Below are 117,550 nucleotides of genomic sequence, written 5' to 3' on the forward strand. Positions count from 1 at the left end.
TCTATCTATCTATCTATCTATCTATCTATCTATCTATCTATCTATCTATCTCTCTCTGCTGAGTTTCCATTCCAATTCTTTGTCTGTATTCAAAGCTTTTATTGTGTTGTGTTCAGTACAGTTGTGTGACTATTTTCAAAGATTTGGGGACTGAACAATATACTTTTAATGCATTTTCCCAAATGTACCTTGTATGTCCAAACCTGTTACTCTTCAGGAAAAGAAAACAGAACCTGACGTGTTCCATCATCATCTGTTTGAAGTCCTCTTCCCAGGAACCCCTGGGTTGGATGGTTTCCTCGCTATGGCTTTCTTCCACCAACCACCGAGACCAGTCCATGGCCACCTGGTAGAGTGCTTTCATGTCAGCCAGCACAGCCGTCTGCCAGGTCTTCTTACGCCGGCTAGTGGGTCTTGTCCCCTCTAAGTTAATCAAAACTACTATCTTCACCTAGTCCATACATGGGCAACTGGCGGCCCGGGGGCCACATGCGGCCCCCACCTTCACTTAATGCGGCCCTCGGGTTAATATCAGAAAACGTGCAAACATGACCCGCTTTAATTACTTCAGTCTATATTAGTAGCCTGGTATAGTAGTATTAAAATGAAATTGTATTTAAGTTCATAAAGTTAACATGAGTATATAACTAAATGCATTTGACATTAAATAAAAATTTTACATTTCAGGATTCCAATAAAAAAATAACAACAATTTATTCAGGATTCCAATTCAAAAGAAGCAAAAATAGCCGATCTACAAGCTCAAAACGCATCGCAGCGCGATGTGTTTTGAGCTTGTAGATCTGCTATGTTTGCTTCTTTTGTATGAAATATAATAGAATGACAAAGTACGACATAGCAATATGCATTGTGGCCCTCTGGAGTGAGTGTGGAAATATAGTGGCGTGGCCCTCTCCATCATTAAAGTTGCCCACCCCTGACCTAGTCATTTACTTACTTCTTTACTACACAGGCACGTGCACACATAGCCCCTGCCCTTTTATCCGTCTGTAAAAAGTGCCCTCTCCAGACCATGAATGCAGTTTTACTATGGCCCTCTTTCCATGCCAAATACTGAAGCATCTTATGTTGACAGAATTGCTCTCTGTGTAGAAATCCATGCCGTTACGCCACATCTCCGGTATTGACTTGATCATGCTTAGTTCAGTGTGGTATCAAAAAAATAGCTCACAGTATGCTTGGAGGTCGATATTTTCACCAAAAGGCCCTTTTAGTCTAGAGATTTCAGACCCTGCCTCTCTAACATTCACGTTCCTGTTACTTTGTAGATCGGCTGTTTTTTTTTTGTTTTTTTTTAATTGCGACCGTAGGTCGCAGTTACTTGCACACTATCCAAACCTCCACCGGCTGTCCCTCCGTCACTCCCTCCGTCACTCCCTCCGTCACTCCCTCTGTCACACGTCACACGTCACACTTTTGCCCTGCTCATATCTCTGCAACCGTTGCCCCGATCCATGCCAGATTTTGCACACACACTCCTTGCCTGCCAAACTACAACCTCCAAGGACCCCCGGAGTTTCGGGGACCCCCAGGTCCCTGGGGGACCCCCAGGTGTAAAAAATTACCAAATGTGCAAAAATGACCAAATGACCACCCCAACGGGGCTGCTCACGGGGCATTCCCGGGGACCACCCACTCCTGGTGCTCCAGAACGGATGCAAAAGTGGTGGCGCCCCCAGTGGAGGACCCCCTGCCACTGCAGCTCACATAAAATGCCGTAACTCGGGCTAGGAGCGACCGGGAGAGCCGGGGCCGGTACCTATTCGTCCGCCTTGGCGGCGAGGAGACCCCACCCCTCATTTCTCACATGGCCCTCTAGCGCCACCATGAGGCCGATTCAGATTTTGCCCTAAAATCACGAAAATCACTACACAGTATGTCTACACTCATGTCAACAACATGGATCAGGAAGATTTTGGAAAAACACATTTTTGCTCTATTTATGGAGATAAGCGACCAACGGTCGCTTATCTCCCGATTAGGGAGTCTTACTGGTATTTCTTTTTGGCTTTTATGCCTTTATTGATAGTATACAGTAGACTGACAGGAAATGGGGAGAGAGAGAGATGGGGAGTGACATGCGGCAAAGGTCGTCTGGATCGGGAATCAAACCGGCGACGCCGTGGCAACCATGCCTATGTGGTGGTGCCTATGTGGTATGCGCCTTGACCAGTAGGCCACACGCCCCGATCGACTGTTTTTTTTGGCAGACATTTGATAGAGAGTGAAAAACGGATACCGGATAAGCAGCTGGGCAAAAATGTGAATTGATCCCAGTGCATGACGGAGGACGATATCATGATAAATTAAATCTCCACGATGCGATTATCGTGAGTGTTTTTATCACGATAAACGATAATATCGCTTATCGTCCCATCCCTGCTCCTGGAAGGCTTTGTCCGTGCGCCAACATCTGGCTTTGTCCGTTTCCCAAAAAATGTCCGGTCTCAAAAGATGTCCGTACCCTAAAGTAAACTGAAGCGTGTCCTACATCTGGCCTAGATACATTTAGGCACAAAGGGATCAAATTTTGGCCAAGCTTCGCAGGACGATGTGATTGACTAGCAGGACACTTAATGAAATGAACAAATAAATGGCACCGCTCCCTTCACACCAGGTGTGATTTCCCCCCCCCCCTTTTTTTTAACTGCAAATATACTGTTCAAATATAAGAGAGCCAAACTTTTAGAAAATTGCCGATCTCCAAGCTCACAACGCCTCACATCATCTGCTAAAATGCTTGCTTATATATGGTATATCTGCAAATTGTGCATAGCCAAAGTATAAAATATGTATGTGCGCACGATATTTGCACAGATATTACTAAAAAAACATACTACTACTACTACCTCCTAGGCTGGCCTATAAGTGCTCGTGGGAATTAACCAATAGTGACAGCCCTAAATAGAACAAGTAGTTCAGTGAAATCTGACTATTGATTAACTACAAATCTCACTAAACTGTGCACAAACAGATTCTAGTTTGAACACTAGAGGGCACTATATGACAGCATAATGCACAGCCTCAATAGCCTGGGGTAACTAAGCAACCTTCATATGTGATCAGCTTTGACAGCATGACAAATAAATAACTGCCCAGTAAATCAGTAGTGGTCAAACTGTCAGTATCAGAGAGGTCATGCCTTCAGTCATTATGCTAATGAATAATGCAGACTTTGGCATTGTAACCCTTGGTCTGAAAGGCTCTCGAGATCATATAAAAATATGTGCATTTTGGTGGAAACCACTTTGGCTTTGGTGGGTCAGATTTCCCTTGAGGATTGTGGAAATTAATTTACAATTTAGGCGTTTAGCAGATGCACTTAATCCAGAGCGATTGACAATAAGCAAGGTCAATACATCAAATGCATAGAAATAGTAATCTATTAAAACGTGTAGACCAAGCACCTATTCAGTAAAAAAAAAACTATATACAACAAAAAGTAAAATGCTATCTAAATGACATATATGGTCATTGAGGGTAGGCAAGTGCCACGGTAAGTGCTATGGTCTAAGAAGGTGTAGTTTGAAGAGGCGAGTCAGACCACGGCGGAAGCTAACAGTCGGGGACCCACTGGCCTGGGATCGCTTCCAATTTCGGGCTTTTGATCCGGTCGGGAGCGGATGGCGTCCTACGTCATTTTGTAGTCAAAACGGACTACTCTTTGACCCGGAAACACCTAACCGGAATCAGTTTTAAGTTAACCCAAAATAATTCCCCACTTTTGATTACATAATATTAGTACCTACCCAATAAAACCCTGATGCGGCTTAGTTTTGCTTATTTTTTGAAAAGTTTGTTTGGTATATCTGTTGGTCCAACTCGCAGTGACTGGCAAGACTATATACACTCCTCTAGCATTTAAATAGGGATTGGGGAAACAAGCGGGAACCAAAACAAAGTGACGCCACTTCTTCTACCATCCGAGGATGCCATGGGTCTAGACCGGATCAAACGACCTGCTTAGCAAACGAGCACCAGGCTTTCCCTCACTTTTCACAGTTTTGTGGGGGCGTATTTAGCCCAAGGAATGTTTTTTGTGCAAAACAAATGCTTGCAATGGATTCAGAATCATGAAAAACCCCTAGTTTGACACCTCACTCGCTACTTAAAGCAGATCCAAAGCAGATCCACGAGTTTCCAACGCCCCATAGTGCATTGCGCAGACGCTGTACCGAGCTTCCGGCGCCGCAGCCGAGTGTGATTTACAAGCTCACAACAGGCTGCATCTGCGACGCGACGTGAGCTTGTATGTCTGCTGTTAAACCGGAAGTGTGGTGCAAACAGGTCCAAATAATCTCCAGTGAACTCCCGCGGAAACAGGTGGATATTGTTTTCATTTCCTTTAATGAAGTCAATGGGACAGTGAATATACAAATGGCCATAACTTTTTTTTTCTGCGATGTTTCCTGCAGAGCAATGACCAAACTAATGGATGAAACGGAAATAAAATGTATGGCATGACATCACAGGTCATCTCACATTTTGGGAGACTGGGTCCCCGGCTATCCCCGAGTTTATTCCACATGAACAACAGATCCTAATTGAGTTCACACACAAAATGATGCAGAAGTACCTGAGTTCATATTCAAAACAAAGTATCAGTACTGCAATATAGAAATACTCTGTTACAAGCCTAAACGTCAAAATGTACTTGAGTAAAAGTATGAAAGTGTTGGCATCAAAAGTACTAAAAGTAAAGTACATGTTTGAAAATAGCCGATCTACAAGCTCACAACGCGTCACGATGCGACACGTTGTGAGCTTGTAGATCGGTTATTTTCAAATAGTCAAGGTATGAAATAAGGCTAAAGTGGGTCATGAATGTTTTATAATATAATTTATATCTGCAAAGTAACTAGTAACTTAAGTTTTCAAATAATTGCAGTGGAGTAAAAGCTACAATAAGTTGGATACGAGATATAAAAGTATTGGAAGTTGGAACTACTCAAGTAATGTACTCAAGTAATGTACAAATACCTCAAAATTGTACAGTACCTTAGTAAATGTACCTAGTTACTTTACACCACTGATGCCCTATATCAGTGGTTCTCAACATTTTCAGGCCGCGACCCCCAAAATAATCATATTTTAACTGGGGACCCCCCCCCCCCCCCCCCCAGAGGAGCACTAAGAGTTGAGGCATTACATTTTGTACAACACGGTTCTATTGTGAAAATATCAGACCTATACCCTCACAACGCCTCGCAAAACGCGAGGCGGCGTGAGCTTGCAGATATGCTATTTTCACAATTTCTGTCTCTAATATTTGACACTTTGGCCAATGTTTAATTTGTCATTTTAGAGGTATTAAAACGTCTTTAAATTGTCACTTTAGAAATGTGAAGATACCCTCTATACACTTCAGTGTTGATTTCGTCAACTAAAACTATGACGAAAAAATGTTGTCGACTGTGTTTTTTCACTGACGAAAACTAAATAAAAACGAAATAAAAACTAAGCTGTGATGACTAAAACTAAGACTAAATATATTGACAATTTCGTCAGCAAAATAAAAACTAGACTAAATCGTTAGGGAGGGACTAGTGTAGAAGAGTCATTTTATGTTTGGTTGCTCTCAGGTGTTGCGTGCTGAAAATAGCCGATCTACAAGCTCACAACGTGTCGCAGCGCGACGCGTTGTGAGCTTGTAGATCGGCTATTTTCTGCACACAACCAAGTGTAAAATCAGTCATTATGATGCCATCAAGGCCTGCCAAAATACAATTCTACAGTTGACTAAATCAACAGTGGATTCAGTCGACTAAAATCTTATGATATTTAGTCGACTAAAATTAGACTAAAACTAAAACTGTTCGGGTGACTAAATTATGACTAAAACTAAAAGACATTTTATTCAAAACACTATGACTAAAACTAAATCAACATTTGCTGTCAAAAACAACACTGATACACTTAAACGTTATGTTGGTTTGTTAACTGTTGAGTGGGAAAACTATGTTGCACATTAAGGTAATCACCTGGGGACCCCCCAAAATAAGGTGGGGAACCCCCTGGGGGTCCCGACCCACAGGTTGAGAACCACTGCCCTATAACATGAAAGCCCTCCTGACTCAGACTGGGATTCATAACCATATTATATGCACCACTTTTGCTTTTGTTGGCTGGGATGTGTCTTTTTTTATGTTCTCTGTAGCCCGCTGAGTCGCTGTATGGCTCCCACAGTATGACTCCCACAGCAGTCGTTGTTGGCAGTCAGATTTGCATAGTGGCGATGGAAGGGAATAAAGGAACACAATCATTTTTAATGGAGGCGATAAGTTGTGCCCTGGCACCGGTCCTTTTCTGCTGACAACTGATTTGTAGTCTGCAGAGAGAGAGAGAGAGAGAGAGAGAGAGACACACACACTGACTTCTACAGATATGAAGATTACGCACGTCGTACACAGATAAGATACAAACACATTTACAGATGCAATCACCCTTTCTCTCTCTCACACACAAACACACACACACATCCATCATCATACAGATGGAATGACAATCGCCGATAATGGCAAAGGCATGCATATGAACACACACTTAAAGATTCAATCACAGTAGCCTATAACAGTGCGACACAAGACAGGGCGAGAAGCAACCTTGCCCTAAAGGGTGAGGTCGTACACATAGACGTGTGCACATACTGACACGTTGCACACATATTTAATTTCTTTGCTAAATAGTTACTATATCGATTTGAAATCATTGAATCGAATCGGATCGTATCTTATCACCATGAATTACCCAATATCGTCCATGTAACATATCGACAACCATGTATCGTGATGCGTATCGTATCGCTATTAAATGTATCATTACACCCCTAGTTTTGTTGCATTGTCCCTGTCAAATAAACATTATAAAAAAATTTAAGAAAATGTATTAATAATTTGTATAATTCGAATATACATTTATTCCTCATATTCGAAGAATATTTGAAATGAGAATATTCATTTACCAGCCCTACTATTAATAGGCAGATGGATAACATAATGAGCTGGGGGATGAAGATGGATGGAGTTAGGATGAATGTCACAGAGGAGTGTAGACATAGGCAACAAAGTGTGAGAAAGGGCCAGACACGGCTCTTAAAAGTGAATTTAATGCCACCCTCTCAAGGTTGAGGGTATAGTAAAACCTAATGTGGCGAAAGTGTTTACTGGAAGAGTGTATAGCCACACTGTGGAGATGAAAGTGGAGATTAATGGTCTGTGTTCATGTTGAGAGTAAAGAAAGGCTGGCCGCTGTGGGGTCATTCAAACACACACACACACAAACGCAAGCATGCGCACACACACGGACTGAGCTACAGTGGCTTTAATACCTTTTCTCTGGGAGGCAATTATTAAGGGCACGGTGGCGCAGTCGGTAGTGCTGTCGCCTCACAGCTAGAAGGTCCTGGGTTGGATTCCCAGCCGGGATGCTGTATGCGCTGGGGGTGTGTTCTCTCCTCCGCATCATCATCGCCCATACCCTAGGTGGGGTTGGCAAAAGGGCCTTTCTGTGTGGAGCCTGCATGTTCTCCCCGTGTCTCCTAGGCTATCGTCACAAAAAACATGCAGTAATCCTGGTCTCTATACTGCCTCGCCCTGGCCAGCCGGGGCGCCTGATGGAGGGGAAAGGAACTGGTTGGAATAATGTGTTCCTTCCACGCACTACGTCCAGCCGGGGAAACTCCCCTCTGTCAGGTGAAAAGAAGCGGCTTGGACTCCTCATGCATAGAAGGAAGCATGAGGTCAGTCCGTTGTCTCCCCAGGTTGGCAGAGGGAGTGTAGCGCCCAGGATTACATTAGATAATTGGCACCGGGTGAAAAAAATGGGTTACAAAAATCGTGGGATAAAAAAAAAAGTTTTTATACTTTGGCGATTCAAATATACTATCTTGTATCTAGATATGCTATTCTTTTAAAGATCACGAAAATCTTTGAATATCGTTTTTATAGTTTTACATTTTTATATAACATTTTTATATAGAATTTTTGCTTTTGGAGGTCCCTGGCACAAAATATTTTCAGATGGGGGCTCTGTCAAAGTGACATTTTTTGGCATGGATAAGACAGGAGAGCATGAAGGGAGATGGTGATGAGAGGAGATGTGGTCGGAAAGAAAGGATGGCTAAAGTGAAAAGGCGTATAAAGGAGAAGAGGAGAGGGGAGAGGAGACCAGTATAGAGACTGGAAAGAGGACAGGTTAGTGGAAAGAGATGGAGGGAGAGAGTAGTCTAGGGGGAAGAGAAGGACAGGAGAGCTAGGAGAGGTGAAGCGAGAAGAGAGGGATGAGGAGTGCTGACATGGCAGGTTCAAGGTTCTTTCTGTCTAATCTGTCCTATTAAGTGTTTTACTGATCTGTCTATTTCAAGCTCTCTCTCTCTCTCTCTCTCCCCCTCCCTCTCTTGCTCATGTCTTGCAGTCATAAACACATTGTGTTCTGTCTTGCCAAATCCCTGAGGATTTAACTCTTTCTGTAGGAATACCCCCCCCCCCCTCTCTCTCTCTCTGTCTCCATCTTTATGTTCTATGTGTCACTCTCCCACCCCTCCTGTATATGTCAGTTTGATAATAACTGTTGGCCCCAGAGGAGAATACGGTAGATAATCTTTACTCTCTGACTGACAGTCAGAAGTGGGTCAACATAATAGGGGTCTTCAACGTTTTCAGGCCAAGGACCCCTTAGCTGAGAGAGAGATGAAGCAGGGACCCCACAACCGTTTCATAGATTCCATATAGATTCATCGTTTGACAGCACAATCATCAGTGTATTTTGGATTCATGTCAATTTGTGTTTTCAGATATTTAACCACTTGAACCGTCAATAGTTATAAACTTGAACTTTCACTCTGTACGTAGTCTGCTCTTTTTCCCCTCTACACCAAAGCTCTTTGCCAAAAATAGCCGATCTACAAGCTCACAACGCCTTGCAGCGCGAGCCGTTGTGAGCTTGTAGATCGGCTATTTTTGGCTAAGGTTCAAAGGAAAAAAACTTTCTATCACTCAAAGATTCAGAGGGATTGTAGACCCCAGGATTACATTAGATAATTGACACTTGGTGAAAAATGGGTTGCAAGATAAAAAAAAAGAATATGCACAATCCATGAGAAATTATACCTAAAAGTGATTTGGATGTATGAGTAGATTGATGAACGTATGATATTTGGATTGGAAGAGATATTACCTACATGAGTAGATGTACAGATATGCAAAATATGTTCACAGACCGACTCAATCGTTAATCATCTCTTCGGGGCAGCCAACTGATTATTACCGCCAAGTTTCATGAACATACGTGTGGTTCTCAAAGTTATCTTGTTGATGAATACCCATTGTTTGTCACTGGAATCCTGAGAGTCATGTTGAGTGTTCAGCTCAGCATTTGTGCCATCACTTTAACAATCCTGAAGACTGAAGAATGTTAATGAGTGGATATAATGCCTGATTTATTCTGTCTCTATGACTGACTACAGCAGGGACATGCAGAGAATGTTAGAGAGGCAGGTGCTGACATTTCTAAAAGGGCCTTTTGGTGAAAATCAGACCTCCAAGTCGCGTCGTGAGCTTGGAGGTCGGCTATTTTCGGTGCTTGACATACCACACTGAAATAAGCATAATGTGTAGATGCGGCGTATGGATTTCTACTCAGAGAGGGCAGTTCTTTCAACAAAAGATGCTGTATTCTAGCCTGCTTCCAGACCAGAGACCCCGCCCACTCTCAGAGTGGACTCTTTCTCTGGTCTGGAGCTTAGTACATGAATCGGTTTTTATTTTCGGCTGTCCAATGAGCGCGCAGGGTGGGGGTGGGGGTGGGGTGGGGTGGGTCTAACGAATATCCAATCCGCGCAGCAGTTGAAACGATTCAAACGAAGTTCACACACACACACACACACAGGCAGGCTGAGGAAGGCACACACACACACACACGCACGAGCGCACTGATTTCACCAAGCTGTTTAATGTTGATTACAAGTTTCTGGTCGCAGTTCTGTGTGGAAGCAGTCACTGGCACAGACAGAGACACACACACAATCACACACACACTCCCCGACGGTGTGTCGCGTCCACCGTGCGTCTCGATCACCGTGCGTCGCGATCACTCGCGCGTGCACGCTCGCAAAAAAGTCCCCCGTAAATCGCTCAGAATGGAGCACAGTTTCAGACTAAAGCGTGAGCTGAGTCTGAAATCAGGCTAGCTGTATTCAACTTCAGGAGAGTTTGTACAAGGCAATTCATTTTCTTGAATGCTGCCTTCAGGTAAGGCATGGACATTTGCATTTCTTTCAACATAGTGAAAACTGCATTCATGGTCTGGAAAGGACCCTTTTTACAGACGGATAAAAGGGCAGGGGCTCAAGCCCCCTTTGATGTCTATGTGCGCACGTGCCTGGACTACAGTGTGAATGCAGCTATTCAGGCACGTGTGTCTGTTGTTCCGCTTAGACAGTCTGTTATTATTGTAATATTTTGATCTAGCAGAGATGATAATAATCCCACCACATGCCTCCCTGATTACCAATGCGTTATGCCCAGGCTCTGCCTGGAATGCTGTGTGCCAATACCTCCTCCGTCCATGATGGATTTTTTAGTTTTAGTTTTTGGTGTTTTCATCTATCAAGATCAAGACAGAAGTGGGTACTAAATGTTCTCTCTCCATCCCACATCTCACACTGCGTAAAAGCAGTTTTGGTTTCATTTCTCTCTTTTTTATACTGTAGAGTGTAGACACTGTGACTTTGATCATTGCATTCCTACTGGTGGTTTATACTGTGTAGCGCGGGGGTCCCTGCTTCATCTCTCTCTCAGTTAAGGGGCCCTTGGCTTGGCCTGAAAATGTTGAAGACCCCATCCCATCCTTCCTCTGCGAGCTCTTTCTCTGACAATATTTCCATCTCTCTCAAAGCTGTACAGTCAGAATAGAGGGGCGAGCAATTGATTTAGAGAGCATGGACAATTGATTCGTTAAGCAATTTAAAGCCATCGACCAGCCTGCAGTTATGCCATCCCTTCTACACCTAGGATTAAAGTCCCAGATTAACGATGTATCTGGGATTTAATTAGGTGATCTTCAGAGACAACTTTTATATGGGAATCTAATTACACCCAACAAAGAAACAGTGATTCTGTTTCCTCCCCTTAGCAGCCCTCTCGGCATGGAGAACATTCTGCAACAATAGGAGAACATTTGCAGAGAACTCACAGAAAAGAGCGCATCTACACACTCACAACACATTGTACATGTGGGCTTTTCGGCAAAGTTGTTTTGTGTATAGGGTAACAAGTAGGGGATTAAAGGACAACTTTGTTTTTTTACAACAAGCCAACAAGGGTTCATGTTTTAGATAGTCATTAGAGAAAAGAAAAGATCGTTTTAGTGATTTAACTATTTTAATTTGCATGCATGCCCCCAGATTGGGGGCATGCATGCAAGTGGCTAAATATGTAGACACAATAAGCCCATTCCCAAGATGCACCTCAATATATTTCATGGGCAGATGTGACTTATGGGGGCTGGTGTAAATAGTAACAAATAAATTGTCAGTTTATTGTGTCTAAAAATACATATTTAACCACTTGTACGCATGCCCCCAACCACTGAAATCAAAATACTAAAATGGCTAAAACGATAGAAAGCAGTAAATGAAAACATTTTAACACTCATCTTCTCTTTTCTCTAATTACAATCTAAAATATGAACCCTTGTTGTAAAAAACTAAAGCCCCCTGGGGGACACCAGTCAACCGAATATATAGGGTTTTAGAGGTTGCGATTCTACTTATGCTTTCCCTGTATTCAATGAGAATCAATTATTGACGCCTTGAACAAGGCATTCTCAAAGTACAACCGCTAGATAGAAGATGGAAGCGGAACGGGGCAGCCCCAGGTGTGAAATGTGTGTCTCTGAATCTGAAGCAGGGCACAGGTGAAAAGCTTGTTGAGTACTTTCATTGTGTTTGTAGGGCAGGCTTGTGTGTGTTACAGTACTTTTCCCAGTTCATTCTGCAAGAGAATGAGCAATGGAGTGCAGGTAGTAGAGGAACTTAGGCTTCTCCAAAAGCCACAGCATCTGTGCTCCTCACCTGTGTGGTCTCAGATGTGTTGTAAATAAGAAAGGATGTTTGTTAGTTTACTATATAGGACCAGTTCCACCTCTTTGCAATGAATTTTAAATGCCGAGCATGATATACCACATTGATTTTATATTGTATGATTTGTGGGTCAACATGTTATTTGTCATAAGGAATTGGGTGACAGGTTTTAAAGTCATCTTTATTATATGGACATAACTTATGAAGGCCATGTACTGTAACTAATGATTTGTTTGCACAATTAATGTATTGTTCATTATTAAAGCTATTACATTAAAATGCATTTTATGCAGCGGTTGTGGAGAATATTGCAATCTTACTTTAATCTTACGTTTGCTATACCCCATGCAGCATAGCCTGAATAATTAAATACGTTTATACTGTAATTTAACTTATTGAGGATTCATTTCAGAGCCAACCTTCCCCTGGAAAATTCCCCTGATCCGCGCACAGGAGCATTAAAAAAAACACGGGTGTCCTAGAAATCGGAATAATACTCGTCCAGACGCAAACGCCCATTTGAAAGATAGAGGCTTTCGTGTCAACCTTGCGTCCAGCTCATTGCTACACACAACCATTATGTTTTTTATTTTATTTATATTATTATATTATTATTTTTTTCTGGTTACGTCATCAACGTGTCAGGTGACGTCCAGGGGAATCGGAAAATAATTGCTGAGCCATAGGCTAGCGAACAGCGCCATCCAGCGTCAAAACACAAAACTCGTCGGACTCGTCCAGCGGCAGGCAATGAGAGATTGTATTGTATAAGTGCTTTACAAATTCCCACCATAACTTGAAAGCTCATTATATTGTCCGATCAGAAAAGGGACAGAAAAAGTCCATTGAACTCAATGGAACTTTGGGGTTTTGGGATTGCAAAAAAGGTTACAGAAAACGTCCACTGAACTCAATGGACTTTTGGGCTTACAGAAAATGTTACAGAAAACATTACGCAAGGTGAAATAAAAATGGAACAGAACAATAGCCTGGTTGCCTATACAGCAACCACACTATATAAAAATCAAACCTTGGTTCGAAGTGAAGCAGTGAATTTTTATTCTATGTGTTCTAGAGCTATGAAATCTGTGTTCTAGATCTATACATTCTGTGTTCTAGATCTATACTTTCTATGTGCTTTAGTTCTATATTTTTATGAATTCTGAATGAATTAATGATTTTGTCCGGAGGGCCAAATTGTCATGTGAAGCTTGACCAATCCTCAATTCTGCATGCACGGGACATGTACGGGACAGACAAAGCCACTCCTTGAGAATCTATGGGAATCCTCAAAAAAACATGTACGGGACAGACAAAGCCACTCCTTGGAAGCGAACTAGAACTGCACTTGTCAAGGTGCCAACTTTCGCCTTGTGCACAAGTAGGCCATGTATGGCCTACTTGTTGCGCCACCACTGGCATCACCAGGATTTGGCTGTTAATGATGACATTGCCAGAAATGCTGGTCCCTGATTGGGCTACGGGCTTAAACAGCACTTGCGTGCTCTGCTGGCGCAAGTAATAAAGCGATGGGGGTATATTTATTGACCCGACTGTACACCTACTGAATACTGCAGCCTTCATCATTACAGGAAGTATCATCATGATTAGTTAGCATATTCTTGCTCAATTTAATTTTCTTGTGGCCTGGAGTAGATTATGTGACTCTTCAGACTCAGAGGACAGTTCTATTCTTACCTGGACAAGAGAAACCTGTGTATGTGCTGACTTCTCCTAACCCTGAAGTAAGCACTGTATATTATGCAATGCCTGATCACGATCGACCCACAGTTCGTGCACCACCACTAGTGCAAGTAGACCCCATCCCTGTGTGTGTGTGTGTGTGTGTGTGTGTGTGTGTGTGTGTGTGTGTGTGTGTGTGTGTGTGTGTGTGTGTGTGTGTGTGTGTGTGTGTGTGTGTGTGTGTGTGTGTGTGTGTGTGTGTGAGAGAGAGAGAGAGAGAGAGAGAGAGAGAGAGAGAGAGAGAGAGAGAATGAGGGAGAATGAGAGCGAAGGATCAGGATGACAACCCATCAAAAATTCAGAGATATTGTGATTGTCAGGACATTGTTATAATGATCATTAGACTCAATGATCATTATAACCCAACTATCTCCCCGACTCCATCCCCAGTCAAAGTTCAGAGTTTTAATGAATGTAGAATTATGTGCAGGATGTAATTTGTTGCAAATTAGGTGACTTAATTTAAATTGACCACGTTTAAAACAACATTTGTTTTTTAAATAAAAATCCTCTCTCTCACACTTATGCCAGTGATCGCCCTCCCCTAGCTGTGCCAATGTTGGCACCCATCCCTGGCATAGAAAGAGCGAGCGCGTGTTGGTGGAGGAGGGCGGGGTCACTGGATGCCTCGTGCTGCATGGTGCACGAGGGAGCTAGGAGGAGGCTGGACTCAGAACAGCTGCTTAAAACAAGTTGATGAGAGAGATGAGAGGACAGGAGGAGACGAGTCTGTAGGCTACAGAAGAACACAGAGTCAGAGACAGTTCTTAGTAGGGCAGAGTGAAGTTTTAAACTCAAACAGACAGATGGCGGCAGCGCCGTAACAAATGCGCCCGCCGTTTATTCCTTTAACTCTCAGATCGTAGTTGCACTTGACTTGTTTCTATAGCTCTGTCATCCCTCTCGCTCCATCCAGCCTCCGGAGCGGCACCTATAACCCGCCCCATGCCGGCTTGCTGGACCGGACGGCCGGCTTGACGCATAGGAGAGAGCCGCTACTATGGGGAAGATCAGGGTGTCGTACGAGTACTCCGAAGCCGAGGACAAGAGCATTCGGCTGGGCTTGTTCCTGATCGCCTGTGGCATCCTCAGCCTCTTCATCCTGGGCTTCTGCTGGCTGAGTCCTACGCTGCAGAGCCTGCAGAGCAACCCGACCAACTGCACGGTAAATGATAGCCTAGATCAGGGTGTCCGTGGTGGCACCCTAGGGTGCCGACCGTGATGCCAGTCTAGGGGTGCCTCAGCATAATTTGATATTTATAAATTATAATGCTGAAAGCCTGCCTGCGGGCTGCGACGCAGTAGAGGTTTTGTAAAAGTTTCAACTCAACTTTTATTATTTTCTTTTTAAAACCAGCTGCTAAGATGCTAATCTTTTTGATGTTGTGCTGTGAAGTATAGGCTAGGGCAGTGGTTCCCTAAGTTTTCAGGTCGAGACCCCAAAGAGATCTAGACGTTTGTCTGCGAGTCCTGAAAACAGCAGATCTACAAGCTTGTAGATCGGCTATTTAGTTCTACTTCTAATTTTTATTCATTGTATTTCCTACATTGTTTTATTCTTGTTTTAAAATGTATGTGTAGGCTACTGTAGCCTGTGTGTGTGTGTGTGTGTGTGTGTGTGTGTGTGTGTGTGTGTGTATATATATATATATATATATATATATATATATATATTAGGGCTGTCCTCGACTCAGGATTTTTTAAGTCGACTCGACTCGAGGGGTTCATTCCGACGTGTCGACGAATCGTTTTATACTTTGTGTATTAAAAAAAATTATGAACGATGGGATCCAGTCCGCAGTCGCGGGACACAGAGCAATGAGTCAGTGTCGAGAACGGAATCAGAAAAAACGGATCATGCACAGGGGGAGGCACAGCTCATGCACGAGAGCTAGCAGTGTGGACATGTCATGGACACAGCGAAACACAAACAGCATTTGGATTACAAAAACACTGGAACAATTCAGAAGCACTTAATTAGAAAATGAAAAATAAAAACTAGTAGCTGTGTATGTTAATCTGACTTTAGTAGGCTAGATTGTTTACTTTCTTGGACTTGGCGTTTGTGCTGTGGCAGGTTATTTAATATGGGACTTTGACAGCTTGCTTCTCCTCTTAACGGAACACCGTCCCGGCTCCGAATGTTTTAACGGAGCGGCAGTTCTGGCCGCTCCGTCTCACTTTCACCCCTGCGCTGGTGTGAGACAATAAATAACTATTCGCCAATTGCTACTTCTCTCAATTGGAAGTACATGACACCAGTCCAGCGCACCGCAGTAGTAGGCTAACTGGTGATATAAAAAAATATATATTTTCGACTCCTCGACTCAAACAATTGGCGTCGATTCCCGGGGCTTAAAACTACGTGTCGACAGCCCTATATATATATTTTTTTTTTCTTTTCTTTTTTTTTTTTTAATAGCCAAAATGAAAGAATGGTTCTGTAGGAAAAATACTACTGACTGTTAATATATCCCTTTAAACATCATAAATCACATCACACACACTGGTCTCCAGGTGGTGTCGGTCCTGCGTCCAGAGGAGATGTTCGAGTGTGTGTTCACGTGTGGGACGGACTGTAAGGGAACCTCCCTCTACCCATGTCTGCAGATCTTTGTCAACAACTCTGAGTCCAACACCTTAGCCCTGCTGCACTTTGACGAACAACAGCTGGTCCTCAACCCAAAGGTAGGCAACTGACCTGCCCAGTGAACAATAGTCGGCTATTAGACGTCTAGAAATTAAAGTTTTTTAGACTTCTAAGCTTAGACTAGACGTTGATTAGACATTATTTCAGCTGTCTATATTAGGGATGGGACGATACGCGATATTATCGCTTATCGTGATAAAAAAACACTCACAATAATCGTATCGTGGAGATTTAATGTATCGTGATATCGTCCTCCGTCATGCACTGGGATCATATCACCTTTTATTTGCCGAGCTGCATATCCGGTACCACTTAAACCCTCTATGGCGATAATATCGTAAATCGCGATTTCTTTTGTCACAATAATCGTGATATGAAATGTTCATATCGTCCCATCCCTTGTCTATATACTGTATAGAAGCTTAGAGGTCTAAAAAACTTTCCTTTCTAGACTTGATTAGAATGATTTTAGACTAGCGTATTAAACGTCTAATAGCCTGAGTGTGTGTGTGTGTGTGTGTGTGTGTGTGTGTGTGTGTGTGTGTGTGTGTGTGTGTGTGTGTGTGTGTAGGGGGGATTGGAAAGGAGGCTAAAATGAAAAAGAATTGTGAAAAGGAAAATATGTGTCCTTATTGTCAACATCCAATCTCCAAACCCATCCGTTGTGAGCTTGTTGATTTGCTATTATCATCCTTTTTTAACCATTTTGAAATGGAGGGAAGAGCCAGAGGATATGGCTGTCCTAGGCATGGACAACCCCTGGCCTAGTGGTTCCTATAGTTTTAATTCAGATATTGTTATGATTTAGGAGCAACAACGCTGATGTGCCCGAGCGGGAATGGGAACATTATTGTGCACCAGCGCCACAGTTGACTTGAACCTCAGAACTGCTTCAGCATGTCACACGTCACACGTCATGCCTTGCCTTGACATGCCGCCATTAAGAGCAGGACCTAAAAAGAACCTTGTCTGAAACCGGGCTGTGCGCTATGGAAACAAAACAAGTACCAAACAAATAGGTTCAGGTTCTGGAAAGTTCTGGTTCCACCTCATAGTTGGAAAAGAGGCTTAAAGGGGCCACACCATGCTTTTCAAAATATATATTTTATATAAATATTGGTCCATAATACGGTTTTATACAGGTTTTAGCCTAAACAATCACTCTGATATTGAAATTGTCTGTCTCTAATTCCAAGCCGTTTCAGACGCAATACCAAAATGCCCTTTGTTGGCAACGGGGCGTGATACAGAGAATTAGAGAACCCAGATGAGAACCATGTAGAGTCAATCGTAATCTTCTCTGTATCGTTCGAATTTTAGCACCACTTTACCTCATGGTTCCACCTCATATATATAGTCTCAATAGATGCCTTAATGGTCCACGTCACATTGATATAAACCAGTATGCGCACGCGGGTCGGCACAAAATGAACCCCACCGTTCATAGGATGCAATGGATGGCACTCGTGTTTAAAAATGCATTCCATCAAACTTTCAGATGCCGTTTTTCTCCCAGTGTGGAGGAAGAATGCTTAGGATTTTTACTGTAAATTCTCACTCTTTAAATATATAATCCTTAGTTTCTGTTGATTGTACCGTTCAGACACGCCCATTCATAAAATCACTGAAATGAAGCAAGGCTTAGAGTTAATGAAATAATACCGATTCAAAACAGTTGTCCTTCAAACCCCACCTCCATTCACCGTCATCAGAACAGAGGGACCGCTCCTCATGATCACCCACCCGATCCACTGGATCACCAGAGCGTCTACTGCTCGCCCAGCTGCAGTCCATGAAGCCTGATTTATGCTCCGTCCTGCGACGGTGTCGCGCTCAGACCTCCAAGCTCAGAAGGGTTGCATTGGTGACGCGAAGTGAGTTTGTATATCAGCTACTCTTGACGCGGAATACCGTTGCGCAATGAACGCTAGCACAAAAGAGGAGGTTGAATAACTAGTGCTCCCCAAAGCAACAGGTTTGGGGATCTGTTGGGAATTGATTACATGATACAGTCAGCTGTGCATTCAGTCTCAATGTTTGTAAACAAATAATTGGTCTATAGAATATAGCCTCCCAAAAAGTACCGCCCCCTCCTTAAGACTACATGGTGTGTTATTCAAAAGACTAAGACTAAATCCAAATTTGCTGAAAAAAGTAACACTGCATGCCGCATGAGCGTAACTGGCCTACTTGCTAACTAGACCTCTGAAGCCCAGGCTGGATCAGTTTCGCTGCCATCAAACTGATCTAGTCCCTGGTGGCAAGAGTCGAGTAGTATTGTTAAACTGATCTAGTCCCTGGTGGCAAGAGTCGAGTAGTGTTGTTAACCCTGCAAGGCCCGAATTAATTTCTACTGGCCAAAAAAAATTGAAAAAAATCAGATGGTGTTGTAGGAGTCCTAATCACAGGAAAATGTAATGTTAAAAAATTAATAATGTTTTTGTAAGGTTTTATAGCCATAAATCATAAATCATAAATTATGCTCTAATTTGCATTTTGGGGATATTTTTCACAATATTAACATATGCACGTGTTCTAGACATTCTAATGATCACGAAAAACAATATTACAGGCATTTTACTTATGTTTTAGTGAGGAATAGCTTCAGTTAAAAAGTGAGATGTTGTTCGTCCAGACACTGGAATTTCAACTTCTCTGGGAGGTGTGAATGTCAGCCTCTGTGGGGGGTGTTTATATGCAAATATCGTGGCCAATGGCATTGTAATACTAAACAATATGATTTAATGGTGATGTTAATGTGAAAAAAGAACAGGAAAACTAATTATAACATTTTTTTAAAAATGATTTAAAAAACGTTGCCAAAAAGCAACGCTGGGCCTTGCAGGGTTGATCTAGTCCCTGGCAGTGTTGGGTAACGCGCGTTAGTAATATAACGCATATTACTAATATATTACCGAAATGCGGTAATGACTAATATAACGCCCTACTAAAAAAAACATCGGTAATATAATGCAGTAATGATAACTTATTTACAGCATTACTTTCCGCGTTACCAACCAGGGTCCCGTCGTCCCGTTTTAAGCCAATATGGTACGTTTTTTTGTCGTGGGAGGTTTACCTCCTGTGCTTTCAGCCTTCCTCTCAAGCTCTGTGGCTGCGCGCTGCTGCTGCCCCGCACAGAACGGCACATATACGCAGGGACGTGCAGAGAATGTTAGAGAGGCAGGGGGCTGACATGTTAGAGAGGCAGGGGCTGAGGCAGGGCTCAAGCCTCCTTTGATGTCTATGTGTGTACATGCCTGTCGGGTGGATTGGAGTGCCTGGAAACCATTTGCGCACAGCGAGTCAGCGCACCCAGGTGTTTAGAATGATTATTAGCCTAGTAAGCTAAAGCTACTAAATTCCACAACATTTCAACAACTGAAGGGAAAATGCTAAAATGTATGCATTACTGAGAACTATCAAATGCCTGGTTTATATCTCCCACCCATGAACTGTGGCGCTGTGTTGGTGGATGTTTTCTCCGACGCACAGGCTGTCAGATAAAACATGCCCAAAACAAGAGCTCATGCAGACCTTGTTCTGTGGACTTAGGCATAGAGGTTTGTGTCTTGTCAAACTTGTCATGTCATTATAGGCCACATTTAAGTCTATTGTGTTTCATATGAAAAAACAGACAATAAAATATAAAATAAAATAATAAAATATATAAAATATATAAAATATAATGATAAAATATAATTATTTGTTCAATTTGAGCGTTTATTTATTTTTTTACCAAAAAGTAATAAGTAAAGTAATATTAATATATTACTCCTACTCGGGGGGTAATATGTAACGAAATGTATTACTTTAAAATCAAGGTAATATGTAATCAGTATATATTACTAAAAAAAGTAACGCTACCCAACACTGGTCCCTGGTGGCAAGAGTCGAGTAGTATTGTTCAAACTGATCTATTCCCTGGTGGCAAGAGTCGAGTAGTGTTGTTCAAACTTGAGATGCTGAGCTGAAATTGAGCAGGTCCAGAGAGACACAAGAAGGTGTCCAAAAAAGAAATAAAAAACAATGTGTGTTATGTGTGTGTGTGTGTGTGTGTGTGTGTGTGTGTGTGTGTGTGTGTGTGTGTGTGTGTGTGTGTGTGTGTGTGTGTGTGTGTGTGTGTGTGTCGTGCATGCGTGCGTGCATGTGTGTGTTTGTGTTTGTGTTCGTGTGCCCCAGCGGACACAGATAACTGAGGCAGTGAGTGGTCCTGCTCCTGAGTATATTAAATTAGGCCTAGAATTATTGAATGCTTTATCTATTGAAAAATAGCACATATACAAGTTTACAGCGCGGTACAGAGTGCCGCGCTGCAAGCTTGTAGATCTGCTATTTTTGAAAAAAGTTGTGAAAATGTGTGCAAATCTTTGAATATATGTACTTTTTAAAGCAAACGTTTGTAACTCAAATTGTGCTTCTGGGGGTGGTCCCTGGAACTAGATATTTTGAGATGGGGGTCCGTGGCCAAATAAATATCAGTTTGGGGGTCCTTGACATGAAAAGGTTTGAGAACCACTGACATATTAGTCTCTCAAGAACAAACTAACTGAGCTCCAGTTAAGTGAAAAGGACCTTTTCTTTGACGATGGCTGGCCAGATTGCTGACATAGAAACATAGGTTTTTCAAAAAACCTTTTTAAAGCTATACTGTGTAAGTTGCTCAACTGGTGGTCTGTAGCAGTATAGCAAACCGCGGTCGCTTTTGTTTTTTTCGTCCGTTTTTCGCTCGCGGACCGGGCCGTCAGACCACCGCGTCCGCCTCGCCTCGCCGAGACGCTTTCAATGTCTCCCGTGTCCTTCTACGAGCAGCGGTTGGGGAGTTACATGCTAGACTCCTCCAGTGTAAACACTGCAGTGTACTTCCTGAAGGTGTGTTTCCTAAACCCACCAGAGAGCCCGGCAGTGTATGTTCTGCGCTGTGATTGGCCGGCAGTGTATAACCCTCGCTGTGATTGGCCGGTAGTGTGATGACGCAATTTTTCCGCAAAAACCGGTCCCGGGCAGGGATCATAGAAAACATATAAAGAGAAGGCTTTAGAAGCTGAAAATAACGGAGTGGGGGTTCTAAAACTTTAGCGATTTAACAGCTAGGACCATTTTAAGATTTGTTTTATAAAAAAAGTTACATGGTATAACTTTAAGGATACAAAAGACACTTATAGAATCGGGTCAAAATTCTAATTTTCATGATTAAAAAAAATAGCAGATCTACAAGCTCGCAGCGCGGCACTCGGTGCCGCGCTGTGAGCTTGTGGATTTGCTATTTTTCAATAATAAAGCATTCAATAATGATACACAATAATGTGTACCCGTTCTAAATGGGTTAACATAACATTAGGATGCTGCCAGCGATCCCACTATAGGCCTACAGCACAACTGGTACAACTGACTAGGAGACTCTGTTCGGGTGGTAAAAAAGTCTAGACCACCTCTCTGCACCCAGATTAGAATTTAAATCGGGTTGGTTTTAATTGTATACATGGAGAATTCTAATCAGGTTTTTTGTCATCATTTAATCATATTTTAAATCTTGTTTTAACCCGATTAAAAGTGTCCATGTAAACGCAGCTATAGTTTTCTCACTGAACAGTAAACAAACCAACATAAAGTTTAAGTGTATAGAGGGTATCTACACATTTCCAAAGTGATAATTTAAGGACTTTTTAATACCTCTAAATTGACAACTTAAACATTGGCCAAATTGTCAAATATTAGAGGCAGAAATTGTGAAAATAGCTGATCTACATGTAGATCGTCTATTTTCACAATAGAACCGTGTTGTACAAAATGTAATGCCTCAACTCTTAGTGCCGTCAGGGTGGGGGGGTCCTCAGTTAAAATATGATTGTTTTGGGGTTCGTGGCCTGAAAAGGTTGAGAACCACTGCTCTATCCATCCCCTGCTCTCCCCCACTGTCTTTCCCTCCTCCCTCATCCGAGCCCCTTTCCTTTGTCACTCTTATCATTCTGTGTGTCTCTCTCTCTCCCCTCTCTCTCTCTCTTTTCGACATCGTGCCTCTGCGGGTGCCATGGTTACCAAACAGCATCGATGACACATCTCCCTCTATATTTATTTCTCGGTTGCCTTAGTGATGACGAGCCGGGTTTGCACCGTTGTGGCGAGTGAGGAGAGAAGCATGTGACCCCTCAGATACAGTACAGTAGATCAGTGGTTCTCAACCTGGGGGTCGGGACCACCAGGGGGGTCCCCAAATTATTTTGGGGGGGTCCCCAGATGATTAACTTATTGTGCAACATTGTTTTCTCGCTCAACAATAAATAAACTTACATGAAGTTTAAGTGTATAGAGGGTATCTGCACATTTCTAAAGTGACAATTTAATACCTCTAAAATGGCAAATTAAACATTGGCCAAATTGTCAAATATTAGAGGCAGAAATTGTGAAAATAGCCAATCCACGTGCTCACAACGTGAGAGGCGTTGTGAGCATGTTGATCTATCCTGATTTCAGACTCTGTGCTGGAGCTTGCGAACCAGTCTGCTCAGAGAGTGGGCGGGTCTATGGGCTGGAGCCAGGCAAATGTAGATCTGCTATTTTCACAATTTCACAATCAATAGAACAATGTTATACAGAATGTAATGCCTTAACTCTTAGGCCGGATTTAGACTGCAGTCAAATCCAGCCCAAATCCGATTTGGTTCTCAAATATGATCTTTTGGCCCGACTTTTCACACTGCATTTGCAAGTGACACAGATCTGATCTGTGCGTTCTGACTGATTTTAACAGCGTCAGCCCAAAGCTGCCCTGCGTCTACATATCTGCTTTGGTTACCGTGGTAACGACGTCGGCGTCATGACGTCACATCACAACGTTGACGCTAATTTGATCACGTGTTCAGGAAATGCGACCAAACAGACAAGCGACAACAACTAAAACTTTTTCTCTCCTTTTCTTCACTCTTGTGTTTTGCTCTTCTCTCTGGTTATATCTATTTAGCTCACGTGTTTTCTCTCTCCTCTCTTGTTTTTCTCATGTGCTCAGCACGCTGTAATATGCGCTGTAATCAAATAGTAAATAATCGCGCTCTGTAATGACGTCGGCGCTCCGCGCTCGGGTTGCGCAGCAAGTGACGCTTGGCCAGTTTGATGTGACTTGCATGTGACCTGCATATAACTCAATGGGGTGGATGAGGTTGCTGCTTTCAGACTGAGTCAGATGTCCTCAGATCCGATATGGATCGGATTTGAAACCACCTCTGGATATGGTTTTTCAAAATCGGATTTCATGTGACCTGCATGTGACCTGTCTAGATTTAGACTATTTAAAAAAAATCGGATTCCACTTTTGATGTGACTCAGATCTGATTCAGGCTAGATTTCAGTGGCAGTGTAAAGCCGGCCTTAGTGCTCGTGAGGGTGGGGTGTGTCCCCAATTAAAATATGGTTATTTTGGGGGTCGCGGCCTGAAAAGGTTGAGAACCACTGCAGTAGATAGCCAGATTAGTGGCGTTAAACTAGGTTTAGCTGAGTGTTAAACCATCTACCCGGGGTGACAGGGCCTTCTCGGTGGCTGGCCGAACTCACTCCCACCTCACATCAAAGCTTCCCCTTGCACCCTCGCCATGTTTAAAACCACACTCAAAATCCACCTTTTCAGATTCCCTACCTAATCCCGCTTTTTGAGCCACTCCTACACCTGGCTTTGGTATGTACAGAATGAATGTATGTCCGTCCCGCTTCTTCCCGCATTGGCCAAGCTTTGCGGGACACGTGAAGAGGTGCTGCCATAGTTTTGTACTTTGTCTGGTTTCGATGTGTCTATGAGGTTGACAGTACTTCATTAGCCCCCTTGGTGTGGTTGCTATGTGCAATTGTGTATTCCCTTTGTATTTGGTGTTTCTTCCTGGAGGCTGACACCTTGTGGGTCAAAAGTGCCGATCCAAAAATCATATAATCATCCCCTCCCCTATTACCATACACCTAACACTGTGGGTGTGGCTAACTTCAGCTGGGTCACCACCCATTACAACCAGGCATACTTAATGAACTGGTGGGTGTGGCCACATAAAGAAACGAATTTTAACTCTTTCTGTACACTTTTTTGGAAAAAGATCTTCCTTCTAGTATAATCATAATACCTGATAATCATGTTTTTTTTTTTTGGGGGGGGGGGGATCATGGCACTTCATCTTTAATGAAATGAACTCAGAAAAGGCACGGCTCACTTCACACTGGGTGGGTCCAGAGGCAAGAACTGCTGCTGTCTGCCTGGGTTAAGAAAAGGTGATGAATGTTGGTGATGAATGTTGTGTATCATTTGTTCATCACATAACTACTGTATAGCCTTATTGCGACCGAAGGTTGCAGTGTAGACGTGTATACAGTCTATGGGCAAACCCATAGACCGTAAAAATGTGTCATCATGATGTCATTATGCTCTGATGTCACTGTGATGTCAGGGGAACCACTCTACCAGAATGGGTTTGCCGCTCTGACATCACGCTCTGGCTTCACTGCATGTGATGTCACACTAACAGAATCCCTTTTATGCCCATACATGGAGTTCCCTGATGTCATCAATATTAAGCCCATATCTAACAGGACTACATATGGTAATGCCCATATGGAGGCCACATCGGCCACATACCACACTAACAGAATCCATATATGGCCAAGACAGCCCATATCTGTGTGTCTGGTTCTACAGACAGGGATCTCCATGTATGGGCATAACAGGGTATAGATGTCATAGGACTTTCACATAACGAATTACTGAGTAAGCATGTTTGGGCTCTCACAGCATATCGCCATGGATCTCCATATATGGGTACCAGGGGTCTCCATATATCAGTAACTGGTCCGATATACATCACTGGCCAGGTGGCCAAGAATTGGCGCGACCTCGCCTTTGCATGTCGCCCTGAGGCGTCTTACTAGTCCAATATTATATCAAGTACTATACTACTTCCCCCACCTGTGCAGTTACCTTTTCAAAATGTTGCATTTTAAAGTCATTTCAATATCATTATATGGGGGAGGGAAACAAATTATATTATTGTCTAGATACGGACTTGTATGTCAATATCTGAAGTTGTCCCTTATCTGTAGCCCTATCTTTAAACAACCAAAAAATAACCTTTGAAAGTGGAATAGCGGTGGTGCTGGAGGCCAGTGAAGCAGGAGAGAGGAGGGCAGCAGCTGCCAGCAGCAGGTACAGCAAGTGTAGCTTCAGATGATGATCATCACTGCGATGTTTTTCTTCCAGGCGCTCTAATTCCAGCACACTGATGTAGGTGAAACTTCCTAACACATTAGGTGCTCTTAAATAATCTTAGCTATTCAGTGCCAGCGTTTTCTGGTGATTTTAGAATGTTTTCGAACGGTAAATGGTGCATTTATATAGCGCTTTTATCCAAAGCGCTTTACAGAGATTGTGCATTACATTCACCCATTCACGTACACATTCATACACCGGTGGCGGAGGAAACCATGCAAGGCACTAACCAGCTCACCGGGAGCAATGTGGGGTTCAGAGTCTTGCCCAAGGACCCTTCGATATTAACTCAGGGGGAGCCCGGATTCGAACTGGGAACCCTTCGGGAACCCTTCGTGCTCTAATAACGGTTTCGCTACCCCTGAGCTATGCCGCCTCAACGGTGATCACGCTCGCGCACGTGGGTGCGTGTGCACGCTGCTCTGTTCTGCAGTACACTATAGGTGTAGTGGCTCAGTGTGAGTCGAAACGTGTTTTGCTCACTGCCGTGGTAGCTCCTCCCAGACACCACTACACACTGTGTGAATGGGGACGCATGGCGCTGGGGAGCGCTAGAACGGAAGCTATATATGCTCGTTTTTTCGGCAGAAAAAGAATTGAACCGGATGGAGGAGTCTGTTTTGTTTTGGTTTCATTTCAGCATGCACTCGTCTCATAGCGACCTGCGATCGCTCGGATTGTACATACCGGCGATATTAATCAGATTAATTAATAAAGATAGTAAGATGGAGATCTCCGTTTTAGGCACGAAAAGTTTTAAACTATTCCATCATCTTGCAATGGGCCTGGTGTACAAGATACACTACACCACTAAGATACCCATGTACCTGACAAACTACTTCCAAAACACCAGAGGCAGCACCACAGATCATGTTCAGCCCAGATTTAAATCTAAAAAAGGCACAAATTTGTTCTACTGCTATACCACTAACATGTGGAACAACCTACCGGAAGCTCTAAAGGAGTGTAAATCCCTAATCTCCTTCAAAATCAGTCTGAAAGGTCACCTACAGACGGCTGCTACTTGAAACTTGTAATAGACTAAGCCGATACTTACCTCCCCTTTTCCACTGTAAATATCTTCCTTTTCTTTTTCTTTTTTTTGACTTTTTCCCTATTTTTAATGCTCTTTTCCTTTTTGTTATTGATGATATCCTATATGCAAAGAACTGTGTTCTATCCGTCTGTCCTTCAATGTTATATGAGATACATAAAGTGGTTCCTGTGTAAATAAGCCGAAAAGCTTACTAGGATCTCCTTTTAGTTGACCTTGTCATCATCATTCGAGTGCCCTCGAGATCATTATTAACACAAGCTGCTTCCACTGGTCTCTGTTGCTCATTGCCGCACCAAGTTCATTTACAGTCAGTCCTGTGTCCCTACTTAGAACATCTGGGAATGTGAGTGGTCTAGTTCCCCTTGATGGGCAGGGGAGTCTCCACAGAAGAATATCCGAGATGACCTGGTCCTTTGCTCTGTGACAGTGTCCTGCAAAGCGGAGTCTTCTTTGTGCCACCACAAATGAGATGGTAGGGATGCCTCCATAAATCTGAGCTTTAGTTGGATGGTTCCTCCATGAAAGGTTCTGGACACGCATGAGGAGTCTTGTGTATGTTCCGTCAAGACGATCCCGGAACTCCTTATTCATTGTCCATGTTTCAGCACCATACAGCAGGATACTTTCCACACAGGCTTTGAACAAGTTGATCTTGGTAGCTCTTGAGATGTCTGACTGCCATATAAGATGTAGCTTATTGCAAGCACTCCAGGCCTGTCCTTTCCTTGTCAGGAAGTCCTTTTTGCTACTGACTACGTATGATCCAAGGTATTTGAATTCCTCTGTTTCTTTGATGTCACTGCCGTCAATGGAGCGGATGGTTGAATGATCAGAGTCTTCATTCAGAAGCAGGCATTCTGTCTTTTTGGCGTTCAGCAAAAGGCCCACTTTGGCTGCTGACACTTCTAGAGATGTTAATAGCTCTTGAGCGGATGTGTGTTCAGCTATCAATGCGATGTCGTCTGCATAGTCAAGGTCGGTCAGCCACTTCTGACTTTGACGACCGGATCTTCTGCCTATTGTGAGACCCTTGGAGGAGATGGTGTCTAGTGCTTGCCTGAGGACGTAGTCAACAACAATGACAAAGAGAAAAGGAGCAAGTGTGTCCCCCTGAAGGATGCCTGTGGTTGTCTGGAATTCCTTTGTTGGTCCATCAATGCTCTGAACAAAGCAGACAGGGTTCTCATACATCACTGCTATTGCTTTCACCATTTCTTCTGGTATTCCATAGTTGAGCAGTATATGCATCATAGCTTTCCTGTTCACGCTATCGAATGCTTTGCAAAAATCTACAAAAATGATGGAGTCTTTCTTCTTTGCTACCCAAGTTGACCTTGTACCAGTGAACTGTACTGAAACTGTAATCTTTCCTATGCAAACTTCTAATAAATTATTAATGCAATCAATCAATCAATCAATCAATCAATCAATCAATCAATCAATCAATCAATCCAGTTGGCGGATGAACCAATCAACAAGGCCTTTTTTCGCAAAGATGGATCACAACATAGCTGTGCTGAGAATCATTCTAAATCTTGTGCAGTCTGGCTGCCTGGCATTTAAAAAAAAAAGTCTGGGACAAATCCATCATGGATGGATTTAAAAATTAGAGGCACAACATACTAAATGAGCTTGAAATTGAAAGTAGAAGTGCCTCAGGGCATCCTAAAAAGGGCTTCAAATTAAATTCAGCATGGCGAGTCTTCTACCACTAACAATTATTTTCAGAATTGATTATTCAGATGATTAATTAATCTCTGTAATTCATTTCAACCATAGCGTGATGGTTAAATAAGATAATGAAGCAATTTCTTTTATGGGGGTAAAGGTGTGGGGCCCATTCTTTTACTATACACTATACTATAAGCAATACCAATAAGCAATACCCCCAAAAATCTGCTTTAAGTAGCATGTGAGGGCCTGGGGGGTCAAACTAGGGGTTTATAATTATTCAGAATCCATTGCAAGCTTTGGTTTGGCATGAAAAACATTCCTTGGCCTAATAACAGACAAACAAAAATATGGTTTAGTGATGAGTCACCACTTTTCACAATTTCGTGGGGGTCTTTTTAAGCCCAAGGAAGGTTTTTCATGCAAAACAAATGCTTGCAATGGATTCAGAATAATTACCAGTAAGGCTCCCTAATCGGGAGATAAGCGACCGTAGGTCACTTATCTCCACAAATAGGGCAAAAATGTGTTTTGCCAAAATCTTCCTGATCCATGTTGATGACATGAGTGTAGACATACTGTGTAGTGATTTTCGTGATTTTAGGGCAAAATCTGTAGGAGCAGTGTCCAAAAATGTGTTTTTAAAAATCGGCCTGGAGGTGGCGCTATATGGGACAGATTCATGTTGATGGGATGAGTGTAGACATACTGTGTACCGATTTGCGTGATTTTAGGGCGAAAATTGTAGGAGCAGTGTCCAAAAATGTGTTTTGCAAGAATCGGCCTCATGGTGGCGCTAGAAGAGGGCCATGTGAGAAATGAGGGGTGGGGTCTCCGCACCGGCAAGGCGGACGAATAGGTACCGGCCCCGGCTGTCCCGGTCGCTCCTAGCCGGAGTTACGGCATTTTATATGAGCTGCAGTGTAGGGGGTCCTCCACTGGGGGCGCCACCACTTTTGCATCCGTTCTGGAGCACCAGGAGTCGGTGGTCCCCGGGAATTCCCCGTGAGCAGCCCCGTTGGGGTGGTCATTTGGTCATGTTTGCGCATTTGGTCATTTTTTACATCTGGGGGTCCCCCAGGGACCTGGGGGTCCCTGGAGCTCTGGGGGTCCTTGCAGGTTGTAGTTTGGCAGCCAAGGAACGTGTGTGCAAAATTTGGCATGGATCGGGGCAACGGTTGCGGAGATATAAGCAGGGAAAAAGTGTGACGTGTGAGGTGTGACAGACAGACTGACAGACAGACGGAGTTACTTACACTTTGTGGTGGTTTTGATAGTAAAGTGCGACCTACGGTTGCAATAAACCCCTAGTTTGACCCCTCCCATGTTACCTTTATAGTATAGTGTATAGTAAGTGATGGGCCCAAACTTTTACCCCCTATAAAATAAATTGCTCAATGCTGACAGGCCGTCAGTCAGCAGGTGGTTTCATGAACGTATATATATATAGACAACATTTTAGGTCAATAAAAAAAACGATATACCAAATATCATACCTATGATACCAACTTAGCATAAATGCTAAGTTGGCAGCCGGACTAATACCTCCAAAGTCTGATCAACTCCTACAACCCCACCCGTTCACTCAGATCAGCAAACGCAGGGATGCTGATAGAACCCTCGCTAAAAAGCACAGGGCAAAAATCCACTCGTCCTAGACAATTCACCCTCCTGGCCCCCAAACAGTGGAATAAACTCCCTGTCGCACTTAGAACAACAGACTCACTCCCTAGCTTCCGCCGTGGCCTGAAGACTCACCTCTTCAGACTGACTCCACCTAGGCCCATAGCACTTACCGTAGCACTCGCCTACCCTCAATGACCATACATGAAAACTAGATAATATTTGTAGTTTATATATTTTTTTTTACTGATTAGGTGCTTGGTCTACCTACCGGTATGTTATTTTTAGATTGATATTTCTATGCAATTGATGTATTGATATTGATGTATTGATGTATTACCTTGCTTATTGTAAGTCGCTCTGGATTAAGAACAAATGCTTATTTGTAAAGATGGTGGCACATCTAATGTCCAATATGTTGCTCACCGTCTGTTTCAAATAACTATGTCCTGACCTGTCTGACACCAGAGTACATTTCTCAATGGATGAGTAGGGAGACCACCTCCAACTACTGCAGATGTGCTAGTTACACTCTATTGCATGAACACACTCTACCATACAGATTCCTTAAAGGAGTGGTGACACCGGCCGAAATTTAACATTATGGTACAGTAAGTCACGTGGTGTTTCTTCAAACAGGCTGAAAAGGAGGCGGGGCCGTATCAGTTAGTAGTGAATGTATACTTCGTCCGTCGTGCGGTGCCGCGCAATGTATACTTCGTCCGTTGTGCGGTGCCTCGCAATGTATACTTCGTCCGTTGTGCCGTGCTGCGCACAACGTGATGTTGTTGTTAGCGTGTAGCAGCGCCGCACCGCAAGGCTATTTTGGAGAGCTATTGTGTGTGTACACTACACACACACACAGGCTACACACACAGAGTGTATGAGCCACGGACCTCAGTCCTCCGAGACAGCAGGACATATGTCTGCTAAAAGGGCTCAAAGCTGCAGAGGAGGAGGAGATCGCTGGACGCTCGTTCTAAGCTTGCTCCGGTGTTTCCCCCAGTGCGCCTAGAGTTTAGAAACTTGCCTCCCTACCTCCAGTTCAGCCAATCACAAGCTTCAAAAATGAGTGCGGGCGCGGTTTTCCCCCAGTGCGCCTAGAATTTAGAAACTCGCGTCCCGGCCAGGTCCTCCAGTCAGCGAGTTTCTAAATTCTAGGAGAGCTAAGAAACTCGCCTCCAGTCAGGTTTAGCGGAAGACACAGCAGGGTATGGCCGACAAAACCGTCCCTTAGACGGGGAGAAGCGTGTTGACCCTCGTAACGAATCTCTGACACCTTTTTTGAAGAAGACATGTACTTTTTTACCGGTCTAATGGTGAATGGTGTATAATTTTTACCCCTATAACTGATAGTTTTAAAGTTGGTTTAGAAAGTCGGAAACACGCCTCGGACAGCTTTTTTTGGGGCAGTTTCAAAAGATAATGATATGGATACTCGACTCCGCGAGTCTCCGCCCCTCGCCCCATATTAGCCCAATCAAATTAATGTATTGCCGTTACTGTACAGAAAGTACTACTTTCAGTACAGTAACTACAATAAATTAATTTGATTGGGTAATTTAACATGGGGGTACATGACATCATTAAAAAAATTGGCTAATTTGATAGCCATAATTAGCTGTTTTGGCCGTGTCACGCCCCCTTTAAGATAATATTGTATTCATTAAAGTGGAAATGTGTTTTAATATATTGTATTTGTTAAAGACACACTCCACACAAACTCATATTTCTTGAGTGGTTAATATGTTTATGTTAGCTTACTAGTAATAATCCTGGTGGATTTCGGCACTCTGCATAAATCTCTATTTGGATTGATTCTACAGGTGTGGCTTATGGACATTATTAATGGATCCTGGAATTCTAAATGAGGGCAAAGACAGAGCCAGGTTTTAGGTACTATAAGGTACTATATATCCCTTATGGTAATTTTTTAGGTGAGAAAAATACTTGACGTGAATATGTGTTGATCAAAAACATTTGTTTCTGAAGATACTACATTTAAAGTAACACGATTTACCCTAAGCCTAACCTTAACCCTCGTTATACAGTAAGATCAAAATCACAGGTTTCTATATGCCTAATTATCTCTCTGTATTATATCTCTTGACAAACCATTCACATTCTCTGTTGCCTATTAGTAAAGCATCTCCCCATTTTGATCTGCATATCTCAGCACAACAAGTGGACATACTGTATAACATGGGTATGTTTCACAAATTAGCTCAATGTTGCTACTGCTGCCCAAAAATCTGATCTCCAAGCAAGGGCCAAAATAGCAGATACGGTAATAGCGCCCTTAATTAACATATGAACACTCCCCCAGGTGTTAAATATGCAAGCTGATATAAGCAGTTTTCTGCTGGCATAAGCAGATTTTTGGCGAATCATTATTTTAATTTTATTTTCAGACGGCTAACAATGCTCTCTAAAAAACTCTCTGTGACACTTCTATAGGGGCTGCAGTCTGCCTCCAAAACTATTCTGTTATCTGTTAGAAGCTGTGTTTGTGCTCAGTGCGACTTGTGAAATATGCTCAATTGCTATTTCACGACTTAAGACCTGGAAATAAAACATGCATAACAGGGCCCACTGTGTTTTTGCAATGTATGTGGGGTAGAAACTATTCTCTCCCTGTCTTTGATAGAGAATAACTCATTTTCTGTGTATCATAGCATAGAGATGTTGAAACAACTCCATGATTTGTAGCAGACAGATGTGATCAGATTGACACTTGGACAGACATGCGAATACCATCCCTGGTGTCACACACGCCATTCTTTTTTTAAAAAGGCATTGGGATGGATGATCAGACACTCACGATCAGATGGCTAGAGTAATAGGCTGACAGACAGACTGTGACTGGAGAATCATTATGTTGTCATATAAACAGCATCTGTACCTGACAAGACTGTGTGTGTGTGTGTGTGTGTGTGTGTGTGTGTGTGTGTGTGTGTGTGTGTGTGTGTGTGTGTGTTTCGCTCCAGGACAACAAACCGATACATTAGCCTGTAGGGGCTCTAAAATGGAGAGTAGGGATGGGACGATATGAAAATTTCATATCACGATTATTGTGACCAAAGAAATCGCGATTTACGATATTATCGCGATAATCAACATCCATTACCCTGGGGCGGAGCATTTGCCCAAACCATAGCAGATCTACAAGCTCACAACGCGTGACATTGCGAGGTGTTGTGAGCTTGTAGTTTGGATATTTTTTTGGAAAACATTTCATAGAGAGTGGGAAAAAAAGAGTGTATCACGTACGTATATTATAAGTACCTTTTACCAATTATAGAGGGTTTAAGTGGTACCGGACATGCAGCTCGGCAAATAAAAGGTGAATTGATCCCAGTGCATGACGGAGGATGATATCACGATAAATTAAATCTCCACGATACCTTTATCGCAAGTGTTTTTTATCACGATAAACGATAATATCGCCTATCGTCCCATCCCTAACGGAGAGACTCTCTGATATGCATAGAGAGTGGGAGATGAAAAGGTTTTACAGAGTGAATGAATGCATCCTCAGGTTGATGCCATGCACTTACATGATCTCTCTCTCTCTCATTTATTATGACTGTAGTTTTGACAATAAACAAACAGCTGATAGCAGCTTTATAACAGCATTTTAAAGGGCAGGTAAAGGGTTCTGTCCATCATTTTTATGTCAGCTTACAGCTACAGTCATTAATATTCTATGTATTGTATGTTTGTTTGTCCCCGCAAAGGTAGACTACTACTTAGAGCTCATGGCACTGCCTGCATAACAAAACAAAACCGCCTCTGTGAAAGTGAAATTTGCAGTTTGAAGTTTGATTGTTGAAAATATATGCAAGTCTTGTGTAGTGAAAAAAAATCAAACCCAAGTTTGAAGTGAGCGGTGGTGTGTGTGTGTGTGTGTGTGTGTGTGTGTGTGTGTGTGTGTGTGTGTGTGTGTGTGCGTGCGTGCGTGCGTGCGTGCGTGCGTGCGTGCGTGCGTGCGTGCGTGCGTGCGTGTTGCTCACCCAGGTGTGTGTGTGTGTGTGTGTGTGTGTGTGTGTGTGTGTGTGTGTGTGTGTGTGTGTGTGTGTGTGAGAGTGTTTGGGGGGGGGGGGGGGGGGGGTGAGAGTGTGAGCCATACTTGCTCACTCAGGCCACCACTGCTATTGCAGTTGATGCTCAGGGCAGGCTAGACTCAACAGCACCTCTCTGGTCACCCAGGGGTACTGAGGCTACATACACCAGAGGCTACATACAGACACACATACATACATACATACACGGATACACACACGGCCACGCTATGGAGACGGTGTGACCACCGCTCAAAAAAGGTGTAACGGCGTGTTAGGTTTGGTGGTAACAGAGTAACCTAATAATGTATTTATTAGTCAGACACATTGCTGTGATTTGAAATTTGTTCTCCGCCTTTGACCCATCTCTTGGAGCGGTGAGCTGCAGCCGTGCTGCGCTCGGGAATCAGTAATGGTGATCAGCCCCCCCCAATCCAACCCTTGGTGCTGAGTGCCAAGCAGGGAGGCATTGGGTCCCATTTTTACGGTCTTTGGTATGACCCGGCCAGGGAATCGAACCCCCGACCTCCCAGTCTCAGGGCGGACACTCTAACCACAAGGCCACTGAGCTGGTCTAACAAATTTGTTTAGCAATTTAGTAGTTTTGTTACATTTAAGACCTATATTTCCCTGTTCTTTCTGTTGCCACAAAGGCTAAATAATCTACCTGACACATTTGCGCTGTTTCCTGAATGAATGAGCTCTCTCTGTCAAAGGAGGCATAAAGAAGACATGCATGCAGGTCCCGCTCCCACTGACTGTTACACGAGAAAATGTGACCAACCATCGATGCGTTGGTCTGTCGTGATTGTATGATCATTCTACAATATTATATAGGTTACCATTTTTGGTATAACACAGGGTTACACAGCCATCTATTGGTGACAAAAAAGAACTTCTGGTGCTCGTGTCTTGTTTACATTAATTTACAGTCGCACACATTTGAGAGAAGACCTTTAGTAAGGTTGTGGAAGTATTCACACTATTTTTGGATTTACTGGTGAAAGGAGGTGGTCAATACAGATTGGCCATGGTGAAGCCACGCGCAGCTCCACAACACTCCGGGTAAGCTGCTCTCTTGATTTTATGATTAACAAACTTCCTCTCAGGTTGGGTTTAATTGTCGTTAACGGAAAAGTAAACTAACGAGTTACATTTCTCAGTGGCTAACGCAGTAACGTAACACATTACTTTTTAATGGCAATAACGCTGTAACTTAACAAGTTACTTTAAAAAGTAACAATACCCAACACTGCTGTTTACATTCTGAACAGAATCTAAATTCCTATACTCAAATTTCTGCCTTTTTTTCGCCATTATTTTTGTTTTCTTGGCATTTAGCTTGAGGCAGATCTTCCTGCACTCCGTTTCTACTGTCGGTAGTAGTTCTTCTAATCCAGGATTGGGAGACTAAGATAAAAACTCTCCTTAAGTCAGAATATCAGTACACCGCCAAATTAGGCTGTGATATATACATTTTGATTGTTCCGAATATGTAGGGGTCTAGAAAAACAAAGTTGGGGGCAGAAAGCAGAAGAGAAGGGAAGAGGTAAATGTATTGGATGGATGTGTCACAGGGATTCCTCTCTCTGTGTCGTCTGACCTTTTTAACTAGTACTAATGAGACAGAGACAGATGGAGGGACAGAGAAAGAAAAAGGAGATGGGGGAGGAGAGAGTGGGCAGACTGTCAGAGTCGGGGGTGTCACAAGGGGGGGGGGAAAGTGGGACTGAGTTACTAGGGCCCAAGGTGGAGGGGCCTTAATTATTTTATACTTTAGCTACAGAAAAATAGCAGATATAAAAGCTCACAGTGCGGCTGCGAGCTTGTAGATCTGCTATTTTTGAAAAGTTGTGAAAATGTGTGCAAATCTTTGAATATAATTATGTATTTTTTAAGCGAACATTTGACAAATTTCACTTCTGGGGGGTCCCTGGAACTAAATATTTTGAGATGGGGGTCCGTGGCCAAATGCATATCATTTTGGGGGTCCTTCATGTGAAAAAGTTTGAGCACCACTGACATAGAAACATGGATTTTTCAAAAAGTCTTTTTTGATTTTGTATATCTGCTATTTTTCAGTCGTTAAAGCACAAAATGTTAGTGAATCCTTGTACCCAGGGCCCAGAATTTGGTGTGACACCCCTGGATGGTGGAGGAGAGAGTGGGCAGACTGTCAGAGTTAGGGAGGCAGAAGGGAGAGAGAGTTGGAGACGAGAGAGCAGTTGAAGGGACAGAAGAAAAACAATGATGGCCAGGGAAGGAAAAGGGGAGAGAAAGGGACACGTAATGTAAAACAGTAGTTCCCAAACCTGTGGGTCCGGATCCTCAGGGGGGTCCCCACATGATTTTGGGGGCGTCCCCATGACAGTGAGGTGACACTTTTTTTTTCATGCCTAAAAAATAAGAAATTAAATTAAAAAGTTCAAATATGATTATTTTGGGGGGTGCCCGCTGGCCTAGAGGTCCTCCAGACCTTTGCTGTGTGTCACTCCCCATCTCTCTCCCCTTTTCCCGTCAGTCTACTGTCCTATCAATAAAGGCATTAAAGCCCCTAAACAAATCTTTAAAAAAAATCTTTTTGGGGGTCACGGACAGGTTGAGAACCGTTGCAGTAGAGCCAATTGTACAGCAGTTAATTGGTCCATAAGGTTGTGTTGTTAACCCACTGAATGCCACCCTTTATTAACAATCTACAAAACTGGTGCCAGCCATTTTGTTTAATTTCAACTTTTTATGGGGGCCAAAATCATATTTTGTACTTAAATTACATATATAAATCTATGCTTCTATCGAAAGCCACACTACCCCTCTTACAAAGGAAAATATATATCCTATCATTAGATTTGGGCTTCAATAGAACATGTGTAAGATGACCTAGATCATTATGATATTATATACTGTTATTATGACTGTGTGTGTTTTAGAGTGCAATGGCCTTTGAAAACCACCAAGTGGTGCTCTCCTACTATCTGATCGTCTTTTTAGGATACAAGAAGTACCTTTTTATTTTTTTGATGAGGGGGGCGCTTCATTTCCTCCAGGCCAGCCATATGTGACTGAGGCTGGAGGAAACGTCCAAATGTCGGCAATTTTAAGTCAGAAAATGCGAAAATAAGATTGATTTAAAATTGTCTTTGTTTTTCGTTTTTTGTATAAATTAACAGTTTGAATGTAGAAGAGGGTTTTCATTCCATAAGATATCTTTGTTAAGGTCGGTATATGGCAACATTAGTGTAGCAAAGTTGCCTTGCTTTGGGAGAGTTTTACTGCTGTTTTAGGAGGCGGAGAATGGAGCTCTTTAGATTTGCATAGCGATTTCACGGGAGCACGATTGGTCTAATGAATGCATTGTCTCGTATTTCAGCACGCCCATACAGCGTGCTATCTGTTTGTAAACAGTCTACACAGTAACTAACTTCATCTCGCTAATGTTAACGGTTTGCTGAAGACAGTATTCTGGAAGGATGTATTTTTTTATGTATACATCGTGATCTCAGTCGCTCTCGGACGCAAAGAAAACGTGGAAAATCGAAGCAGCATGTTGAAAACATCATGAGTCCTTGTGCTGGCATTACAGGCGGCACGCTCACTCGTCTGTAGTGAAAATAAAAGATACAGTTTCGCTACTCACCAAAACAAAGACGGATTTGGGGAGTTGAAAGCCTACTTTACTTAGTGGGAACACTCAGAGTTCCCAACATCGCGTCTAAAATACACTTTTGTATCCAGATAACAGAATATTTCACCGGAAGGCAAAATGTGGTCAATGGACATTTCTATTGACAAGATCTGTAGAGGGCGGTGTGGAGTAACTAAAACCTCCGGTGAAAAAGTTTATTCTCTGGTAAAAAAGTGTATTAAAGTGTATTTTAGACGTGAGGTGGGGGTTTCTGAGTGTTCCCACTAAGTAAACACAGTCCGGACTGTGTTGCCCGTCGGACGGTCCGATCGGTGCTACAGTCAAATCGGTCCGGTCGCGGAGCCAAACGGCATGAGTTTAGAGCGGAAGACGTTTATTGCGTAATTGACACTACAGATCAAAGACGTATAGTACATTTATGGCGTTCAGGGAGTTAATGAAACACCTTTGGGCCGGTGGACAGACATGAACATAAAGGGAAACACTCACGACCAGTCCATGTCACATGAACACACACACAGACAAGGGGGCTATTGTCTCCGAAAGGCATGGCAGAGACTGTTTTGCCCCCTGTCCGTCCGTCCGTCCGTCCATCCATCCTTGTGTGTCTGTCCGTCTGTCTATTACCAGCTAATCTCTGCCACCGTTTGCCCGGTTGCTGCCAAACTGTGCACACACACTCCCTGGATGCCAATTCAGAACCTCTGCCCCACATTCTTCACATGGGCCTGTTATAGCTTTGTATGCGCACTAGGTCCACCAGCAGGTTGACTTTTGCAAAACATATTTTTGGAACAAAATGCCTCAAATTATGAATGCAGCGTCTGATTGCAGTGAAAGGCCGAAGAAGACATGGCACCCTTTTTCACATTGGTCTATTATAGCGCCACCAGGAGGACGCAATAAACTTGATGGAGCGTAACCAGTGTGCAGACTCTACTTGTCCTTCATGATTCTGCTTGTCTAGCACCTGGGCCACGGATGTGCGTGCACTATTCTTTTCATCACAATAAGCTACCTGACATCTAGTTTTCTCTCTTTCTCTCTCGTTGCTCAAGCTCTGGTCTGATATCACACAGCAGAAACCATTGGCTTATCTCCCCATCTCCAAGTTGTGGTGGCTGGACTGAGTCTGTCTGTCTGTCTGTCTGTCTGTCTGTCTGTCTGTCTGTCTGTCTGTCTGTCTGTCTGTCTGTCTGTCTGTCTGTCTGTCTGTCTGTCTGTCTGTCTGTCTGTCTGTCTGTCTGTCTGTCTGTCTGTCTGTCTGTCTGTCTGTCTGTCTGTCTGTAAAGTGTGTTTGCTATTTTCACCCAAATATTTTCTATGTTCTCACAGTAGGATTGTGTCTGTCCATACAAGGACAACACACAGGCACGCACGCAAGCACACACACACACACACACACACACACACACACACACACACACACACACACACACACACACACACACACACACACACACACACACACACACACACACACACACACACACACACACACACACACACACGACACACCCCTCTGTGTAATAGCCTCTCTCAAGTGTTCTAGGTTGATATTCCTCGTTTCAGGGACAAGGTGGCCTCCTCGGAACAGAGGAAGGAGAGAGGCTCATAAAACAGACTGCCTCTGACCCCTACTTCACTGTGTGTGTGTGTGTGTGTGTGTGTGTGTGTGTGTGTGTGTGTGTGTGTGTGTGTGTGTGTGTGTGTGTGTGTGGGTGTGTGTGTGTGTGTGTGTGTGTGTGTGTGTGTGTGTGTGTGGTAGAGAAGTGACCATTTTGGTCACTTCAAGAGAGTGCACGTTCAACGCCCGGGAGGCTGTACACTATCGCAAGGACGGACAGGTGTGTGTGTGTGTGTGTGTGTGTGTGTGTGGGTGTGGGTGTGGGTGTGTGGGTGTGGGTGTGGGTGTGTGTGTGTGTGTGTGTGTGTGTGTGCGCGTGTGCGTGCGCGCGCGCGGGTGCGTGTGCGTGTGCGTGTGCGTGTGCGTGTGTGTGTGTGTGTGCGCGCGCGTGGGTGCGTGTGTGTACATTACAGTATATGGATTTGATTGCATGTTCCTTTCTTTTTGTTTTGCGTAACGCTGAATTAACACCAGCAGCGTTGGTCCGCAGCCACATCATGAGAATTCTATGTTGAGGAGCGACCGCCGCCCACTGCTGAGAACCACACATTGTGACGCCTTTGTACAGAGTGATAAAACCAATCGTAAGCCTTCTGTGCTCCGAAGTAGATGTGGAATAGCCATACAAGTAGTTAATAATATTGATAACAATAGTTTTAAGTTGTATTTGTATGTATGGTCTTATTCATGATTGGACTACATGGCCTATTTCTTGCTTGATATTCAGGCCAGGAACACATTTTTGTGTAGTACAGTACATATTAGTTGTGGTCATTTTTTAATTATATTTGATGTTTTTCAGAAAACTTAGGTATCAGGCCTAAATTGGTTAAAACCATATCATAAAATCATATATCTTCTGTCCCGGGCCAGGCACGCCTTCTGGCTAGGGACCGCACTTGAGATGGAGAGAAATGGACTGCTGTATGGAAGTAGCAACTATTTCTAAATTTTTAAGCTTGTAGTTGTACATAAACAATCTGTCCCTAGTATTGTGGGAGCAATCAATGTTCATCTCTGGCAGCTTGTTTGAAAACGATCTATTCATGTCTGGCAATAAATTGACCATGTTGCACAATCCTCAGCCTCTAGTTTAAAACCTTCATCAATATTCACCAGTCACAGTTTTTTTCTTAACCACTGGGTGTACGGTTAACATTCAGTTGGTGTGGCTGTTTGCGAGAGTGGTTGTTTGTGGTCCGCAGTGTGTGTGTGTGTGTGTGTGTGTGTGTGTGTGTGTGTGTGTGTGTGTGTGTGTGTGTGTGTGTGTGTGTGTGCGTGCGTGCGTGCGTGCGTGCGTGCGTGCGTGCGTGCGTGTGTGTGTTCTGCTAGTAGTGCTTGTTTATAAACTGAAGAGTGCAAAGTCACTGTCTCCATCTAAAATGTGTTTTTATTCTACAGACTCATCCCTGTTTCTATACTCTACTGTGCGGAGTCCTCTCCCCCCTAAAAAACAATAAATTTGTAATGCACTTTACATTTGAAGTCGATCCCAAAGTGCTACTGAGTAATAAAAAAAACATTGGTTTTAAAATGACATAAATCCTGACTAGACAAAACATTTTAAATTATTCAAATCTCACAGCGGCATAAAGCCTAAGGATGTAAGCCACAGTATAGTAGGGCTGTCCTCGACTCGGGATTTTTGGAATCGACTCGAATCGAGGGGTTCATTCCGACTCGTCGACGAATCGTTTTATAGTCTACTTTGTGTAAAAAAAAAAAGAAAAAAAAAAAGAAAGTGTTGCTTTAAACGTCCACATCAACACAACACAATAATACATTAAGATGAATTGAATGCACGGTGTTTTCGGTGATATCGGTGCGCGAGCACAAACATTATCTGCATAGCAATGTACAACACACTGTTAAAACAAATAAAACATCTCCGCTGATCAACTCTGCCCCGTCTCGGCAGCATCCACTGCCGTGCAGTAGAGATGAGACATTCGCGAACGATTCCGCTCTCTTGAACGGCTCTTTTAAATGAACGATGGGATCCAGTCCGCAGTCGCGGGACACCGAGCACTGACAGAGTAATGAGTCGGTGTCGAGAACGGATTCATTTCAGAAACGGATCATAAATAGCTGGAGGCACAGCTCCCAGCTAGAGCCCTCAGTGTGGACATGTCATGGACGCAAACACAGCGAAAGAAACTACAAACATCATCATGGATTACTTACAACACTGGAACAATTCAGAAGCACTTTAATTAGAAAATGTAACTAGTAGCCTACACTTGTGTATGTTAATTTGACTTTAGTAGATTGTTTAATTACTTCGTGGACGTGCGTTTGTGCTGTGGCAGGTTATTTAATATGGGATTTTGACAGCGTGCTTCTCCTCCGGAACACCGTCCCGGCTCCGAATGTTTTAACGAAGCGGCGGTTCTGGCCGTTCCGTCTCACTTTCACCCCTACGCTGGTGCGAGACAATAAATAACTGTTCGCCAATTGCTACATCTCTCAATTGGAAGTACATGACACCAGTCTAGCAGTGCACCGCAGTAGGTTAACTGGTGATATAAAAAAATATATATATTTTCGACTCCTCGACTGAAACAATTGGCGTCGATTCCCGGGGCTAAAAGCGACGCGTCGATTCGTCGATTTTTAGAGGACAGGCCTACAGTATAGGCAAGGAAAAAAAAGCATTGTTTAAAAAGAAAAAGCATCAACCGCCCGCGGTGCTCTCGGTATTCCCCAGACGATGAGTGGCCTTGCAGAAGGCTTAGGGTCGTTTCATACCGTTATAAGGAGCCTAACTAATTTCGGTTCGGGAGTGCTCCCCGACCCGAAATTATTTAGGTTCGGGGGGAGTTCATCCATACTTTCTTAACGGCTAGTGCCTAGTCGCTTGTAAATATTGGAGGTCCATGGCATGACGACGTTTGTGGCCGATACATGAGCGTTGCAGGGCGGATATATATCTGACTGACCCTCGCGCTGCAAGCTGAATGACTGGAAGTCCATTAAGTAGCAGGCAGCTCCAGCAGGCAGCAGCACCAGTGACGGGGACACGGGGTCTCTTCTCTCTCTCTCACTCACTCTCACAAACGCTCAACATTTAATCTACAAGCTCACATTATAGACGTGCCGCGGCCGCCTCATTTGCTGCATGCATATCATCACGCAGTCACAACTCGTCGTGGAAAACCTATCAACACGGAACATTAGCAGAGTTGTGTCTATGCTTTTCTTTTCTCTTTAAAACGGTCGGCGAGAAGCGACCAAAGCTCTGTGTGTGTGTGTGTGTGTGTGTGTGTGTGTGTGTGTGTGTCACGCGCGCGCCTGCCTGCCATCACTCAGACCCAGCTGCTGTCTGTATTCGCTATGAAACACTCAATACACGGCGTCCACAATCATTTGGAAGTCGGCGTGTCTCCCTCCCAGAAACGAACGCTGTTTCCTTGGATTCACAGCCGAGAATATGCACTTGAAGCCGGGCTGAATGAATGAGAAGACACCGCTAAGTACCGAAATTAAGTCGGGAGGTCACAACATTTTGGCAGCACCGTAGAGCCGACTAAAGTCGGTTGACGCCCCCCCGAACCGGGAGGGGAAACCCATATTTGGGTCTGGACACTGCCGAACCGAAATTAGTTAGGCTCCTTATAACGGTATGGATCGACCCTTAGTCACCCACGGTGCAGAGCTTGGTCCTGGGGGGGATGGACGAGGTTGGTGTTACCAGAGTGGAGCCTGAGCAGAGGGTTGTTGGAGTTAGCAGTTCTTTGGAGGTGAGAAGGAGCATTGCTGTGGATGTACTGAGGGGTCAAAGGAGAGGCTTTGTGTCCAGTCCTGGGTAGGGATGGAACAATATGAACATTTCATGTCACGATTATTGTGACCCAAGAAATTGTGATTTACGATATCATCGCGATACTCAAAATATCCCCAACATCCATTATCCTGGGGCGGAACATTTGCCAAAGAATTGCAGATCTACAAGCTCGTACGTGCTTGTAGATCGGCTATTTTTTGGCAAAGACTTTTGGTAAAGAGTGAGAAAAAGACTAAGTATGTATATTATAAGTACGTTTTACCAATAGAGGGCTTAAATTTTACCGGATATGCAGCTCGGCAAATAAAAGGTGAATTGATCCAAGTGCATGACGGAGGATAATTTCACAATAAATGTAAATCTCCGATACGATTATTGTGATTTTTTTTTTTATCACCATAAGCGATAATAACGATTATCGTCCCATCCTTAGTCCTGGGGGAGACCGGGTGTCGGTGTGGAAGGAGGATGGGTGTGATGTGCTCATATTTTCACGCTGTCATCTGGATCTTAGCAGCGCTGTTTTGAATGTATTGGAGTTTCTGGAGGCCTATTGCTAGGATCCCGGTGAGAAGTACATTTCAGCAATCCAGCCTTTAGGAGACAGGTGACACATTTTTCAGCATCTGCCGGTGTGAGAGTGAAAGAGTGAGAGCGTATTTTGTGGGCATCAAAATGTTGAGGGAGGGTCCATTTGGTGACTATTATGGGAAGGTCTTAGAACACATGATGCTGCTTATGGCAGGGATCATCAACAGGGGTTCTGGGACCCCTAGGGGGTCCTCATAGTTACTTCAGGGGGTCCTCCAAATCTTCCAATCCTTTTTATATTAACAACTTGAACCCTAGTGTCCATATTCTGAGAACCCTAGACAAAAATGGCAGATCTACAAGCTCTGCAAAGAGGTTTAGTGTAGAGGGGAAAAAGAGCAGACTAAGTACAGAGTGAAAGGTCAAGTTTATTAGGTAATAACGGTTCAAGTGGTTACATATCTGAAACACAAATTGACATGAATCCAAAATACACTGATTATTGTGCTGTCAAAACAATGAAACTATATGGAATCTATGAAAAGGTTGTGAGGGTCCCTGCTTCATCTCTCTCTCAACTAAGGGGTCCTTGGCCTGAAAACGTTGAAGACCCCTGTCCTAGAGGGAGATTCAGAGTTTCCTGTCCTGTCCTCTCAAGTCCTGTCTTGTTGTCCTCTCTTCTGCAATATTGTCCCGTACTGTACTGTACTGTACTGTACTGTACTGTACTGTACTGTACTGTACTCATAGGCGATTTTAAGGGGTGTCCTAGGGTGCACGTGCACCCCCTGGCCGCCAGGCGGCCATTTTGATTTTTTTGATCATAATAAACACGCAATATGATTAAGAAGAAGAACATCTCAAATTCGCCTTTTTTGACCCTTTGAAGCACCCATAGCATGACTTCTAAACCAATCACAGCAAATGGGGGGCGGGAGGTAATAGGACTACTGGTTTCTCAACCAATCACAGTGACTGTCTGAACGTCTCTGACAGCACCGCTGAAAAACAAATGGCAGATGATGACACCTGCAGATTTATCTAAATAACAGAATTAAACAGTTGTTTCACAGTGGAATATGCTACCTGGGGTTAACTACAGACATCCATAGGACATGTGGATAGCTTTTACATTTACCATACGTGAACTAAAGTTTTCGGCGCTGCTCAAAGAGGCTGGATTACACGATGTGTTCTGTGCCTCCAAGGAATAACACTTTCTTCTGGGCACCTCAATATAACATTGGATATTTTCTTGTCATTTTCTTAAGGTAAGACATGGCTTTATTTAACTATCTGTTCACTGTGGAGTTAGCCAGCCTGTTTTCTTCTCCTCCGTGTGTGTGTGTGTGTGCGTGTGCGTGTGCGTGTGCGTGTGTGTGTGTGTGTGTGTGTGTGTGTGTGTGTGTGTGTGTGTGTGTGTGTGTGCGCGCGCGCGAGCGAGCGCGCATGCTTGCTTCACTTGCTTGTAAATATTGGTAGCTGCTGGTTATGGATCTTTGGTGGTGTGGTTGTGCCACACCACCAATGTAAATGACTGCTTGATTGCTTGATGAATGATGATTAACTTGATGTTTGGCTTTATATGTCCTGGCTGTGCTGCCTCTGTCTGCAAAATAAGTAAATAAATCCTATAGACATATGCTCATGGTGTCTAGAAAAAGAAGCACCTGTTTTACACTTTTTTTGTTTATATTGTGTTACATTTGGGTACAAAATTAACTGCAGAAATCCGCTAAAACAACATTACAAAACCGCTAAGCGCGCGCGCGAGCGTCGTGCACGCGCGCTGCGCGCGCGTGCATGAGGTAATAGAGGTCGTGCACCCTGTAGCAACTCATAATGTAATAACGGCTCATAATGTAATAAGGGCTCATAATGTAATAAAAAAAATGTAATAAAAACTCATAATGTAATAATCAGCTCATAATGTAATAAAAAAACGAGCGCATAACGTAATAACAGATTTTTCAATAATGTAATAATGTAATAATGTGTTACATTAAGAACCTCCACATAGGAGGCTCATAATGTAATAAAACTTCATAATGTAATAATGGCCTATTTTTTTGGTAAATATCATGGTATTTGCGACCGACCTCCACGGACCCCCAGGGACCCCCAGGGACCCCCTGCCACCGCCGCCAAATAGTGCAAAAATGACCAAATCAACACCCCAACTGGGCTGCTCATGGGGGAATTCCCAGGGACCACCGACTCCTGCTACTCCCAACAGTCCTTCACCTTCATTGGTTTAACTTTGCCCCGCCCCCTCCCCTCATTGGCCGAAAGTTTATTTGGCTTTACTCATCAACTGTTTGTCGTACAAACTTGTGGGTGGTGTCAATTGACTTGATTAAGAGTCCTTAACCTTAATTGGTTTAACTTGGCCCCACCCCCTCCTCTGATTGGCCGAAACTTTATTTGGCTTTACTCATCAACCATTTGTCGTACAAACTTGAGGGTGGAACCAATGCCACTCACAGGCCTTTTTGTGTACATACTGTGACCTGATGGTCGCTTATCTCCTGATTAGGGAGCCTTACTGGTATCATGGTAGTATCGTGTCAGTATCATGGTCATTATCCTGGTCAGTATCCTGGTCAGTATCATGTCAGTATCCTGGTCAGTATCATGCCAGTATCATGTCAGTATCATGGTCAGTATCATATCAGTGGCATGGTCAGTATCCTGGTCAGTATCCTGGTCAGTATCATGGTCAGTATCATGTCAGTGTCATGGTCAGTATCATGTCAGTATCATGGTCAGTATCATGTCAGTGTCATGGTCAGTATCATGTCAGTATCATGTCAGTGTCATGGTCAGTATCATGGTCAGTATCATGTCAGTGTCATGGTCAGTATCATGTCAGTATCATGGTCATTATCCCAGTCAATATCATGCCAGTATCATGTCAGTATCATGGTCAGTATCATGTCAGTATCATGGTCAGTTTCATGTCAGTGTCATGGTCAGTATCATGTCAGTGTCAAGGTCAGTATCCCTGTCAGTATCATGCCATATCATGTCAGTATCATGGTCAGTATCATGGTCAGTATCCTGGTCAGTATAATGTCAGTATCCTGGTCAGTATCATATCAGTGGCATGGTCAGTATCATGGTCAGTATCATGCCAGTATCATGGTCAGTATCATGTCAGTGTCATGGTCAGTATCATGTCAGTATCATGTCAGTGTCATGGTCAGTATCCCAGTCAGTATCATGCCAGTATCATGCCAGTATCATGTCAGTATCATGGTCAGTATCATGATCAGTTTCATGTCAGTGTCATGGTCAGTATCATGCCAGTATCAAGGTCAGTATCATGTCAGTGTCATGGTCAGTATCATAGTCAGTATCATGTCAGTGTCATGGTCAGTATCCCAGTCAGTATCATGCCAGTATCATGTCAGTATCATGGTCAGTATCATGTCAGTGTCATGGTCAGTATCATAGTCAGTATCATGTCAGTGTCATGGTCAGTATCCCAGTCAGTATCATGCCAGTATCATGTCAGTATCATGGTCAGTATCATGTCAGTATCATGGTCAGTATCATGTCAGTGTCAAGGTCAGTATCCCAGTCAGTATCATGCCATATCATGTCAGTATCATGGTCAGTATCCTGGTCAGTATAATGTCAGTATCCTGGTCAGTATCATGCCAGTATCATGTCAGTATCATGGTCAGTATCATGTCAGTGTCAAGGTCAGTATCCCAGTCAGTATCATGCCATATCATGTCAGTATCATGGTCAGTATCCTGGTCAGTATCATGCCAGTATCCTGGTCAGTATCATGGTCAGTATCATGGTCAGTATCATGGTCAGTATCATGCCAGTATCATGGTCAGTATCATGGTCAGTATCATGGTCAGTATCATGCCAGTATCATGGTCAGTATCATGGTCAGTATCATGGTCAGTATCCTGGTCAGTATCATGGTCAGTATCATGGTCAGTATCATGTCAGTATCCTGGTCAGTATCCTGGTCAGTATCATGCCAGTATCCTGGTCAGTATCATGGTCAGTATCATGGTCAGTATCATGTCAGTATCATGGCAGTATTGTAGGCTATATCATGTAGGGAAGGAAGGTCACCAGTCTCTGTCTGTCTGTCTGTCTGTCTGTCTGTCTGTCTGTCTGTCTGTCTGTCTGTCTGTCTGTCTGTCTGTCTGTCTGTCTCACTATCAGCAGGATCACACAAAAATGTCCAGACTGATTTGCACAAAACATTGGTGGAGGGGTGTAGTATTGGCCAACTTGGCCAAAAGACTCGATAAGATATAATATATATATATAATATATAAGATAATAAAAACATGTTTTGACAAGGTCTTTGTCATGTGTTTTTGAAAGAAAGATGGTTAATTTACTTATTTGAAAAGACCAATCCTTTAAGTGTTTTAATGTATAAGATAAGAGATAAAAGTTGTATTGATCCAGCAGGGAAAATTCAGGCTCCACAGTCTGCAACAAAATATATACAGTATATGTACACCCTGAGCAGTGCTAGCATAGTGTTGACGATTAAAAATAAAATAGAACACACAGAAGCATAACGGCTTGTTTCCGAGCAAGTTAGTCCACCAAGCGAGATGATTGTAGATAATATTGTAGATATTGATTGAATTATTACCTATAATATATACACATATATACATATGCCTACACTATATTGATTGTATAGATAATATTTCAAGATACATTAGAGACTAAAAGGTATTGCATTATACATTTATGCTGGTGAAGAATTCAAGAAGACTGTAATTATATATGTGGACAGACATTCTGTCTTGGCCCTTTTTCAATGGAGGTAATAATTATGATAGTTTTCAAAAACAATTGGCAATTATTACATTAATAACTTTTATTACATTATGAAGTAATAAGGGTGTGATCCTGCTGATAGTGAGACAGACAGACAGACAGACAGACAGACAGACAGACAGACAGACAGAGACTGGTGACCTTCCTTCCCTACATGATATAGCCTACAATACTGCCATGATACTGACCAGGATACTGACATGATACTGCCATGATACTGACCATGATACTGATCAGGATACTGACATGATACTGCCATGATACTGACCATGATACTGACATGATACTGGCATGATACTGACCAGGATATCTGACATGATACTGGCATGATACTGACCAGGATACTGACATGATACTGGCATGATACTGACCAGGATACTGACATTATACTGACCAGGATACTGACCAGGATACTGACCATGATACTGACATGATATGGCATGATACTGACTGGGATACTGACCTTGACACTGACATGATACTGACCATGACACTGACTGAAACTGACCATGATACTGACATGATACTGACCATGATACTGACATGATACTGGCATGATACTGACTGGGATACTGACCATGATACTGACATGATACTGACCATGACACTGACATGATACTGACCATGATACTGACATGATACTGACCATCACACTGACATGATACTGACCATGATACTGGCATGATACTGACCAGGATACTGACCATGATACTGACATGATACTGACTAGGATACTGACCATGATACTGACATGATACTGACTGGGATACTGACATTGATACTGACATGATACTGACCATGACACTGACATGATACTGACCATGATACTGACATGATACTGACCATGACACTGACATGATACTGACCATGATACTGGCATGATACTGACTAGGATACTGACCATGACACCGACATGATACGGTCATTATACTGACATGATACTGACCATGATACTGGCATGATACTGACCAGGATACTGACCATGCCACTGATTGCGACCGAAGGTCGCATAATACTCTGAAGAACCGTGTCACTTGAGTGTCCTTCCGTATCCTCGTGACCGTCCGTATCCTCTGTGATGTCAGTGTGATGTCAGCGAGTTGTGACATCACTTCCTGTACAGGGCGGCTACACGAAATGTGGATAACACTATATATGGAGATAGTCCAGTCCATCATGTCATATGGGACTAACGTCATAGAAAGTAGCCATTGTTAGGCCGGAGTCATTGGCTGTCTAAACATGGAGATGTGGATAACACTATATATGGAGTCTAGTCCAATATGTCATATGATATGGGACTACCGTCATAGACAGTAGCCATTGTTAATCCGGAGTCAATGGCTGACTGTCTGTACAGGAAGTGATGTCACATGACATACTTTTTATGCCCATATATGAGTCCTAACATGGAGATGTGGATAACACTATATATGGAGATAGTCTAGTCCAATATGTCATATGGAACTACCGTCATAGACAGTAGCTATTGTTAGGTCGGAGTCAATGGCTGTCTGTCTGTCTGACTGTCTGTACAGGAAGTGATGTCACATGACATACTTTTTATGCCCATATATGAGTCCTTCTGTACCACATCTCCATGTTTAGGCAAACTCCACACAGAAAGGCCCTATCGCCAACCCAACCTAGGGTGTGAGCGATAGGGCCTTTCTGTGTGGAGTTTGCATGTTCTCCCCGTGTCTCCTAGGGTTGATACCCTCACAAAAACATGAACAAACTCCCCCCAGAATGACAACAACTAGAATCGTCAGAGAAACGCTGTGGTTGGCCAGATGGTCAAGAATTGGCGCGACCTCGCCCTTTAGGGCGAGGTAATTTGGACCTATACATGGAGAAATGGAGCAAACCTGTTTGGCCTAAACATGGAGATGTGGTACAGAATGACTCATATATGGGCATAAAAAGTATGTCATGTGACATCACTTCCTGTACAGACAGTCAGACAGACAGCCATTGACTCTGGCCTAACAATGGCTACTGTCTATGACGGTAGTCCCATATGACATGATGGACTGGACTATCTTCATATATAGTGTTCTACACATCTCCATGTTTAGGCCCTATCGCTCACACCCTAGGTGGGGTTGGCGATAGGGCCTTTCTGTGTGGAGTTTGCATGTTCTCCCCGTGTCTCCTAGGGTTGATACCCTCACATGTTCTCCCCGTGTCTCCTAGGGTTGATACCCTCACAAAAACATGAACAAACTCCCCCCAGAATGATAACAACTAGAATCGTCAGAGAAACGCTGTGGTTGGCCAGATAGTCAAGAATTGGCGCGACGAGGTCGCATGTCACCCTGAGGTCGCATTCCACCCTCAGGTGTCTTACTAGTATGATACTGACCATGATACTGACATGATACTGGCATGATACTGACCATGATACTGACATGATACTGGCATGATACTGACCAGGATACTGACATGATACTGACCAGGATACTGACCAGGATAATGACCATGATACTGACATGATACTACCATGATACCAGTAAGGCTCCCTAATCAGGAGATAAGCGACCATCAGGTCACAGTATGTACACAAAAAGGCCTGTGAGTGGCATTGGTTCCACCCTCAAGTTTGTACGACAAATGGTTGATGAGTAAAGCCAAATAAAGTTTCGGCCAATCAGAGGAGGGGGTGGGGCAAAGTTAAACTAATTAAGGTTAAGGACTCTTAATCAAGTCAATTAACACCACCCACAAGTTTGTACGACAAACAGTTGATGAGTAAAGCCAAATAAACTTTCGGCCAATGAGGGGAGGGGGCGGGGCAAAGTTAAACCAATGAAGGTGAAGGACTGTTGGAGTAGCAGGAGTCGGTGGTCCCTGGGAATTCCCCCATGAGCAGCCCAGTTGGGGTGTTGATTTGGTCATTTTTGCACTATTTGGCGGTGGTGGCAGGGGGTCCCTGGGGGTCCCTGGGGGTCCCTGGAGGTCGGTCGCAAATACCATGATATTTACCAAAAAAATAGGCCATTATTACATTATGAAGTTTTATTACATTATGAGCCTCCTATGTGGAGGTTCTTAATGTAACACATTATTACATTATTACATTATTGAAAAATCTGTTATTACGTTATGCGCTCGTTTTTTTATTACATTATGAGCTGATTATTACATTATGAGTTTTTATTACATTTTTTTTATTACATTATGAGCCATTATTACATTATGAGCCGTTATTACATTATGAGTTGCTACACACCCCCTGCTGGAAGAGGCTAGAATCGCCTATGACTGTACTGTACTGTACTGTACTGTACTGTACTCTGAGCTCATAGTTTTGCCATGTCCTCCCTTGACTATAACTAGTTACTTTACACCACTGTAACTCAGTGACTATAAAACAAACCGGCTTCAGGACACGACAACACACACATACGTGCACACACAAGTCTCTCTTAATGTCTGCTTTTAGTGGAGCTATATAGGCACATGTTTATTCACTCCACATGCCTATCAGTCAGTATGTACTCCTATTCAAATATTTCAACATTAATGGACTCTCACAGTGTTTTACTGTGCACAGCTAATGGTGTGTGCGTGTGCGCGTGCGTGCGTGCATGCGTGCGTTTGTGTGTCTTGTACATGCCTGTGTGCATTCTTGCATTTGCATACGCGTGTGCCTTTCTAAAAAACACACGTAAATGTCAACTGACTGACATTTACGTACATAACATAATTGCAATATAAAGGAGGAAATTACCTCCATAATTTAGCCAATAAAGGCTTCTCTCTGCCTCTCTCTGTCTGTCTTTCTCTCTGTCTCTCGCAGTACTTGCACACTATGCAGGTGCAAGTAATAATGTGGATGGCATTAACTCATTTAACGCTGATCCCGAGTATACTCGTGAAAAATACTCAATACTCTGGGAAGCTGCTGTTTTTTTCCCCAAAATCTCAAGAAGTTAAACAATTGGTAACAAGAAAACTACAAGCAAAGATAACTGTGTAAAGCTGAACAAGTTGAAGTTTGAAAGGAATTTGTAGCAAAAACGTTTTAGGTGCCAAAAAATGGGGACGGGACAAGTAATGAGGCCTTTTACTCAGATTCTTGGTTAGAGGTTTAGCAACATTCAAATAAGCATTTCTTCTTCAAATATTTTCTGATGTCAATGAATGACGTGCTCCTGCTACTGCTCCTCTGTCCGGCTGAGCCACTTCTTTCCTAAACACAGAGTTCCCTTTGAAAGGGATTCAATGAGGAATTATTATTGAATTGTAGGCCTATTTTGTAAATGGAATGATCGTACTGTGATTATGGCGAAACACGTCCGCTTTTGCTGGTGAGACTTTATATGAATTAAAGAACGGGTACACATTATAGTGTATTATTATTTTATGCTTTAACTATTGAAAAATAGCAGATATACAAGCTCACAGCGCGGTGCCGCGCTGCGAGCTTGTAGATCTGCTATTTTTGAAAAATCATGAAAATTTGAATTTTGACCCGATTCTATAAGTGTCTTTTGAATCCTTCTTAAGGTTTTTGGAAAAAACTATGTATATGTCAGCAATCTGGCTTAGCCATCGTCAAAGAAAAGGTCCTTTTCACTTAACTGGAGCTCAGTTAGTCTGTTCTTGAGAGACTACTATGTCAGTGGTTCTCAAACCTTTTCATGTGAAGGACCCCCACAATGACATGTATTTGGCCACGGACCCCCAACTCAAAATATTTTTTTCCAGGGACCCCCCAGAAGTAAAATTTGAGATACAAACGTTCGCTTTAAAAATACATTATGTTCAAAGATTTGCACACATTTTCACAACGTTTTCAAAAATAGCAGATCTACAAGCTCGCAGCGCGGCACCAAGTGCACACACACACTCAGAGCTATTTTTCAATAGCTAAATAATTAAATAATTCTAGGCCTAAATGGGTTAAAACAAGTTGTCAAGAAACTACTCAAGAGAGTGCGGATATTCACTTTATTCCGCTTCTTTCCTTAGCATGTGAACTTTGAACTACAGTCTGTGCATGAGAAAAGATTCTGACCTCGTTGTGCTGAAATAACCTCCAATAACCTTGGTCCTTTAGATTTATTCCACACTATTATGTTGTGTGTCTCATGTGCACATGCAGAAAATAATCCTGTCTCCAGAACTCTGTGACCATGAATCCTTTAATTTCCTCTGACCAGGAAACAGCCGCTGATGGAAGCTGTTATTGTTCATAGCTGACCTTCCTGGCTGATATTTCCTGTGTGTGCGTGTGCGTGTGTGTGTGTGTGTGTGCGTGTGTGTGTGTGTGTGTGTGTGTGTGTGTGTGTGTGTGTGTGTGTGTGTGTGTGTGTGTGTGTGTGTGTGTGTGCGTGCGCGTGAAATATCATTGCATTACAATTTCCAATTTAGCAGACTCAGTTATCCTGGGTGACTTAGAAAGTGTGAGCTTATGTTGGACAGTACAGTAGCAGATTACTGTGATTGCCAGCAGTCTAAAAAATATATATGGTGGAAGTAGGGCTTAGTGTTTAATCAGATTATTTAATTATAAAAAACAATGCATATTTCACTGTCGAATCGATATATATATATAATATACACCAGTAAGACGGCTGAGGGCGAAAAGAGGCGAGGTCGCGCCATCTGTCTTGGCCATATATGGATTCTCTCATCTGACGTACAATCCCTTTTATGCCCATATATGGAGATCCCTGTTCTGAGTATCTGACATCACTGTGATGTCACCTGTGATGTCACAGTGATGTGTAATCCTTTTATGCCCATATATGGAGATCCCTGCTCTGAGTATCTGACATCTGTGATGTTACAGGGCTAGATATGGGCTGTATTCCTCCATATATGGGCATTCCCATATGAAGTCATGTTAGATATGGGCTTAATATTGATGACATCAGGGGCATATATGGGCATAAAAGGGATTTGTTCCTCTGGGACATCAGGGATCTCCATATATGGGCATAAAAGGGATTTGGTTCCCCTGGCATCACAGGGATCTCTATATATGGCAATATATGGAGATCCCTGCTCTGAGTATCTGACATCTGTGATGTTACAGTGATGTGTCAGGGGAACCACAGTGTCAGGCTTTACAGACAGACGGAGATACGGTCAAGCTGTGGCGGTTCACATACTAGTAAGACGCCTCAGGGCGACATTCGACCTCGCCCTAAAGGGTGAGGTCGCGCCAATTCTTGCTCATCTGGCCAGTGATGTATATCGGACCAGTTACCCATCTCCATATATGAGTACCAGGGGTCTCCATATAATATATGGAGATGGGTAACTGGTCCATCCATGTACTGTATATGGAGATATGTAAGAGCCCAAACATGCTTACTCAGTTATTCGTTATGTGAAAGTCCTATGACATCTGACCGGCTGTCTGTAGAACCAGCCACACAGATATGGGCTGTCTTGGCCATCTGTCTCTTGGCTATATTCAGTATGGATTCTGTTAGTGTCAGTATGTGGCCTCCATATATGGGCATTCCCATATGAAGTCCTGTTAGATATGGGCTTAATATTGATGACATCTGGGAACTCCATATACTGTATGGGCATAAAAGGGATTATGTTAGTGTGACATCACAGTGAAGCCAGAGCGTGATGTCAGAGTGACTGTACTGGCCAATCACAGCTTGTCTTTTCCGGGATAAAATCATCATAACATCTGTTTAGCAGAGTGTGGTGGCTCGTGTGGGACAACGATGGTTTGTATGCATGTGTAATGACAACAGATTGAAAAAAAAATTGGGGGTAAAACCAATAGGCTTATGGGCTCCACTTGAGGGCTGTTGGGTTCTGCTGGGGAAACTGGACGATAATAGACCCCATGGACAGTCATTTCGGATCAATATACAGTAAGTAGGAAAATGAGCCTAGGTGTTATTTAGTGCGGAGTTGTCCTTTAAGTCAGTTTTTGGGTTGTAAATATTGGTTTGGATATATCTCCCCTGCCCTATGTGTGAGGGCGTGGAGAGAACACAAGATGGAGCTTGAGGAAGGAGAGGAAGAGACAGAACAGTGTGATGGAGAGGAGAGAAGTGGGTTAAGAATTAGCAAACTAATCTCTTGATTGGTAATTTCCTCCTGTATGATTTAAAGATGTTAGGAAGGTAAATGTCAGAAGCTATTTCTGCCCCGAGGGCTTCATTTTAAACGGAGTCATCAAGGAAACACACACAGGCAGGCACGCACGCACGCAAGCACGCACGCACGCACGCACGCACGCACCCACACACACACACACAGGCACACACACATGCAATCTTATCAAGTTAATTAAGGGAACACTTCACCCATATTCAACCCAACTTTGTATAATTGGTCTTCACTATTGTTCATTTATAATATGGTGCCATTTTTATCTATTTTTCCAGGTATAGAAATATAGCCCTATTCACGACCCGCCCACTCAGCATCCCCCGGGTGCTGAAGTCCCATTTTGAAGGGGAAAATCCTACTATAAGCCTATAGAGTTAGCACAGAAATCGCAAATTGAATGCAATTTCCGAATAGTAAAGTATAAAATATGGCTAGCATGATCAAGAACACAAGATAGTAAACGGCACAAAGCATTATAATTTACTTTACCGTTAGAAATAACGATTTGTTGGCTTTAAGTCCAGTATAGTTTCCCCTTCTAAATTGAAGTCAGCACCCGGGGGATGCTGAGAAACGGAAGTAGGTGGGCGGGCCGTGAATAGGGCTAATTAGCTTCGATTCCCCATTGATGATGTCACTGGTAGGTGGGTAACTGAACTCTGAGACACAGACAAGTATAGGCAAAAATGGTACCATGTTTTAATGAGCATTAATGATTCATGATCGTGACATTTTTGTTAATTAACTGTCATAAAGATAATTGATTAATGATTTGACTTTGCATCGAACATTGCACAGGGTAGATATGACACAAATAACCTCAATATCCAAAGCCTATTATTACTGAAATATACAAAGAAATGACTAACAATGACAGGTACCAATAATCAAAATAAACAATGTACAATGCCCAGGTCCTGGACCTGGTGAGAGCAGGAGAGGACCTGATGAGACATAGGAGGGGCCCGGCCAGGAGTCAACCCATAGAGCCTAGTCCTTCCACGCGCCAGATTGGTTTACCTCCCAGTCCCGGCAGAGTAGTTGCGGGTGCAGCGAATTGAGTGGCCCTATCTTAGCCCAAAAAAGGCCATAAACTAGCCATCCACATTTAGATTCATGCTCCTCACTGGCTGGGTAGATTCCGGTCAATGAACACAAACATGTTGACCTTATCTGGTTGCAGCAAGAAGACATCATTAAAAGAAAAAATATGGCATTTCTGTTAGTTAACAATATGAACAATTATGCAACAGGCACAGGACTCAGGAGACACAGGAGGTGAATTGATTTCACAGTTGTCAGCCTAAGTCACGGTGTAGAAAATGGTAACTCTCTCCTCAATGGCCTCCCGGCATGTGCACTTAAGCCTTTCCAACGGATCCAAAATACCGCGGCTGCTTTTACTTTCCACTGTATTTCTGAGTGCCTCGAGTGTGTCTGTCTGACAGGTTCGAGCATGTGTGTCCCGAGTGATATGTGTGTGTGTGTGTGTGTGTGTATATGACCAACATGTAAGACCAACATGTTGGGCATGTGTGTGTGCGTGCGTGCGTGCGTGTGCGTGTGCGTGCGCGTGCGTGTGTGTGTGTGTGTGTGTGTGTGTGTGTGTGTGTGTGTGTGTGTGCCCAATCGTGTACGTGTGTGTGTGTGTGTGTGTGTGTGTGTGTGTGCAAAGCATATGTGCATAATATGTATCCCCTGCCTGCTGCTCCATCCTCCTGTGTCTAATTAACTGTAACGAGGCAGAGGTTTCTGGATCTCAGAGCTACCGGGGAGGCCAATAGGCCTCTCACCTTTCCCCTGCCCAGCTAGACACCCCTGTACCCTGCGTTCTCTCTCTCTCTCTCTCTCTCTCTCTCTCTCTCTCTCTCTCTCAGACAATGTTCAAGAGGCAGGGGCTGAAATTTCTAAAAAAAAAAAGGGCATTTTGGTGAAAATATCGAAAATAGTCAACCTCCAAGCTCACAATGTGTTGCAGCTTGGAGGTCGGCTATTTCTGGTGCTTAATACCACACTGAACTAAGCATAATCAAGTGAATACTGGAGGTGTGGCATAAAGGCATGGATTTCTACACAGAGAGGGCAATTCTTTCAGCATAAGATGCGGCATTCAAGTTCAGGAAAGTTTGGACAAGGCAATTCTCTTGAATTCTACTTTCGGGTATGGCATGCAAAGGCATTTGCATTTCTTTCACCATAGTAAAAACTGCATTCATGGTCTGGAGAAGGCACTATTTACAGGAGGATAAAAGGGCAGGGGGTCAAGCCCCCTTTGATGTCTATGTGTGCACGTGCCTGCTCCTGCTCTCTCTCTCTCTCTCTGGCATTCTGTCAACATGGTGAAGAGGGAAGGCTCTGCAGTGCAGATGGAAACTAGGTCAAAACAAGGCTCGGAAACACAAACTATTTACAAACGAGTTATTTAACAAAAAGATCTTGACCACACAAACAACAGTAAATGTACAATAAAGTGTTTCAGGATAACGGGTTAGGGTTAATACAGGAAGCATCATCTTCTCCATGCGGTAAGTGGCGACTGCCAATTATCACAAATACCGAACAGAATTGTGCCATTATGTGTTTGGCACACGCGCACACACACACACACACACACACACACACACACACACACACACACACACACACACACACACACACACACACACACACACACACACACACACACACACATTTCAACATCTTTATTTGCAATCACATTTAACAACAAATTCTTGAACACAAACAATACTAGATGCTAAAATATGGCAACCGCAATAATAAGCGTTTTTGGTCACGGATACAGGGACCCTTAGGGAAATTAAGCGGCGCGCGTTTCTAATACGGCGACGTGAGGCGGTACTACGGCTGCTATGACGTAATCGCCGTAGCGATCAAAATGGTTAAGCAAAGCCTCGGCGGAGACGGGTTCCCACCCCTTTCACTGAACGCTTTGGTTCCCATGGCGACGCGTACACGCAGCAGACGGAGTAGGCGCTACGTGGGAAGGGACCTTCTGCCGTAGTAGAGGCGGCCGCGGCGACGGCAGGTTGATCTATCGAGCGCGGATCATTTCCGATTACCGTTGTCATCTGCCGTTGCCGTAGCGAGCTTAAACTCCCTATTGTCTCCTACAGTACGGTATGTCGCGACTGCCAATTATCACAGACACTGAACAGAATTTAGCCGATGCCTTAAAGGGGAAGACCACCCATTTTCAATATTGAACTATGTCATTAATATACCTTAGAGGAGTTGTGTGGAAATGGGAAAAAAGTTCCCCCCCTTCTGTGTTGCCTAGAAATGGAGGATTGATTTTGGGGTTTGTATTGTAAATTACAACTTGATGACATCACACATTGTAATTTACAATACAAACCCCAAAATCAATCCTCCAGTTCTAGGAAACACAGAAGGGGGGGGAACTTTTTTTCTATTTCCACACAACTCCTCTAAGGTATATTAATGACATATTTCAATATTGAAAATGGGTGGTCTTCCCCTTTAAGCTCTCGGCTTAGGCATTCCTTCAATCTACAGGCCTCTCACAACAAAATGTATGGACCTTACTGCAGCTTCCAAATATGAACACAATCAGTTTAGTTTGCATTTGTAACCAAGCTGAATAATAGCACCCTTAAAGATGTGATGACATGCCCCGAAAAATATCATTATGTTACAGTAGGTCCAAACAGCCTGAAAAGGGGGCGGGACCATATCGGCCTCTGCACAGAGTGACTGCGTAGTTAGTGAATGTATATTTTGTCCGTCGTACGGGGCCGCACACAGAAAATACACGGTTTACAAGCTCACAACGTGTCGCGTGTCACACACACACACACACACACACACACACACACACACACACACACACACACACACACACACACACACACACACACACACACACACACACACATACGTTAGTGTTGGGGGAGACTCAGAGAAAGCTAGCTTTCCTTGTAGATTTAAACTAGCCCAGTGTTGTTGTTTTTGCTGTTGTAACATTACAAGATACCTCTGTGCATTAACTGGTGATACATGCACACACGCATGCACACATGCATGCACGCCAGCATGCGTGCACATACACACATACACACACACACACACACACACACACACACACACATGCACGCACGCACACACACGCGCGATAACTATACCATTGATGCAGGTAAACACAACAAATGGTGTCTGCGATGTTCTTCACCATGCATTCAATATGTAGTCAGTGTGATCTTGGATCGATACAGTATGTCTAGTTCCATTGTGAGTGACAGTTTTAACACAAGTAAACCAGTAAAAGGGCCATACCGTCATCATTACATGTCATCACACAATGCAATGCAATGCAATGCAATGCAGCTTTAATTACATGATCTCAAAAGTCACCAAACTATTATCAGACAAACAAACATTAATGTCGGCTAACCATAAACATGGTTAATACAGTAAGTCATGGACGTTTGGATTTCATTCATGTATCCAATCGTTTCTTTGGGGACAGAGAATTGCTTTTCAAATCGATCACGACTCAACATTAAAATACAACGATATTAAGTAACGTAACCTTTTCAAAAACTAAGGGGGAAATTCTTCCTTGTGTCCGCTGTCCGGCCATCTTCTAGGCCAGGGGTCTTCAACATTTTCAGGCCAAGGACCCCTTAGCAGAGAGAGAGATGAAGCATATAGTTTCATCGTTTGACGGCACAATCATCAGTGTGTTTTGGATTCATGTCAATTCGCGTTATCGGATATGTAACCACTTGAGCCGTCGATACTTAATAAACTTGACCTTTCACTCCGTAATTAGTCTGGTCTTTTTCCCCTCTACACCAAAACAGCCGATCTGCAAGCTCACAACGCCTCGCAGGAGCTTGTAGATCTGCTATTTTTGGCTAAAGTTCTCCGAATATTGGCGTTGGGGTTCAAGAGGTTAATATAAAAAAAAAGATTTGAAGGACCCCCTGTAGTAACTCTGAGGACCCCCTAGGGGTCCCGGACCCCCTGTTGAAGACCCCTCTTCTAGGCCCAGGGCCGGATCTAGCCTTTAGCACTAGGTGGGGCAGGAAGAAATGATAGGGGGGTCAAAAAATGTGGGGACAAACCCCCTAAAACACCCAAAAAGCATAGAAAACTAAGCATTTTGGCACACTTATACTGTACCTATAACACGCAATACAAACAACAGGTCTTACACATATCTATCTCTCTCTAATGTCTTATCAGTTTCTACTTAGTTGTAGCATAACATTTCAAATAGTTTAATATTTTTGAAATTTTAGATTTTTGCATGCCATCATGTTTGGTGGAGCAGACAGGGCATTGCCCTCCTTGCCTATGCCTTGATCCGGCCCTGTCTAGGCCTATATCACGTCTTTCCAGTGGTTGGTGCAGATGAGTGCAGCGGCATTTGGCCAGCATCAATGTGAACGACATCAAGTAGCCAGCTCAAAAACCCAACAAACCATGGTATGATTGGGAAAATGGTTGACATCAGTGTCAGCATAGGCGGCGGGTCAATAAGGCCAGGGTAGGCTGTGCCTTCCCAAATGCTACGCTGGGTATTTTGCAAATTATATGAACCGCGGGGGCCCGGCCGTCAGCCTCCGACTGACAGTCAGTCTCAGTCCAAATGAACGTCAATCTGCCTGACCGTCATCGCGCTGCCTCTGTTACACCTATTTCCTGTTATTTTTCTGAGTAAAATGTCACGCATTGGGAAGAAGTAAAGGGGGACACTTTATTGTGAAGGACAACAGGAAGAGCATTCACAGACAGACAATGTTGTTTTGTTTACGTTTAGTGAGAAGTGTAGTGATGATGGCTGCAGTGGACCGCGCACTTTCAAAACCTTTTGTAATTTGTATCAACTAAAATATACCACAGACACTTTCAAATGAGACAGGCAGCGATGCACAAGCAAACAAAGGCATTAATCATGACGTCGACATTGGACAATTACGCCAGCGAGGAAACTATACAATGATATTATCATCATCACGGATACTTTCTGATTCTGGAAGTGGAACACTTCATCTGTGAGTATTATTGCGGTATTGCCTGAACAGGTCAACTTTTAGTACTTCTCCTCTCTATCGCGCAGCTGAAAGCCTGTATCAACAGAATAATTGTGTGTGTGTGTGTGTGTGTGTGTGTGTGTGTGTGTGTGTGTGTGTGTGTGTGTGTGTGTGTGTGTGTGTGCACGCGCGCGCGGCTGCGCCGTCACCGTGCGTAATTTGGTTGCATAAGATGTGATGTGTGTGCATACTGTTGTCTATTGTGTAGACCTACAGATTGTTGTCATTGTGTCAGATAGGTCTGTAACTGTTTGGGTCGCTGTATTCTTGTATATAAATGGCATGGAGGCAGTGTCTGACACAGCCGGTGGAGGCGCGCCCCCCCTCCACCGGGGGGGGGGGGGCGGGGGGGGGGGGGGTTCGGCGGGGTGCAGCCTCGCCAAACGTTTGGCTCACCCGCCGCCTATGAGTGTCAGGTATACTGTGAGTCATAGGCAATGAGCTGAACAAGACTTGCCGATTCACTGCTGTCCTTTTAACCCACTTTTATGAGGACGAGGGAGTTAAATGGAGAGAATGGATTGTAAAATGTCATCAGATGTTTTCTGATTGAAACTGTGTGTGTGTGTGTGTGTGTGTGTGTGTGTGTACATGTGTACGTACCGTACGTGTGTGCATGTGTGTGTGTGTGTCTCTCTGCCCTCTGGCTCCATGTTAATCTATTTAGTGGTGGAGACAGGCAGACAAGCACAGGTCATTGCACGCACACACACACGCATGCACACACACTCACACACACACCCCCACATGCACACACACACACACACACACACACACACACACACACACACACACACACACACACACACACACACAACCATAACCACACCAGCAGAACAGGCCACAAGACGATTTGTGTTAATGAGCTGTTTAACTACATGACCTATTGTTCCTTCAGTGTAAATAGAAAATCTGCAAGCTCCAAACACGTTGCGTTGTGGCACATTGTGAACTTGAAGATCAGCTATATTCAGCTTGGTGTAATGGGGGAAAATGGGTCCTACTAGTATAGAGCAATCAAACACAAAATTACTTGTCTTTTAGTTCTACTGGATCTTTTTCTCCACAAGTCCCTCCCTAACATTTTAGGCTAGTTTACTGATTAGGTGTCGATATATTTAGTCTTGGTTTTAGTCATCATAGCTTAGTTGTTATTTTGTTTTTATTCAATTTTCGTCTGTGAAAAAAGGTAGTCGACGATCTTTTTTCATCATAGTTTTAGTCAACGAAATGAACACTAGCTAGCGTGGCATAGCTCCTTTCGGAAACTTCTCCCTCCGCTATATAGCTCTGAGATGAGGTTCCTCGCAGTTACATGCCCAAATGAGATTTTTCCGGCGATATAGTTCACCACACTTACAAGATTCTTACCTTTACCAATGAAACATCATATCCAACAAGCAAAAAAAAGTCTCTCAGATGTATAATTTTTGAGCGGTGGAGAAAATCTATAAGTGTTCGGTTGAAACAATAGTTTTAAATTGTTTTTGTCAGCCTGTGAACAGTTTTCTCGCCAGGACCTTGGTGGCAAAACATTTCTGGCAACAGTTAACACTTGGGGAGCCAAACTCGTTCAGGGACGAGTTAAGGCCACTAGGTGTCACTGTGCCAAAAGGAGTTATCTCGTTGACAGACGAGGCAACATAGGGTTAACTGTACACGCTGCTGGCTGCCCTCTGAATGACCCGAGTCCATTACGTAACCCCGCAGCAGGCAGTGAGAGAGAGAGGCAGAAAATGGCGGAGGCAGCTTACATTGTTTTACATTCTACTTTGAAACATAAGAAGAGCTTTATCTCTGAATGAGATGAACAGGACGCCAGGGAAGGAGAGATCTGATTGTTTTCACGGCGACACTTTACCGCGATGGTCGGCCCCGTTTTGGATTATAGTTTTGCGAGCTTTTGTAAACAAAGGGATTATCTTCCTCAATCTTCAGCGGACATCCACGTGCACACGCACGAAGCTTCCGAGGCACTTCAAAATAAAGCGTAAGTGAATGGTGGCACCAGCAACAGCTAGAAATGTTATAAACCTTAGCAGCCCATGTGTTAATGGCCAGTCAGTTACTGCGTCCGTAAAATTTCATTGGGAAAATAATGGAACTGGCTGACAAAAACAGCGATTTAAAACGATTGTTTCAACTGATCGCTTCGATTTTCTCAACCACTCAAAAACTATACATCTGAGAGATGGGAAAGTGACCTTTACTTATGATGTTTGGTAAAGGTAAGAATCTTGTAAGCGTGGCGAACTATCACCGGAAAAATCTCTTTTGGGCATGTAGCTGCGAGGAACCTCTTCTCGGAGCTATATAGCGGAAGTAGGGGGTTCGGAAAGGAGCTGTAGGCTCGGCAAGGCTTATTTTTTGTGTCAATTGAAGTGGTTAAATGTTCAGCTGCGGATTCTGATAGGTTTCTATTGATGTTACCCACTGTTCGCTCCTTTTTGTGGAGAAACACAAAACATCTTTGGCACTCACTCCTGTTCGCTCCATTGCACCTACATTTCCAGCCTGGATAAATGTCGCTTTCTCATTACAGTACAATCAAAGGGCCTCTCTCTCCTTGACTGATCAATCAGGAGAGAGAATATGTCTTCTGTGCTGTCGTCCCGTGTGTGTGTGTGCGTGCGTGCGTCCGTATGTGTGTGCGAGGTACAGCTTGTAAGCATCGGTCATTTGTGGAATGAGCAGCACAGCTGAACGTGTGGGTAGCGCCCCCCAAAAATGTGCCAAAATGGCCTGCAATACTGTTCTGCTGGCATTCACTCTGGTTTTGGGCTTCCCTGACACCGAGTTTAAAATGAACAAAGTGTAAAAATATGTGTCAATATGTGTCGTCTTTTCTTTTCCTTATTATTGTGGGAGAGGTAGTCTCGCGTGGCCAGACTGTTGACTCCTGCGATTTGTAAATGCTCCCGCTAGGGATGGCCAACGGTTAACCGTTACCGTTAAACCGATAAGAAATTGGTTACCGGTAAGCACTAACGGTTAATTTTGACCGATTAAAAAAGAAAAGAAAAGGGAAATCAACCCATGTGTCACACCAAAAGCCCCGTACACCAATATCTACGCAACATCAAGTCACCAACCATGCAACTATACGCGCTGTGGTCACACATTTCTGGACACCAATGTCTGTGTAACATCCATGCATTCATACAACTGCGAGTCTCCGACGCTGCTGTACACGCTGACTTGTTCATCAGGAAACAAATGCTCCCTCGTCGATTGGATTTTACCAAACAGACCCCCGTCGTCACATTGAATCCCGTTTAAGAAGAGCTTAAAACACAACTTTCTAATGTTACATGTTGATGACGTGAGGAACGCTAAAGTCGTCTTGGTTACATAGTTGGCGATGCGAAAATAACAAAGCTCAGAGTCGCAAATTCAATGATCGCTGCATCAGCACACACAAAACACGGGCAAGAGAGAAGAAAATGAATGAAATGGACATCACGTTTAGCCGATTCAACCATTCCAAAAGTCATACGATTGGAAGTTATTGCGCTACATGCGAGCGTCTCCGCCGTCTCGTGCTGCTGCTGCTGCTGCTGTTTTGTTAGGCGACTGCCAGGGAGTGCACAGAATTTTAGAGAGGCATGGGCTGACATTTCTAAAAGGGCCTTTTCAGACGGATAAAAGTTAAGGGCTCAAGCCCCTTTTGCTGTATGTGCGCACGTGCCTGGCGAGCGCATCACATTAGACTGATCACTCATTTCAATCCCACCGTTTCTTTACAAAAACACATTTCTTTTAGAAAACATTTGTATTCTTGTTTCTCCCAGTTTTATTGTTTTTAATGTGTAAATATAGCACTTTATTATGGGGAAAAACGTGTGTAGGCCTATTTTCCTTTTTTAAATCGCTAAAATAGCGCATTTTTTAACACATTTCCTTAACGGTTAACGGTTAATTAACTGATAAGGCCTGACGGTTATCGGTTAAGAAAAAATCTCCATTTGGCCATCCCTAGCTCCCGCCATACAGTCTGGGTCAACGGAAGTCTTATGATGAGTATGGGATAAAGCGGATGTGACACACCCGCTCCCTTGGTGCAGTAGCGATAACAAGTCCTACTGGAAGCGTTATGTCTTCTTTCAATATTTTTTGGGGCGTTATTTAGTCTGTGGTGAGTTGGTGTTACTTTTCAAATGTTTTCTTAAACTATACACGCATAAAGAATATGCAGCTCGAATGACTCTGTCTGTGCTAGGGTGTTTCTGTTATGTTTCCAATGGGACTACCTTTTCGTGCAGCAGTGACTACTACTCGCCGTTCGGGAGTTGTCGTTCCAGACTATATAGCATTCGGAGAATAGCTGTCTGGCTACGCGAGACTATGGGAGAGGTGAATGCAGAACAATACAGAACAGTATTGTTGGCCATTTTGACACATTTTTGGGGGGCGCTATACCCACACGCTTGGCCGTGCTGCTCATTCCACGAATGACCAATGCTTACAAGCTGTACCTCGCTGTAAAGGTGACTAATCAACGATAAAAATGCTATAAAACACAATGCCAATTGGTATTATTAAAGGGGAGTTATAATGGACCAAAAATGTAGTTTCCTAACTTTTTGTGCGTAGTTTATTATACATTCCATGGCGGTCAGCAACATTGGATTATGGTGCATAATGTTGGGTGCATTTATCCCACAGGAGTAGTTTTGCTACTGCTTTAAAAAATGGGTTTCTTTTATAGAAATCTATTATTTTATGATAGCTTATGTTGCACCGCTATTCATCATTTTGAAAAGACGCCAGTGTTGTGCCAGGCTTTAGGTTTATGGTTGGAAATAGATTTAGTTGTGGCTTTGGAATCAATGATAAGCAATGACTCAATGCCCTTACAAGTGTAATGCATTCATGTGTTTGCCAGTGTCTGTGAGGTAATCTGATTTACTCCATTGGACTCTCGTATGAAGCCATTTGTCATGGTGTCACTATGCTCATCTCTTCTATCTTTCAGTCTCTCTCAGGGGCGTCACACCAAATTCTGGGCCCTGGGTACAAGAATTCACGGCGGGCCCCCCATGAATGTTAACTATTGAAAAATTGCAGATTGTAGATCTGCTATTTTTGAAAAATGTTGAAAATGTGTGCAAGATGTTTCCATGTCAGTGGTGCTCAAACTTTTTCATGTCAAGGACCCCCAAGATGATATGTATTTGGCCACGGACCCCCATCTCAAATATTTAGTTCTAGGGACCCCCCAGAAGCAAAGTTTTAGTTACAAATGTTCGCTTAAAAAATACATATAGTCAAAGATTTGCACACATTTTCACGACTTTTCAAAAATAGCAGATCTACAAGCTCGAGTGCCGTATATCTGCTATTTTTCAATAGCTAAAGTTACTAGGGCCCCTCCACTTTTGGCCCTAGTAACTCAGTCCCACTCCCCCCTTGTGACGCCCCTGGTCTGCCCCTCCCACTTTCTGCCTTGACGCCTCTGTGTGTGAGTCTTTTAACAACATGTGCACCAGCTTCCCTAATTCAGCAAAAATAACAGATCTACAAGTAAGTGTCTAAGCTTGCTTGGCTATTTTGGGCAAAGAGCTTTGGTATAAGAAAAGGAATGGAAAACATATAGCGCCCTGGGCGACCTCGGCTAACTATAAGTACAGTATTGTTTTGTAGCCGTGTGGTGGTGCAGGTTGAGAGCATACACCGCTCCAGGTGGTTCGACAAGAACAAGGCGTGGTCAGGATTTAACGTTCTTTACTTGAAATTATTATAGAAATACAGGGGTGTGTGGTTAATCTGAAACAGCATAAAACAGAAAACATACAATCATCAAACACAGTATTGTAGATCGGCTATATATAAAACTTGGTTAAATAACACAAAAGTATTATTCTCATAATCCACAAATAAGAAACACAAAAACCACAACCTGCCTAAGTAAAATAAAATACAGTCAACTTCAAATAGAACTCACAAACTAACAGGAACAGCAGTCTACTTACAATCTGCAAGACGCACACAGGTCTGTATCAAAAGAAAGAAAAAGAGACTCTGCCCTGCTTTTATAGCTGACTGGTTGATTACATGCAGCTGAGCAGCTAGGCGACCACACCCTGGTCAGGTTGGCCCGACCTTGCCAATCAGCAGTGGCTTTGAACTCAAACTAGCTGGCCTTTTTCACAGCCGCCCCCAAATTCACTGGATGAATTTGAACATCTTAAAAGGCCATGAAGGTGAAAGGCAGCTTGACTCAGGAAGTTAGTCTTCTGGCAGTGCAGGAAGGCAGATCAGACGAGCCACTGGTCGCACATAGGTCCTTTCCTTTCCTTGCACTTCAACGGCCCTTACTTTTTGGTCTGTGATAGTAAAATATGTTATTGTTGTTTAACATGGTATAGATACCATTTTCAGTGTCAATGTCATGATGTTTTGATCTGATAACTAATGCACGAGACGAGAATCTGCCCCACTCCAGGGACAGAAAGATGGACCAGCGAAATGTCAAAGTGTCCAGGACACGGGATAATGAATCAGCCAAAACATTCTACATCCTTGACTTCTGAGTCCACGAGACTCACTCACAACAACATCCCATCCATGTTATGTTTAATTGTCCAATCAGAATGTGACTAATGTATTCTGTAAACTCCATATATCTGTGAATCATTATGCTTGTCACTCAGAGAGCTACGATGGGTGATTTTGCTATACTGTACTTGTACAGTACTTTGAACTCTGACTAAACTTCAACACAAAAACGCATATTCACTGGTGTGGACTCATTTCTTGTGTGGAGTACGTTATTATGGTTGGGAAAAACTGTTCATCAATATGGAATATGATCAACATTCCACCAATGGTCCATTCGATTGCCGGATTAGCTCCGAGGAGATATTGGGGACTCAACGTTGTTTGACTCATTTTGTCTTCTCCGCTGCTAGAACCAGTTACGGATTTCTACTGATTTGACGTTTATGGATTCGATACAGCTGGACAGTTTGTTTTGGAATCCCACTTCGTTCATCTCTGCTAGTAACAACCAGCCGAGGATATTATCAGACGTTTCCCCTGACTCCCACGGAGTAACACTGAAAGGACTCCCTCCACGTTTTTTCCTCCTGAGCGCGGCACAGGAAGGCAGAAAACACCTGCCGAAATCTAAACAACCTTTTTACAAACGGAACAACACCTTTGAATTGAAGCGTCTCTTCAAAGCTTGGGGATTGAACTGATAACAGCTTTAATGGCTAAGATAGACAATGAGGAAATGAAACAGGTTGTTTCTAGGTGCCCCACAATTGCACCATTTTTGCCCATATGGAGAAAGGAATTCGGATATGATGACTCTCTCCCACATCAACATATCGATAAAACCTCACAACGGTCTGAAGAAAGCCGAAATGGAGGCGGCCAGGTTTGGCTCTGGCACAACGTTCCACACCAGGAGCCGTTCACGGACGGTCTCTCTCCCCTCATCTCTCCGCACAAGAGACTTGAGAGGCGGGCTCCATTCTCACACGCTAAGTCCTAATTCACCACAATCCGGGGTTCAGACGTTTGTACCTGCTGTCTTAAGAGGCTAGCTAGCTCTTAACACAGCTGCGTTTTTATTGTTTAATGTTTAATGTTTTGTAGTCTATTGTTTTTGTCGCTTTTTGTTACATGTTTTGAGGACATAGCAGCCGTTTGGCCACGGAGATTGCTTGTCTAAGGTTGGGTTTGTATCAGTACGAGACTTCAATATAGATTTCATTTTATGCTCTAGAACGGCTGTTTCAAGAAGTTCTGAGAAGAAATCTTTTTATTTGGGGCCAGAACATATTTTGTTCTGAAGGAATGTCTCTTCGGCCAGTGCAATAACCCAATACGGCTGATTAGAGCCACTTAATCACATAAGAAATAGCGTGGTTATTTTAATTAGGAGATTTCACTTTATGCTCTAGAACCGAACGTTCTGACGGAAATCTTCATGCTTTAAGCTTACATGTCTTCGTTTTCGTCTTATCTTATTTTATTTTTAATTTCCGTCTCAGGCCACTCTGAGATGTTGAATACAGGAGCTTTTTATCTCAGCGCTCCCAAGAACATTTTTGTTTTTTAGAAACATGACCATTCAAGCTAAAAAAGCCCCCTGCTCCGAGAAGCAGTGTTTTTTTCCGTGTAAACCTGGACCCACACGGATGAGATGTTACAATCTACTCTGGAACCAACAATACCTAAAACCTTTCCTGGAACATTTCAATGGATATGTGACATTATTGCCACTGGATGCCTTTCACTCGCGATGGGACGCGTTGTGAGCTTGTAGATCTGCAAACCTCATCAGGAAGGAACAGACAACGCAAACAATATTTTCAGATGCTGAAAGGCTTGACACACCAACCCCCCCAGCCGAACCTGGCTGGCACTGCGATGGGGCGCGTTGTGAGCTTGTCGATCTGCTACGTGACTTTCATGGATTACAATGTCCCGAAAAGAACAAACACTCTTGACCCTTGGGACGCCCCGAGATAATGGTACTATATATTTTGTTTACTTTTGACTAAGAACGACTTCTGGAAAGAAAAAAAAAGGAAAAATCAAGTTCTGACTGACAAACCCATCTGTTAAATGTTTTTGATATATTGTCTGTCTAATCATCTCTAATCCAATTTTCCTCCCCTGGTTACATTTCGGTTTGTCTATTATGAAAGCAGGAAAATCAAACCAAGTATAAAGTGAGCGGTGCTTATGCTGCTTGCTTGCTCAATGCCTGCTGCTCGCGTGAGCTGCTTACGCTGCTTATAGGCTGGCACGGCCTATGTGTTATTTTATTGTTTTATTTTGAAAAAAACTATGAGGGGATTGCTGGAATTGTTTTTTTTATTTTTCATTTTTTCTTATTTTTACCTTGAGAGGCCACGAGCCGTTTCAGTTTCTGTGTGACCTTGCTCTCTCTTTCTCTCTCAAAAATGGGTTTCATTCGCTCTTGTTCTGTATAATCTACTGTTTACATTCTAATACAGGGCTTGATAACAATGTGCTGGGGTTATATTTGAATCTGTCTTATTTGAATCTGTCTTGGGTTTTTCTCCCTTTGTTTGTGTTCTAACTCACTTGCCTGGTTTGCAAAACTAGGAATTATTTACACATATGACTGTCTCTCTCTCTCTCTCTAAAAAGGGATCTCATTCACTCTTGGTATGACTACACTCGTACTGATAACAACCAACGCTTGGGTTTATTTGAATGTTTATATATGATGCCCCTAACGTCTTAATAATTTTTTTCTCCCTAATGTATTAACTCTTTTTCACCAATGTGGTAGGGATTATTTTTACTTTATTTATTTCATTTTAGGGGACAGGACGGACTCGACCTGGATAGACAGGTATCGTGGAAGGAACTCCACTAACTCGCTAACCAACTTGACTGACACTCAACTTGACGGACTGACGGTTTTATTTCAATTTTATTTTAGCCAGTTTAATTTCATGACTGTTTATTTTATTTTAACCCATTTTCTCCTGTCCTCCTGTTTTGTCGTGAAAACCGTTCCTCTTGCAGAGAACGTGTAAACAACTGACTTGTTTTCATTCCCTCCTTTCTAAACCAACTGATAATACAGGTCTGCTAGAAGACAGGCCTTCAAGGTCAGAGGGTCTGTGTGTGTGAGATTTATTATTTAGTAATCCTGTTCTTTTAAACCACATCTTATAGACATGAACCAAAAACATTTACTTTTACCATTCTTAACACATAAACTGCAGTATGGGTTAAGGATGGAAGAGGCCTAGCCCTGCTTTACTCAACCTTTAATTTCTCATGTTGGTTTATTTTTGGTAATACTTTATCCTCTTTACTTGAGTAAAAGCAGGCTGAGACGGTTCCAAAAACAATTTAGATGGCTGGGCTCCATTCAAACCCGTTCAGTCAAATTCCACAATTATTACAACCCTACTGGGCTCTTACGGGATTACGCATTATGAAAAAAAAAAAAGACATTATGATTATGTTATGTTTCTATTTCATTTTTTCTTATTTTATTTTCATTCATTTTCTGGTTAGAGAGGCTTTAAACAGGCCTCGCTAACTATTGTACACTTCCCCCCTCACAGGCCTGGAAGCTCACTCTAACTCTGACAGTGAGCAGAGTCATTGTCCTTTACTGTACCTCGGTACCCTACTGTACCTCGGTACCATCTGTTTCTCATTTAACCATATTTTAACAAATTATCCTCCAAACAAAACAATTTTTGTCACACCCAATATTTTTGGCTGTGGCAAACGGGAGGGAATGTGTTTGGAGAATTTCATTTTCTGAATTCATATTTCATTTTCTGAATTCATATTTTATTTTCTGAATTCATATTTCATTTTCTGAATTCATATTTTATTTTCTGAATTCATATTTCATTTTCTGATTTCATATTTACATATTTCATATATTTACATATTTCATTTTGTTTTCATCTCATTTTATTTCAGAATATATATATATTTCACTTTGCTTAACCATGTTTAAATCTGTTTACCCCTAACAGAACAAACTTAATACAATTTGACACAAATGGTGTCTCTTGGTGATGTATATTTAAAACAAATCAAACATGTCTATACCTAAATACACACAATGGTCTTAACTTCCATGTAATTCTGATGTTTATTCTATTTTTCAGACTTATCTATTTGATAGACGGTCCATATCTCTTCCCATGATCTGTGAGGAAGGATCATTTTTCGTGAGTACGAGGATTCAAGTCACCTGAGTTCCTATATCATTTTTGTTAATATTTACAGTTGTCTTGTCCCAAAATGCAACTCTCTTCTTTTGATAAGATCTCATAGCCTCGTCCTGGAAATGTTAAATACTGTCATATTAAGTGTATAAAACCTTACTGAAATGATGAGGACAGAGGTCCTATACCTTACTGTTGTGGAGTCAAAAAAGGTCCACCCTGGCTGGGACATATCGCGAAGGTCATAGGTCAAGCAAGGGAATGGACCATGACGCTCCACCACACTAATCAAATTTTCAAAATTCTACATTCGTCAATCTCAGGTGATGACTTCACCAAATAAATCTAAACTTCAAAAGAAAAAAGATATATCCTTCTCTTTCATTAAATGCACTCTTTGTAAGTGCACCCCACCAAATCCAGAGTGAGGCTGCGAAGAAACTTTGGAAAGATTCTAAATTTAGTGATACAGTTTGTCATGGTGCGACAGGACAATGTTTGTTATTGATGGATCAAATATATTTTAAGGAACGTGTGATTTTCTCCTCTCTCTCATAAAAATATTCTAACTCATGTTATCTAAACTTAAACAGGCCCCAAATTAAACAGGCCTTATTTGAGAAAATATCCTTGGTTTAATCTCAGACTGCCCTTTGACGCACTCCCCCTAATGATTCCAAATTATACAGTCCTTTATCTTTCATTATCAAAATATTTTTACCTTTGGTTGTATTCTGATTTAAATACCTTTAAAAGACTTAAATACCTTTGGAAATATACAGTTCTTTTGACTCTCCTCTTTAAAAAACTTAAAGCTATCGAAATGTTTTGACTTAAATCGTTCAGTTATGTTCTGTTTCAAATACCTTTAAAAAGTTGAACCCATGTTTTCTTCCCTTGTTGTTTATGCTGCCTTGACATTTAACACTTCAAATGCTATCTCAGGAGGGAATTGATAGTAAAATATGTTATTGTTGTTTAACATGGTATAGATACCATTTTCAGTGTCAATGTCATGATGTTTTGATCTGATAACTAATGCACGAGACGAGAATCTGCCCCACTCCAGGGACAGAAAGATTGACCAGCGAAATGTCAAAGTGTCCAGGACACGGGATAATGAATCAGCCAAAACATTCTACATCCTTGACTTCTGAGTCCACGAGACTCAGTCACAACAACATCCCATCCATGTTATGTTTAATTGTCCAATCAGAATGTGACTAATGTATTCTGTAAACTCCATATATCTGTGAATCATTATGCTTGTCACTCAGAGAGCTACGATGGGTGATTTTGCTATACTGTACTTGTACAGTACTTTGAACTCTGACTAAACTTCAACACAAAAACGCATATTCACTGGTGTGGACTCATTTCTTGTGTGGAGTACGTTATTATGGTTGGGAAAAACTGTTCATCAATATGGAATATGATCAACATTCCACCAGTCTGCCCCAGGGATGACCTTGGTGACCTTTCCCACTGGCCACAGTGCACGGGGTAACTGCTGGTCAATGATCATCACTACGTCTCCGATCTGCAGTTGCTTCCCATCTGTACGCCACTTTTGGCGAGCTTGGAGACTGGGCAAGTAGTGCTGGATAAACCGCTTCCAGAAATTATCAGCCAAGAGCTGGCTCTGCCTCCACCTCCGTCGACTTAGCAGCTCCGACTCCGGGTAGACTACTTGGGGAAGAGAGGCATCTGCCCTACCCATCAGCAGACTGTTAGGGGTGACAGGGTCCAAGTCAGCAACATCCGATGATGTGTATCCGAGAGGCTTGGAGTTGAGGATACCCTCTATCTCAACAAGGACAGTCCTCAATACCTCCTCAAACACGGACTGGGCTCCTATGACCACTCGAAGAGCTGCCTTGAGGGAGCGAATTTCTCTCTCCCAACAACCCCCGAAGTGGGGCGCTCCTGGGGGATTGAAGGTGAAGCTTATCTGCTGGCTGGCAAGCTGAGCTTTGAGCTCCGGCTGTAAGGCGGCGAAGGCATCCTGCAACTCTCGTTCACCGCCTTTGAAATTCGTGCCTCTGTCTGACAACAGCTCAAAAGGCCTTCCTCTCCTAGCGATGAAGCGCCTGAGGGCCATCAGGAACGCATCAGTGTCGATGGCTGTCAGGACGTCGATGTGCACAGCTCTGGTAGTCATGCATTTAAAAAGGATGCCCCACCTCTTCTCAGATCGGCGACCAATCTTCACTTGAAAGGGACCAAAACAGTCAACACCGGTCGAGTAGAATGGTGGTCGCAGCAGGCGCAACCGTGCGGGAGGGAGGTCAGCCATTCTTGGCACTTCTGGTCGTCCTCTCCATCGTCTGCATTCGATGCATTGGCGTTGATGCTGGCGAACAGCCTCTCGGCCACGGAGCACCCAGTACCGTCTGCGGACCTCGGCGAATACCCTCTCTGCTCCAGGGTGATGCAGTTTCTCATCAAAGTCTTGGATGATCATCTTCGTGACTGGATGATGAGAGTCCAGAACAATCGGATGGATGGCATCCTCCTCCAGGTCACTGCTTCGGCGGAGTCGCCCTCCAACTCTGATGAGCTGACTGGTGTCGTCAAACTCTGGGGCCAGTGAGGCTAAACGGCTGCTAGGGGGCACAGACTTACTTGCTTTCATATGAGCGATCTCAGTGGGGAAGCTCCCTCGCTGCACCTGTTGTAGGATGATCAGTTCGGCCTCCTTATAGTCTGCTGCTGAGATGTCATCTGTGCGTGCGGCCGCCCCGTGCAGATGCTGGACCGTTGCCTTTAAATACTCAGCAAAAGTCTTGAACTGACTGACATCCGGGATGATCTGGTCTGGTAGAGGGACAGTAAGACCACAGAAAGCAGATCTCTTAATCTCCTCTTCTGGTTCAGTGCGGGCAGGAACCGATCCTGATGACCACTGATCCATGGGCTGGCTCAGGAAGGGAGGGCCTTGGTTCCATCTGCCCTGGGCAGCCAGCTCAAGAAGAGTTTTGCCTCGTGTTATGTCATCCGCTGGGTTATGGCTGGTCTCCACGTACTGCCAGGAATCCAGATTGGTGAGCTCCTGAATCTCGGCCACTCGGGTGCCCACAAACACCTTATAGCGACAGGACTCCGAATGGATCCAGGTGAGGACAGTCGTGGAATCGGACCACAGGGTGACATGACGAATGGGTAGTGATAACTCTGTCTTCAGGACCTTGGCCAACTGAGCACCGGTAAGTGCAGCACACAGCTCAAGGCGGGGTATCGACTGTTGCTTTTTAGGGGCAACCCTGGATCTTGCTACTAGGAAGGCTACCTCGATGTTGCCTGTGTTGTCTTCTGTCCTCAGATAAGCCACAGAGCCGTAAGCAAGCTCTGAGGCATCGCAGAAGATGTGGATGTCTCGCTGACAGCTTGGCTCATCCATCTCTGGACTTGTGTAACATCGTGGCAGTGCAATCTTAGGAAGATCCTGGAGCTCCTTCTCCCAGATGCGCCAGGCCCGTACCAGATCCTCTGGCAATTGGGGGTCATCCCACTCCCGTTTCTTGATCCACAAACGCTGCACCAGTACCTTGGCCCGAGTAGTGTAAGGCACAATGTAGCCAAGTGGGTCATATTGGCTGGCCAATACCCGATATATGTTACGCATGGTGGCTACTGAGCAGTCAATGTTGCGATGCTTGTAGGACAGGGTGTCCGCCGCACAGTGCCAGTGCAGGCCGAGTGTGGATTCCTGGGGGTCAGACTGACCCTGAGTGAGCCAGAGTTCGCTGCTGTCCGACCTGGCAGCTGGTGGAAGGTGACTGATGACAGAGGCGATGTTGCTTGCCCACTGTCGCAGCTCGAAGCCGCCTTCAGCCAGAAGATCCTGCAGTTTGTTGACTAGAGTTCTGGCTGCTTCGTGGGAGGGGACACTTTGCAGGCAGTTGTCTACGTAGAAGGAACGTTCAACTGTTTCACGAACGTCTTCACCAGGCTGGCTGTGATCGTAGACATGCTTCTGAAGGGCATAAACAGCGCAGCAAGGGCTGCAAGTTGTCCCGAATGGCAGGACCTGCCACTCGTAAACACTTGGTGGGTCATTCCGGTCCATATTTCTCCACAGAAACCTGAGCAGAGGACAGTCTTTGGGGAGCAATCTAACTTGATGGAACATCCCACGCACATCGCCACTGATGGCAACGGTCTGCTCCCTGAAACGAAGTAGCACTGCCAACAGGGAAGGGCTTAAGGTGGGGCCAGGGAGTAAATACTCATTGAGGTTATCACCTTTGTAGCTGAATGAGCAGTTAAACACTACTCTGGACTTCCCATTGTGCTGTACTAGATGGTGGGGAATGTACCATGCTTCGGGTGAATTTGCTTCCTCACCAGGTTCCAGCTTAATGGCGTAGCCGGCCTGCTCTAACTTGAGGATTTCTGCCTGGTATATCTCAGCTTGAGCAGGGTTCTTCGCCAGCCTCTTCTCAATGCCACGGAGATGTGCCAGCACTGCTTCCTTGGGTGCATGCAAGTGAGGCATGTTCTTGATTCGTAAGAGGGGTGTCACATACCTCTGCACTCCGTTGACCTCCACTCGTGTTGTTTCCTGTTCAAGTAGGTTGATTGCTTCGTGATCCTGTTTGGACCTCGTAACTGCTTTCTCACTCCGGTAAGGTAATACATCCATCTGCCAAAGCCTCTCGACTTGGCTGTAAAGCTCGGCAGATGGTGATGCTGCAGATATGAAGAGGCAGTGCTGAGGGGACAGCGTGTATCGGAGTCCATGGGCTGGACCCTGTAAAGTCCATCCAAGGAGCGTCTTCACAGCGGCTGGCCCTCCTGAAGGACCAAGTCGCACAGGTGCTATGGGAGTGATGAGGTGTGGACAATCTGATCCAATCAGAAGAACAGGGCGTACCTTGTGGAACTGTTGCAGAGGAAGACCAGCGAGGTGAGTGTAGCGCTGCTGAATAGCTTCAGCTGGTTGACTATGTTCGGCAAGGCCGAGGGGTTCAGCTGTGAATGCTCCTGAAATATTAAAGACCTTCTCTGGTTGGGAGACTGGGGACACAGTGAAGGATACGGCCGCCCCGTGAAGGATCTGCACGTCTTGTCTCACTGTTCGTAAGGCTAAGTCTTCTGGCTGGCCTGTTAGACCAAGTGCTCGAGCAGCTGAATGAAGGAGGAGAGTGCGCTCAGAGCCATCATCCATGATGGCATAAGCCTCAAGTGAGCGCTCCCCATTCTTCAGTAAGACTTTACTTATTTTCAACATTACTCTGTCACTTTCTGTAGGCCGGTCGATGTAGAGGGTTTCACAGCTGGCATGATAGGCTGCATTCTCACTGGTTGTGTTGCTATGAGCCTTATTTTCTTGTTCTTGTGTTCTCTCATTGACCTCGTGGAGAACTAAAAGGTGTTTGCGATTGCACACTTTGCACAACGCCTTAAGGGTGCACTTGGCTGCCAGATGCGCTCTGCCGCAACGCCAGCAGCGGTTGTTGGTCTTAATCCAACTCTCCTTGCTCTCTTTATTAAGCCCCTTGAAATTGGCACAGCCATTTAAGAAGTGTTCACTGTTGTCACAGTATGGACAATAGGGTTTAGCTTTCTCTTTCGTTGTTGGCGGGCCCTGTGACTGCTTGTTAGGTGGCTTGACTTCTGGGTCAGCTGGGGTCTCAGTGTTAAGAAGAACTGTGGCCTTGGAAGGGATGCTCTTGTTTCTGGGGTGATCCAGCTTCTTAGGTGCATACTCCTTCCTGTGTTGACTTGGGAGGCGCACGCTGTCCTCCTGGATCTGAAGTTCATACTCCAGCCACTCAGATAAGTCGTTGAGAGTAGGAATAGGGATATGCAGCGGGTGGATGAATCTCTTAAAGTTGGATCTGAGGTCATGCGGAAGTTTTCCCAACAGACGAGTGACATGTGAGCCACATTCCAACTCGACTCGACCTTTCCTCCCTAGCTGCTCAAGCATGCTCACTAATGAGCGTACTCGCAAAGCAAACATACGAAAGGCCTGCACATCGCCACTGCTCACATCTGCTCCATCCATTAGCTCCGCAATGTGCTGTAAGGCTAACCGGTGTGGCTGCCCGTACATCTTAGTGAGAGTTTCCATGGTGTCGGTGAAGGGGTACCTGGAATTGCAGTAGGAGTCGGCCACAAGCTGGGCCTCTTCCAGTTTCAGATGATCTGTAAGGACCTGGAACTTGAACCTTTCAGACGCGTCATCTGGCAGAACATTCTCAAGAGCGAGCCGGAGACGTGAAAACTCTCTGGAATCTGGATGGACAAAGTTGGGGATGGTAGGACAGGGCCCTTTGTATGTGCTCTCTTTTCTGGGCGCAAACTGATGATCATAAGGAACCTCTGCAGCTCGTCGAGGCTCAGGTGAGTAGTAACGGCGTCTTGAAGGACCGTCGTACGCTGCTGCAGGACGTGCCTGATGGGTTGCATGCGCCGCCGGGCGACGCTCGCGGGAGGTGTGTCTCTGTTGATCAGGCGAGCGTGAGCTACGTCGCTCAAGTAAATGGTAACGTCGCCCGGGAGAGTGGTAACGTTGCTCGGGTGAGTGGTAACGTTGGCGTATAGGGTGAGAGACGGGCACAGATGAGCGACGTTCAGGTGAGTAGTAGCCATGGCGTACAGGGTGAGAGACAGGCACAGATGGGCGACGTTCAGGGGAGTAGTAATGGTCACGTGCTGGGTGAGAGACAGGTACAGCTGAGCGATGCTGGGTTAAGTAATAACCGCCTTGTGGTGAAGTGTTGTAACCGCGTCTCTCTCTTGGTGGGGTTAGCGGCATTGCATAATCTTCCCCATAATGACCACCTCCCTGACGATACTCAGGTGAATACGAGCGGCGTTGAGTTAGACCATAATAAACCCTATCCCTGGTCGGAGAGGATGCAATTGAGGGTGGTGGGGCACGAGGACTGGGGGACGAGAGAGGTGAAACTTGTGGAGTGGGGCGATGAGTTGAGTAATGCATCTCAGAATGTCTCAGACGCGATGCTATCTCCTCCAGCTTGTGTTGTCTGACCTCCATTGCATATGCCGCGGGGTGTGAGCCTGAGCGTGATGGAGCTACTGTCGATCTGTAGTACTCCTCCCTTTCTCTGCTTACCCTCTTTGACGCGCTGCTGCGTGGGGGTGGACTATTAGCTGTGCCTGATCGCGATGAGTGACGCATCTCGGACATGGCGGCTGTTAAATTTCTCACTTCCTCTCGTAGCCCTTGATTCTCCTCTTTAAAGTACTTAATTACTTCTCCCACCTCTCTGTCCTGGTCATAACCTTGGTGCTGCTCTATGTGCTCTGATATCTGCCTCTCTCTAAACTTGAATTCAGAACATTGTCCTACCTGATGATGAAGAGAACTGCACTCCTCCTCCTCCTCCTCCTCCATGTCCTCAGACCGGTATTGCCACTCATCCATCATGTAATAGCCTTTGGAGCACTGACTAACCGGTGATGAAGAGCGGGTGGTTTGCCCTTGCCGGTCCTCTTGGAATACACATGGACGGAAGGATGATAAGTCAGGTAGTGACGAACGCCTCGGAAGCACCAGATCTACATAGTGGTCATCGGCTAGATGAGCTGGGAGGGTAGACTGCCTCTGTGGTCGGACCACTTGGTGCTCCATTCTCCTGGAGTAGTGTATATCCGGGCGTCGAAGGACCAAATGTTTTGTAGCCGTGTGGTGGTGCAGGTTGAGAGCATACACCGCTCCAGGTGGTTCGACAAGAACAAGGCGTGGTCAGGATTTAACGTTCTTTACTTGAAATTATTATAGAAATACAGGGGTGTGTGGTTAATCTGAAACAGCATAAAACAGAAAACATACAATCATCAAACACAGTATTGTAGATCGGCTATATATAAAACTTGGTTAAATAACACAAAAGTATTATTCTCATAATCCACAAATAAGAAACACAAAAACCACAACCTGCCTAAGTAAAATAAAATACAGTCAACTTCAAATAGAACTCACAAACTAACAGGAACAGCAGTCTACTTACAATCTGCAAGACGCACACAGGTCTGTATCAAAAGAAAGAAAAAGAGACTCTGCCCTGCTTTTATAGCTGACTGGTTGATTACATGCAGCTGAGCAGCTAGGCGACCACACCCTGGTCAGGTTGGCCCGACCTTGCCAATCAGCAGTGGCTTTGAACTCAAACTAGCTGGCCTTTTTCACAAGTATATATAGCAGTGTTTCTCAATCTTTTTTGGCTTGAGTACCCACTTTCACAGATTTTTTAATCCAAGTACCCCCTTTACCCGACAACAACGTTTTCCTTATAAAACTGCAATTAAAACCATAACTAGTGGTATATGATGCCATGATAACCCCCACTTTAAAGAATATAACGTTGCAAATAAGAAAGGGACTGAGAGTTTCAACAGTGCCTCCTGAACAGATTTATTTTCAACACTGTGGCCATAACATTTCAGTCCAGTTTTTATATCAATAACTTACATTCAAACATCATTCAAACACATCCCAGTTGCCTAGTACCATGTAATTTGGGTTAGCGACTGTAGGCTCACAACACGTTTCTCCAAGTGTCATCATTAAACATAACATAATGTATAGGCCTACTTCTATTTTTCTTTTTTGCAGACATTATCTGAGTACCCCCTGCAGTACCACCGCGTACCCCTAGGGGTACACATACCTCATTTGAGAAACACTGGTATATAGGGTTTAACTTCTGATCTAGACAAATGTATGTGTAATTCTCTGACTGCTGCTATAAGCCCCATTACACACGAGTGTCATCTAAATCATGGTTCTCAAAGTGGGCTCAGGAGACCTCCATAATTTGACTCGAAATGGACAATTATTATTATATATATATTTTTTTCTTAATTTTTTATCCCACGATTTGTATTTTTCACCCAGTGTCAATTATCTAATGTAATCCTGGGCTCCCTCTGCCAACCTGGGGAGAGCTATACAGACTGACCTCATGCTTCCTTCTATTCATGAGGAGTTGCTTCTTTTCCAAATGGACCCTTAATAGGTCTGTAACTCAGAGAGTGTACAAATGCAACCACTCTCTCAGTAATGGGGCTCTGTGGCTTAATTACATACCATGAAATCAGATTAAAATAGGTCCGAGAACCACTGATCTAAGCCAGTGGTTCTCAACCTGTGGGTCGGGACCCTTAGGGGGGTCCCCAAATTATGTTGGGGGGGTCTCCAGATGATTAACTTGTTAAGGTACAACTTTGTTTTCTCACTCAACAGTAAACAAACCAACATAGAGTGTTTATGCAAATTTCTAATGTGAGAGTTTAATACCTCTAAAATGACAAATTAAACAGTGGACAAATTGTCCAATATTAGAGGCAGAAATTGTGAAAATCGCCGATCTACATGCTCACAACGCCTCGCGTGAGCATGTAGATTGGCTATTTTCACAATGAAGCCGCGTGTTATACAAAATGTGTTGCCTCAACTCTTAGTGCTCATCGGGGTTAGTTAAAATGTGATTATTTTGGGGGTCCCCAGTTAAAATATGATTATTTTGGGGGTCGCAGCCTGAAAAGGTTGAGAACCACTGATCTAAGCAACTCAGCATGAATGTGTTGTGTAACCTGAAGATGCATCATGGGAGTGAGCGCGCAGCAGAGGTGAAACATGGTCTTCCTATGGTTTCATGACCAAGGCCGGCTTTACACTGCCACTAAAATCTAGCCTGAATCAGATCTGAGTCACATCAAAAGTGGAATCCGATTTTTTTTAAATAGTCTAAATCCAGACTGGTCACATTCATGTCACATGAAATCCGATTTTGAAAAACCACATCCAGAGGTAGTTTCAAATCCGATCCATATCGGATCTGAGGACATCTGACTCAGTCTGAAAGCAGCAACCACATCCACCCCATTGAGTTATATGCAGGTCACATGCAAGCCACATCAAAGCGCCAAGCGTCTCTTGTGCTGCGCAACCCGAGCGCGGAGCCCCGATGTCATTACAGAGCACGATTATTTACTATTTGATTACAGCGCATATTACAGCACACTGAGCACATGAGAAAAACAAGAGAGGAGAGAGAAAACACGTGAGCTAAATAGATACAACCAGAGAGAAGAGCGAAACACAAGAGTGAAGAAAAGGAGAAAAAAAGTTTTTGTTGTCGCTTGTCTGTTATGTCGCATTTCCTGAACATGTGATCAACTAGCGTCAACGTTGTGACGTGACGTCATGACGCCGACGTCGTTACCACGGTAACCAAAGCAGATATGTAGACGCAGGGCAGCTTTGGGCTGACGCCGTTAAAATCAGTCAGAACGCACAGATCAGATCTGTGTCACTTGCAAATGCAGTGTGAAAAGTCGGGCCAAAAGATCAGATTTGAGAACCAAATCGGATTTGGTCTGGATTTGACTGCAGTGTAAAGCCGGCCTTAAGTGTTGATTTAGGAGCTCATGCGACCAGAAGCACGGTCTGTTCCCTTGATTAATGCTGGTCCTGGGCAACTCTTGCTGTGATATACTGTACTGTACTGTACTGTACTACCGCTTCGGAGGTACATAAGTCATACTGATCCAGTGAAGGGCTCGGGGAAAACCTTCATAAAACAAGTGGTGTAAAGTAACTAAGCACATTTACTTTTTGAGGTATTTGCACCTTACTATTTCCAATTTCCAAGACTTTTACTTCTACTCCACTACATCTCGGATGCAAATGTTGTACTTTTACTCCACTGCAATTATTTGAAAACTTTAGTTACTATAGTTACTTTGCAGATATAAATGATTACATTACAGTGGCGGGTGGTACATTTGCAGGCCTTCAATAGATATCAATCCTCCCACAAGCTCAGCGGTTAGAATTGAGCACAAATTCCCGTGATTATGTGTGTCATTATACGTGTCATTCGACATAACCAGGCAACAACAGACAACACCGAAAACCAAACCAAGCTGATGAGATCGGAGACTGCACTGAGTTACACACTGCACGAGCGCACGCACGCACGTACGCGCTCACACACACACACACACACACACACACACACACACACACACACACACACACACACACTTGCAGCTTAGCGCACAATCAGACAGAGCCAACTTGCAACACAGGCACCAACAACAATATAGCCTATAAAACGATCAATCATCATAGCGAGTACAAAATAATAGCCTACATGCATAAAGATCGATTAAACTCACCATGGCTGGTAATGTGTCCATCAATCCCAAGCTTTTCTTTAAGTCCTACTCGAAAAAGGTTTACCAAATTGTCCAGTAAATCCACACCAAATCTGTTTATTCTCCTCCTTCAGCCATGTTTTGTTATTTGTGCATTTATTTGTGAGTTAATTTAGTGAACTGAACTCATCATCATCAGCTCAGAGTAAACAGAAAAACATGAAAACAAAGGTTTGGTTTGGAGGAAGTGGTTACCGTTTCTCACTGGACAGTTCTTTGAAAGAACTGTCCAATGACAAACGGGAACCACTTCCAGGGATGGGATCTATAGACTGTAGGGCTATGGGAAGCTTGCAACGCCAAAATAAAAGCCTTAGGTTTCTGAGGCAAGCAAGCAACCTCATCAGGGCCAACTCTTGAACTAGAAGGCTCTGCTATCTGACAGAATACGCCCAGCAAGGCAAACTCGAGCACCATTCTCTTGTACTGCGGCTGGATTCAATGGATATTTTGAAGGCTCAGGGTGGAGATTTCTACAACACAACAAAAATTCTGATTGGTTTAAACAAAAAAAACAGGCTGTGTTTTTAGACCAGCAGGGAGTGGAAGTAGAGACAAGCCTGACTGAGTGAATGACAGACAATGATGGCAACAAAATAAATACAATATGTTTGTGGAAAAATAATTATATATTATGAAATATACATTTCTTTATCAGGCAAGTGCAGGGCCACCACTGTTATATTATAAAACATACATTCATCCACGTTAGCCCTATTTTATACCTAGGCTATTTGAAAATAGCCGATCTACAAGCTCACAAGGCATCGCATCGCAACGCCTCGTGAGCTGTAAACTGGCGGGTTGTACTGTATCACAAAAAAAGGTAAAAAAAAAAAAAAAAGAGAGAGAGAAGAAAATCTTGTAAACCACTGGCGGGTTGTATCACAAAAAAAGGTAAAAAAGAGAGAGAGAGAAGAAAAGATTAGAAGCTGTCCTGTTCCACAATCACCAGACATCGTGTTCTCCCCCGTGCAAATCACACCGTTGTCATGGGAACGCAGTGCATGTTACCCTGAGAAACCATCCCCGGCCGGGCGCCAATCAACCTCCCTGAGTGTGTGCGTGTGGCGTGTGTGCGTGTGTGTGTGTGTGTGTGTGTGTGTGTGTGTGTGTGTGTGTGTGTGTGTGTGTGTGCGTGCGAGAGTGTGAGTGTGAGTGTGCACGTGCGATAGAGTCCATGTCTGTGCCCATTGCCCTTTGTACACGTGTTTATGCACTGTAGTGTGTCTGTCGGTCACTGTAATGCGTGCGCGCGTGTGTGCGCACGTGTGTGTGTGTGTGTGTGTGTGTGTGTGTGTGTGTGTGTGTGTGTGTGTGTGTGTGTGTGTGTGTGTGTGTGTGTGTGCGCGTGTGCAACTGCGTGTGCGTTTGAGACAAACCAGGCAGAAAACTGTTCCTGGAGTGATAGATAATTTTTTGTCCAAGAGGAAAATCCTTTCTGTTTGTACCTTTTTTAGAAATAAATAATGCATGTACACAGTCTACAGTACATACAGTACGTGCTGCCTCTTTCCAGTTGTGGAAAAAGTACTCAAATGTCCTACTTAAGTCAAAGTATCAATACTGCAATGTAAAGCTCTCTGTTACTAGTAAAAGTCTGGAATTCAAAATCTACTTGAGTACTAAAAATACAAAGGTATTGGTATCAAAATGTACTTTAAGGGTGCCCTCACACCAAAATACCTATGAGAGTGGAATCCGCGTTCCGCCAATGCATTTCAATGATAAGGGGGCGTTTTTTGCAGAAATCCTCTGCTGGCATGAAACCGCTTCACTCTCATTGAAATGCATTAGCAGAACGTGGATTCCACTCTCATAGGTATTTTGATGTGAGGGCACCCAAAGTGCCAAAAACTTAAGTTACTAGTTAAAGAATGTCCCATTTCGCAGATCTACGAGCTCACAATGCATTGCATCGCGATTTGCGACACATTGTGAGCTTGTAGATCGGTTGTTTTGTAATAATAATAATCTAAAGTAACTATAACTAGAGTGTTCAAATAATTGTAGTGGAGTAAAAGTACAATATTTGGATCTGAGATGTAGTGGAGTAGAAGTATTTGGAAATTGGAAATACAGTCAAATACTCCAGGGGCATTTTTATGGGTGGGCCAGGCCCACCTATGTAGAAAGCTGGCCCACCCATCGATTTTGGCCAAAATAAAATAAAAATAAAAATGTCTCTTTCATTAAATAAAATATATATATTTTTTGTGATCATCGTCTTGCTTAACAGTTTTACTGCCAGATGTTGTTATTTATTTATTGGGTTTTGTGCCAGCAAAAGCACCTTACCTTTGCGATGTTATAGACAAAGATGTATTCATTTTTTTTTCATCATTATTATTTTATTTTCTCCTTAAATAGGTGTACTTTCGCTATACTAGCAGTAGAGGGCAGCCTCATGCGAGAATTAATGTGAAATGGCCGCGGTAGGCTACCGTCCGTCAAGACAGCTCAATCGCTACAGAGCAATAGATCCAGAGAAAATAACAAGCAAGTGTTTTGTTACTCCATTGATGCTAACGTCCAGTGGGTTTTTGAGAGCACTTTTACGGGAGCTGTCTCTATGGTACACACCCGCGCGACCCCTCATCAGTTTACAGACATCAAAACAAGGTACAAAAGAACGAGCCAAAGAACGTACAATTGGCATCGCGCCGCCGTGAAAAATGGGGCGAACGGGAACGTCCAAAGCGGTAAAAGAGTTAATATGAATAAATGAACAGTACTTTACAACTGTCACTCCGATGATGCATCTTTTACACTAGCAGCAGTTGGCTACTGTGTGTTTAGAGGGGGAGTTTATATTTGGAAATATGTTGTTGGGACGAAGTGCAGCTGGGAACTCAATGCTTTGTATTAGCCTATTAATTATTGTTCATTGATTCTGCCGCCCGCACCCGTTTTAACCCCCAAAAACTCGAATAATTTACAGAAAAGAAAATAATAATCCAGAAACGTTGCAAGAGTGGCACTATATTGACACAAGATTCCCGGAAACTTTTAGGCTTTCTCCTTCAAACAAACAGTGCCCTGCCAGCCTGATCCTTCTCTCTCTGACCTTGTCTGTGATCCATGGTAGGTCCGCGTAGCGTAGAGGCCCACATTTCTGATGTGGTCTGCCCCAGTTCTGGTATTTTCATTCATGTACAGTATACAGTACATTAGGTTATACAGATAAATATGTCAGATTGGATATGAATTACCCACTGTCATGGGATTACACTGGAATAGATTATTTAATTTCGTTTCATAACAGGCAAGATTGGATATGAATTACCCACTGTCATGGGCTACACTGGAATAGATGATTTTCTTTTTCATAACAGGCAATCTTGTCCTTTCACTGCGTTTGGTCACTCGGGAATGAATGTCTTCTGTTTCTTTAATATTTTTGAGAAGATAATAACTTCTAAAGGTAATATTGCCTTCTAGGCCGGAATTATCCTTTAACTCCATGTTCTTTCTCATTACCTTAAATCAGTCACACGAGTAGTAGGGTTGGGTTCGGTAACCGCCGTACCGCCGTACCGCCGTACCGCGGTATACCGAGGTCTACCGCGGTGTCAGTGTGCTTACCGCGGTAAAAAAAGACCAAAAAAAAGTATATTTTTTATTGGAAAACAAGCGAGTTTAAACAGGGGAGAAGCGAGGACCGCATGCGCTCCATGCCGCTCTGCTCTGGGCCGTGTACCACACGTTTGGAAGCCACATACGTCACTCAGAGACACAGACAGTCAGTCAGACCTACACAGGGCAGCACAGCAGCCGCGTAGAGGAGTACAGAGCAGCGTAAACTTTCTCTGTAATCAACACGACACAAGGATGTTAATACATACCTTGTGTTGTGGCATATCTTTTTTTATTCATACGGATTACTGGCGGAGCGCGGGCCGCGTGGACTAAAACCGAAAATGAAACTATTTTACTTTTTCCACCGCGTTGCACGTTGTGCCCCGTCCGGCGGCGCGTCGGCGATTTTATAACCTTTTCTGTCAAGTCTTGTAACTAAAACCTGTATATAGCAGCACTCAATCACTGCGATTTGAGAGTTGAGACGTGACGTGAGTTTACAGAATCACTGTACACGATCTGACTACCCGTCCTCTTCTGGTTTGTTCACACAGCTGTTTGTGTCTGAAAAGCCCAAGTAGCTAGCCTACGTTACTATGGTAACCCGACAGTGCAGATCTAAAAGCTCAGAACGCGTTGCGGATGCGATGTGTTGTGAGCTTGTAGATCTGCTCCTTTCAAAGCCAGACCCGCTGTGCTGTACGGAGAAGTATAACTCGGGCAGTCAGGCTGTGGAGAGGCGACTTTTGGGAAGATGATTGCAATATTTGGACTTATCGCCGAACCTTAATTAATTGATACGGGGGTGCGGTAATTACCGCAATACCGGCGGTAAATGGGAAGACGGTAATCGCGGTAACAAAATGTCGATACCGCCCCAGGCCTAACGAGTAGTCACCTGCTGTATCACTTGGTTTAGACGTGTGACTTTCTACTCACCACATTTGATCTTTGGATTAGAGTATGGTTATCGGAGAAGGTCCTCTGTAGCCTTTCAGTCAACTGTAAGCACCCCACATGGGTGTAGCAGACTGAATGTACACATTTGAAAGAACATCACGTCAGAGTGCCGGCTGAAGAGATTTGTTCAGTGTGACTTTTAGAGATTTCAGTAGATATTGGCTCGAGTAATTAAAGGTCTGGGAAGAATGCCTGTTAACAAAACCAAAGGCAGATGGCTGATATATATATATATATATATATATATATATATATATATATATATATATATATATATATATATATATATATATATATATATGCATCTCAGATATATCAGCCGGTTCCAGCCGGAGCTTACTGACTGAAGGCCTCAGCCAAAAGGCAGTGGTGGAACAAGTACTCAAATGTTATCAGCACTGCAATGTAGAAATACTCTGTTACAAGTAAAAGTACGGAATTCAAAATTGACTAGAGTAAAAGTACAAAAGTATTGGCATCAAGATGTACTTAAAGGACCATTTCACCTCTGGGACAACCAGATCTTATTTTATTGTTGTTTGGGACACGATCAACACATTCCTGAGTTATTTTTTGTGTTCAATCTGTGTTTTTAGATATTTTAGTATTTCAGCATGCTACAAAGCATCATATGCATTGTAGCATGCTGAAATACTAAAATCCCAACAACCTTTGCTGCGTGTCACTGACCCCATCTCTCTCCCCATTTCCTGTCAGTCTACTGTCCTATCAATAAAGGCAAAAAAGCCCCAAAACAAATCCCCCTTCTCATTTGTTCTTTTTGTTTGCTTTAAAAATGTATACAGGTATATTCAAGATTATTTTCAAATGTTCATGATTTTTCGTGTGTGTGTGTGTGTGTGTGTGTGTGTGTGTGTGTGTGTGTGTGTGTGTGTGTGTGTGTGTGTCGTGTGCGTGCGTACGTCCCCAGTGTTCCTATGTACCCCCCTGTGAGCGAGACAACCAGAAGAACCGAGACAATGTGTTGATGTGGGAGGATTACTTCACCAAGGAGGTCAGCACTCAGGCCTTCACCTGCTTCTTCAACCAGCAGCGGAGGTGACAGAACACACGAACACAAGCACACACACGCGCTTACATACAAGCACCATGTGCACAGGTACAGACACATACAGTACATTCTACACACACACACACACACACACACACACACACACACACACACACACACACACACACTAGTGTTGATTTTGACAGAAATGTTTGATATTTGATATTTAGTTACTAAATATACAGTTCATTTAGTCAACTAAATAGAATTTTGGCGGGCCGTGATGGCGTTGAAATGTACCTATACTCAGCAGTTTGACAAATATAGCAGATCTACAAGCTCACAACGTGCCGCGCTGTGAGCTTGTAGATCAGCTATTTTAGGGGAGTAACACCTGCACATAACTGAAAATAAAATGACTCGATAACATTTTAATCTAGTTTATATTTGTCAATTTTGTCAATATATTTAGTCTTAATTTTAGTCATCATAGCTTAGTTTTGTTGGGTTTTTATTTAGTTTTCGTCAGTGAAAAAGGGTAGTCAACGAATATTCTTCGTCATAGTTTTAGTCCATGAAATCAACACACTTGCACACACATTTTGAAGTAAAAGTGAAAGTGGCAAAGTCTGTGTTTTCATAAACATTGAGCCAATGAAAAGGTTTTAACAAGACCTTGTGACTAAATTAGTACATTTTGATCCATTGGAACACAGGCTCTTTTTTCCCATTTCCTAATAAGCAGCGGTTTTGGGATGGAGGGCAATCTCTTTTGGCGTCCCAATCCCAGAGACGCGTGGGGACTGAGTGCCGTCGGGTAGCACCTGGAGACGGGGACGCGATTCTTCCGTGGGTCGCGTCCCCACGCGAGAATCGTGTACCCGTACCCGTCCCCTCCCCACGGGAGGACGGAGCGCCGCCAGGTAGCACCTAAACCAAACCTTAACCCTAATCAGGGTGTAACCTTGTATACCCTAACCTCAGTAAAACTAACTCTGGTGAAAATACACTATAGCCGGGGAGCCACAGGCCCAAAAGCTCAAAGAATAGGGTTTTACCTGTGACGCCATGACATACTTTTTATTTTTGTTTTTTCTATTCATTTCGTCATTAAGGTACACAGAATGAGAGGCCTGCTCTGCCGGAAACTCTGCGAAAAAAAGTTATGGCCATTTGTATATTCACTCCATCGACTTCAATATACAGGAAAGAAACACACAAAAAAAATATGCTTTAAGTAGCATGTGAGGGGTCAAACTAGGGGTTCTTGATGATTCTGAATCCATTGCAAGCATTTGTTTTGCATGAAAAACATTCCTTGGGCTAGAAAACGGACCAAAATAACAGTGAAAAGTGATGACTCATCACTTTTCACAGGTTTGAGAGGCTGAAATCTAGCCCAAGGAATGTTTTTCATGCAAAACAAATGCTTGCAATGGATTCAGAATCATGAAGAACCCTTAGTTTGACCCCTCACATGCTACTTTTTTTGGTGTGTTTTTTTCCAGTATAGTGAAGTCAATGGGAAACTTCTTTTCGCAGTGTTTCCGGCAGAGCAGGCCTCTCATTCTGTGTACCTTATTGACCAAATTAATAGGAAAAACTAAAATTTGGAGTATGTCATGACATCACAGGTCTTCTCTCATTTTGGCACAGTGGCTCCCCGGCTACTATGATTGTGGTCGTTGGAGTGTATTGTCAGCGTGTGTGAGGCATCAGGGCCTTAATACTGTACAGTACATGATGGAAAACACAACTACTGTACATTTTGCCATTGTGGTATATTATTTGTACGATGTTGTTGGGCAATTTCGTCTTCTACATCTTTTTACATTACTTTACAGATTTGTTCAAAACATGCCCAAACACGCAAATCGATACACATTATCTCTAAAGTCGTGTCATCAAGACAGACCTTTTTCATATTCCATCCTGATTGGCTAAGATTGACTTCTACCACCTGGCCTGGCGGAGATCTGTGCTCCAAGGAGTACATTTGTCTATTTTTTTTCTTTAGTTGTATCTCTATCTGCTTATATACGATATTGTCTATTTCACTATGTGCTAAAGGCTGTTGGAACAGGTGTGATATAATCCAGTGTTACCAAGGGACACCAGTCGTCCCTGGTAACCAGTGGTCACGTGAAGAGCCAGTGATGTTAGTGTTTGACCCCAGGGAGGTCGCCTGAAAATATAAATTACAATTCTTTCCCCCTCAAAGGTGTCCTGGGTAATCCACGATATCCTCTTCTAACCATATTAATAAGTTATATTTTCAACAGCAGCTTTTAATCTCATAAACAGATTATATGGTGCGTTCAAACCTGTATAGTTAGAGTGGCGCGATTATATACTGTACAAAGATGAGACGACGCGCGGCCGGGCTCGGCGCAAACGAGCCAAACGGGGCGACGCGAACGGTAGCCTCGGTTTCTTCCCCCCAGCAGGAACAGCCAATCAGCGTTGATGTTGTCCGGAGACACGGAAATGTTTTGGGTGTTTGGTTTTGGGGGCGTGTTCTCTACTCTGCGTTATCAGTGCCCATACCCTAGGTGGGCTTGGCAAAAGGGCCTTTCTGTGTGGAGGTTGTATGTTCTCCCCGTGTCCCCTAGGGTAGATACCCTCACAAAAACATTCAGTAATCCTGGTCTCTATACTGCATCCCCCTGGCCTGATGGAGGGGAAAGGAACTGGTTGTAATACCGTGTTCCTTCCACGCGCTACGACCACCCGGGGAAACTCCCCTCTGTCAGGTGAAAAGAAGCGAGTTGGACTCCTCATGCATAGAAGGAAGCATGAGGTCAGTCCGTTGTCTCCCCAGGTTGACAGAGCGAGTGTTGCGCCCAGGATTACATTAGATAATTGACACCAGGTGAAAAATGGGTTACAAAATAATGGGATAAAAATGTAGTAAAAAAATATATATATATATTGCTGTGCAATAAGCGGCATAATGTCTGGGTCAGCGGTCATTATCGAGAAAAATAAAATCCCTTCCTGCCGGGATTTTATTTCTCGATAATGACCGCTGACAAAGACATTATCCCTTATGCCACGCCAATATTTGCCCTGGTTTAGGGGATGATTAAAAGGACCAAGAGGGTGATAAGCTTGTGTTGACTGGTGAGCTGGTTTATCTTCCCTAGGGATAACATGACAGCCTACCAATTAGCACAGGCTAAAATGCCACTCAATGCACGCTGAGCTGCTGAGGAGACACTGGAGTATGAGTTCATAGCATTGCTTCATAATGTCGTGGCCGGCCAACTCCCTCCCCACACCGTTGGGAAATCCCAGCAGGGCTGTCATTTTGTATGCTAGGGCATTCCCTCATACATGTTATCTATTTATAATAAGCATATCGTTGTTGTCGGGTGGACACCTTGTATGTCCAAAACCGTTTGTTTTGTATTCATCATTTAAACAAGACGAACCTCGGTTCGAAGTGAAGCGGTGGACAGATAAAACCTCCAATAGCACATGAAACCAAGTCATTTGATGAGACGATCAAATTGTACATGTTCCTCTCCATGCTGACTATAGCAAAGTTAATAATTATTTAGTATATAAACCATGCTATTACCTATAGGGTTGAATTGTCATGTGAAGCTTCACCAATCCAATGCAATAGGTGAGACCTATGCAATAAGTGAGACCTATTGCATATTTGAAAAAGCCTATTCATTCTGGACTGATATTTTACACGTACGGGACAGGAAAAACCTGTTCATTCTGGCCTGGAGTGACCATATATGGACATAAGGTAACGGACATTGTGTTTTTGAAAAACCCTGTTCATTCTGGACTGAGATCACCATATATGGTAATTAAACGGACATTCTGTTTTTGAAAAAACCTGTTCATTCTGGACTGAAATGACCATATATGGGCGTGATACACACAAAGCCATTCATTGGAGGTAACGGACATTGTGTTTTTGAAAAACCCTGTTCATTCTGGACTGAGATCACCATATATGGGCGTGATACACACAAAGCCATTCATTGGAAGCGGTTTCCACCGCTTCAAAAATGTTAAGTAGTGAAAATAGCTGATCCACAAGCACACAACGCCTCGCGTGCTTGAAGATCTGCTATTTCCATTTGTTTTGTGTGACAGTCTTGTATGATGAAGCAGGGCTTTACTTTATGAAAATAAAATTGAAACGTGGAGATACAAGGTTTCGGCCCGACAGTGACGATATGGGTAATGGGTATATATAACTAGTAAGACACCCGAGGGTGGAATGCGACCTCAGGGTGACATGCAACCTCGCCCTAAAGGGCGAGGTCGCGCCAATTCTTGAGAATCTGGCCAACCACAGCGTTTCTCTGACGATTCTAGTTGTTGTCATTCTGGGGGGAGTTTGTTCATGTTTTTGTGAGGGTATCAACCCTAGGAGACACGTGGAGAACATGCAAACTCCACACAGAAAGGCCCTATCGCCAACCGAACCTAGGGTGTGAGCGATAGGGCCTTTCTGTGTGGAGTTTGCGTGGTACAGAAGGACACATACACTTCTGGAATCATGTGCGTCGACTTAAAGTTGGATCCAGGCCTAATAACTTTATCTGGCCGCCCCGTTGCCACCTCCTTGTTACATTTTCTTTTCTCCAGGTGGATGGACATTCTTTCATGGACATCCTTTCATAGGTGATCTAAGTCCAGTCGCCCGTATCAGATCAGAGGAGGATACCGCACATTGTACCTCATCCACCCTTTCTTCTCTCTCCTTTTGGTATCTTTATCCTCCTTTCTTTTTTTCTTTTTTATTCTTCTCTTTTTTTGTCTTTCTTAGTCTTGTGTATCCTTCTCTTTTTTTTTGTATTTCTTAGTCTTGTGTAGCCGCCCCGTACAGGAAGAGATGGGGACTTGAGGTCGCAAGTCAGGACTTGAACCTGTGACGCTGCAAAAGCTGGATTATCAGCCTAGATGTTTGGAACACTACCCTGTGTTCCAGAGCAGCAGTTGATTCTCAGTACTGTGTGGTTCATTTGTTTCTCATTTTGGTATGTTGTCACCTTGACTTTGATTATGAAGACATGACTTGTTGAGATTACTTTATTCAATATGTCTTCAAATGCAATTTTGTCATTCTCTTTGAATTTTTTCAGTGATTCCTGGGTCATGTTGTGACCCAGCAGTACCTCAGCTGTTTCGTGGAAGCATGTCACCCATTGAACATCTCCAGATTCTTCAATTTTTACCTTCAGCCGAAGTCTGTATTTAACGTTTGGAGAGGTCTTTTCGCATTTGGGACAATAGTAGGATCCCTTTTCCAGGTCTCTAAGTTTCCTGTTCCATCTGTCAGTGGTACACGCTTCATATATGTCCTGTTCAATGTCAGCAACCTTTGCTGTTACTTCATAGTATTTCTCCCATTCTCCCTCTTCTTCTGGTGCATTTTTCATCTCGCTCAGGGATTTCCAGTTGATCACGACATTCTGTGAATTTGTCAGGGATTCAGTGATGAAGACTTTTCCTTGTTTTTTGTACCATTTTTTAAGCCTAGTCGCTTCTGTTATATCTGGATTGACCATGATAGTTGAGTTGTATGACATACTCAGAGATCGGCCTCCAAAATCTGACACCTTTGCTGATCTCACTGCGACAATGGCTTGACTTGTCCCATCAAACTTCCTTGCTTTATCTTCCCACAGGGTGAATGTTATCTCTTTACCACTGTCGTCCATTAACTGGAAGTCTCTCTTGCAGATCTTGACGCCCTCTTTAGTTTTCTTTTCTGACACTGGTTCAACACTCTTGCAAATTCCAATCACGTCAATAAGGCTGTTTGGGTCTTTTTTCTCTATCTCACTGATGGGTACGAATGTATTGATCTTTGTGCTGCTAACACAGAGCACGACATTGCTGTTACGGGTCAGTATAATCTCGTACTCGTTCACGCTGGCATAGATTGCGTTTGATTTCTTGAGAGTTGCATTGGAGATACGGTATGTATTGTCCTGCTCCACTAGAGGGAAGAAAGAGTCAGCCTCCGTGTTGAACGCAGTGATCTGGATCTTCTTTCCACTTTCATCGGCAATGGTAAAATTAAACAATCTTCCCTTTCCACTCTGAAAACCACGTACATCAGTCTTTGTAGTCACATCTCCATATATAGTGTTATCCACATCTCCATGTTAGGACTCATATATGGGCATAAAAAGTATGTCATGTGACATCACGTTCGTCGGCAGTCTCCCCTGGAACATGGGAGCATGTGGGCATGGACATGGGTGGCTGGGGATACTGCTCCATGTTCACGCGGCAATGAACTTTATTGACTCCGACCTAATAATGGCTACTGTCTATGACGGTAGTTCCATATGACATATTGGACTAGACTATCTCCATATATAGTGTTATCCACATCTCCATGTTAGGACTCATATATGGGCATAAAAAGTATGTCATGTGACATCACTTCCTGTACAGACAGTCAGCCATTGACTCCGGATTAACAATGGCTACTGTCTATGACGGTAGTCCCATATGACATATTGGACTAGACTATCTCCATATATATAGTGTTATCCACATCTCCATGTTTAGACAGCCAATGACTCCGGCCTAACAATGGCTACTTTCTATGACGGTAGTCCCATATGACATGATGGACTGGACTATCTCCATATATAGTGTTATCCACATTTCGTGTAGCCGCCCTGTACAGGAAGTGATGTCACAACTCGCTGACATCACACTGACATCACAGAGGATACGGAAGGACGGTCACGAGGATACGGAAGGAAGGAAGGAAGGAAGGAAGGAAGGACACTCAAGCGACACGATTCTTCAGAGTATATGCGACCTTCGGTCGCAATAAACAACTGATTGCTTGGCATTTGTTTGTTGGCCGTGGTCTATAATAATCGATGAATCGGCTGATTATTTAAACGATTAATCGATTAATCGGATTATGGCACTTATTTAGCTATTACCTTATAAATTAGATTTGAGGTTCTTTTAGATGTGTTTTAACTAACAAAAAAAGACATAAAGATGAATAATTCATTAAATAATACATAATGTATTACATTTTGCTCAGCTGCTGATTAGGTTGCTAATAAAAGACAAATTAACAAAATAAATACCTTTTTCTGACTGCATACATTTCATTAAAGAATAGCTACACATTTGTCAGGCTAAAGGCTAACAGTACTCTTTTCAAATAGGTCATTTAAAAATAAATATTCAAGTGATATTTTTTGTCTTACATTCCTGCAGATTTTCTCCCCCTCCTTTGTAATCCATTACTTATATTTTTGTTTGCATATATACTATATATTACCATATACTATACTGCATTCCATTTGTGTAAAAACTTTTAGTGGAGGGAGCAGTGATAAACATACCTGAAGTGATAGCCACCCTAAATGTGTCAGCTTTAAAACGTTTATTATTCATGGATGCCGCTGCCTGCTGACCTGTCTTCTTTAACTCTGCAGGACATGAATAAGCACGCAAACCTCTTTAAGTGAAGGCTGCAGTGAAATGTGCCGGGGATTCGGCCATCATTCTGGTAAATGGTGAATGATGCATTTACGGTGTACTTCATCCAAAAGCTCTATACAGCGTGTATGGGTGTACCTCCTCCACCCATCCACCACAGCAGAAGCAACCATGCATTAAGAACTTACAGTAATTAAGAAACAAACACGATGATGTTAAAGGGTGATTTATTATACTTTTCACTGCACACCAGTTGTGAGCTTGTTTATGTGCTCATTACTAGTAAGAAGTACCGGTATCCTGGGGCTTAGCATTACTGCATTCCAGACAGGGACATCTTAACTTCCTCTTTCAGCGATTCACAGTCTACTCTCCCGGTTACTTTTTCTTGCAAATCCCCAAACTTCAGTAGTCAATGTTGTGAAGTCTTTTTTATTTCCTATCTTGTTTTGCATCAACTCGACTCGCCGTGAACTGCACCGCTACTACCTTTTTGAGCGGTGGTCACACCGTCTCCTAAGAGTCACTTTGTCCGTTCCTAGCTATGTCCACATGTACACATGTCCGCTGGTGACCAAGTGGTGCTGTTGCGTCACACACGCGCACGCACGCACGCACGCACGCACGCACGACACGCACGACATGCACGCACGCACGCACGCACGCACGCACACAGGACCCTGAAATAAACTGCTACACACACGGCCACGCACACACACACGCACCACCACTCATTTCAAACTTGGTTTTATTTGTTTGTTCATTCATTGCTGTTTGTGGGTTTCAGACCGGACGACGTGCTGTGGCGCCGCTCCCACGACGCCAGCGTCCTCCTGCACTGTGTCCTCTGGCCCACCGTCTCCCTCCTGGTGGGCACGCTCATCGTGCTGCTGACGGTGTGTGCGCGCTCCCTGGCGGCGCGCGCCGAGGCCCTGCAGAAGAGGAAGTGTTCCTACGAGGCCTTAGGCCTCGGGAGGGTGGCCTGCTCTGCCCGCGGCAACAAGCCACGGTGCGCCCTGGCCTCCTCTTCCGACCCAGAGTCCTCGTCGACCTGTCGGACCCTGCCACTGTTTGCCATCCCCGTAAGACGCCGTGACAGAGAACACTAGGGGCCGAACAAAAGATGAGACCTAGAACCTTTTGAGTGAATCCTGAGAATGTTAATGCAGAGCCTTTCTGGAAAGTGCCGTGTCTCAAAAGGCCTCGGCTTTAAGAGACGTTCATGCTGTGGGCAGAATGTGTTAGATTAAGAAAAGCCTCGCTTCTGTCTGCTTTGTTTGTCGGGCCTTAATAAAACCAGCAGCAGTTTGAGGAGAGGATACGTAACACGTGCCCCTTGTTACCCGTAGATTTAAGCCAGGATATGACGTGAAGACAATGCCCCAGCTGTCTTAAAACTAAGCAAAACGTCAGCTGTCACAGGACCAGCGGTAGTGACCTGTGATTTTGCCCCGAGTCAGGCTATCTAACTTTACATAGGACAAAAGTCTTCTCTTGTGCTTTGATTATTTTAATATTATATATACTCAACCTTAAGTGTGTGTGGTGTGAACCACCATGCCACATGGCCCAGGTTGCACTCTGACTGCCAATCAACACTTGACTGTTCTACTGTATACGGCGGTGGTTCTCAAAGTGGGGTCCCGGGACCTTGAGGGGTTCCAGGGAGTCTCCAGCAAACCTAGTACATATAGCGTATAATCGGTGTTTAATTACTTTAACCCTATTTTATACTTGGGCTATTTGAAAATAGTCTATCTGCTGTTTAAAAAAAGAAAGAAAGAAAAAGACAAAATCTTTTCAAATGAATGTCCCTGGCCAAATACATATCAGTATAGGGGTCCTTAACAAACATAGAAATGTACTTATAATTTATAAATATTTTTAAATATATTGATACAGTAAGTCGCTGATGGTTGCTCTACCAACTAGCTTGCTGATCACCATAGGACCCTAAAGAACATCTCTCTTTGGAATTTTGGAACATCGTTCGAGAATTACTTCAAGGTATATCCTGGTTTATTAATGGACACTTGGAATGCTGGAACTTTAAAGGAAGTGAACTTGAAATCAACTTGAAATGGAATGGAATCAACTTGAAATGGAAATCAACTTGCTGAGTATTCCAAAACGGAATAGGAAGCTCAAGTGAAGTATTTATTTTATTTCTTTCTTCTTTTTCCCCTCTTGGAACCAAGCTAATAATAGACATTACCATACACTGTAGATAAGATACCTGCCAAATGTAAGCCAATAGTGAGACATTCAGGCTGGAATAATTGACACATTTGACAGTGTCGCATTGTAGCACCACACCAAGGCAGCGTTTGACTTGATGATCCATGAATGTGTAGCCCTTTGGTCCTTGTCACAATGCTTTCTGTAAAGGCATTCAATCCAAGAACTCTAAGTCTGGTTGTGAGGTCTTTGCCACTGGCTGGAATCTTGAACAGACCCATGGTAGTCAACCAGACTCTAGCCCCTTTTCCACTATGAGGCGGAACCAGAACTTTCCAGAACCTGAACCTATTTTATTTATTTGGTTTTGTTTCCACAGCGCACAGCCTGGTTTCAGACAAGGTTCTGGGAACCTTTTTTAGGTCCTGCTCTTGAGGTAGTATAAACTTGAGTTCTGGGAACCTATGGGCGGGGCCAGCAGCACTGCTGCTCTTCTTTTGGTACCTTCCCGGTAAGTTCTGGTTATATGGAAACGTATACAGAACTTGGTTCCGGAACTTCACAGGTTCTTGAAAGTTCTTGCTTCTGGAAAGTTCTGGTTCTAGTTCTGGTTTGGCCCTGTAGTGGATAAGGAAGGGGCTTCTGTCACACTGGGTAACACGATACATGAGCACTCGAGGATGATAATTTAAAAGTCAACTCTCCCTGTGGAGAGAAGTGAAATGGGTCGTAGTTTCCCAAATTCATCTTAAAGAACCATACCATTGGCCTGGCATATATATCCCATATACTCGACATTAATGAAGATTTTCCATTTTGGATTTTCAATCTAGGACCACTCTGTATTTTGTATTCCTTGTTTGATATCACTATGAATACATGATGAAAATGATGACGCATAATGCGTATACATGTCATAGAGATATAACGAGTAATCACTCCTTTTGTCTCTATATATGATATGCGCATTATATGCAGTATTTTCCGTGCGCCTTTTTTTAGTTAAGCAATAAAAACAAAGTCATGCAGTTACATAATCTTATATTCATTTTTCCACATATCTGGCAGTGGGGTTATGCATGCCTGAGCTGCTGTTGAAGGGATATTCAACTTTCAAAAAAACCTTTGGTCATTTTATTGTCTAATCAGGCTTTTGTGAACACCCTGGACAGCTTTTAATTTGCTTGATTCAATATTTAGATTTTTGATATTCATTTTATCAGACACTCCCCATCCAGGGCCCATTCCTATACAAACCCATTGTAACTTTAAACTCCACGTGTTTTTTTCGATAACTTTTGTATTAAATATTTTCCATTTTCCCAAAAAATTATTACAAATAAATGAAAAAAGTTATATAGGAATGGACACTGGATGGGCAGTGTCTGATAAATGAATATCAAATATCTAAATATTGAATAAAGAAACTTAAAAACTGTCCAGGGTGTTCACAAAAGCCTGAGTAGACGATAAAATGACCAAATGTTTTTGAAAGTGGAATATCACTTTAATTAAAAGTAAACTAACCACAGCTACTCTATGACTGACTTGCGTGAGCTTGTATATCGGCTATTTTTGCCACGTAACACCGGTGTATGGTGAAGTGTAAATTGCTAAGCATTATACTGTGCTGCAGGCCTAAGCTATTTTTGCGAATTTCCGCCTATAATGACAGGGATGCCAGGGTTAATGTGGTTAAGATATGGCTTTGGGAAACGGGGACTACCAAAGGTGTTTTATGTCATTTCTTCAGTGATGGGCAAGCTACTTGGAAAATGTAGTAAGCTAAGCTACAAGCTACTCTTGATGAAATATAGCTTAAGCTACAATGAAGCTACCCACAGAAAATGTAGCAAAGCAAGCTACAAGCTACACGGCAAAAGTAGCTAGCTACAACAAAGCTACTTTTTTTTTTTTTTTTTTTTTTAATCAACTTCATGATCAAGTGCAACTTTCCACCAAACAAATAGTCAGGCAAAAAATGCTCAGTTCAATTGATTATTATAAAACTGGAAAAAAGCCTCTCATGTCTAGCTTTTTGTTTCATCCTTTCATTTACTTTTTTAAATTAAATGTGTACCTTTTCAGGCTGTGACCCCCCCAAAAAATCCTATTTGAATTTGGGACCCCACCCTGACAAGCAATTGGAATTAGGAGTTGAGGCATTACATTTAGTTTCACTCTGTTCCACCGATTTATTGTGAAAATAGCAGATCTACAAGCTCACAACACCTCGGAACACAAGGCGTTTCGAGCTTGTAGATCTGCCGTTTTCACAAGTTGTGCCTCTTTCACTATATTGTCAAATTGGCCAATGTTTGACCAGTTTTTATAGTTGCTAACTTTTGATGCAGTTTTGGTATTTTATTTGTATTTTTTAGGTATTAAAAATGTCTAAAAGGTCCTTAAATTGCCACTTCACTGTCATTAGTTAGCTGTGGACAAAAGAGTGCCCTGATCTGTGTGCTGTCGAAACAGCTGATAAGATGGATGGATGGATGGATAATCTTTATGCTGATAAACAGACAGACAGTCAAGTCAGTCAGTCAGTTACTTAGTAAGTATAGTAACATTCTCATTTGAATTGATTCATGTTATAGGCCTACAATTCATTTTGTACTGTAGTGCAGATAAATGGTGAGTTGAGTGTAACGTTCTACTATGACTACTTCGGACCAGTGGTGTAAAGTAAAGTAGATTTACTGTAGGCCTACTTACACTAAGTACAATTTTGAGGTATCTGTACTTTACTTGAGTATTTCAAGTTTTCAGTACTTTTACTTCTACTCACTACATCTCAAATCCAAATATTGTACTTTTACTCTACTACAATTATTTGAACACTTTAGTTACTAGTTACTTTACAGCTATGAAAGATTATATTGTAAAATATAGACTACATTATTCCACTTTAGCCCTATTTTATACCTTCCTTGGCTATTTTCAAACATTTAGTAGCCTACTTTTAGTTTTGGTACTTTAAGTAGACCTACATTTTGATGCCAATACTTTCATACTTTGACTCAAGTACATTTTGAATTCTGGACATTCGCTTGTAATGGGGTAGGCCTACATCTACAGCGAAGTATTGATACTTTTACTAAGTACAAATTGTGAGTACTTTTTCCATCTCTGCTTTAGACAGAACAGAACCTTTAGCACTAATTTAGCAGGTCACACAATGGATCAAACATGCATCCTGCCGATGGCTCATTCTTATGTTAATTCACGTCGTTGAGGCACGCTTTTTAAACGAGGTGCGAATGGTTGTTTTTGATCGATATGCGAGGTATGTCCAGTTCGAGTCCGACGTTCCTTGCACTCTATCATGCGGCGCGGTGTCCCCTTCACTGTTTCACCCGCATTTGGTTAAAGTTATAACGAGTGAAGTTCTAACATTGCAAACGTTGCAAACAACTTTAGTTTCACTGTGTATGTTTAGTTCCATATCCCTCCGTCTCTCCGTGTCTCTCTCTGTGTGCAGTGAGTGCACCGGTGCAGACACTGACAGACAGAGAGCAGTGACTTCTTGCTATTGGGGAGGAGCCATGGAACTAAAAGAAGGGTAGATCTTCAAGCGAACACCCTGCCGAGCCGAGACGCGTTGATAGCTTGTAGATCTGTCCTTTTTTGCAAATGACACCGCTGTACTATAGAAGTATAAAACGAGCTGTGATTCATGTGCACTGTGCACAGGCTGTACCATGGCTTTTCTCCTGGGATTTCTTCTTTTCTTTTTTGCGCACAACCTTTATTAGTAACGTGTAGCGTTTGGTGGACGCTACGTCACTACTGGTGTCTAAAAATAGCTCCGCTACGCTAAAAGCTATTTGGTTCAAAACGAGCGGCGCTACCGTGACGCTACTGAAAAATGTAGTTAAGCTATGTAGCGTCGCTACTTGTAGCTCGCTACTGCCCATCACTGCATTTCTTTGCGTGTTAAAGGTCCATACACACCGGGCGCGATTATTCTGTGCGAATAAGTAGCATTCATTTAAACTGTTACGAGTACATGCACACAAAGCGCGATTATAACGAGGCGATGAAGCCACGTATAGAGGTCGATTTTTCAGCGTGAATAGAGGGTATGCACAAGCATAAAGTGAATGGCAAATCGAGTGGCAAATCGAGTGGCAAAGTGAGTTTAACATTGTTTAATGCCATTAGATAGGACTTTTCTGTTTGGATGTACAGTATGGGCTGTCAAGGCTACAAAGTCGTTTTTTGCCATTCAGTAAGGCCTTCCGGGGTATGATCTATGATGATTATATGTCAAGTGCATACCCTCAAATCATCACTCTGTTATGAATGAACCAAAATAAAAGTTTGATGTGAAAATACAGCAATTGCCTCGCTTTTTCGTATAGATTATTGGTGTCGCCCTGGGTGTGTAATGACCTTCAGTCGTCTGTTTCTGTTGTGGCACAGGTCTGTCCTGCCTCATGGACTGTTGTTCTGTACTTGTTTATTATAGTAATAGCACTTATCCGTCTGTCTGTGAATCTATGTTTTGACTTTGACCCTGAATACATGGTTTCTTCAGCTGTTTCCTCAGCAGATAGCCTATACTGTTAGCATGTGGGTGGACTAGCAGGTCATCCATCTTTGTTGAACTGCCGGGCTAATTGACATTGAGGATCTTAAAACAAAACGTATTCTTTTTAAAATGTAGCTTGTTCTACTGTAAACTTGTGAAGCTGTTTGATCACACATTAGCTTACTCATAACTGGTCAATGAGACACTTTTGAAAGACCGAACCAAAAATAAGACAATACAGAACGCAAAACTAAGGTCAAAGACCATGGTTTTGATGTGCACTGCATGCACCTCCATCTGAGTTAAATATCCCCTCAACGCTGATAATAGTCTCTCACTGGTTTATAAGGATGGTAAGGGACCAGCCTTAAACCAGTAACCCTGACAGCACTCAATCAAGAAACAAGCACTAAACAGCTATACTCATAATAAACATCAGTCAACAATGTAGACTTAACAAACATGATATAATGAATCAAATCGAATCATGTCAATCTAGTTCTAAGTGGGAATGGCTTCATGTGGATTTCGGACACCAGCCTGTGACGTGTGTGTATGTATGTATGTATGTATGTATGTATGTATGTATGTATGTATGTATGTACAGTATGTACCGGTATGTATATGTATGTATGTATGTATGTATGTGCAGTATGTATGTATGTATGTATGTATGTATGTATGTATGTATGTATGTATGCATGCATGCATGCATACATACATACATACGTGTATGTATGTATGTATGTATGTACTGTATGTATGTGTGACGGAGAGAGTCGCAGCCCCAGCCTTGAAGCCTCAAAACTCTAGTATCTCCCTCGGATGAAAGAGATGTCTCTTTGGTCTAGTGGTTAAGATATTGGACTTTCGCGTGGGAGACCCGGGTACGAAGCCGGGTGGGGAGGTTACGTATGTATGTGAAATAAATGCATACTACTACCTTTGGTCTACTGACAGTGACAAGAAATGTGGTTCAGCGGTTTGAGAGATTAGTTCTGGACAAAAGCTCAGATGCACACACACACACAGATTGACCCTTGTATAGACGGCTAGCCTCCTGCAGAGCCAACGTTGTTCAACCTTGAATCTTGAACTTGATTAAGACCTTTGACCATTTTCCCCCAAACGTTCATCCAGGGCAGAATGAATATTTATCGTCACATCACATTGCAAGTAAGGTGGGTGAGAAACCAGTAGGGCAGACTTTCAGGTCATCCCCACAAAATGTCATTAAAGGTCATTAAATTTGTCCTAAAATTTAACCTAGGTACTAATGTCCAAACATTAGTCTCTTCCACTTATTAAAAGTATGTAAACGTATTAAAAGTGAATGTTCTCCACAAAAACATGCAGTAATCCTGGTCTCTCTACTGCCTCCCCCTGGCCCGCCCGGGCCGCCTGATGTAGGGAAAGGAACTGGTGGAATAACCTGTTCCTTCCACGCGCTACGTCCAACCGGGGAAGCTCCTCCCTGTCAGGTGATAAGAAGTGGCTTGCTCTCTCCTCATGCACTGAAGGAGCCCTCCGGGCCCTCCCCAGGTTGGCAGAGAGAGAGCAGCGCCCACCCAGGATTACAGTTTAGGCAATTGGCACTGGTAGAAAAATGGGTTACAAAATCACGGGATGAAAAGAATTAAAGGTGATACACCATGAAATTTCACTTATCCTATTTCAAAACCTTTTTTTGGGGTCCCACTAGCACCTTCTATCCTCACAAAGTCCCATTTCTGACCGTTGTGTCTTTCTCTGGTTTTGGGAAGGCGGAGATTAAAAGCATCCCACGGGTTCTCAAAACAGGCTGTCCAGATTTGCTGCCGTCGGTGACGTCATCGACGGCCGTTTTTGAAGAATTTTTTTTTTTTTCAAAAAAAATTCTTTTTTCAAAAAGATTTTGAGGGGGGGTGGCGCAGTTCAGGGCAAAGGTGGTACTGCAGCTGAAAATGCTCTGAGAGCCATTCAAAAATGAGAGAGGCTCTCTATTCAGGAGTGGTAATTTAGCCTCAAACCTTTTGAAAAACGTTTTTGGGACATAAACAATATGACATAGATACTTTTTAAATGCATGGTGTATCACCTTTAAGCAAGAAAAGTGAATGGTTTGCTCTTATGCCTTCTTTAGGTTCAGCCTTTCAGAAGTGTCCCAGAGACCTGTTCTTGATGTCTTGTCTTTTTCTGTTAGCACTGGACTCTGTCTGTGGAGTGCCATAAGCGCAAGATCCCCTCAACTCTGATAGTACAGTAGCTCATTAACATTTTAGCTGATGTTTTATTTTTATGGGAAAAATGTTTGCTGCAGCTTCATCAACATGTTGAGCTACGTTGTAAAAATCAGCAGGCGTGGAATTGCAAGTTCCTTAGCTGTGACTTTGGACAGTGTGAGTGAGCTAACATGGCCTCCAGTGAAAACCCAGAGAGTGCCGCAGTGAAAACCAAAATGCCCAAACTTTGTTAGTTAATGGCTCAGGCTTTATCTGTCCTGTTCTTTAAATCTGTGATGTTTCTCTGCTTGCAATCATCTTTATTTATTATTTTATTTGAATGTTATACTGCAGAATGCTGACCTACTGTCCTCAAAGTGTCTTTATTCATTGTTATGCAATTGGTGGCTGTACAATAGATTATCCTAGCCATTAGAAGATAAAAAGAAAATCACAAATATACTGTAATTGTCTTATCCCTAAAAGACACCATTTTCCTTTCCAGACAACCAGGTAGACCACACAACGTTAAACATATGGATATCCTCTTCCTCGAAAATGTCATTGCTGACCCAAGCCAAGCAGGGACGTGCTGGGCCCCTGATTCAGCCCGGGAAAAAGAGTTGGAGAGGCCCTCATTGCGCGCTATAGAGAGAGATCTCTCTCTATAGCGCTGCTGCTACTCAAAGATTTGCCATTTCAGATCATGACAAGTGACAAGCCAGTGGGCCAATTACATGAGTTATATTTCGTCAATGTCGGGTGGAAACCTTGTATGTCCAAAACCACTTTAAAAATGATTTAAACTAGTGAAAACAGCCGATCTACAAGCACACAACGCTTCGCGGTGCGAGGCGTTGTGTGCTTGTAGATCTGCTGTTTTCACTACCTTTGTGCGACGGCCTTGTATGACGAAGCAGGGCTTTGCTTTGTGAAAAATTTAACAAATTTGAAACTTGGAGATAAAAGGTTTCTGCCCGAAAGTCACGATTTACTTTGTTGGCCGCCCAGCCCCCAAAATGGAACAAAGGCCGACATTTTATTTACATTTTTTTCCTAATGGCCGGCCTGGACCGGCCCGGAATGAACCGGCCGTTTGGGAGTTGTCCCGCTTTTCCCAGTGGCCAGCACGTCCCTGAAGCCAAGTCTGTGTTGCTACATGTTGTCACTAATGTGAATGTTGCTATATAATATATATACAATACAGTTGTATTAGCTTGTGGAATACATTAGCCCTCATTCTGTAATGTAAAGAGGTTTCTTTATTCTATTTTATTTTTGAATGAATTAACACACCCATCTCTCTGATAAAAAAGTCAGGACAACTAGCCTTAAAGCAGCACTACTGTATACTGTATAACTTGTCTCTTCTGCCCCGGATTTGAATCCGGTTTACTGCGCAATTGGTACTGGCATTTTTACCATTGAGCTAACAGAGCCTGCTTGCTTGCGAAGCCAAACTTCATATAAAATCCAGCGGCTAGGTGATATATCACCCTTGGCACAATCTAAATGTCTCGATAGAAGAGCATGGAGACAAAATAAAAGTAAGTAAAACGTTTACATACAGCAGTACAACATACAGCTGCTTTAATCTCAAAAGGAGTAGGAAAACAGAAGCATTATAAGAGAAGAAGAAGACATTCTTTATGTAGAATACTGTGTCTTAATTTGCCTTAATGGTCCTGAGAAAGAAAGCAGACATCAAATTTCAAGTCGTTGGGTTGATTCATATGGTAGTCTGTTGACCTGAGTGCATGAACGTTTTTTAACTGCCTCTTGCTTTTGAGCTAAAATGAGACTTGAGATGGTGTGTATTCAGATTTCCATTGTTTAGTTTTAGTTTTGTTTTAGTTTTTTTGCAGATGTTCACCCCATGAAACTGTTACATTGCACAAATATCTTCTCAGTGGTAGTTATTATTATACTCTTATAGCTTATAGCTAGTGAGGAGAATTGAGACAGAGCCAAACACTTTGTAACCAGTGATTACCCTGAATTGATAAGAGATGTATTTTTCTAACCCTAACGCAAATCACTTATATTCAACTGAAAAAAACTAAAACAAAAAATGTTGGACAAACAATTGGACATGTCTGATGTAAAGTTGTATTTCATTCATCTCTTCCGTGGTAATTTTAACGTCTACTCTGGCTTTTGTGTCCACCCCAGATATTTACTAGATATTTGATATTCATTTTCTCAGTCATTCCCCTCTACCTATATAAACTCATTGTTACTTCAACCGGAACCATGTTAGATTAACTGAAATTGTCCTAGAGGGGCTGTGTTATTTTAATTAAAGGTTTAATTTGTGTGTGTATGTGCGCGCGCGCGTGCGTGTGTGTGTGTGTGCGTGCGTGCGTGTGCGTGCGCGTGCGTGCGTGCGTGTAAAAAGGGTCATGTGACTCATGTCCGATCAAATGAATATCAAATATCTAGTGAATATTGAAATACATTAAAATTATTCCTGAAGTACCCCATAAAAAAAATAACTGTATGACAGAAGGTTTATCAAGTGTACATTAACTTTTACACTTTGTGACATGTCTGATGTAGCATAAAGGGATATTTCACTAATTTTAAGTAATTGAAAAAACACCTGTTTTCGATTAATCTATCATGATTGAAATGGAGTTTGAAGTTACTATGGGATTGTATAGTCGTGTTTGATCAAATTAACATTAAATCATTAAATACTGAATCGAGCAACTTAAAAACTGTCCTGGGTGCTCACAATATCCCGAGTAGACATTAAAATGACCCAAACATTGAAAATGAAATATCCCTTTAAATAGTATTGTACTGTGTATTTTTTGGCATTGCTGTCCTGACTGGTATTTCTTACCTGAAGCCATAATGCTGTACACATGTAGCCACTGTAGTCTGCCATTAAAGGTGATACACCATGCATTTAAAAAGTATTTATGTCATATTGTTTATGTCCCAAAAACGTTTTTCAAAAGGTTTGAGGCTAAATTACCACTCCTGAATAGAGAGCCTCTCATTTTTGAATGGCTCTCAGAGCATTTTCAGCTGCAGTACCACCTTTGGCCTGAACTGCCGTCGATGACGTCATCGACGGCAGCAAATCTGGACAGCCTGTTTTGAGAACCCGTGGGATGCTTTTAACCTCCACCTTCCCAAAACCAGAGAAAGACACAACGGTCTGAAATGGGACTTTGTGAGGATAGAAGGTGCTAGTGGGACCCCAAAAAAAGGTTTTAAAATAGGAAAAGTGAAATTTCATGGTGTATCACCTTTAACAGATTTGACAACTTGTTTGCTTTCTTCCAAACTGAAAGTGATGTTGAACTTTGAACGTTTGTGCAAAATGCTAACGGTTGTATATAGTATACCGGTAGGTATAGCTGGTCCTGATATCATTAAGAAATGAGGACAGGCCAGCGTACAATATAATGACACATCACATCTATGCCCCGACTCGAAGCAGAGGCATGACAACGCCATTACATTGTGATATAATGACAATATACTGTATCTTTGACTGGAAGAATGCTTACTACAATGTGATCAGAAACTGTTTTTGTGGACTGTAAAGGAGAAACACTGGTTGTTTCCAAACACGCTGCCAATGTTCTTTTAGCAACCTACACCAGGGGTCTTCAACAGGGGGTCCGGGACCCCTAGGGGGTCCTTAGAGTTACTACAGGGGGGGCCGCCAAATCCTTGTGTGATAGGATAATTCTTTTAAATTAACAACTTGAACCCTTGCGTTCCTATTCCGAGGAGAACTTTAGCCAAAAATAGCAGATCTACAAACTTGTAGATCGGCTATTTTTGGCAAATAGGTTTGGTGTAGAGGTAAAAAAGAGCAGACCAAGTACAGAGTGAAAGGTCAAGTTTACAAAATATCGACGATTTAAGGGTTAAATGTCTGAACATACACATTAACATGAATTCAAAATAGACTGATGACAGTGCTGTCAAACAAGTCCAGGGGCGTCACAAGGGGTAGGAAAGTGGGACTGAGTTACTAGGGCCCAAGGTGTTGGAGGGGCCTTAATTATTTTATACTTTAGCTATTGAAAAATAGCAGATCTACAAGCTCACAGCGCGGCACCGCGCTGCGAGCTTGTAGATCTGCTATTTTTGAAAAGTCGTGAAAATGTGTGCAAATCTTTGAATATATGTATTTTTAAGCAAACATTTGTAATTCAAATGTTGCTTCTGGGGTGTCCCTGGAACTAAATATTTTGAGATGGGGGTCCGTGGCCAAATACATATCATTTTGGGGGTCCTTCACATGAAAAGGTTTGAGCTCCACTGACATCGAAACATAGGTTTTTAAAAAAAAAACCTTAGAAGGATTTGAAATATTCAAAGATTTTCATGATTTTTCAAAAATAGCAGATCTACAAGCTCGCAGCGCGGCACTCGGTGCCGCACTGTGAACTTGTATATCTGCTATTTTTCAATAGTTAAAGCACTGGGGCCCCACAGTGAATCCTTGTACCCAGGGCCCAGAATTTGGTGCGACACCCCTGAAAAAGTCTATGAATTTATCTATGAAATCGATGAAAATCTCCATCACACATTTATACAACATGTAGAGGGGGTCCCTGCTTCATCTCTCTCTCAGCTAAGGGGTCCTTGACCTGAAAACGTTGAAGACCCCTGACCTAGACAATGCTGCAAGTGACAGCTAGGGCACAGTGACACAGTGACTTTTGCTTATTGAACTGGACTTAATAGCCATAGGTATATCGTATATATACCACACCTATCAACCAAACAGATTGTGTGATTTTGGAAATGATCAATTTGTTTTATAATTCCAAACATAGTTGATCATCTTTATCTGTTGCTTCTGTGATCAAGGAACCACTTTTAAAAACACACGCGAGCACACAACCATAGACAAACACACGCACGCATGCACGCACGCACGCACGCACGCACGCACGCACGCGCACACACACACACACACACACACACACACACACACACACACACACACACACACATACACACACACACACACACATGCTAACCTCATATCACCACATTAGATTTGGAAACCTGATTTCTATTTACTTGTTCAGTGCGCATATCCACTCTAGAGCCCATCTACTATTTATGGACAGTAGATAGAATTTCCCCACACAAACACACACGTATGCACATAGCAGCATTTTCGTACTGCTCTGGGCCAGATAATATGCGAACTGCAAAGCAAATTGATTGAATTGTCTAATACCTTGGCAGAACTCCTGTTCTCAATTCACCGACCGTTCTCGTTTATGGAACACAGATGAGAGTTATTGGACAGTATTTGGACTTGTATCATGGCCAGGTATACGTAGCTACACAACCCAAAAGTCCTACCAAAGTTCAACATTGCTTGTATTCTCTCTTTGCAAAAAAACCAAACAAACTGTGACTCTCTCTTATTAAATGTTTTCCCAGCCTCTTAGGCTGGACTCACACATACAGTATGCGTGAAACATCTTCTCTGTATCGTCTGAGAATGGCCACTGGGGGCGCCGTACTAATGCATTGTCAATGGAAGGTTGTTTGGTTTTTTGTCGTTGCCGTGTCTCTAGCTCAACCACAGCCTGTCTTTTGGCCAAGAGACACGGCAACGACAAAACACCAAACAACCTTCCATTGACAATGCATTAGTACGGCGCTCCCAGTGGACATTCTCAGACGATACGGAGAAGATGTTTCACGCAAATGTCTGTACGGCGCCTTACAAAACACGACAGCAGTGTTTGTCATCCAGCTAGAATATATGTGGATGAGGTCATAGACAAAGAACAACTTTAATTGAGGGAATATTGTCTTGTCTCTTCTATACCGGGTAACGGTTTCATGTAGCCCTGACCCGTCTCTGACCTCCCCCTCTGCTGTGAGGGAGGTTTAGACACTCAATGTGTCTCTAGGAGAAACTGGATGAGAACCATCAAGTATGGAGGATGTAATTATTATCATCATTTGGAAGCAATAACATCAGGTAACCCATTCCCTCAAAACAGACATAGCATTTTGCACAAGCTCTTCTTTGTCCATACCTCAAATAACTGCTGTATGTTTTTTTTTTTGCCCCAATGTCTATCCAAATTCACCATTGGTTCTTAAAGTTATACTATGTAACTTTTTTTATAAAACAAATCTTAAAATTGTCCTAACTGTTAAATCGCTAAAGTTTTAGAATACCCACTCCGTTATTTTCAGCTTATAAAGCCTTCTCTTTATATGTTTTCTATGATCCTGGCCGGGGACCGGATTTCGCGGCAAAATTACGTCATCTGCATCATCTGTATACGTTGTGTATACGTTGGCCAATCACATCGCGGATCATACACACATGATACACTACCGGCCAATCACAGCGTGTGCTGCGTCTCTTCAGGAAGTAGCCTCCCTCACAGTGTTTACGATGGTGAAGGATTCGTAACCTCTTAATCCCCAAATCCTGCTCAGAAAATTACGTTCTACCCCTCCACGGAATCATATCGGTCGCAGTGGTTTGCGGCGCCGCTCCGGTGGTCCGCAGCGGGGGGCCGCGGCGACTCCGGGCGAAAAACGGCTGAAAAAAGCAATTCCGCGACTGACCACTAGTTTAGCAACTTACACAGTATAGCTTTAATTAACTGTCTCACTGTTGTATCCTTAGAGACTTGCTGACGTGACATACTGACCCACAAAGCTGCTTTGCCAATGTGTAGCCATGATACGGATGACGATGACTAGTGCCTGAATAAATGTTCTCTAAATAAAACAAAAGAGTTGTGTCTCTTAACATTATTGCGTGGACAAGCTGCTCTTTCTTTTGTCTCCAGAAATCCAAAATGGTTTGTCTTTGACCGTGACGCTAAAGGTGCACGTTTTAGAACAGACTCTTTCAAAAACAATATGACTTTTCCTCCCACCCTTTCATTCTCTTTCTCTCTCTCTCTCTCTCTCTCTCTCTCTCTCTCTTACATCTTACAACGTCTATTTGGATTGTGGATGTGTTCATGTGAGAGCGTAAGGGGCTAAGGGCTGATGCATACTCAACTTTTAGAGTTTATTTTGGTTCAGTTCGGGGAGATACAAAATCTCATGGCACCGAACAGCCAAATAATATTACGGTCACACTCACAAATCAGAAATATGAGCTAAATATGCATGGGCCCATTCAATCTGCTCTCTCAACCACACACGCGCACGCACGCACGCACGCACGCACACACACACACACACACACTCTCTCCCTCCCCCTCTCCCTCTCTCTCTCTCTCTCTCAACAGGGCCATGCACTTCACTTCAATCACCCACTTGGATGGATGACAATGAATGACTATGGTACTTACTATGGATGACTATGACAATGGATGACTATAGTACTTGGATGACTATGGATGACTATGGTACTTATGGATTAGCCTAGCTCAGCTATACCATCATCCACCCATGTTAAAACAAGGAGGGGATGCATACTGCAGTTAGTTAGCTAGCTGCATTAGTATCTAGGCTGGTTATACCAAGCTACATCATGACTGTGGTACTTATTAAGGATTACTACAGATTCAACATCAGGCACGTGCACACATAGACATCAAAGGGGGTTTGAGCCCCTGCCCTTTTATCCGTCTGTAAGAAATGCCCTCTCCAGACCATGAATGCAGTTTTTACTATTTTACTATGAAGGCAGCATTCGAGAGAATTGCCTTGTCCAAACTCTCCTGAATTGAATGCAGCATCTTTTGTTGAAAGAATTGCCCTCTCTGTGTAGAAATCCATGCCACATCTCCAGTATTGACTTGATTATGCTTAGTTCAGTGTGGTATCAAGCACCGAAAATAGCCGACCTCCAAGCTCACATCATGTCGCAGCACGACGCGTTGTGAGCTTGGAGGTCGGCTATTTTCGATATTTTCACCAAAAGGCCCTTTTAGGAATGTCAGCCCCTGCCTCTATAACATTCTCTGCACGTCTCTGTTCAACATTGATTCACTGTTGGCATTTCAATCATTAAATTCAACCATAATACAATGACATCTTTGCAACATTTAAGGTTGATCCATGCACCATCAGTCTTCAACCTTAAATCAAAAAAGTTTTTGACAATAATTCAACGTCGATTTAGCAAGTTACTCTTGCTGTGTGGGCCCATGTCTCTCCCGCAGGCGCGTCACACCAAATTCTGGGCCCTGGGTACAAGGATTCACTGCGGGCCCCCCATGAAGGTTAACTATTGAAAAATAGCAGATATACAAGCTCACAGCGCGGCGTGAGCTTGTAGATCTGCTATTTTTGAAAAATCGTGAAAATGTGTGCAAGAAACCTATGTCAAGGACCCCCAAGATGATATGTATTTGGCCACGGACCCCCATCTCAAAATATTTAGTTCCAGGGACCCCCAGAAGAAAGATTTGAGTTAGAAATGTTCGCTTAAAAAATACATATATTCAAAGATTTTCACACATTTTCACAACTTTTCAAAAATAGCAGATCTACAAGCTCGCAGCGCGGCACTCGGTGCCACGGTGTGAGCTTGTATATCTGCTATTTTTCAATAGATAAAGTTATTAGGGCCCCTCCACCTTGGGCCCTGGTAACTCAGTCCCACTTTCCTACCCCTTGTGACGCCCCTGCTCTCCCGTCATCTGTTCCCATCATCTGTGCCTCTGTCCATTCACAAATCAGAAACATGAGCCATCAACCCCCCACTCTCACTCTCACTCTCTCTCTCTCTTTCTCTCTCTCTCTCTCTCTCTCACTCTCACTCTCACTCTCTCTCTCTCTCTCTCTCTCTCCCTCTCTCTCTCTCTCTCTCTCAACAATAGGACCAGGCACTTCAATCACCCACTTCAATCCTCTACCTAAACTACTCTTTCAAGGCAATGAATATTCAATGACAGAGAAGTGTGTGTGTGTGTGTGTGTGTGTGTGTGTGTGTGTGTGTGTGTGTGTGTGTGTGTGTGTGTGTGCACACACTCAAACCCTCTCACCTCGGAGAGAACATGTTGATAGCTGATGCTCTCACAGTAATCCATTCAGACAAGTGCAGTGATTTGAGAAACAAAACCTTTTTTTTTGTCCATAAAAATTCTCATTACCGCAACGTTCTTAAAACATCAAGACCATTAGGAAAGCTAATATTTTTGTACAAAAAGTTGGTGGATTATTAACAGTCATGCAGAGTTTCACGAAACTCTGAAATAATACATTTTTGTAAATTAACGATTTTTATTTGAATTTCACTGATTGCTCATTACCGCAACGCCTTTCATAAATTACAACCCAATCTTTCATTGAAACATGATATGTTTTCAAAATGATATGGCAATCCTGGAAGAACATAACATATAGTATTTTGAAACAATTTAGCATGTAACAGTATGACTCAAATACCTTTAACCCTGCAAGGCCCACTTTTGCTTTTTGGACACATTTATATTTGATCAAAAAAGGAGTTTAAATCATTTGTTTTCCTGTTCTTTTTGCATTACGGTAATGAGAATTTCAGCTAAAAATACTTAAAAAAAAACAATAATAATGAACTTTCACATCTAAATAAACCTCTGTACAAGAAAAAGAAATGTATTATCTTTAGAATGATCATTTAATTTTATTATCAAATTGTGACTTTTATATCGGCATCACCACACTCAATCTAAAACAGATCAAGATATGAAATCCAGCCTCTATACTCTGGTATTGAGCAATGTATATAATTATAGCATATCGAGTTTTATGCTCAAAAGACAGACTGTACTGATTTGCAAATGTTTCCAGGCTATTCAGTGTAATGCACCAACAATAACACATTTTGCGAACAAGAATAATTCGGATCCTGATCATTTTAGTTCAGGTTCATTTAAGGTGAGTTCTGGAGGGTGCAGTGTGTACTGCAAAGTACCAAGTAGTGTGTTGTACAATTGTCCCAGGCAGCCCAGATGGTGATTAACAGAATCAAGTTCTGTATTATTCAACAGTGATGAAATAGACCACGTTGGCATTAATTAAAAAACATAGATTTTTCCGGAGGTCATTTATATAGACAGTAAATTCATGTCTACAGCATAGTGGCTTTAATGAAAACAGGGTTTCCTCAGGGGAGAAGCTGTGCTGAGACCTGATGATGTGATGAGAGAAAATGGTTGGCAGAATGCCTGCTCTCTCTCTCGCTCTCTCTCCCACTCACATGCATATACATGCACGCACGCACGCACACACGCACGCACACACACACGCACACACACACACACACACACACACACACATGTCATGTGTACACGCACACACACACACACACATGTCATGTGTACACACACACACAGAGACACATGCACGTGAGGTCGCACACACATACATTAAATGACATTGTTGCTGCCAAACACCATTGCTGAGCAGGCATTTCTGCACCAGTTGGATTTTTGATTTGGAACACACTCACACACGCACGCGCACGTGCACACACACTCACACACACACACACACACACACACACACACACACACACACACACACACACACACACACACACAGCTATTGTCAACGCACATCATCGATCGATTGTGTACCAACGCACTCGAACACTATGTACACAACTCAGGCACACCTTTTCACTGGCGAACACACACTCACAAGGCGAGCAAACAGACTGCCTCTCACCTCCATAAATACTAACCACAGCAGGGACCTGCAGAGAATGTTAGAGACTAGAGAGGCAGGGGCTGACATTTCTAAAAGGGCCTTTTGGTGAAGATATTGAAAATAGCAGACCTCCAAGCTCACAACACGTCGCGCTGTGACGCGTTGTGAGCTTGGAGGTCGCTATTATCAGTGCTTGATACCACACTGAACTAAGCCTAATCAAGTCAATACTGGAGATGTGGCGTAACGGCATGGATTTCTACACAGAGAGGGCAATTCTTTCAACTTTCAACTTTCGACGCTTCATTCAAGTTCAGGAGAGTTTGGACAAGGCAATTCTCTTGAATGCTGCCTTCAGGTATGGCATGGAAAGAGGGGCATTTGCATTTCTTTCACCATAGTGAAAGCTGCATTCATGGTCTGGAGAGGGCACTTTTTACAGACAGATAAAAGGGCAGGGGCTCAAGCCCCCTTTGATGTCTATGTGTGCATGTGCCTGAACCACAGTATGCTGCTGATCAGCAGAACGGGGAGCTAATTGAGGACACACACACACGTCACCTCCATCTCTCTCTGATGCTGACTGTTTATTTATAGACCTGAAATAAGCTATAAATGGGTCTAGGTTTAAAGCAGGGCCTTTAAACGCTGAAAGCACCCGGCCGTTTAGCCATGGCAATCAGCAGTGTTTCTACTCATCGCTACATGATGCTGTGAGCTTGTAGATCTGTTATGTTTGTGATTATGGAGTGTCAATCTAAAATCAGAATGATCTGAGGAAAAAAAGGAAGAATATACGGTACCTGCATTTTTTAGGTTAAATGTGAAAGCTCCCTAGCTTTGGCTACATCTGGCCTACATCTTGGCCTATAGTATACGCCCATGGTCACCTTGGCCAAGCTTTGCGAGACACTTAATGAAATGAACTCATAAATAGCACCGCTCACTTCACACTAGGTGTGATTTTTTTTAACTCCAGTATTGTGTTTTATTCTGGACAGGAACAGTGACTTTTGAAAACGATGACGAAAGCGCCCATATTGGCTTCCTGACTCGGTCAGTCGACCCGTTTCTGGAAGAATCGTGTGTCTTGACTATCAGTGGATAATTCACCCTTTGTCAAGTCCCGCCCGTTATCCCGCCCCTCTTGTCTTGGTGGGACAACAGTCCTTTCTCTCCATCCACTAGCGAAAATGTGACTAATTCGGCGACAGTAACATTAGCGTTTTCTCACCATCAGTTGATTCTTTATATCCATATGAGTCAAACCGCTGAGATAATTTGTTTATAATTGGAACACAGTTCTTATATGACGCGATATTTTATAACGCCATTAGACCAGGGGATAATACTGATATTTTCACAAATTGGTACCACCCAAGGTTTTATATTTTTGTCTT

The 117,550-nt window shown here is 43.1% G+C and overlaps 1 protein-coding gene across 1 annotated transcript; it reads left to right on the forward strand.

Annotated features, from left to right (window-relative positions):
- Positions 1 to 14,843: 14,843 nt before the first annotated feature.
- Positions 14,844 to 97,732, forward strand: LOC308308545 (calcium-activated potassium channel subunit beta-4-like; the record flags this gene model as incomplete). The annotated part of the gene is made up of 4 exons (XM_080753960.1): positions 14,844 to 15,008; positions 16,361 to 16,531; positions 89,088 to 89,215; positions 97,411 to 97,732. 4 exons carry the CDS (start codon positions 14,844 to 14,846, stop codon positions 97,730 to 97,732), a joined length of 786 nt encoding a protein of 261 aa, XP_080610086.1.
- Positions 97,733 to 117,550: the final 19,818 nt, after the last annotated feature.

Source organism: Nannobrachium achirus (genome assembly GCF_963921795.1).
Source record: "Nannobrachium achirus genome assembly, chromosome: 23".
NCBI classification, from domain to species: domain Eukaryota; kingdom Metazoa; phylum Chordata; class Actinopteri; order Myctophiformes; family Myctophidae; genus Nannobrachium; species Nannobrachium achirus.